This window comes from Bacillus rossius, chromosome 14 (assembly GCF_032445375.1).
Source record: "Bacillus rossius redtenbacheri isolate Brsri chromosome 14, Brsri_v3, whole genome shotgun sequence".
Taxonomy (NCBI): Eukaryota; Metazoa; Arthropoda; class Insecta; order Phasmatodea; family Bacillidae; genus Bacillus; species Bacillus rossius.
In genome coordinates this window covers 5,806,068-5,937,468 of record NC_086341.1, presented here as the reverse complement: position 1 = coordinate 5,937,468, position 131,401 = coordinate 5,806,068, and the positions used below count along the sequence as shown (strand labels likewise).

General features: G+C 38.8%; 5 protein-coding genes and 2 long non-coding RNA genes across 9 annotated transcripts; 3 read left to right on the top strand and 4 right to left on the bottom strand.

The window, feature by feature from the left end:
* Positions 1-12,382: 12,382 nt before the first annotated feature.
* On the bottom strand, positions 12,383-45,460 carry LOC134539078 (run domain Beclin-1-interacting and cysteine-rich domain-containing protein). 2 transcript variants are annotated; one of them, XM_063380806.1, is made up of 14 exons: positions 45,287-45,423; positions 41,081-41,286; positions 40,173-40,303; positions 38,458-38,641; positions 36,427-37,620; positions 36,020-36,191; positions 34,430-34,561; positions 32,692-32,918; positions 32,215-32,373; positions 31,296-31,438; positions 30,523-30,705; positions 28,823-29,005; positions 27,698-27,851; positions 12,383-20,803 (listed from the first exon to the last, which is right to left on the bottom strand). In XM_063380806.1, exons 2-14 carry the CDS (start codon positions 41,261-41,263, stop codon positions 20,597-20,599), a joined length of 3,252 nt encoding a protein of 1,083 aa, XP_063236876.1. In that variant the 5' UTR covers positions 41,264-41,286; positions 45,287-45,423; the 3' UTR covers positions 12,383-20,596. The 2 variants fall into 2 exon arrangements, with proteins under 2 accessions (XP_063236876.1, XP_063236877.1); XM_063380807.1 differs by lacking the exon at positions 32,215-32,373 and having other exon boundaries at positions 45,390-45,460.
* A 472-nt stretch (positions 45,461-45,932) lies between these two features.
* Positions 45,933-53,946, top strand: LOC134539076 (uncharacterized). Its single transcript, XM_063380805.1, has 5 exons — positions 45,933-46,115; positions 46,434-46,546; positions 49,386-49,623; positions 51,720-51,948; positions 53,478-53,946. Exons 3-5 carry the CDS (start codon positions 49,523-49,525, stop codon positions 53,622-53,624), a joined length of 477 nt encoding a protein of 158 aa, XP_063236875.1. The 5' UTR covers positions 45,933-46,115; positions 46,434-46,546; positions 49,386-49,522; the 3' UTR covers positions 53,625-53,946.
* On the bottom strand, positions 53,337-56,613 carry LOC134539077 (uncharacterized). The gene is made up of 2 exons (XR_010076257.1): positions 56,385-56,613; positions 53,337-53,620 (listed from the first exon to the last, which is right to left on the bottom strand). It is a non-coding gene; the product is annotated as an uncharacterized LOC134539077 (long non-coding RNA).
* LOC134539075 (NAD-dependent protein deacylase sirtuin-5A, mitochondrial-like) lies at positions 55,911-69,269 on the top strand. Its single transcript, XM_063380803.1, has 7 exons — positions 55,911-56,680; positions 57,701-57,915; positions 62,424-62,566; positions 64,401-64,551; positions 66,972-67,087; positions 68,038-68,128; positions 68,874-69,269. The coding sequence occupies exons 1-5, from the start codon at positions 56,339-56,341 to the stop codon at positions 67,024-67,026; spliced, it is 906 nt and encodes a 301-aa protein (XP_063236873.1). The 5' UTR covers positions 55,911-56,338; the 3' UTR covers positions 67,027-67,087; positions 68,038-68,128; positions 68,874-69,269.
* Positions 69,270-71,789: 2,520 nt separating this feature from the next.
* LOC134539074 (protein Mo25) lies at positions 71,790-89,809 on the bottom strand. 2 transcript variants are annotated; one of them, XM_063380802.1, is made up of 8 exons: positions 89,564-89,809; positions 89,186-89,356; positions 87,483-87,650; positions 86,514-86,632; positions 83,769-83,937; positions 79,955-80,119; positions 73,029-73,133; positions 71,790-72,524 (listed from the first exon to the last, which is right to left on the bottom strand). In XM_063380802.1, the coding sequence occupies exons 2-8, from the start codon at positions 89,285-89,287 to the stop codon at positions 72,342-72,344; spliced, it is 1,011 nt and encodes a 336-aa protein (XP_063236872.1). In that variant the 5' UTR covers positions 89,288-89,356; positions 89,564-89,809; the 3' UTR covers positions 71,790-72,341. The 2 variants fall into 2 exon arrangements, with proteins under 2 accessions (XP_063236872.1, XP_063236871.1); XM_063380801.1 differs by having other exon boundaries at positions 89,186-89,336; positions 89,564-89,789.
* Positions 89,810-94,484: 4,675 nt separating this feature from the next.
* Positions 94,485-98,695, top strand: LOC134539072 (ER membrane protein complex subunit 4). Its single transcript, XM_063380800.1, has 4 exons — positions 94,485-94,611; positions 96,217-96,367; positions 96,937-97,054; positions 98,364-98,695. The coding sequence occupies exons 1-4, from the start codon at positions 94,556-94,558 to the stop codon at positions 98,558-98,560; spliced, it is 522 nt and encodes a 173-aa protein (XP_063236870.1). The 5' UTR covers positions 94,485-94,555; the 3' UTR covers positions 98,561-98,695.
* A 2,914-nt stretch (positions 98,696-101,609) lies between these two features.
* On the bottom strand, positions 101,610-108,967 carry LOC134539073 (uncharacterized). The gene is made up of 4 exons (XR_010076256.1): positions 108,734-108,967; positions 105,901-105,954; positions 103,604-103,718; positions 101,610-101,858 (listed from the first exon to the last, which is right to left on the bottom strand). It is a non-coding gene; the product is annotated as an uncharacterized LOC134539073 (long non-coding RNA).
* Between the last annotated feature and the right edge of the window lie 22,434 nt (positions 108,968-131,401).

The following is a 131,401-nucleotide window of genomic DNA, read 5'->3' as shown; positions in this document are numbered from 1 at the left end:
TATGGATACAAAAAAGGAGTGAAATGAAATCTACAATTTAATTGATAAATTTACTTTTATTTGCGCTCATTAATTCAAATATGTTTATTACTTTAACGAAGAGATTTTTTTAACTATAACTTTTGTACATGTTTGCTATTTAATGTTTAATTAGTTTGCTATTTAATAATTTAATGTTTGCTATTTAACTTCTTCCAATCTGTTATTCTGATAAGGAAGGACGATGATAGGAAAAGTAGGAAACGAATGGGAGTGTTTCAAGTTTAATGTGCCTCGGAAAAAGTCAAATCGATGGTTGTTCCAATCGAGTGGAAGAGAGATAGATGCGGCGCAAGCGTACAATGAGCGTAACGGGACACAGCGTAACGGGACAATGTGCGTTACAGGACATTTTTTTCGTGCGTGCAGCCGGCGTTCATCGATTTATTAGACGTTGTCATGTCAAAAATATATATCAGTTGCTTATTTTTATAAATTACTGTCAATCGAAAGGTCTGTCGCGTTTGCGAATTTTCATCACGCTGATATCACGATCGTGTCGTGCGTAATTGGTTAGATGATTATGCCTATCTCTGGAAAAAAAAAAAAAAAAAAAAGGTCGAACAGAGACGTGACAACAGTAACTTTCAACATATTTACTTGACTACCGTAGTGTTAGAACAAATATAATTGGAGAGTAGATGAACTGAATTATCTGTATTGAAAGATGCATACATGTATATCGTCAAAACAGTTCAAAACTGGTTTTTTTTCGCGTACTATCCAACTTGCGACATATATTAAGAACGAAATGTCTGCAAATAAATATACTTACTTACCATCTAAGTTGAATCAAAAACATTTGGAATACTGGAATTAATATATGAAGTGTTGTCGGGAAAGATTATAGTTTGGTTGTTACATCTGCAGCTGGGGCGGTTGAAATTATGCAAGTTGATGATGACCTCTTAGTGTTCAAACATGATTATAACATACATAAAATATTATATTTTATATTTTGTTTAGAAAATATTACCTGTTACGTACACGTATTCACGTACAACACACGGCCGTGTCAACGATACAGCCACCCCCCCCCCCTTTTTTTTTTTTTTCATAACGGAACTTCTTTCGCTATAACAACGCAAACGGTGCACGGTGCACTAGTCAGAAATATACGTGGAATATTTACGAATTTATGTTCTCAAATAATGTACATTGTAGTTTCAAACATCTATTATTGAAAGAAAAGTTTAACATATGATTTAAGTATTTAAGTTAACATAAATATTAACAATAAAAAAGTAAATTTCGGGCTCGGGAGGGGCAATCTCTCTCTCTATCTCTATCCCCCCCCCCCTCCCCCCAACACCACCGCCATGGAGCCGAGTTTACGTTTAAGTCACTCTCCCAAATATTAAGGGGCCCGTCTAGTCAGGGGTGTATGTGTGTTAGTGTGGCGGGATGATAAGCGCGACGCTCGATGGTGCTTCTAGTGCGGTGTTTTTCGCCTAAAAATTACTTTGAAAACATGCGTTTTACCCATTTCAACTCTTCTAGAAATACAGTTTAAAAACTTGATCCAAAATTAAAAGTACTTTTCGGGCCTCAGCGAACTCTTAAATGCTTTTCGTAGGCAGATCCCACTCGGATGTCTCGAGTAGTTTTCAAATCGCGTTGTTTTTTCCTGAAGCTCTGAGCACCGTGTGTGTGCCCGCAGAGTCCAGCGCCGCCAACTGGTGTTTTCTATGGTTGCAGTGCAGCGACGGAAGTGACGCCAGCAGCATGTCGTCCCGTGACAGTTCCCGGCTCCCCGCGTGCAGAACGCACAAGTGACGTGACTCACGGTCAGGCAGGCACCGGGGACATGACGCAAAGCCGCCGGCGACAATCTCCGTGCGGTGACCTTGGAGCGAGGAGAGAAGCTTGTTCAGCTTGCAGAAGCCTGCTTCACGCCCAGACCGCGGGACATCGTTGCCAGACCGCGGGACATTGTTGCCAGACCGCGGGACATTGTTGCCAGACCGCGGGACATTGTTGCCAGATCGATACCACCCAGGTTGTTACGATAAACATCCTCCATTTTTATACCATCGTTTATTATACTAAGTTTCAACACATTTTGACGTGACAACTCTAATAAATCAATGAACGCCGGCTGCACGCACAAAAAAGGATGACTCATTGTCCCGTTACGCTCATTGTACGCTTGCGCCGCATCTACCTCTCTTCAACTCGATTGGAACAACCATCGATTTGACTTTTTCGAGGCACATTAAACTGGAAACACTCCCATTCGTTTCCTACTTTTCATATCATCGTCCTATCCTTAACAGAATAACACAGATTGGAAGAAGTTAAATAGCAAACATGTACAAAAGTTATAGTTAAAATAATCTCTTCGTTAAAGTAATAAACATATTTGAATTAATGCGTGCAAATAAAAGTAAATTTATCAATTAAATTGTAGACTTCATTTCACTCCTTCTTTGTATCCATACAAAATAGTGATAATTCAATAAAAATGATTCAATTTTATTCATAAAAGTATGCAATCATTTCATCAATGTTTTGTTATGACGTCAAGTTAAACTATCGTCCGTAAACAGACTTAACAGACAACCAATTTTTTTTTAGATTATGGGTTTAACTGGTTCTTCTGGTGACACAGTCATTGTTCTAGTATATATATATTCAAAGGTAGTAGTGCGTGGCAACGGTGCAGGTGGAAGGCGATCAACTGCTGACGTAACTGACATAACTGCACATGGCACGTCTGACGTGGGCAATGTACATATCAGGGTGACTGTACGCCTCTCCGTCCCCTCCAATCCTCTCAACATCAAGGTCAGCCAGACGTCCACTTCCTCAGATCCCATTGTTGCCATTTTGCGGGCAATTCCCTGTGTTTAGGTATTTCAGACTACTGCAGGGAAAACTGCGAGCGTTCTCTGGTTTCGGGTGAAAATGAAAGTATTTTGTACCACAAGAAATAATACTTTTGAAATGAAATAAATAAACGATAAAATTTTTGCTACAATCATACGAATAAGTGTTCCAGATGTGCATTTCAACTCAGGTAATAATCATTTATATATAAAAAATCTTTTATTGAATTACATAACCTCAAGCTATATAAAGTAACGTTTTGACGTTGGCAGCTTTCAGTTCTTTTAAGAACGAAAAAATTTCGCGTGGTTGGTTAGGCTGCTTAGAGACAGGAAAAATTCGCGGGTTCAATGACCTTCAGGATAGACTCCAATAACCTCTAGACACTCGGGCAAATGCCAACTGTTCATTGGCTGCTGACTTGTGAGTCGTCTCGACTGGGTGGTCCGTGATTCGACACTTCTATGAGTGAGGGTCTCTAATTGGCCCTCAGTCCTCCAGATTAACAGTGAACCAATTGCAGAAGCAGCACTAAGGTATAATTATTTGAATTTAAGCAAAACACGAAATGAACCCGCGAATTTTTCAGGTCTCTGCGTAATGCTACGCGTGGAATTGCTTGTTTTGTTTATCTGATAAGTGTATTTCAGCTGTCCAAGGGCAGATTTATCGGTCCACGGCATAGCGAAATAGAGAGAGACTTATTCCGTCTTTCTGGCCACCCGGCGAACATGGCGAACATAGTGAACATAGCGAAGCTGCTGTCTGTGTTGGCCTCGGCTTCACGCTTCGCGATGCTCCGGCTCTCTTATCAGCGATGCGCCCGTGCATCACGCTATTTCAAGCGCGGGCGTGACACAACATCCGCCCCGCGGTCATCACATGCATCCTTGAGGGGGGGGGGGGGGGGGGGATTTCCAGCAGCGGTGACGTCACAGCGTAGGACGCGTCACGTGATGACCCACGTCTTCGCGACGAACAAAACCAAGTAGAGGTGTACAATTATCTTTGAAAGATTTGTGCAATTGGAGTGCATGACTTGATGTAAGCTTTTGGACATACGACATTGCTTGTTTTTGTTTTGGAAAACTATTGTGTTTGTTTCGTCTTTTCGTTTTTGTTGTGTTTTTTTGTCTCGTTTCAACTGTTGTGCTGGCTTGTTTCTGTTTTGGAAAACTATTGTGTTTGTTTTGTCTTTTCGTTTTTGTTGTGTTTTTGTCTCGTTTCAACTGTTGTGCTGAATTTTTTTGGGGTTCAATTCATCATTTGTGGTTTTTTTTTTTTTTCGTTCTCTTAATACATTTTTTTTTTGTTTTTCTTTGTTTGTTTGACCATATTCCTGTTATGGAATATTATGTGGTGTATATATCCTGTTGACAACAGCAATTTTTTGCTTAATTTTTTGTTTTTTGTCTTTTGGTTTTTTGTAGTTTTTCTTCTACAGACATATATGTGCAATGTGCTTAGCAATGGCGTATGTCCAAAAGCTTACATCAAGTAGAGGTGTAAAAGTAACGAAACAAAGCGTAACCGTACGTATTCGTTACTATGACAATTAGTACTCGTTACTATCGTATCGTTACGTTACTCGTTACTTCTGATACCGCATAACATGCTATGTCATGTTAGAGCAACCAATTCGAGTCGTATTGCGTACGCGTACAGTATGACGTCGCGGCGTCGCAACATTCGTAATTTGTAGAAAACATACTTATACATTACATTACCAAACTGCGTAAGGTGCATTTTTTTTCACTTTTCTGTATTTTGAACCAGACTTGTGTTTAAGTCATTATAAATATAATTTGATTTAATAGGTAAAGTGTAGAACTACATGTGAACTGTTCCATACTACGAAAAATGCGAGAAACGAAATGCATTCGTGTGTAACGTTTTGATCCTCGGTACTAGATGGCGCACCCGTTACTCAGTACCGAATACATACGGTTTTGCTACAGCTCTAAAACCAAGTATGCAAGGTTCCCTCGCCAACCACATTACGGGAAGCGTAAGATGTCCATCAAATTATGTCCCTGCCCGAACACGCCCGAATATTCACCTTCGGCCAACCTCGGGTTCATTTATATAATTATATTTATATTTCTCTGTTTATTTTAATGTAGCTATATCTATTAACCTAACTATCCGTCCATAGTGTTCTAAAGTGTTTTAATGTAGCCATTGAATATTCAATGATGTAGCTAACCTAACTGACCAATTTTAATATTTGAATTCATTTTTCCTGCGCAAAAATAAAACAAATCCTGAGGTTGGCCGAAGGTGAATATTCGGGCGTGTTCGGGCAGGGGCAGAACTTGAATTACATCTTAGGCTTCTCAACGAACATTACGCACCGAACAAAGGACGGCAGCCAGGGGAGTTGAGTCATGGCGCCAATCGTTGAAGTGACTGGCCAGTCCCCGCCCAAGGCACGCACCCTCCCTGCAGGGTCGAAACCCCGCATGTTGAAAAAAAAATTGGTTGTCTGTAAAGTCGGTTTAAGGACGATAGTTTAACGTGACAACGTCATAACAAAACATTGATGAAATGATTGCATACTTTTATGAATAAAATTGAATCATTTTTATTTTAATAATAAAAAAATTAATACTTGAAATTATACTACTAATCTGATTTTTAAAATGCAAGAATAATTAACCTTTATTGCCGAATTTGTTGTTGTAATAAGCAATGAAAACCACATTAACTTTTCACTTCACTTTATAAACAGTCGACGAAAACAGTTCACGTGTAGATGACTTGTAATTAATTTTAAAAACTGGCGTTTAGCTATAAAGTTTAAATATAATTATAAACAAGTTTTCATATAAATAAACTGTAATCAAATATCCATCATAAATTATATGAATCACCATAATTTTTTAGTCAATTGTAACATAACCTATTATTACTGCACTCGCCGACAGCGTAACGGAAAACAGCGTAACGGGACACAGCGTAACGGAACAATGAGCGTAACGGGACACTTTTTCGTGCGTGCAGCCGGCGTTCATCGATTTATTAGACGTTGTTATGTCAAAAAGTAAATAAAGCCTTAAAAAAACAGGAATAATTATGGCACTAGTATAACCATCTTAAAAAAAATGACGCCCTGTCCAGCAACATCGCGTCCGCCAGGCGACGGCAATAATAAATCCTTCCAATCGGAACTCCTGTCGCGCTCCGCGAATTTGCTCGCACTGACGTCACAAACGTATCGAACGTGATTGGCCAGTAGTGAAATTATCGGCCATCTAGCGTCATAACGGAGTTGACACGCGAGACAGATGGTGAGTTAAGTGCCGTGTCCAGCTGCATTTTTTTCCCCCCAGGGCCCAGGTAGCAAGTGCAACGAGGCGAGAATGTAAACACAATCTCGCGGTGCCTGTAAACCGTTTGGGTGGACCCAGGCGCGGCTCCAGAGAGAACAGGTTTGTGGGTGAACATTTAAGCTGGGTGCACAATTGAAAAATTCTCGTTAAAAAAAAGGGGGGGGGGGGAGAGATAGCACACCCTAACTAGAATATATTGGAGGGTATATTTATATTAAGTACTTAAAATCATGTGTTAAAACTAGGGACAGGAAAAATTCGCGGGTTCAATGACCTCCAGGATGAACTCCATAGTTCTGCGTACACTCGGTCAAATATCACCCACTCATTGGCTGCTGTATTGTGAGACGTCCCAACGTAGCAACCTGTGAGCTTTGGTTGGGTGTTTCTCATTGGCTCAGAGTCATCCAGGTGAGTTGTCAGCCAATAGCAGAGGCAGCACTGAGGTATAACTATTTGTATTTTAGCCTATCGCGAAATGAATTCGCGAATTTTTCCGGTCTCTAGTTAAAACTATTCTTTCATCAAAAGTTGTGTTTGAGACCGTAAGTTTGTAAACATTCCAAGGCCAATCTGACTTGGTTAATATCACGCTTGGCAAACACATCCTTTTCTTTGTACGTATTACGATAGCCCCTCACGAAAATTCTTAGCCATCCCTGGTGTGGAAACAGATTCAAAATCACAGATATTTCGAAGAAAGACTACCTATTGCAGTCGTTACCAGCCGGAATGGGGCGTAGGGCGGATCCAGGACTTGACTTCTGTTGGGGGCGGTAGTGTGGACCTAGTATAGTACCTGTTTATTACTTCAGAAGTCTTATTATACAGTGCATGTTTTACCATTATGGGAAGGGGGGAGTATAACCAGGCTACTGTCGGGCTACATTCGGTGAGACTGCAGGGTATGGGGGTTGCCTCTCCTCGCCTTGCGCAAAATTCGTCACACATTCATTGTCCAGATTGGAGGGTAGCGAGACACCCCCATTCACACCAAAAATGGAGAGAATTAGGTGCAACTGGCTGTAATTCCGCATGAAATGGCGCGCGCATTCTCATTGTTGCGGAAGCGCTTGCATTGCTGGCCGAATGTCTGGCGAGCTGTTTAGAAGAGCCTTTGATGTACATTATGTAATGCACAGACCCGAACAAGCCCGAATATCTACCTTCGGCCAACTTCGTCAGTTTTTTTTTGTTTATTACTTTACAAAATTGTGGATGGTTGGTTATGTTAGGTTAGTATAGCCACATTAAAAATACTGTCAAATCATTTTAATGCCGACGTTGGCCGAAGGTAGATATTCAGGCTTGTTCGGGTCTGTGCAATACAGAATGTACATCGTAGGCTTCCCAGCCGTTTACGCGGGTGATGAGAAGCAGGAGGGAGCGCGAAGCCATAGAGCAAGCAAGGGTCGAAGCGGAACAGAAGAGGGAAGTAGAGGAAGGGAATACGTATCGGTAATCCGCGACCAATCTCCTTGGGCGCTCACAATTTTTCTCCGAGTGCTATACACCCGTTACAAATATATTGACCATGTAGTGCTTATCGAGGGACATGCAGAAGCTGAGGCCACATAGAAAGGTAGGTACGCTAGTTCGCTATGTTCGCAGCGCCGGTTGGCCAGACAGGATAGTCTAGTTCGCGATGTCAGAGAGACGCACGCCTTGGGATTCGAGTGATGATTCCGACGATGATGGCTCTCGCGGTTTGTGAACGTAAAAAAAGAAAAAAAGAAATGGGTCCATTAATTTAATACAAAAACAAAATCACTTGAAGAATTTCTGGATAAATTCAACTCGGAGAAGGCATTCCCTTGAAATCATCTCCCAGGCATTGTCCTGCATATCCTGCCTTCTAAATTCTTCCGTCGATTTATTCCATAAACATGGATTTTTTTTCTTCTTCGTAATCTTTCAATTATCTTTTCCGTCGACTTGACTATTTAAAGCACAATACTGAGAGAAATTAAACTTCATGAAAAGAAAAACGCAGAAGTACAGCACAATTCCGCGCGAAAACAAGAAGTTTTTGTTTATCTGCACATGCGCGGAAGTCAGCGACGTTATGTAATAGCCGAGAACCGAACATCTGGCGACGTGCCAACAAAGTGGACACAGTTCTGTGTGGCCAGTGGCAGCTGAGATGCAGCTGGTTATATTTCACTCAGACACTCGTTAACGACAAAAATTACAGCGACCATAATTTTAGAAAAAATTTCCATGCTTCCCCCCCACCTACCACCAACCAAAAATGAGCCGAAGCAAAGGCATCAGGATTACTTCAGTTGAAACTTTAATTTGTTTATTTACATTATTCTGAGATATTTGTATCAATCATCCTTTACTTCTTGTAATTGTTTACCCTTTGAACAAAAAATTTTTATCATAAAATAACCAAATTTTTGTATTAATAATCATGTTTCTTAGCACTATAACTGCTATGTAATTTATTTGTATTAAAGAGATTTGTATAAACAGTGTTTATTTTTATAAATGATGTTATACTGCATCTATTTATTTATCCATTCAGTTGTATTGTCTATCCCAAGTATGGCGTCTTTTAGCAGGGAGATGATTAATTTTATCAACAGTAGGTACATACTATTGTTTTTAAAAAAATGTTTAACTTCCGGTAAATCTTTCTATCTACAAAATTGGGCAAGGTAAATATATTTTTTATCCCTTCGTACACAGTGACTTTATTCAGTGACTATAAGAAGCAAGAAAACATTTTCTCAGAAGGCGTTATCTTGAGTACGAATCATGACGTAACCATAGGATCACATGAGAAGAAAAAAAAACACGTGAGACCATGCTATCGAAATGCTTGTTAAGAATGATAATAGTGATGGGTCGTTCGTTAACGATTCGTTCAAAAAGAACGAATCTTTGAGAGAACGAAATCTTGCGATTCGTTCGCGATGTAAAGAACCGGCTCTTTGAGAGCCGGTACCTTGAAAGATTCGGTAGAACGAAAATGCGGAGAGAACGAGAGAACCAACCGGCTCTTTGAGAGCCGGTACCTTGAAAGATTCGGAAGAACGAAAACGCGGAGAGAACGAGAGAACGAGATGAGAGAACCGGCCACGCGCCCGGTCTGATTCGTTCGTGAAATGATTCATGACGTCAGGAGTCTGAAGAATTAGTAATCACAGCGTGAGCATGTTCATAAGAGCAAACGATAACTGATCAAATAAAATAGGGTAACATGAAAAGTATCTATACCTGAAAATGTCAACTGTTAAGTAGTGGTTTAAAATTGCGTTTTCACATTCACATACACAAATTTGGGGGGGAAAAAAACATGAATTAAAAATAACAGGGAAAGTAACTACAAATGTTCACACTTACCATTTAGGTGTTAATTAATGTACCTACTTCATTTTTCTCTCTTCATACTGAATCGCAGTAGTAGTATTCAATTTTTGTCTTTTTTTCTCTAAATGTGTTGGTCTACATGTAAACACTTTACTCTCTCTAGAGTGTAAATAGCCTGTATATTAATATTTGTAACTTAAAAAGTAATACAATATAAATAATCTTGTTTCATATACACAACTGTGATTCACTGGCTACGAAAAGCAATGTTCAAGTACTAGCTATAATAGTGCGATTACAAATTAAAGTTAAGAAAGATCACTTTCGTACCTAACATTCTTAGATTTAATGCTCCCGTATTATATAGAATCACTGCATGAAGCATTTGCAGCGATCAACAGTCAATAATTTTATAACAGTCAGTATACAACTAGACGTTTGAAATTTCATTTACCCATGCAGAGTAGATAAAGATAACCACCCACGCGATCCAGCCTCCTCTCGTTATCGGGTCACGCGATAACCAGGGGAGGCTGGAAGCAAACACGTAGCCAATACTCTAAAGGATGAACGAGTTACGACACCTGATAAAAGAGCCAGATCCTATTCACAGAAAAGAACGAAATGACCGAGATGAACGAATCGTTCTGAACGAATCTTTGACGGAACTGATCCGAAAGTACCGGTTCGGTCAAAAGAACCGTTCTGCCCATCACTAAATGATAACAGTGCGGAACATGATAAACATGCTAACACTCCAGAGGACGGATAAGGCGGCTGACACTAGATAAGAGGCTATGAAGCTCGTTTTAACTTTAACTAGGTACTCTCTCTGCCAATACCAATCTCAAAATAATGCATTGACCTGTGAGATTTAAGGATATTTTTTGTCTTCAAGCGAAAATACACGTACCGTTATTATTCATTTATAAAAATAAGATACTAGCTAATGCCCGGCATGGGTTGCAATGGTTCATTTTTTTTTTGGTAATTTTTTGAAGTAGGTACACACATTCAAAGCATCTCTCTCTACATCTATATTTCTTTCTAGCTATTTTCCATTCCACGCCGTTAGATGCCACTACTATAATAAGTTTCGTGCAGAGATTAGAGAAAGTTACAGATGGAGTATAAACACAGTTTGTAGGTATCTCTGCTGAAGCCAGGGAACATGAGGAAGCAGGTCGCCGCCATATTGTGACATGACGAAAATCGCACTTTCTCATAAGTGATGTAGGTATGTGTGGTGGTAGAAAAGTGCATGAATATTAAAGAAATAAAGACGGTTGACTCGTGAAAAATGATTGTGTACAAGAGTATGTAGTAAACTACATTTCTATATACTATGTAAACAAATGGCCGCCATCTCTTACGTGATCAAACTGGCCTCAGTGCTCAGAGCTTATGCTCCATCTGTAACTTTCTCTAATCTCTGGTCTCGTGCGCTTTTAAAGAAACGCAGTGACACACCATGCCGCCAGGTTCGCCGACACTACTTACTTGTCTCGCATTTTCTTTACCAGTTTCCTATATTGTCCTGTTACAATATTTGGTTATGTCCCATTGCTGTTCCTCCAGGGCTTCCTCCCCCCCCCCCCCCCCCAAAAAAAAAACCAGTGCAAGTGCATCGAGTAGAACGACCCCTAGGCCGATGTATCGATAACCGCCCGCGCATCTATCGCACTACGTCTTTTGTGTATTTTTCCGCCGCATGCACACTTAATGAAGGAACAAATATATTTCAAGACGTTTTTGTATCACCATGCTGTTTCAGTAATTAATAACTTACGTTCACTGTGCTCTTCAGTCCACGAAAACGGCCTGAACCTTCTAGTTTCCTGCACACGTCGACTTCTTTGATCGTTTTCCATTCACTCCGCAGCCAGGTTGATCCACCACATCTCAGTTTTCACTATCGGGACCGCTCACCAATGTTAGTCGGTGTGCCTCGAAGTCTTCCTATCCAGTGCAGTGGCTCTCTAAACTTTTTCAGCTGGCGACCCACCTTTCCTTATTGGAACACCTCCACGGTCTGTCGATCCATGGTGGAGTAAAGAACCTTATTTGTGTCGTATCCCTCCCTTATGTATATATAATTTACCATCAAATATTGCACATATACACACACACACACACACACAAAAATTTTTTTTTAAGATACTGATTGATTATTTATAAAGAATTTGTGTTCTGATTTGAAAATGGTTGACAAAATATAAGCACTTTGTAGCGAAACAAGTTATTTATTTAACAACAGATATGTATTTGCACTCAATTCGATTTGTTTCGATTTTTATTATCTTTTCTGGTGGTTTACTCGATGGTTTATGATAGTTTTAGGATAGAGTCGCGACCCACAGTTTGGGAACCACTGATCCGGTGCATATTTTACCCTTCTGGAAGGGGAGGGGGCAAAATCCCAGTGCCCCCCTTCCCCTAAATCCACCCCTGTATATAAAATTTAAAAAAAGAAAAGAAGAAGCTTTCGCTAACATGGAAATAATATTTCTGTCTCTGCGAGTCAGATCACTCGACTCCTGGCGAGAAGAAACACCACCAGGATTGCAGCACGAGTTGCGAACATGCCAGACACCGTCATAGGGCCAACAAGTTCCCCCACCAAGTCACAGCGTCAGTTCTCCATTCTCACCTCATCGTGACCGGTGCTACACAACCTTAAAGGCGGTGTGCTCAGGACAAGTGACTACAAGAGCAGAGTAACAGAAAGTCTACACAATCGGCAGCCAATCCATTCCTCAGATCTATCACGGACATTCCTGTCATAAAATTTAAAAAAATAAAATATGTATGATGGTAATGCAGCCTAGTATTTAAAATATGTAATACACAAAAAACTACACACATAAAATGTGAAATATTTATTTTTGTTTGAAAAAAGTACATAAAAATATAAATAAATTGGTTTCAAACAACATATTAATCACACTACAATAATAAATAAAATATATTACTATGTCCCAACACCAGAGAGTTAACCGAACCAATTTTGGTGTGTGTTTTAGTCGAGATTCGTCGTCAACCATATACGGGTTGTGAATGGAATGCTAACCTATACGTCTTATCCAATAACCACAGTCCGTTCATGCCCTACGTACTGGCTTTAGCCAGTCGCCACCACATGTCACACCTCCATATTCAAATTCCCGATCTTCATGAATAAATATTTCAAATATGGGAATACAGAACTAAAGTATTAAGTTACCCAGCTGAGACACTACAAAACAGTAAATTACAGTGAGTGATCACATTGTAATCAGTCAGGCAGAAATTTTAAAATACTAAAACCCTGTTAAAATGTTTCTTAACGTAAGTTTAACACATTTGGAATGCAGGAAGTTTTCTCAAGTGAAAATTTACTAACTGGACTTTACTGCATACAAATAGCTGATATTTAGAGACAAGATTTTATGGTTTTATTTTTAGGTTTTAAAAGTAGGATATCTCAGTGGTGTTTTAATTTTTTTTATGAAGTCTGTTTTTTAACAAAGATAGCATATTACTAAGTAAATATGATACTTAAATGATCCATGACACTAATTTCTCCAAACCAATACCTGATTTTTTTTTAGAAATGACAGGAACTCTCTACGTCCTTTGAAGAATAGAGGTGGCGGTGCTTTAATTGCTGTTAAAAAATAAAAACATAAATTTTTATCTGTTCAACTTATTGACGATTTTGATTTCCCGGGAATTGAAGCTGTTTGGCTTGGATTCAAAATCTCACATTCCAACTTTCTCACTCTACTCCAGAATTACATCATCACTGATAATGCACAAAAAACTTCTGGCACAAAAGTTAACTACAAAAAATTAATCTGAATGGTTGGTGCTTAAATAATTAAACATATATAAAATTTAAAAAAAAATTATAACTCCACATGGAGGGCAGAACTGAGCCATAACCAAGCTGATAGACTGGGAGAATATTAAAATAAACTAGTACCTATTTACCTGAAAATTATAATGTGACTCTGAACATAATGCTAACCCTAAATTTTTGATGACAAGTTTGTGGAAAAGCCTTTATTGTGATTCAAGTACATACACTTGATATTATTTAAATTATTAAGATTCTTTCCATATTTACTAGATTCTTTGTAGTGCCACTTGTATCAATTTACACAGTCTGTTTTGAAACATCTAGTCGCAGTTAGAAATTTTTTAAAATTGTTTTATGACTGCAGTTAAAGAGAGAAAGTTAAGAATGTGGTGAAGTAGGGTGGTCCTGGGAGGTATAAAGAGTGGGAGGGGGGGTATACTTCCTCTGCAGCCACAGGGAAGAGAAGCAGAAGGAACCAAACACCCTCCCCTTCATCATGCATCTCCCATCTGTCAGCCTGTGCACAGGTCCAGCAAGCCCCGGACTAGAGTGGCATAAGTGACACTTTGAAGAGGCAGAGCCCGTAGTTCAACTGAGCTGTTCCCAGTGGCAAGATACAAATTTGCGATTATAATGCGACCCCCACTTTTAGTTTCCACAGTTTAGGTAACCATCATAGCATTATATTCAGGTAAACATGGTAAACACACTTACAATCATCAAAATACTACAGTAGAGACAAAATTTTACGGTCTTAATTTTAGGCTAATTTTATTCCTAAAGAGAAGATTTCAATGATATTGTTAATTTTTTTATTATAGATTCTGCTGATTCATGAATATAGTGAAAAGTAAAAAAAAATGTCACTGAAATTTTTTTTAATATATACATATTTAACCCAAGGAGTGTAGTTTTCAACTGTGATACACAAAACATTTATACAATTAAATAATTATAAAAAAGATTCTGGAACAGAATTACTAAGAGCTAAAAAATACACCAGGAAGCATTTGTGTTTGAAAAATGTATCAACAGTAGTGTCATTAAAATAAATTCTGTAAAATAATTTTTTTCATGTATCTTTGGTCGATGTATCCAGGGCCATCGAGTGGGAGGGACAGAGGGCAAAGTCCTCGGTGCCCAATCACCATTGAAGCTCATTTTAGTCCCAAAGGTTTTTTTTTTGCCCAAGTTCATCTTGACAGGATGATAGTTACACGTCTATTTCTGATGAAATTCATCGGAAACCTTACAAGTTATGCAACAGTTATGGTTATAAATAACTTTTACAGTATCTAGATTTCTTTTAAATTCGGGGTTTAAACTAGTGATGGCCCGATATTCGATATCAGAGATCGGTAATATCGGCACATTTTTCAATATCGGACATCGGTAAATACTTGCGATATTTTTATAACCGATGTTTGCTCTCGCCAATAATACTTCTCACATAACCTTAACCGTAATTCCAAGCTTATTTTCCGCGGGCGTAATTTATCTTTCTTCACGTCACCATATTACCTAGTAATTCCAAGCATATTTTACACTGAAACAATTTCAAGCCTTTTTCTTCTTTCTGATACTGCAATGCATCCCGACGGTACAATTCTTCCATGTGTACACAAATCCCAGTCATTAGTGCATATTTATTTGTTTCAGATATTCGCAAAATGTTTTCGCTTGATGAATTTTCGAAGTTCACTAAGTGTACATAAATTGAAAACATAAACAAAAATAATTACGATATTTAATTTAATAAGTGGTATAGCCGTAAGTAAACATGAAGAAGAATAAAGTTGCTGCTTGATATAACAAGCATTTTCTTTCTGTGTCGTTTCATGGTCGCCAACTGCTGTTCTATAAAGACGTTACGTAAGTTTTACAAAAGCTAAAATATGAAACGTGTTTAAGTAGGGCAAATTGCAGCAAAGGTATTATGTTGGCTATATTGAGTGCATTGCCAACAACATAAATCATAATGTGTGGTTTTATAAACTCTGCAGTACGTTTTAAAGTTGTATTGAAATTACTTTTCATGTATTTTTAATGTGTTTTCGCACCAATAAATGGAGTGATACACTTGAACAATGGAATGACAGCCCACTGACGTACTGGAAGGCAAATTCTACCTTTCCGAGACTGAAATTGTTAGCCAGAATATATCTTGGCTTTCCACCTGCCTCAATTCATTCTGAAAAATTGTTTAGATCTGCATGTGGAATTTGTACCAAAAAACGGAATCGCCTTTCACCTGAACACATTCAAATGCTAACATTTCTCCACAAAAATCTGAAATTTGTTTCCTTGTAGTTACAATATGTTTTTTGCATACTGTAGGTAATACCTACACCAGAATTTTGCTTTACCTGGCCTTGAAAAACAATTTAATTTTTTAAGACCTTGAATTTAGAGAGTTTATTTGTAAGGCATTATGATAATTTCATTATAAGCTTTCATTTAATGTGAATTTACAATATTTTACAATTAATAAAATTAATATACATTCACATAAGTATGTTTTATTAATATTTAACATTTTTCATTATTGTCTATAACAGTACTCCAGAACCACAATTTTATAGAATCAGGGTTAGAAATGAGATAGGCCTATTATCGGAATATCGGGTATCGGGTATCAGATCAGTAAATTTGGAAATATCGGAATCTGTATCGGTATCGGGTTTTTGGATATCGGGCCATCACTAGTTTAAACTTTTTGTATGTCGAGTAATGAGGAGGAGGCCCGACAAAATTATCTTCCTCCGGGTCCTTGGACTCTTTAACAAGCCTTCACATATTTTGGTACAAGCTTCATGACTAGCTTAGAATTTAATATATAATTACAGATTCCATGTTCCAGTTTTGAATTAAGTTTTGCTAAAATGCTGAAGAACTTCACAATTTAACAAGTACTTCCGTGCGATACAGTGAACTTGCATTTTGGTGGTCTATGGTATGCTGGCATTTGTTTTTTGTATTATTTCAATTTTCATTGCATTTCACCATAAAATCTTGTCTCTAATTATAGTAAACTATTTGTAAAACTATTTGAGTGAACTATGCTAACATTACATGGCAACCGCAAGCCTCAAATTCAAACAACGTATTATTAAAGTATGTTACTACCCGTCTTTCCTCATGCAGATGCAGGTATTGCGAAATGTAACAAAAAACTGAATATAAGCAGCAGTGTTTACGAAACTAAATTATACTGCGAGTTCCTCCATCCTCCCAGGGTATTACGACATAGCATTAAAGTAATAAGATGTGAAAAACATTAAATACAATTCATGGTTTTAAATGAAGCGAAATCTCATTACAACGTACCTGAAAAAACCCACCTTTTAAGTACCTATTTAACAATGAAAGTACTTTGTACTGAACTGTTACTAAATGTAAAAATTCTTGTATGGACTTGAAAATATATACTTTATCGTGAGGTACTTCATAATGAGGTTTCACTGTATTAAAAAAAATTGTACAAAATTTCAGTTTGTATATGATAAACTAATACTACAGTATTTATAAAGGGAATTGATAAGCCTGCCAACAGTTACAGCAGTTTACCTTTGCTGCCACCGTGTAGGTGCTGAGTTGTGACACTACAGTCGTTCCTCCAGGTTTACAGTCTGTGCTGCTTACAGCTGAATAATCACAGTTTATGTTTACGCCTCTAGTAGGTAACTATCTGTTACAACAACTATATGTTTAGTGTGCACATACCGTACACCTCTTTGGCTTCCAAAAGCCTAACAATTATACAATTTCATAAGAGCCTGTAACTATCAAAGCACCTGCACAAACAATAACTCTTATAATAAATACACATCTGGACATAAATCATAACTATTTTCACATCACGAGAAAACAACAACTTTCACATAAGCATTAGAAAAAAAAAAGTTAAATATCTTGTAAAAATATTTAACAAAGAGAAAATGATTCCACCTTTATGGCAGCATAAAAATATGTCCCTTGCTATCAAACATCACCTTCAAAAGAACATGAGTTGTAAAGCTAAGCATCGGCCAAGAACATTATGTATATCTTTCCCTTTGTCTCGTCTCCACAAACCCGCTGTGTATGGCTGTAATTCTCACATTCTGTCCTACTTGTGCAAAAAAATGTTTGTGCCTTTTATCATCTGGCTCCAGGTTTTGGGTTCGTATTTCACATTCAACTCTATGCAACCTGTGTCTCACCAGCCGTAACATTCAAAAAAATTGTCTCCCCCTCCCCACAATACATCTTTGGAAAATCTGTGTTCTCCATCTTACATGTTGCAAGCATGAGGATAAGTAAGCCTGATTATTGTAGAAAGTAAAGAAGTTAATGCAATTATGAGGAGGTTTCTGCCCCAGAAACAGGTTTTAAAATGCCAAAGCTGACAAATAAGACAGCGTCGCTGTCACAAACAATTGCCGAGTGGGCGAAAAACACACAATTCGGTTCACACCGTGATTAGAAATAACTTGCACAGCCTGAAAGTAAGAAATTATCCTACTGGCTCTATTGTAGATCATTGTGTCTGGCTACAGAAGCTTAAACGCTAATATACTACAATATACAATGAAATGTAGAAAAAAATATATCCATACACTTACTTACCGCATAAGTTACAAATTTTAATTTTTAAAACATGTCTACAAATAGGAACTTTTTTTTCACATAAAAAAAATCCCAACCTTTTTCACATGGCTAAGCTCAGTAATAGAAAAAATGCCACCAAAATTCTGTCTAGGGATGTAACATTACATGTTCTCAGTGTGCGTAAGTAGGTAATTATATTTGTGTCCGTTCTTCAGTTGTTTCCAGGACAAACATCGTAAACTAGAAGTGGCATTATGTCCATTTAATTATTTTAAATTGGGGAGGAACCAATTTAATCCTCAAATACCATTAAAATACTTAGCATTTGAAGAATTCAATATTTGAGGAAAAAAGATTTAACTTAGAGGAAATACAGCAAATTAAAAAAATTGAACACTGATAACCTCAGTAAAATTTTAATTTTCATACCTATCTTATTACTAAACCCTAAGATATTGTACTTTTAAAATGTAATTATATAAAACAAAATTACAATATGTAGATCTTGGAAACTTAAATTGTGAAACAAACATTTAAAGGGTAGAATGTTTTAACACCATAGTTAATATTTTAAATTTATTGTACATTAATTTATTTTTGACCCTTGACACCTAGATTCGGTACTCTCCGGGATTCGAATTCGAGATTCAGATTAGAGAAAATTGGGATTTGACCCATAACTATTTTAAAAAAAGGAAGATATGTATTATACCTTCATACACAGGAAAATATTTACTACACAGACCAGTTTTGATGTTTTGCAGGACTGTTCAGCTTCACATTATATGAAATAACATTAAATTACTTTTATCGCAAATAAGATTGTGAAGCCTATGTGACTATCAATGTTAGTTTTCCAAAGACAACATTTTTGAAAACATTTTCAGGTAACTCATCTGAAAAATGTTCTGCAATCAAAACTGGACATTTTCCATCAGTTACACTTTCACCAAAACAAACAATAAAGTTCTAATATTTTAACATTTTTATGCAAACAGAACCAAATAAAACATAAATTTGGTCTTTCTTTATGACATAACGTTGAACTTCGGTAATTTAAAGTTGGGTAGGAACCATGCTACCCTCTAAAAATTGTAAAGAAAACAAAAATTAAACAGTACCTACCGTAAAACCGAAATTTGATTATCATACAATGTACATCAAGATCAACCTATTTTAAGTTATGTAAATATGATTTGGTAATCGAAATAAAAAAAATAATTTTCCAAAAAGATGTATGGTTTTATAGTCCAGAAAATTTTACCAACAGAAAATCATCCCACTGACGTTGCTAACTGTGACAACGCTCAGAATGCTACTCAGCACACTAGAGAAGTGATGCAATGTATTTCTACTGTTAATTCCACGGGTAAAAACCACAGCAACAAATTAATTCCTAATCAAGGAAGACTACGTAGTGTAAAACCAGTAAATGCATTCAACCTAAAGAACTCAATGAGGACTTATATCCCCATGTCCTTACAATTTATTCCTAACTGAAATGTTTTTTTAAATAAAATACGAATCCTGAAAGGTGACCATCTTGCTCATTGAATCATGCTTGCTAACTCTGACTGCAACGTGAGTTCTTGGAAGTGACACAGGGCAAGGTTACATAACAGCTCGTAGTACTGAAATAATTGATGGAGTTACATGATTCTTAAAATTTAAGATTTGAATTTGATAGTTTGAACATTAATTTTTTTTCTTGGTAAAAGATTATAACGCTAACAATTCAAAGCTGTTAGAATCATTTCATATTAACATTATGAAGTTTGTTAGGCACTCAAAAAGTTTATATTAATTTGAACATTTTTGTTTCCCTCACGTTCATTATGAGAATCGTTAATCAATATTAAATATTCAAAAGTTTTCAATATCAATATCACTATTAAACGTCACAAACATAATAATTACGTGCATTGTGTTGGTATGTAACAAAATTATTACCAGCCAAAAATAATCTTCAACAATAATAATTTTTAGAGGTTCCCTGGTCATAATAAGCATTTGTGAATAGCAATAAAACTTAAAATTCCTACGTTTACTTATTTTACTTTCAAAGCTACAACCATGACATTACATTCTATTGCACTGCAAACAAAGTGTTATTTCATGTAACAAAGTTCAAACATAATTAGTAACAAATTTTCTGCACTAAGTAAATCACTTTATCATATATTAACTTTATTTTTAACATTCAAACAAAAAAATATATATATATGTGATGACACGTGCTTCGACACACAAATCGACAGGTTTATATAAATTCATTACAGGCAAACTGTAAAACAGAAATGTAAAAAAAAAAAAAAAAAAAAAAAAGAAGATTAACAATAGTATGCATTTTAAATCAACAGTTTCACAGTTTGATTTGTGCCAGCTGATTGCATATCTCTCACGCGACAATTGTAACAGTCTTACGTTCCCTCTCCGAATTCAGCGTAAAAAAAGGGGGAGGGGGATAGGGGGCGGAAGCACGTGAACCTCGAAGCTGGTACTTTTCGACAGGACCCCGAGCCGCGTGGCCCCCCACGTCTGTCCACTAGTACCGGCACGTGAATATAACTAGTGTTCCTGTCCGGCTAACTGCCAGCCCGTTCGCCTCGCCACAGGACCTAGCGCTGGCGTCACGGCTGCGACGCCGCTACGCCAGGCGGACGGCCGGCTCCAGGGGGGGCTTGCCCCTCCGGGCCTCGAGCCGGGCGCAGCGCGGGCACGGAGCCGCGCCGGAGCAGGCGGCGTGGAAGCACGCTCCACACGACACGCACCGGGACACCTTCCCCAGCTGCCACGGGAATATCACCTCCTTCGAGGGGCATAGCTCACACACGAAGCCCCGCGCCTGGCACAGCTGCGGCAGGGGAACAGCACACAATACAGTGAGCGTGACACTACTGCAAACTGTTTAACCGCACTTGAAAGGATTTCTCACTTTAATTATCAGACCATTACAACATGTTTTCCAAGTCGGGTTCTTCAGGTACATTTGTAACAAGATTTAACTGTAAACCCTTATAAGTAGAGACCTGCAAAATTCGCGGGTTCAATGACCTCCAGGATAGACTCTGCTACACTCTACACAATCTGGGAAAATGCCACCTGTTCATTGGCTGCTGACTTGTGAGTCATCTCGAACCGAGTGTCTGCGATTCGACACTTCTTTGAGCGAGGGTCTCTAATCGGCCCTCATTACTCCAGATTAACAGTGAACCAATTGCAGAAGCAGCGCCAAGGTATAATTATTTGAATTGTAGCATATCACGACCTGAATCCGCGAATTTTGCAGGTCTCTACTTATAAGATATAAGTATAACCAAATATCGTAATGGGACAATACGAGAAACTCTGACCAATTAGCATAGGGCGAAGCGTGAGACACTTTTACTGCATTGCTTTCTAGATATTTTCCACTCCATGCCGCTGAATTCCACGACTGTAACCAGTCTCATGCATTTTAAACACGCATTGTACAAAACGTAGGTGCACTCCACACGGCCAGGTTTGCTGACATCCCTTATTTTGCATATTTCTTGCCAGTTTCCCATATAGTAGTTCCTATTACAATATTGGCCATTGGGTATAACTAACAGTAGTAATACAAACTCACGTAGTAAAATATTCGTTTAAATGAATCCAAGCTATAGGGTCTCAACACTTAGATTGCAGTACAAAAAATTGGTGCTCACTGTTGCCAGATTGCGCTGCACAACTTTCGGAAGACATCATGGAGCTTCAGTCTTTGCCTTTTTATCCCCTCTTCCCCCCCCCCCCCCCCCATCACTACCTTTTCCTCTGCCACCACTCCGAGTTACAATATTTCCCCTCTATTCCTTCCCTTTCTGACCTCACCTGAATCTGAGGCATAAGCGCATATCTAATTTTTCGCTAAAAATTATGAGGGGATTACTGCCTTGACCTGCATTTGGACGTCTTCTGAACGATCTAAAGGGGTACCTATGTGTGTTAGTGAGGCGGGATGATAAGCGCAACACTCGCTGGTATTTCTAGTGCGGTATAACCTCTAAGTGCAAGGCTTTGAACAGGCGTGCATTCTCCTTGTCAACACAGGCTAACTGCAGTGAAATTTTAGCGGTGTCCGTAACATTATATGGCAGAGAAATAAAGATAAAGGTGTAATGCAAGGCCCTTAAGTGATTTCAAGAATCTGTACCAGGTGTTTTACATCTAAAAATTACTCTGAAAACACGTGTTTTAGCAATTTTAACTCATAAAAATATACATACAGGAAAGCACCAGTACAACGAACTTCAGTTAAACGAACACTTCACTTAACCGAACTCAGTGTTTGGTCCCGCCAAAAACGTATATAATAACCTTGAATTTTATTTCATCTTAACGAATTTTACGACAGTTCGTTTCTTCCTGAAACAAAAATATTCACTTGAACGAACAACCTTGAGGCATATTTTGAAAAAAATTACCATCCAAAAACTTGTACTTTATTTTTAATTTTCTTATTCAAACGTAACGTGTACGTAAACAAAAACAATAACGGAACTAGTATGTGTGCGCATGTACTGTCGAAATGAGTAGATTAATTATCGTGTTTTGAAATAATAATGGAATGGTATTACAGTAGAATCTCAGTACTAAGTACTTACAGGGACCTCAAGTTTTTGTACTTAGTACTGAAAGTACTTAGTACTGAAACATACATACATATCATCTATACAGAGAGAGAAAAAAAATATTTAAAAAAAACAGCTACAGGAGAGCCGCAAGGCCATATGTCTTTGCAACTATGACTTGCTTTTCCCCCTTGTCTAGTTCTCTGAATATTTCCACTTTTTCCTTAAGCGTGAATTGCTTTCGTTTCTTTTTATCTCCAGGATCGCTCATATTGTAGTACAAATACAATGCGGTGTCTAAATAACGTAACCTGAAAATAAACTCAACAATAACAATCCCGGCACAGACATCAACAGTATTTTTAGCGTAGCGTAACACTTTTGCCTAAATAATTAATACTTCTCTCGAACTTCCGTGTTTCGATGTATCGAATGGTGTTGTGTTGCTCACGTCGCACACTACGTACGGTTTAATCTATGGTAGCGCGCGCAACTGTTTGTTAACTTTGTTTTGAGGGTTTAGAGGTTAGAAAATATGTTGCGGTGGTATTTGTGTATGTTTGTTCTACAACATTAATCATTTAGCTGGAAATTTATTTACCAGTTGAAGTAAATTTTAGTGTAGTAATGCCACGCTTCTAGTAGAATTTATACGTTATAGTGAAAACATGATACTTTAAACTGAAACTGTTTTGTATGGTGAAGATACGATTTTTGGCGGGGACTTAAAAAAAATACGTTAAAGTGAAATATAAGTTATAATGAGGTACGTTGTACCGGTATTCTACTGTACGTCCGTTGTACGATACAACTAGTACATATTCTCGAACTTTTCGTTTTTTGGCTACTTACATCACGATAATTTTTGTACGGTACTTTGGAAGTGGCGGTGAGAGAGGCAGGGAGAGGACAGCAGGGAAGCGAGAGTCCTGTACATGGCAGCGGGCCACGTGCTCCAGGCAAGTGGCGGTGAGGTCCCTGAGAGAGGCAAGGAGAGGACAGCAGGGAAGCGAGAGCGCTGTACCTGGCAGCGGGCCACGTGCTCCAGGCAAGTGGCGGTGAGGTCCCTGAGAGAGGCAGGGAGAGGACAGCAGGGAAGCGAGAGCGCTGTACCTGGCAGCGAGCCACGTGCTCCAGGCAAGTGGCAGTGAGGTCCCTGAGAGAGGCAGGGAGAGGACAGCAGGGAAGCGAGAGCGCTGTACCTGGCAGCGGGCCACGTGCTCCAGGCAAGTGGCGGTGAGAGAGGCAGGGAGAGGACAGCAGGGAAGCGAGAGCGCTGTACCTGGCAGCGGGCCACATGCTCCAGGCAAGTGGCAGTGAGGTCCCTGAGAGAGGCAAGGAGAGGACAGCAGGGAAGCGAGAGCGCTGTACCTGGCAGCGGGCCACGTGCTCCAGGCAAGTGGCGGTGAGAGAGGCAGGGAGAGGACAGCAGGGAAGCGAGAGCGCTGTACCTGGCAGCGGGCCACATGCTCCAGGCAAGTGGCAGTGAGGTCCCTGAGAGAGGCAGGGAGAGGACAGCAGGGAAGCGAGAGCGCTGTACCTGGCAGCGGGCCACGTGCTCCAGGCAAGTGGCGGTGAGAGAGGCAGGGAGAGGACAGCAGAGAAGCGAGAGCGCTGTACCTGGCAGCGGGCCACATGCTCCAGGCAAGTGGCAGTGAGGTCCCTGAGAGAGGCAAGGAGAGGACAGCAGGGAAGCGAGAGTCCTGTACATGGCAGCGGGCCACGTGCTCCAGGCAAGTGGCAGTGAGGTCCCTGAGAGAGGCAAGGAGAGGACAGCAGGGAAGCGAGAGCGCTGTACCTGGCAGCGGGCCACGTGCTCCAGGCAAGTGGCGGTGAGAGAGGCAGGGAGAGGACAGCAGGGAAGCGAGAGCGCTGTACCTGGCAGCGGGCCACGTGCTCCAGGCAAGTGGCGGTGAGGTCCCTGAGAGAGGCAAGGAGAGGACAGCAGGGAAGCGAGAGCGCTGTACCTGGCAGCGGGCCACGTGCTCCAGGCAAGTGGCGGTGAGAGAGGCAGGGAGAGGACAGCAGGGAAGCGAGAGCGCTGTACCTGGCAGCGGGCCACGTGCTCCAGGCAAGTGGCGGTGAGGTCCCTGAGAGAGGCAGGGAGAGGACAGCAGGGAAGCGAGAGCGCTGTACCTGGCAGCGGGCCACGTGCTCCAGGCAAGTGGCGGTGAGGTCCCTGAGAGAGGCAAGGAGAGGACAGCAGGGAAGCGAGAGCGCTGTACCTGGCAGCGGGCCACGTGCTCCAGGCAAGTGGCGGTGAGGTCCCTGAGAGAGGCAAGGGGAGGACAGCAGGGAAGCGAGAGCGCTGTACCTGGCAGCGGGCCACGTGCTCCAGGCAAGTGGCGGTGAGGTCCCTGAGAGAGGCAAGGAGAGGACAGCAGGGAAGCGAGAGTGCTGTACCTGGCAGCGGGCCACGTGCTCCAGGCAAGTGGCGGTGAGGTCCCTGAGAGAGGCAGGGAGAGGACAGCAGGGAAGCGAGAGCGCTGTACCTGGCAGCGAGCCACGTGCTCCAGGCAAGTGGCGGTGAGAGAGGCAGGGAGAGGACAGCAGGGAAGCGAGAGCGCTGTACCTGGCAGCGGGCCACGTGCTCCAGGCAAGTGGCGGTGAGGTCCCTGAGAGAGGCAAGGAGAGGACAGCAGGGAAGCGAGAGCACTGTACCTGGCAGCGAGCCACGTGCTCCAGGCAAGTGGCGGTGAGAGAGGCAGGGAGAGGACAGCAGGGAAGCGAGAGCGCTGTACCTGGCAGCGGGCCACATGCTCCAGGCAAGTGGCGTTGAGAGAGGCAAGGAGAGGACAGCAGGGAAGCGAGAGCGCTGTACCTGGCAGCGAGCCACGTGCTCCAGGCAAGTGGCGGTGAGGTCCCTGAGAGAGGCAGGGAGAGGACAGCAGGGAAGCGAGAGCCCTGTACATGGCAGCGGGCCACGTGCTCCAGGCAAGTGGCGGTGAGGTCCCTGAGAGAGGCAAGGAGAGGACAGCAGGGAAGCGAGAGCGCTGTACCTGGCAGCGGGCCACGTGCTCCAGGCAAGTGGCGGTGAGGTCCCTGAGAGAGGCAAGGAGAGGACAGCAGGGAAGCGAGAGCCCTGTACATGGCAGCGGGCCACGTGCTCCAGGCAAGTGGCGGTGAGGTCCCTGAGAGAGGCAAGGAGAGGACAGCAGGGAAGCGAGAGCGCTGTACCTGGCAGCGGGCCACGTGCTCCAGGCAAGTGGCGGTGAGGTCCCTGAGAGAGGCAGGGAGAGGACAGCAGGGAAGCGAGAGCGCTGTACCTGGCAGCGGGCCACGTGCTCCAGGCAAGTGGCGGTGAGAGAGGCAGGGAGAGGACAGCAGGGAAGCGAGAGCCCTGTACATGGCAGCGGGCCACGTGCTCCAGGCAAGTGGCAGTGAGGTCCCTGAGAGAGGCAGGGAGAGGACAGCAGGGAAGCGAGAGCGCTGTACCTGGCAGCGGGCCACGTGCTCCAGGCAAGTGGCGGTGAGAGAGGCAGGGACAGCAGGGAAGCGAGAGTCCTGTACATGGCAGCGGGCCACGTGCTCCAGGCAAGTGGCGGTGAGGTCCCTGAGAGAGGCAGGGAGAGGACAGCAGGGAAGCGAGAGCGCTGTACCTGGCAGCGAGCCACGTGCTCCAGGCAAGTGGCAGTGAGGTCCCTGAGAGAGGCAGGGAGAGGACAGCAGGGAAGCGAGAGCGCTGTACCTGGCAGCGGGCCACGTGCTCCAGGCAAGTGGCGGTGAGGTCCCTGAGAGAGGCAGGGAGAGGACAGCAGGGAAGCGAGAGCGCTGTACCTGGCAGCGAGCCACGTGCTCCAGGCAAGTGGCAGTGAGGTCCCTGAGAGAGGCAGGGAGAGGACAGCAGGGAAGCGAGAGCGCTGTACCTGGCAGCGGGCCACATGCTCCAGGCAAGTGGCGGTGAGAGAGGCAAGGAGAGGACAGCAGGGAAGCGAGAGCGCTGTACCTGGCAGCGAGCCACGTGCTCCAGGCAAGTGGCAGTGAGGTCCCTGAGAGAGGCAGGGAGAGGACAGCAGGGAAGCGAGAGCGCTGTACCTGGCAGCGGGCCACGTGCTCCAGGCAAGTGGCGGTGAGAGAGGCAGGGAGAGGACAGCAGGGAAGCGAGAGCCCTGTACATGGCAGCGGGCCACGTGCTCCAGGCAAGTGGCGGTGAGGTCCCTGAGAGAGGCAAGGAGAGGACAGCAGGGAAGCGAGAGCGCTGTACCTGGCAGCGGGCCACGTGCTCCAGGCAAGTGGCGGTGAGGTCCCTGAGAGAGGCAGGGAGAGGACAGCAGGGAAGCGAGAGCGCTGTACCTGGCAGCGGGCCACGTGCTCCAGGCAAGTGGCGGTGAGAGAGGCAGGGAGAGGACAGCAGGGAAGCGAGAGCGCTGTACCTGGCAGCGGGCCACGTGCTCCAGGCAAGTGGCGGTGAGAGAGGCAGGGAGAGGACAGCAGGGAAGCGAGAGCCCTGTACATGGCAGCGGGCCACGTGCTCCAGGCAAGTGGCGGTGAGGTCCCTGAGAGAGGCAAGGAGAGGACAGCAGGGAAGCGAGAGCGCTGTACCTGGCAGCGGGCCACGTGCTCCAGGCAAGTGGCGGTGAGAGAGGCAGGGAGAGGACAGCAGGGAAGCGAGAGCGCTGTACCTGGCAGCGGGCCACGTGCTCCAGTCAAGTGGCGGTGAGGTCCCTGAGAGAGGCAAGGAGAGGACAGCAGGGAAGCGAGAGCGCTGTACATGGCAGCGGGCCACGTGCTCCAGGCAAGTGGCGGTGAGGTCCCTGAGAGAGGCAAGGAGAGGACAGCAGGGAAGCGAGAGCGCTGTACCTGGCAGCGGGCCACGTGCTCCAGGCAAGTGGCGGTGAGGTCCCTGAGAGAGGCAAGGAGAGGACAGCAGGGAAGCGAGAGCCCTGTACATGGCAGCGGGCCACGTGCTCCAGGCAAGTGGCGGTGAGGTCCCTGAGAGAGGCAAGGAGAGGACAGCAGGGAAGCGAGAGCGCTGTACCTGGCAGCGGGCCACGTGCTCCAGGCAAGTGGCGGTGAGGTCCCTGAGAGAGGCAGGGAGAGGACAGCAGGGAAGCGAGAGCGCTGTACCTGGCAGCGAGCCACGTGCTCCAGGCAAGTGGCAGTGAGGTCCCTGAGAGAGGCAGGGAGAGGACAGCAGGGAAGCGAGAGCGCTGTACCTGGCAGCGGGCCACGTGCTCCAGGCAAGTGGCGGTGAGGTCCCTGAGCCGAGCCAGAAGCTCCCCGCTCTTCACCAGCAGGAGGTCCTGGAGAGAGTAGACATCCAACTCCGTCAGGAGGTGAGTCGGTTGCTGCTGCAGCGATTCCTGGATCCTGCACATACACACCACGCGACAGCTCAACTCCTGTGCTCTGTATGTCTATTCAAAACATATTTAAAAATTTTTGTACAATCTACTCACAATGTAAAAACCAGATTTGTTTTTTAAATATTACAATTTTTGATACTAAACAGAAATGTTCTGTGGTTATGGAAATGAGCGTGCTCTTTAGGCCATATCAAGACTACACTTTTACATAATTTTATAATTTCCTTATTATTTCTTCACTTAAAATAAAGAAATGTAAACTATTCTAATGGATTACTAAAATTATGTGTAAAAATGGTACTGACATCAAAAAATATACTATACTGAATTCTACGTAGAATTACTTTTTTTTCGGGGCAGGTAATTTTTGGGAAAAACATAATACAAAATCTATTTCATTCAATCAGAAATGTTAATTATTTAATAACAATCACCTATGCAAAATATAGACAAAACTTTCTCATATGGCCACACAGTTTTTTTTAGTTCAGCACTATGCAGACCCATTAACAGCAAGTATTCTCCTGAATCATAACTTTTATTTACGTATGTTTAACTTTCTAGTGCAAAGTCTGTTTTGTTATACATAAATGTGGCAAGCTGCTTGAGGAGACAAATATAAGCACACTACATAGTTGTTTCCCTTCAAGTTTTAAACGTCAAAAATAGCCTTGTGTCAAATAAAATTTATTTACAGCTTAGCTGAGAACAATGTTTGCAATTCGATTTCACTTCCGCAAATCAAACATGCAATTTTATTATTCGCTTCGCATAAAAATAAAAAAACTAGTAATCGCACAGGTCTAAAAGAAAGCCAACAGGTGTGCTTTATGTGGTTCTGTTGGTACATATAAAGATCTTGATAAAATTTATTTGTATATTTCTATAATTATTAATAGTCCAATTTTGCAGAAAGTCTTCCCAAAAATTACTTTTCTGAGAACCTAACACCGATACTTCTCGGACACGACTCACTTGTCGGCGAATCGGCAGGTGAGCACAAAGTCCTTGAGGTAGAACAGGTGCAGGCGACAGTGGTATACCCGCTCCAGCTGCTTGGCCCGCCGGTAGAGGCCCGAGTTGAGGTCCCCCACGCGGAACAGGGGGTCGCACATCATCTGGTCCAGGAGGCGGTAGGAGAACGTCGACACCGGGTACCTGCGGGCACGGCAAATCCCCGTTCGTCTCGTCGCGCCGGGTCCCCGCGTCTTCACAACACTCATGCGCGCTGGCAACGGGAGTTGGGACGAAGCCATGCATCTCATTCTTAATACTTAAGATCCAACATTTTATGTTTTCATTTTTAGTTACATTTCTTTTTTTAAAACAGGAGATTTTGGTGTTATTGTTTTCATTTTTATAATAAAAAAAAGTCTAAAACAGATACATACATTAGAAACAATAAAAATTAATTAGCGAGCAATTGTGGTACGTATAAAAGTGGTTCAGTGAAAGTGGCACGGTAAAAAATTAATTAAATTAATTTTTCTGATCCATGCGCTGGGGTACAATTTCATTTTGTTCGGAAATAATAGCATTCTTTGGATTTGAAACGTTAAAAGATTAGTTTATATAACTTGAATTAAGTTTGGTTTAAATGCTACTTAATTCCAAGATATAACGTGCATTTCGGTGCTATATGGTGTATTAAATTGCATTTCAGTGCTATACAGTGTTTGACATGCTTTTCGACTATTTCACTTTTATCGCATTTCATCATGCACCATGTTTTATCGCATAATCATCGCACATTTTACACTATTATCAAGTTTGAAAATAAAGGTGTGCAACTATTACGTGAAAAAAAGTTTTTTTTTTTTAAGTTATTCATAACAAACAAAACCAGTTCTTGGAAAATAATATGTTTTATTAAATATTTTGGTGTGCTTTTGTATACTCTACTTTTTAAATAGTCAGCAAAAAAAAAAAAAAAGTTCAGCAAATGTACGTAATTTTTATTTTGTATTTGACTTAAAAAAATTTTAATAAATAAATAATTTAAAATTATTAATTAAAAATTTTACTAAGACTGACTTTTTTCTAATAAAAATTATAAAAGCAAGTTTATTGAAAATTGTGCATTAATTACTTAATAAACATCTTCATTCCTATTTACTTGTAGTTTAACATTATCTTAGGTGATTAGTTTTAAGATATGCCTTTAAAAAGGCAGTTAAAAGCTTAAATATATTTTATTTATACATTTATATGCGGCATGCCCATCAACAGTTGCACGACATACAAACAATGTAGTTAAAATCGAACTAACTTAAAACTCAATAAAGATACAAAATATTATTAAATCTATGACAAATAAACATAAAAAGATTTTTGTTAAAAAATCAAAGGTGTGAAAATTTTTTTTCCCCTATACCTCCGAAACCATGGTATCTGTTAGGCTGGTATCCGATACCAGTTTTGGGCTTCATAAAAGCCTTAGTTTACGTGCTTTTAAAACTATTCTTCCATTTTCGCAGTAATCACACAGTGTTATTTTGGTCAGAAAGAGAAGAAAAAAAAAAGGGGGGGGGGGGGGGGAGGTTGGACAGAGTATCTTAGGAATAAATATAAAGATCGCAGGAACTGAAGTCATAGACAGCAAATAACGTGACCCACCGGAACAGCGGGGAGCTTACGGATGCGAAGTCTGGCGAAGGGAAGGGGGGCACAGTCACCTGGAGAAGTCCCACTTGGCGAGGATCTTGCCCGGGACGACGGCCAGCTGCCCCGTGTGGCAGCCCGTGCAGAAGTAGCGCCCCAGGTACTCGCAGTAGCGGAACCGGTGGGCGTACTCCGGGGCGACCTTCATGCCGCAGCCGGCACACCGGTAGTTCTGCTTCGCCATCAGCACCCTACGCCTGCGCAAACATTCACGTTTGTCGACTGGTCCGGATCGCGGCAGTGACACAGCAGAGGTTCCCAAGGCACTTGTGATTCTGCCATTGCCTTCCGTGGTGGGACAACTCAACACACACTCCCAGGACACTTAAAGAAATTTCTCTGTCCCACGAAACATTTTTATCAGAGCCGGGCCGATCAGGGAACTTGTTGATAACACCGATACCGGATCGCTTGCTGCCGATCTGGCGTACAACCGTCACCGATCATCCTTACAAAAAAAATAACAGTAAAAATGCCAATGAAGAATGTTGAGTTCATTGCCTTCGTACTATTTTCTTTTCTTTTGGGAAATAAACTGAGTCATGCAAACCAATAATTAAACGGAAAAATCAGGATCCCGTTCAGCTCTACTCTTAACCACGATGTCGGCAGCTGAATGAGCGATATGCAACAGCTTCACTGCACTTGGAATGCAATACTAATCATTTAAAAGTATTTGAAGTACTATTAAATAAAAATAATAAAAAAATTATTTCGATATTTGAAATTCTGTATACTCAAACAAGCCTACTTATTTCAGAGATGGAACTAGGCAGACGGCACTCACGGGAGGGCGAGGTGAGGGGTGAAGATGACCTGGGGGCGGGGCGGGGCCCACTCCACGGTGCCGCGCAGCTGGGTGGCCCGGCACGTGTCCGTGTCCTCCGCCTCGTCGGGGCTCACGGGCCAGCTGGTCGGCATCGGCAGCAGCTGCGCACACCGCGCGCTCGCCCGCATTACAAATACAATTTTTCAGGTTACGCATTTTAATATTCACGTATTTTATTCTCTACCTACAATAGAAGTTACTGTAATTCATACATTGCAAATTTACAAGTTTTCTTAAGAAATAATAAATATTAGTTAAGGGTTCAAATTAAAATAATAATAATTGCTTTTAAAAGTATCGAGACCACTTGGTTAATGAATGTACCCAGTTTTTTTCTTTGAATTTTACGTTTTAAGTTTTATTCATGTTATGTTTTGTTTAAAGTAATAAAAAAAATCTCACCCGCCACTTCTAGCGACTGGTGTCAGACAAGCAACTGAAACGTGCCTGCTACAAGCACTGCGGGAATAGATAGCAAACTCAAATTACCAGTGCTTCGATATAAAAAATTTAAAAAAAAAAGGGGAGCAAAAGTTGATGATTTAAATACTGACAATTATAATCGGTCAATAAGCCCGGAGACTCGTTTCGAACACCGGCCACTGCCATGAAGATCAGACCATGTCTTAACTGGTGTGATTCCACGATGGATCAGCTTTGCCTTCTTCGGTATTGGACAACCAAATACCCCACTCGTAAACCCAAGAACAAATTTCAACACAGATGAAAACTTCTCTCAACGTACGTGGGAATCGAACCAGAGACATTTGCCAGGAAGCTCTTACCAAGTGGGCCAACACACTTGAATCTTGGCTCGGTTTGTTTAAGTTATATGATTAGGGGCAGGTATTTTTCGCGAATAAATCTGAACGCCTACCAGACTGCAACAAGGTACACCCGCACCAGCTGTTTCTTCCTTGTGATCGGCGGACGTCTGCGAGAGAAGTCGTTGCCTTGTTTGACCCGTAGCCACCTCGGGACGCGCTTGCTTCCGCACTGACTCACTGTGATTGGTGTCGTAACAAACGATATTGACCTGAAAGAAACTCAACCAATCACGGAACACAGACGACGCTACAGTGTTTTAACTTTTTCAGCTAGTCTCGAAATCTTTTCGCGAAATACGCGTGCCCCTAGATGTGATAAATGTGTGAGGCATCTGCCATCACGCCATCTCCCTCTGTCAACGCCCCCGCCGGACCACGGGTTCACCGGGTGTTTTAGAGGGGTCCCGGTGCGACGTGGGCGATCGGGTAAGGCTCCAGCAGTGCCGACAAGGTCCAAGGGCCGACAAGGTCCAAGGGCCAAGGACGCAGCCAGCCGAGCGAGGCAAGGGGGCGGGCAGGTTGCGTACCTGCTGGGGCGCCTCCTGCTCCGAGACCAGCCACTGCAGGTCGGACGCCCGAGGCAGCTGCTTGTCGCTGAACTGGCGGATCAGGCACAGGGCCACGCCCTCCGCCGACACCACGGACTCCGTCAGCGGGCCCTCCGAGTGGCCGCGCGGCGACGGCGACGCGGACGCGACGTGGTGCTTCGACAGGTCTGCCTCCGAATACAATGAGGCCATCGATACAGACAATCCTTTGGACCACCAACAGAGGGTAACTGCAGTGACTCGCCGGGCATTCGTGACTTAACACGCACACTTTCATGTCCACTAACGTGTAGAGACCTGCCAAATTCGCGGATTCATTTCGTGAGATATGCCACAATTCAAATACGTAATTATACCTTAGCGCTGCTTCTACCGCTGTTAATCTGGATTAACGAGGGCCAATTAGAGATCCTCGCTAAAAAGAAGTGTCGAATCACAGACACTCGGTCGAGACGACTCACAAGTCAGCAGCCAATAGACAGGTGGCATTTGCCCGAGTGTGTAGAGTGTAGTAGAGTCTATTCTGGAGGTACTGAAAACGCAAAATTTGCAGGTCTCTACTAATATGGTAACATATTTACTCAATACTAGGTGTTGTTCGTTTTATTTTAAGAAATGCTTTTTTTGCGAAGATAGTACATTTTGATAGTCCTACAAGCCACATTTTACTTGAAACAAAAAAAATTTATTGGCAAAAATGAGTGGATTTCATAGAACTGTAAGGGGTCCATTGTTTCAATTCAACTTAATATTCGATTATAAATTCAATTTGAATGGGAAAGAAAGAAAGAGAGAGAAAAAATCTCAGCATTCCCAGAAGCCTAAAAAAAATGGCTGGTATCTTTTGTTTTTTTAAATGCCTGCATGCTTTTCTGAAAGATCCCAGCATTTCTTTGCCTCAGAACAATGTCAACCCCCCTTTTTTTTTGTCAGCTGGGTGGACTAAATAACTGCCCGAGATGGGGAAGGTTGAACAACGGCGGTCTCGTGCTGTTCATCATCTCCCCGAGAAATGTGCTGACAATTCTAATCCATTTTTAATGGCTTGAGTGGCTGCCTCTCCTTAAAAACCTGCAGTTAGGAAGTCAGCCGACACTGACGATGTTACTTACGGCTTCAAAAATGACGTTAAAAACATATTTTAACATAAGTACTGTGTTCAATGAAAAAATCTCCAGAATCTTCAAAGGATTTTTTTTATTTTCTTTGATTAAACCCCCTAGTGTTTAAAGCACACGTCAGAAACTGTAAGATAAAACATGAGGTAAGAAGGGGTGCATTATTATTAATTGAGAAACCTTATTAATATTTAAAACTTACATGGTATAAATATCCTTTCCTTTGAACTACATGCTAAAATAACATTCACAATAAAATCTTGTCCCAATTCACAACACGCTAAACCAAAACTAGATTATTCTTCAAGTTCAATGACTGGTGTTGCACTTACACTGTGATTAGCATTAAATAATTTTAAATGCCAAAAAAATCAACAAATTTAAAGGCATTTTTGTGATAAAAAAATTATTTATTAAAAATTATAAAATGCAATCAAGTAACAAAGAGCCAATTAGTTGATTTCATCAGTTTATTCTTTAGCTTCATTTGTATGTTTTTTTTAAAAATTAAATTGGTTTACATACAGTACTTATGCTAATGAGATGGATCCAATGAGATTACAGTGCTTCCATCCACCCCTTAGAAAATTAACACTTACCTGCATTTTTGAGTTGTGCGAGGTTTTTAACTTCATCCACTTCCAAGTCTTCGACGTCATCCGTGGAGATGCTGTCCGAGTACGTCCCCGGTGACGTAGACAGGGGGCTGATGCTCTGGTCTGTCGTAGTGGCTGCAAGAAGGAAAATATACTAACAAATTGCGAAAATGATCAAATACGACTCACAATAAGACCTTTCCCTTTTAAAATATAAACTGGACTAAAGCTAAAACCATATCTCATCTTTAATAATCACACACCCTTCAGAAATCTTGAGATGAAAATGACACATTAACACCTATGATCTCTGCACGCCATTCAGACGCCTCGTTTCGTCAAGAAAACGGGACCTCCCAGATCAAAGAGAATTATGAACCAACTCTATGCTATGCTTCAAACAACGGGGTCTCTGTAATAGCTGCGGTCTCCAAACCACTCAGTTAACAGCTGGATACACTTGTATCGATGTGAGTGATGGAGATCCTACCATTAACGTTATACTCTGGCGTTGAACTATAAGCAACTGCGTCACTTTCACCTGTAACCATTGAACAGTCTGAAAATTAACGTGCCTCACGCAACACTGAACCAATTAGAGCATTTAACAGTTGAGGTGCTCCTTCCCTCAGGCCAATTTGAGACAACCAATTTTTTTTTTAAACATTGAATTGGCTACGAGGGCTAGCCCGACCGTTTCATTTTTGTCTAAACATATCTACAACAAAGTTATTAGAGAAGCTAATACAGTGACACAGACCTGGGGTAAAAACTTATTCTAGTGTGTGTCTCATGCTTAGTTTGCAGTACAGAGTTCCGTATTCATCCGAGGAAAAGTCGACCCTGATTGCAAGATGATCCCCAATTATACAAGTCAGAGTTAGGTTCGGAGATAAATTATTAACTTAACTTTTTCCTTTCCTTGCTAAGTAGGAAATTACTGCAGAGGAAAGTTCTAATAAAAAACTTGCTTAACTAATATTTAAAGTCATTAATAATACTTCTAAACAATACAAAAACAAATCAAATTTCTGTATGTTTAAACAATTTATCCAACATTTTTACAATGTGACTACTAATCTTGTTCCCCATTTCTCAATTGCAGTTGGTTATAAGACATCCCTCCGATTTTTTGGGTGGTCTTTCAAACAAAAAAACACTTCTTAATTTCGGGTCAATACAGTAAATGGTGCTTACTGTTGCCAGATTGATACTCTTAGCTTGTTAACATTAAAAATCATACCATCAATAATCATAGAGAGATAAAATTTTCTATATTATTATTTGTTTATTTTTATAAGACCGTGAAATTGCGTCTATTGACAGTATTACAGTTGTAGTCAATCTATATAAAAAAAAATCAATACTAAATACCAATAATTACTATACAGGAGCAACTATTTGCCTGTCAATATTAACAACAAACCATTCTATTAAATTATATGCTATGGTCAAAAAAAAGCAAACAATTTTAATATTAAATTCTATGAAAATTTTGTTGAAAATAAACAGTTAGAAACCAAGATGGCATCTTTCAGTTACATCTCCTTGGAAACCAAAATTGGCGTAAGGAGCGTAGCAGAGCTCACTCACTGTCTGTCTTTGTGTCGCTGAAGAGGGCGACGCCCCACAGGTGACGCTGCTTCTCCTCCTGACGCTGCCGTCGACGGAGGCGGATGCGTTGCTTCAGGTGGTTTATCTCCTCGTCGCTCTCCTCCCCCTCCCCCTCCTCCATCGCCAGCCGCAGCTGCCGGTTGCACTTCACCTGCCGACCCCAACGACACCGGCTATCTGCATGGTTCACAACCTCTTTACGGATACAATCACTGTTCTTTAAACCAGCCCAAAAAAATTGCCAGCGATCCTCTACAAATTTAACAGTTTACTAACTTCAAAATGTTTTTTCGTAAGTATCACAGATTCCGCCCTTTCCCAAAATTTAAGTTGAAAGAATTAAACGAGTTATTGCATGCAGGTATTTATTTCAATTGCTGTGTTACCTGCTCGATTGCCGCAATCATGGCTTCCGAGATGCTGAAGTGGGCGTTCTCCCTGTCTAGTTCCGCGGACGGGCGGGAGAAGTCGCCCGAGGACAGGAAACTCTCCAAGGACTGGCCCTCCGTCGGACGAGGGAAGAACCCGGTGGCCATCGGCAGGACGCTGCTCCCCCCGTCCTCGATGAAGCTCTTCTTCTTCCCGAGGGAGCGGTTGCCGCTCTCGGCGGGCGGCACGAGATGCCCCGGCTCGCGGGCAGGGTCCGTCGCGGGGCTGGCGACGACACCCCTGCACTTGCGCAGGTCGATGCCGCTGTCGCCCGCCGAGTGCGAGCTGTCCCTCTCGTCCCAAGCGGTGGTCGTCAGCTTCAGCTCCGAGGGGCGGGCGTGGGACCCGACCTCCGCCGTGAGGCGGTTCACGTCGTGGCTCTCGTCGCTGACGTTGCACGTGTCGGGGTTCAGGGTGTCCGAGCTGTCGTTGCTGGCGTCCGCACTCGGCCGTCGGAGCAGCGCCGCCTTGCCGTTCTCATCGCACGGGGCTCTCCCCATCTTGCTCGCCGGATCTTTCTCTCTGTGTTTCGCTGGGGGAGACCGCTGCTTCTCGTGGCTTGAGGAGCCGGAGGTGTCGGACATCAGCTCCGAGAGGTAGTCCACGGCGAGGACGCTGGGCGACAGCTCCGGGCTCGTCAGCGGCAAGAGCTTCTCCATGGCCGACATCCTCCTGCAGGGCGTCGTCGGGACGGAGTAGTTCCTGCTCAAGGACACTGCCTTCGAGGCCGGCGTCGCGCCGCTCTCCCCGTCGTCGACCCCGGCCAGGCTCTGCACCAGGCCGGGACAGCTCCCCCACGACTTCAAACGCAAGTCCCACTCTCCACTCACACCTTTCCTGCTGGCGAGGCGCGCCTGGTCTTTATCGACACGTTCCGCCTCGGCAGTCGGTGCTGCTGCGACCTGCACGTCTTCTCGGGCGAGTCTGGCGCGGCTGTCGCCGTCCACGGAGCAAGACACTGTCTCGCCTGACTCCTCGACCTTGACGCATGCCCGCGAGGGCAGCGTGAGGCGACCGTCGTCGGACGGCTGTTTGGCCGAGCTGCCGCACTCCGACCGGCCACTGCGCCACTGAACGTACTGGACCTCGGGGAAGGAGGAACATCGTCGATGAGATTTCTTGAAGACTGTGTGTTTCCAGGTGGTGAGGTACTGAAACAAACGGTAACAAACGGATGTTAACATCCTTACAAATTAACACCGTACCAGCACATAATTGTGAAGAGAAAATATACTGCAATAAAATTCACAAAATTGTAAAGGAAAACAAATTCAACATAATGCTACCATAAATGAGACAGTGTAAAGCCTAAATTTTTTTCACAAAAATAATGAACCAAAGCATGAAAGAATAAAAATCAGTTTAAAAGAAATGTCCATGGGTTATTAAAAAAAAAAAAATTGTTTCAGAGGTAATGCTTATGCTCCTTTTCCTTTCATTTGTTCGAGACTATTTGTTACATTAGGTTTAAAAGATTAACCCACTAATTACTCCCATGTTGACGTATTGTACACTGCTGATAAGGGAATGGCAGGGTCACAATGGAGCGAGATAGATATAACCAGTGGCGTGCCTAGAGGGGGGGGGGGGGGGGGAGGACGAGCGGGACCGGACCCCCCCCCCCCCCAGGGTAAAAATATTTTAATATATAATTCAAAAAATGAAAAAAAAAAAAAAATTATTACTTTTATGAAGTTACGGCCAGTATTTTTTAGATAGCCTAAATCAGCCCCCCCCCCCCCCCCCCCCGTGTCAATTGAACACGTATTTTTCAAAAAATTTCCCCGGACCCCCCCCCCCCTAGCTGGGGGGTATTCCATACCCCCCAGGCCCCCCGGAAAGGCCCTAGCCTTCTGCCTGACCCCCCCTCCCCCCCAGAGCAAAATCCTAGGCACGCCACTGGATATAACTATCAGTATCTGCGACGTGCAGGCAAGAGAGTGTCGCGAATCACGTCGAAGGACAACCACCGGCGTCGGGCCACCCACCAGACCGGGGTCGATCTCGGTGAGCAGGGACGGCCGGCTCTGCTCGACCGCCCGCAGGCACAGCAGCGTCGCCTCGCCGTACGCCCCCTGGCAGAGGAACGCCGACCGCTCGAAGCAGGAGAGCAGGTGCTCCCGGTCGGACAGCAGCCACGCCAGCTTCTGGGACAGCGAGTGGCTCTCCAGGCTGCGCAAACACGCCGCCCGCCCGGTGCCGCTCAGAGCTCCGCACGCCTCCCTTGCACTCGCTGTTCTGCCACCGACACTCACTCGGTGCGACATCACGCAGCGCAAGTCTCCGTAGCTGTCGTCACTCGCATGACATTTACACCCAAGATATTAAACCGAGTGGATATCTGATCCGTCAAAAATATTTGTGGCAGAAAAACAAATGCAAAACAAGGTATAGAGTACATACATAAAAATTTTTACAACTAAGCAAATCACCCTTAAAAAAAGGATGATGAAAAATAATGAAGGAAAAAAAAAAAATCATCATGCATGTGATTCTGAGCCTTATTTTTTAAATTCAAAATTAAGTGATAATTTCATTCTTATTTTGCGTGTCAAATATGTATGAAGTCAGAGGCCAACCTGTGGCGAGAGGTTGGTGACCCATGAGGGGAGTGAAGTGAAGAGGGCGAGTGACCCCTCTGTGAGCGAAAGTGGGCGGTGAGCAACAGGCTCGGGGACCGAAGCATCTGGGACAGCACTTTGCGTGTGCGACAGACGAGTGAGTGGTGTTGGGCAGTGTGTCGGTACAGAGACGAGCAGTAGAGAGAGCCATCGTCAAGACGAGCTCCAGCGGGGAAAGTAAATCGTGGAATTGATGAAAGAGTGATTAATTCACGGACAGAATTTAAATCGCTGTAGTTTTAATTAAACGCAAATATTAGCTACTGTATTCAATTAACTAGGCTATCCATTACGGACCTGTTTTCCCACTTGAAACAATACTGACTTAAATAATGACGTATGTTCTGGAGTAACATTTCAGAAATTTTCATTGGCTAATAAGTTGTATGTTTCCCAAAAACCAGGTACATTTGTTTCTGCTTACATGATTCTGGAATTATTAAACTGAATGCCTGAATCCCATGCAGACAAAGTCATGGGAAAAGCTAGTCTCTGGTAATGAAACTCTGTCCACTTGTATTCACTGGAGCTTCAGGGAGCTGGAGGGAGCTGTAGGGAGCTGGAGGGAGCTGTAGGGAGCTGGAGGTAGATGGAGGGAGATGGAGAGAGATGGAGGGAGTTGGAGGGAGATGGAGAGAGATGGAGGGAGTTGGAGGGTGATGGAGAGAGATGGAGGGGGATGGAGGGAGATGGAGAGAGATGGAGGGAGATGGAGGGAGATGGAGGGGGATGGAGGGGGATTGAGGGAGATGGAGGGGGATGGAGAGAGATGGAGGGAGTTGGAGGGAGATGGAGAGAGATGGAGGGAGTTGGAGGGTGATGGAGAGAGATAGAGGGAGTTGGAGGGAGATGGAGAGATGGAGGGAGATGGAGGGAGATGGAGGGGGATGGAGGGGGATTGAGGGAGATGGAGGGGGATGGAGAGAGATGGAGGGAGATGGAGGTGGAAGGAGGGAGATGGTGAGAGATGGAGAGAGATGGAGGGAGATGGAGAGAGATGGAGGGAGATGGAGGGAGATGGAGGGAGATGGAGGGAGATGGAGGGAGATGGAGGGAGATGGGGGGGAGAGAGGGTGGGTCACCTGTCGTGCAGCCACGCGCAGGCCTTGTCCTCCCTCTGCTGGAGTCCCTCGCCCCCGAACACGGGCGACGCAGCGAGGGGCGGTCTCAGCCAGCTCAGGCCCTGGATGAACACCCAGCAGTCCGGGTCCCCCTGCACACGCCCGCCAACACACACACTCTCACACCGGCCCACGCACGTCGTCAATCTTACGACTCCTGGATTCGTACAAAGTCACCGGGGAACTCACGGTTACCGATGGCTCTTTTACCGTGAACCAGACAAAAAATTTTGTCTATCAATTTTTACTGTGAAATACTAACTACGGATGAGCCAATTAAATCCTCAAATACCTTAAAATCATCAGTATTCGAAGAATTCGATATTCGAGGAAATCTGACCTCTTAATTTATTTAGGTGAATTATTTTCTTTATGCCTATTCTGTTACCATTCCCCAAGACATTGTACTTTTAACGTGTAATCATACAAATAAAATTCAAATAAGCATTGAGTCTGGAAACTTGGTTTGTGAAAAAACCATTTACAGTGTAGAGTGTAGACTGTTTCACCACCCTAGTTAATAGTTTTCATTTATTGTACATTATTTTATTTTCGACACAGGACACCCAGATTCGGAGTTTAGGGATACATTCGAGGTACTCCCTGGGTTCGAATTCGAGATTCATTTTTAGAAACTTGGGATTTGACGCATCACTTGTATTAACTACAATATCTAACTGAATACAGAGAAAAGTCTTTAATAGTTTGATCTGATATTCCTCGACTCGGCACATTCCGTGGTCCAACCCGGCATATTTGCAGTGACAACCTTGTGTCGTGTCCACCATGAAAGTCTAAAGACTGTTGGTGGGCATGTCACAATAAGTAAATAAAACAGCGTAAGCCGTGCACACCGACAGGCGACTCACGTGGTGGTCGAACACCCTGCAGCCGTGCTTGAATATTCGCTCGACAGCCTTCTGCAGCCGGCTGAGGCCCCCGTACACGTTCCACACGTTGGACACCTGGCTGATCAGCAGCCCCTCCACCGTCCCCTTGAGCGCCTGCAGCAGTTGCCGGTACTCCTGCTGGTACACCTCGTCTCGGGCCATCTCCGCCCGCTCAGCTGCCAGCCCTGCAACAAGCACCACCACCACCCGTTAGGGTGCGGCATTTGAAAACGAACATCTCTGACAGTATGGCGGCAGATATCAGTTTAATTCTTTTTTCCAATGCTAGAGAGAGACATCTCAAGTTTTTATTTATTATTATCTTTGAAAGATTTGTGCAATGGGAGTGCATGACTTGATGTAAACTTTCGAACATACGCCATTGCTAAGCACATGTGTGTGTGTAGAAGAAAACTACAAAAAAACACAAATGACAAAAACACAAATTAAACAAAAAATTGCTGTTAGGATATAAACACCACATAATATTCCATAACAGGAATATGGTCAACCAACAAAGAAAAACAAATAAAAATGGACTAACAGAATGAAAAAACCTCCACAAATGATGACAGCACAAAAATATTGAACCCAAAAAAATTCAACACAACAGTTGAAACGAGACAAAAACACAGCAAAATGAACAGATGAAAAAAACACAATAGTTTTCCAAAAAACAAAAGCGAATGAAAAAACCCCTACAAATGATGACAGCACAAAAATAATGAACCCAAAAAAATTCAGCACAACAGTTGAAACGATACAAAAAAAACACGACAAAACGAAAAGATGAAACAAACACAAAAGTTTTGCTGTGTTTATGTCTCGTTTCAACTATTGTGCTGAATTTTTTTGGGTTCAATATTTTTGTGCTGTCATCATTTGTGGGTTTTTTTTTTCATTCTGTTAGTCCATTTTTCTTTGTTTTTCTTTGTTTGTCGACCATATTCCTGTTATAGAATATTATGTGGTTTTATATCCTGACAACAGAAATTTTTTGCTTAATTTGTGTTTTTGTCATTTGTGTTTTTTTGTAGTTTTATTCTACAGACATACATGTGCTTAGCAATGGCGTATGTCCAAAAGTTTATTTATTATGTTTTAAAAAATTGTATCATTAAGGCTGCCTCCTTTTTGGTTAATCCATTGAGATAGTCGAGGTTCGAAGCTTCTCTCAACTCTTTCCAAGCATATTGAAGGGTATGTTGTCATTAGCAGCTTGAATATTGTTCTTCAGTTGAGCCAGATACGGATTTCAGATAGCCCCAAACAAATATTTCACATGGGGCTGAATCGGGCAAGTGTGCCGGCCACTGAAGATTTCCCCGTAAGGAGACAAGGCCTATAGGGAAGTGTTCTCGCAAAAGATTTGACGTATGCGCCGGGTATAAACTGTATTATTTATAAATTCAAAATCAATTTTTTTTTTTTTTTTTTTTTTTAACAGTAGATCTAGGGTGGTGCTGGCATATTGCAGACCAAATACAGTCAGCTAGAGTCTTGCTAATCCGAACCCTGGTCATCCAAAAATCTGGCTAATCCGAACAACTTTTTCGTGCAATTAAACTAAAACACCTGAATTGTTATGTGTTTTAAAAATCATTAACCATTTAAGAGATTTCATGCTTTTAATAGTGTTATAGGCTGTGTAACGTAATAACTTAATGCTTAAAAAAATTTATTTTGATTTTACTACATGCTCTGGAATTACAGAAATTATTCTGTTAATCCAAAAGTATGGTCTTGGCCACAATTAGTTTGGATTAAAGGAACTCTTAGGGCGGTATTCCAAGACGTTTGAGTAAGGTAGCGAATATGCACTGCCTTGTTGGGCAACTGCCGTACCCTAACTCTCGGGTCATATTCCAAAACGTGTCCTAACTGAACCCCTGTAAGGTATCAGATCAGCAGCCGTTTTAATAAATGAGTACTTGTGTGAAGCTATAAACAGTTGTACTTCGTGGAATCCATCGTAATTTTAGCTTATTTTTAAAACTATGGAATTATAATGTGAAATTAAATATTTAATTTTGGTTGTACAAGAATAAACTATGTATTTTTGGCCATATTTATGTTTGCTGTTTTTTTAAGATATTAGGGGGGGAAATTGTAATCGTAAAAGTTCCTTTAAAGTTCATTAAAAAGGAAAAAATTTATATACAGTTATGCATTAAATCGGCAACAGATAGGACACCAAAAATCAGTGCCCTAAAAATAAGGGACTGGCCGTGTCCTATCGGGCACTTGGAATATGGTTAGGGTACAGGTATTGCATATTCAACACCTAAACCCTTATTTTTGTGTCTTGGAATACGGCCCTTAACACTGAAAACAAATATATATCTTTCTCTCTCTCTCTTGGTGTGTGTCGGCTACTTATTTTGCATCTTGTTGTTTTACTTGATTCACTATATGATTCTGCGACATGTTGATGGCCCAATCCTAAGTGACTGCCATCGATACATGGTTGGCAGTGCCCGGTAACAGTAGGTGATGAGCATCTTGTACCTTGTAACTTGAAGTTAACAAGTGTTCCTTGGAAGTCACTGATACAGCCAAGGTTAAACTCAAACACTTAAATTTCCCCTGTATAACTCTATATATTTACTAAGATTACAGAAAATTTCAAGTGTAGTGATGTTTACAAGAGAAAATATATTTTAAAAAATTGGATTCTTTTTTACATGTGAATGTCCTTTATCATTCTGCAAAAATTACATTTTAAAATTTAATTTTAATAAATATTTTCCAACTAAATGATTTGAGCAAACAGTGGTAATTATCAGCAGAGTATTCCATTAAAAACTGAACATGAATTTACTTACTTTCCAACACATATTACAATCATTCTCCATACGTCCATTAGGTTGCCATTTTGACAGTTTGCTAGGTTAGATTGGATACATTAGATAACGTATAAAATAATGAGAATGGTTGTTGGGTCCAGTTAACTACATTAAAGATATTGTATCAAATATGTAACAACTTAGGTCCTACCTTACCATTTTTTTAATGACTTTAGTAAGGATTTATTATGTTTTTATAATCATTTCTGACTAAAAAAACATAATAAAAATTTAGTAAAGTCATTTACAAGTAGGGAGGGCAGTACCCTGAATTATTACAAATATATGTGAACGTAGGTTACGACAGGTAAGCTAAATTAAAAATGCTGTAAGTATGTATATATAGTTGGTTAGGTTAGGTTAGATTAGTTACATTATAATAGGTAGTTCCAAACAAACCATTCACAAGTTTTTTCATGAAGCTAAGCTAACCCCATTTTGACAATTTCATTGTATTTCTAAAATAGCTAAATTAACCTTACCATTTGTTAAAACAATAGGTACACTTCTGGAAAACTATTCAAAGTCACACAACTTCCTGTTACAGAATGATTGGTAAACATGTTCCAGGGAGTAAGAAGAAATGGTAATTCTGAAGGAGAGACCTTTTTTTTGTAAAAATTATAATAAAAAATTAATAATTCTTTTTTTACTTGCTGACATGTTTTCTAACTATTATCTAAGAGGGTGTTGTGACAATGAAGTAGTTTACGAGTAACTGACCATTTTAAAGAGTGATTATGTTAGGTTAGGTATATTAGATATACTTTGAATTTTCGGAATGGTTGGTTAGCCACATTAAAAATACCATACTAGAAATAATGACGGTTAGGTTAAGTTAACTACATATTATATTAGTAATTCCTAACCAATAATTCAGATTATATTACAGTGTTTTTAATGTAGCTAACATTTTCTAACTGTCCACGCTCTTATAAAGAATTTTTAATGTAGCTAACTGAAACTATCAACTCACGATATCACCGTATTTCTAATATGTAACCTAACCTAAACTTTTGTTAAAATTGTAAACCAATGCTACTTGAAGTATCAGAATGCCCTTTAAAGGATGACTGTAAAACATGTCAGGAAATTAACATGGTATATATAGGTATATATATATATATTTTTTAAATCAAATGGCTCCCCTCTAGAAATACTGAAAAAAAAATGTAATTTTTTTTTTTAAAAGAAAAAACATCTTCCTTTAGAATCACCCAAACAGTTTACCATTGCAAGCAAATCAATTAACTTACCATGCTTTATATAACCTCATTATTAATTTATTTATTTATTTATTTATTTCATTAAACAAGTGTGAACTTATACAATTACATACCATTAAACCAGCATTAAATTTATAATAATGTTAATTGATTTAAATAATGTAATTCCAAAACACTATGGAGAAATATTTAACTTCTAATGGAATTACAATTTACATTGGGATTTCATAATACCCACACCCACAACCACAACATGAAATTTTAAAAAAACAAAAAACAATTGAATTATTTTGTGACAATTAAAACACAACGGTGCAAAATAGTCTAATTCAGTGCAACAAATATTCATAAACTAAGAAAATTTATTTTGAACCAAACTAATTTTGTTCTTTCAACTTAAAGGGAAGTAAATAATTAGACATCATCTTGATTTCAACAATTGTCAATTTTCAGACTTTTCTAAATTTTCATATTCTCCTATAAAATAATTGAAGGTTTTGCAAAAAATATATATATTTTTGAAAATGATTACAACTGTACTTATAATGACAATCGAACATATTTTTACAAACAGGAAATTCTCTTAGTTACAATTTTTACCTTAATGAAGTATAATAAGCAATATTAAACGTTGAAAAATTGCTATAACTAAAATACTATTGAAACCCAGTTGGCATCTAATAGTTCCTTAATTTCCCCGCCTTTACCACTTACGTAATAGTAAAATCATTCTATCTCATTATTACTCTAGGCCTGTGGTTTGTTTACTATTCTAATTCTAATATGGTTGTTGTTTATTTATTCATCAAATGGGCTGAAAACCTGGAAAATTGTTTTTGGAATGTAAATCGTATATTATGATTTGCAGTAAACTGTTACCAAGAAATATCACAGATCGGAATTAAGGAGAATTTAAATACGAAAGAGCACTTGCCAGCTTAGGTAAAAGTCAAATTTTGAGGATTTTTAGCTGGGTATAATTTACAACTTATTATTAAAAACCATTAGTTTTTTTTTAAAAGAACACTTGATTTAAACCATGGTTGAAACCAGTGTGGTTTAAACCATTGTGGTTTAAATCAGCCAACCTGGGGGTTTACTGTGTTAACACTTCAAATAAGCAGCACCCAAGAATGTTTTGTTGTGGCCATTCAGAAGTTGTTTCTATAACCTGGGTTCATTTTAAGCGTTGCATGTAGATTGTAAAAATTCTGTTGATCTAAGGATGGTAATGTTCAACGTATTTCCGATTCTTTGCAGAATTTGAAGATTGGAACGATGGTCGCCCTCACTCCAGAGACGTCGCCGGACAAGAGAGAGCTGACTGGACCGAACCACGTCCAGAAATACAAGAGTTCCTGTCGTTACAGCAGGTGTCGTTGACCACCCGTTCAGATATGCAAAACAGTTGCGGTTTGAAATCCACCAAAAAAAAAAAAAGGAGATTTATTTGAGTGAAGAATAAATTTGATGTGTGTAGGGAGTTCGGAAATTGTTTTTTGATGTGTAAAAGTCTTAGCTCTCGGTAGGACCTACATTGTATTTGGTAGAGTAATTTTGTGAGAATGGAACGAAAGCCGATGATCGAAAATGTCGCAACATAAACCACTTTCGTAAACATAAGGGGATATACAAAGTGTAACTTTTTGATAGTGAAATTACACTGGAATACATTTGGTAAACTTAAATAGTCATAGTAAAAAGTAATTTCAAATTTTAAAAATACCTAAGGAAACTGGCATTACAATGATTATAATACATATCTACCTTCTAAATTCCCAACAGTCTCAATAGCACAGTGGTATAGTGCAATTTTGTGTACCTTAAGGGACGTGGTTCAAATCTCATCAGTAGAAAAACCTTTATTTTTTAAATAACAATATAAAGTAAATATGTAGAGTAGCGGTATATGCGGGAAAAAAATGCTAAAAATTCGAAAATACTTTTATAATATGCTCTTTCACTTCCTCTTTTCAAAACAACCGGCGGAGATAAGATTCTAAATACTTTAGGAGATATCGAATTTTTTAATTTTGCAATACAAGACCTGTGCAACCATTCGAGCATCGCCATCATTCGAGCATCGCCATTTTTTTTATTGCCGTGTGTTTGTGAATGCCTAATTAATAAAAATGGTCGATTAGGTCAGGTCAGTTACATTATAAATACTTTGAAACTAAGCGTACATTAAAAGTAATATGAATTAATTTCAGTGGTTGTTTAGTTTTAAAGTATTTATAATGTAACTGACCTGACCTAACAAACCGGGACAAAGGATGAATAGTAACAACTCACGTAAAAATTTTGTTACTTATTACTTGCGCAACAATTACAAATAAGACTTTAAAATTAGATACGTTAAAAATTCGCCTAAGTTGGAGGCGGTAATTAAACACCGTTTTAAACAATAAATGATTTGAATTCTGGCCTATCACGAACAATCACGTGACATCATTATCCAATAAAAGAATATATACTCGTAAACAAGAAACAATGGTGAATTCCACATGAATGCACTGGTATAATTGTGATGAAATTTAAAAATTCGATATCTCCTAAAGTATTTGGAATTTCTTATCTCCGCCGCTTTAAATGAAAAGAGGAAGTTGAAGAGCATCTAATAAAGGAATTTTTGGATTTTTAACATTTTTTTCGCAAATACCGCTCAACTACATATGATGAAATTTAACAATTCAATATCTCCTAAAGTATTTGGAATTTCTTACCTCCGCCGCTTTTAATGAAAAGAGAAGTTAAAGAGCATAGAATAAAAGTATTTTCGGATTTTTAACATTTTTTTTCGCAAATACCGCCCAACTACATATTTACCAAGAGGAAGTGAAAGAGCATATAATAAAAGTATTTTCGGATTTTTAGCATTTTTTTTCCGCATATACCGTTACTCTACATATTAAACCAATATAATTTAATAATATATGATAATAAAATTTATCAGCTAAATAAGGATAATGTGTGTGTGTAGGAAGTAAGTTCAGATTGATTTCAGTCATTTAAGCAAAACAAATATTAAAAAAATACAGAAATGCAATATTTTTAAGTAATAAGTTAATAATGTAATTAAATTTTTATGATATAAAAATCATGTAGTTTCCTTTTTGTAATCAGACTTATGCAGATAATGAACTTGTAAAATTTTACGGTACATACATATTCTTCATCAAATGTGCTACTTGTAAAAAGCTACGTAAACATTTATACAATTAGAATTTCTGTCTAACTATAAGCATTGTGGTCACTAACTGAAGACAATATTCTGTTTCTTAAGCCGGGAATTCTTGCAATCGGGAAGATATGTTTAAATCATTATTTTTGGACATGCACCAAAGCTAGTTTGCACTGTATGTCCTAGGGGAAATTCAAAGAACGGATGAAGAAAGATGAAAAGAAGCCAAAATAGCAGATATTAAATGTTCAGACAGCACAGAGATTTCTGTGGAAGGAACTAGAACAATATCACAGCACAGACAAGCACAGTGGACAACGATAAGACAGTTGCAACAAAAAAAAAACAGTAAGCATACAAACAGCAACCTTGGACAACAAACAGACAATACAGGGATGCACGTGTGAAACACAGCGTTGAAATTAAACTGGTATTCTGACAATGCAACGACGGCAGCATGAACGCACACAGCAGGCTCATTAAGAATTCCGAAGCTCTTCTCTATGACATACTTTGCAAACTAGCAATGGCGTATGTCCAAAAATAACAATTTAAATTCTATATTCCTACTCTTTGAAATGTTCCTTCATAAATTTCTCATGTAGTAAAAAATCAAAATTCCGATATAACGGGCCGAGCCGAGCCTTAAGTCTCAAGTTGCTGCTTTTGGGCGAAAGGAATGACTGCTAAGCGTTTATTTGTGGTGCGGGCCACATTTCGTGCGAGCTGTCAGTGCGGGGGGTGAGTAGTGTTCGAGGTAAGACGGATGGAAGGGGAAGTCGGGTTGGCCAAGGACTTTGAAAAATCTTCTTGGCCGTTAAATTTTCATTTAAATTGCTTTACCCATTCATAATGTGTTGGCCACGAGCGAGCGAGGCACCGGTGATCAGTTTGCGTGTGACCGGGCTGTGTGGTTCCGTAGGGTTCCGCTCACCGTGGAGCTCAGCTTGCGAGATGTCTGGCCTGCACTTCAGCTCGAGGCCGCGAGCACGAGATGGTCCGCGAGTGTGTCTGACGCGGTGTTGCAGCGGCGACGGGAGCGGGGGGGGCGGTGGAGAGCATCCTGGCGGGGATCGGCCTGGACGAGGCGTGCGTGGAGCTGTTCGCGGAGCAGGGCATCGACGGGGACACGTTCCGGATCCTGGAGGAGGACGACCTGGTGGAGATGGGCGTGCGGGACGCCGCCGTGCGGGCCAGGATATTGGAGGCGGTGCGCAACTGCCAGCTGAGGAGGGCGGCCCAGAGCCCGTCCCGCCGGCAGTTCAGGTACCGTCGTGGCTTGTGGGAGTGTGTGCGTGCTGCTGCAGTGTGCGCGTGTGGGTGTAACAATAAGGATGTATACACATGATGCTTGTGAGAATGTATACGCATGAATGCTTGTGAGAATGTATACACATGAATGCTTGTGAGAAAGGATAAATGTTTGTGAGAATGTATAGATGAATGCTTGTGAGAATGTATACACATGAATGCTTGTGAGAATGTATACGCATGAATGCTTGTGAGAATGTATACACATGAATGCTTGTGAGAAAGGATAAATGTTTGTGAGAATGTATAGATGAATGCTTGTGAGAATGTATACACATGAATGCTTGTGAGAATGTATACGCATGAATGCATGTGAGATTGTCTAAACATGAATGCATGTGAGAATGAATAAGCATGAATGCTTGTGAGAATGTATACGCATGAATGCTTGTGAGAATGTATACGCATGAATGCTTGTGAGAATGTATACGCATGAATGCTTGTGAGAATTTATACGCATGAGTGCTTGTGAGAATATATATGCATAAATTCTTTTGAGAATGTACACGCATGAATGCTTTTGAGAATGTATACGCATGAATGCTTGTGAGAATGTATACACATGAATGCTTTTGAGAATGTATGCGCATGAATGCTTGTGAGAATGTATACGCATGAATGCTTGTGAGAATGTATAAATGCTTGTGAGAAAGGATAAATGTTTGTGAAAATGTATAGATGAATGCTTGTGTGAATATATGAATGAACATGTTTGTAAATTAATGAATACTTGTGTGAATGTATGTATGAATGCTTGTGAGAATGTATAAATGTTTGTGAGAATGTATGAATGTAAATAGGTGAATGCTTGTGTTAATGTATGGAAGAGTGCTTGTGTGAGTATGAATGTATCTTTCAATGAGCTGATAAGAATATGTATGATCATATATAATCGTGTATGAATGCACATCCAGGAGCTCATGAAGCAAATAATTCATTTAAGGAAATAATTTTCCCAGTTTTCACCAGAAAATGTAACTTTATCCAGTGTAATTTGCAGATAAAAGAAAGGGGCTTCAGCCTTTCAGTGGGCTGTCTCTCCTCCCATGAAGCCATGTCTGAATGAATGAATGAATGTATGTCTGAATGTCTGACTGATCAACATAATGGTATTACGAATAGACTAGGTATATCTTTACAGTATTTGCGCTGTGTGTATATATGCAAATAAAACTGAAACCGACTCGTGTACACAAGTAATACGGAAATAATTTTGTGGTTTGAATTTAATTTCAGTTTTCATTTATATTTTTAAATACAATTTTTTTTTTTTTTTTTGGTGTTAATGGTTTCATTTTTATAAGGTCACTCACTTGTGTTATTTCAAGGAAGCTGCTAAAAAAAAAAATAGTTTATGAGCGCATATAAATAATTTAAGTACCTAACGCGTGCAGGAGACGGATGATCAAACAGAAAATGAAAATTGATTCTCGCGGTTCCCCGCTCCCAGCCTCTGTCCGTTCAGGTGTTGTCTGAAACGCGGTGGTCGGGCCACTCCCAGTGGCGAGTCGTCGGCAGGGTCGAGCGGGTGGCGTCGGTACCTGCCGGACCCCACCGAGCTCCGCGTCGGGGACCCTTCAACCTCCCGTCGAGGGCGTGCGTGTGCTCGCTGCGAACCGAGGATAAGACAATTAGGAAAGCTACATGGCTAGGGTTTTTTGTACAGGAATGTTGCGGATGAAATAAAACAATGGAAAGAGATTACTGTTGCCCCCCCCAAAAAAAAGTTCAAGATTTATGTTTATTTTCATAAAAAAAAAAATATATTCTTCAGCGACAATGTAGGCTACAAATGTCTCGTACATTACTGGATTTCTGTACTGAGCATTATCGACACAGAACTCACACAGTAATATTTCCTCTTCACGTTACAGGGTTTGTCCGGAAAGTAGAAGGACTGATTTCCTTCTGCCGCGACGAGTCGTCAGCAGGGTCGAGCGGGTGGCCCGGAAACCTGAAGTGGCGTCCGTCAGAGACCCTTGGCCTCGCGTCTAGGGCGTGCGTGGGTGAGAGAGAGTGGGTGGCGAGAGCGAGAGTGGGGCGTGTTGCAGCGTGGTGGACGGCACCAGGATCCTGGTGGGCTGCGCCAACCAGCTGGACACGCTGTGCAACCTGCTCAAGTACGCCCGGCGCCGGCTGGCGCAGCGGCCTGCGGCCGACCAGTACCTGCACGGCCGGTACACGGCCAGCGAGGGCGCGCGCGACGTGGCCCTGGCGCTGCTGGTGCGCGCGCGGCGCCTGCACGGCGACCTGCACCGGCTCCAGGGGCTCACCGCGCAGGTGGTTCTCGTTCCTCCGTGCTATTGTTCTCATTGAAGTTACACTTTGAGAGTGAATTTTCGCGATCCAACAAAATATTCACGTGGTGATAGAAAGGCTACAAGCAAATAAAAATTATATATGTTCTACAGGGGCGCAAGAACTAAATTTCCGAAGGGGGGGCAATATAACTTTTTATAAAGAATCATCGATCCCCCATATTGAAGCGAGGGGGTCCAGGGGGGCCCTCCCCCAGGAAAATTTGTATTTCAAGGTGGAAAATGGTGCTATTTAAGCAGTTTTATTATCTAAAAATTGATTACACAGCACTTTCTTTGCCCCCGTTTGCCCCCACTTCAAGGTTTCAAAAGGGGGGGGGGGGGGGGGGGGCAAAATACCCCCCCCCCCTTGTTGTTGCGCCCCTGATGTTCTACTAAATCTTTTACTGTATTGATTGGTAATTGGTATTGAATACTGGTCCATGTAATCAAGAACATTTATTTAAGTGAGGTTATGTTTCTGAATGTATAATTTATTTGCATTATATATTATTTAATTATTACGAAATACTAAATAATTACAATAAATCTCGATTATTTTACTAAATTAAGTAATTATATATGTGTGTTTATATTAATTTTGAATAATCAGTATTTAATTAAATTTGAAGGAATTTTTTCTTTGCCAACAGTATTTATAATTTTACACCATTCCTTATTTTAATTCTATTGCTTGCATGCAAAATTCAAAATAGTTTTTTTTTATCATGCACATATTTTTTATATCTTGTCTTTATTCATTTTGACCAATCAATTGCCCTTGTTCAGATTTTTTTAAGGAGATTTTTGCAGTTGACCTTGGCCTTAGGTCTTATTATAAGCTTCTGCGAATACTATTTTTTTTTTTTTCATTGGTATCAAATTTTGAATTGAATATCAGAATATTCTCGAATATCAGATATTTTTTCTAATCAAACTGCCTCGCAAGTCAGCAACAGCTAGTTTATCTCGTGCCTACCAGGATCTACTAGTTCAAGTCATGTGGTCACCAATTAATGATACAGGTGAATTTAGTAAACGACAGAACCAAAATTAAGTTTGACAGGTTAAATAATATTTTTGTAAATAGAAAATGTTAAGTTATGCATTTTAAATTAATTAGAATTAAAACATATTTTCCATATTAATGGCATTATTATTTTGCAACTCAGAAATGGTTGCTACGTCCCAAGACCTCTTATCTAAACGATGTGGTCAGTGATTTTTTTTAAACTGTTATTTAATTTAAGTTTTTTAATCTCAAAATGTAACTAAAAAGGTTTATTTGAATGTACTTATAAGTGTGTTAAAACGTATAATTGGTATTGTAAATATATGTTTATGGAAGGAGTGTTAACAAGCACAGTTACATGGTTTTGAAAATTATTTATTTCGATGACTTACACTCTCGTGGGAAAGAAAATGTGTTACGTTTTGTGCATAGTTTCGTGAGATTTTTTTTAAATGTTGTGGTTGAGCTGAACTGTGAGACTCGGCTGTGTGCTGGCGCAGGCAGGGGAGAAGCCCAGGCCTGCCGCGCGTCTCCCGGGGCCGCACGACCGCGGGGCATCCCGGCTGCTGACCGCAGCGCTGGTCGTCTTCCCCGTCATGGTCTCTCTGGCCGTGTGGAAGATGAGGGCCTCTCCATTCAGGACCTGAAACCTCATCTCCGTCGCCGAACTATTCCTTCAAGAAAAAAGACTTTTTTTCCTTGTGTTCGTTCATTTTTATATAATTTTGTACTGTCATTTTTGTGAAAACAAAATGTACAAGAATAATCAGTTAATTTTTAGACTGAATATACGTAACAAATTCTGCAAGTTGAAGAACTGACTGAAATAAAGTGTTATTGAATTAATTAAGAGAAGGAAATAACCTTTAAGAATCCCTTCAGTTTTGTATGTTAATCCTTTATTGTGAAAACGTATGAGTCAAACCAAAATATATGAGATGGCATAAAAGAAGAAGAGCAATTTTTTTTATTTATCCTGAAGCATAAATTCCTTGGGTAGTTGCCATCAGGGATACAGCTAAGGAGAGTTTTTTTATAATACACCTGCCAGAGAACCATAATGGTCATCAGTGAAGCAAGATAAAACTGTACAGATGTGGCTGACGTGTCTCGGTAGCATCATCGTTAGATATTGTTACCTGGCACCAGCTTAAAGTAAGAGCACCTTCTCACAGGCAGGTTGTCCCGTGTGGCTTACTGAGGGACGTTACCCGCACTGGAGAATGGCGCAATGCAGCCTAGCCTGAAACTTTACTGACCCACATGTCCCAGGCCTGCCAGAATGCCCTTAGGTAAGTTAGACATTGTGGACCCTCACTGGAACAGGATAACAATCACTAACAATCGCTCTTGAGTGCAGACCTGGTCATAATGATGAAATGAGATGACAAAAACCTAAAAACTAATACCAGAAGAAAAAAAACAGGCTGAGGACTTGCTGCCTTGCCGGGGCGGTGATTGGTGGCAAGGGAGTCCATATGATAGTTTGTAAGGGTGGGTCTAGACCTGGGGGTATCGAGTATTTTTAATATTTTTGCAAGACGAATGGCTTCTTTAAAGTATATATGTAAATAAACTTATAATAAAAAAAAACACTTATATTGTTGAATGAACTAAAAATTAAAAAATTCAATTTAAATTTAAGTTTTTTTGTCTAACAGCCAAATAATGCCCTCAAACTCTGTATAACTAAAACGTAGGGTGCATTACCTGCTTGAAAAAATTTTAGGATATAAAAGTTTTAGGATATAGTCAATTTGAAAATGAATATATGAATTTAATAACAATAATGAACTTAAAATTAGTAATGGGGTGCTTCAGGGGTGCAAATCTGTAGGATTCGCAGGTGGGGCTCAAGGAAATTTACTGGAGGGGGGAGGAGGATATAATTTTGCATTTAGGGTTAACCGAAATGTAATATTTTGATGCAGTGCCTGTATGCTGTACCTACCTACACAGCCCATATTTTTGCCTACATGCATGCAATATGAAGAAAGCTTTAAAATATACAGAAAGTTTTACATAAGACATAGTTTTGACATAAAACACGTTCCACAGTCACACCATTGCAAGTGCAGGTGGCTGGGCTTCTTAATTCCAGAGAGGCCCGGGCCCCCTGCCCCCACCGGCCCTTAAAAAAGGATCTATGCCCAGCGGGTGCTTGATATCATTTGTCATAAATTTGTTATCATTAATTTTAGGATGTATTCATTACGAAAATTAAAGACCAGAGCACCCTACGCTTATAGTTATACAGAGTGTTGTGGTGCTTTATTTGGCTGTTGGACCAAAAAATTTAATTTAAATGTTATTTTTTATTTTTTATTTTTTAGTCTAAAAATAAAATAAAAATTGAGTATGAGTAATTGAAACAAAATAAAAATACTAAATATGAGTGATTAAAGATTTATTTGCTACAATGAACTTAAAATCAGTCATTAATGTTTACGTACTCTAGTCATTTCAGCTAATGCGTCAATATTACATGGAACTTTTCTTGTTATCTCTTCTACTTGGAGACAATTGTGTGACTTAGGCGACTTTATCGCTACATAAGCCTGTTCGGCAGCAGAGACGCGATCCCAAATAAACAAATGTATGATCTACAGTGCAGGTTGCATTTTATGTAAGGTAGACGTCCAACTCAGTATTAATGGTACCATTCGCCTTTAATTTGATATCCCACAAAATCTTCCTGCAACCCCGCCATTTGTGTTTCACAGGAGAACCTCTACTGAAGCCATGCCATCTTACGTTATCTATTACCCCCCAACCTTTTTAAAAAGAGTCACATTAATTACAACAAAATAAAACGTATAAAATGCCCGAAATTTCATAAATTACAATAAAATAATTAAATGGTTAATCATCTGTGCGTTCGTTTCTTCAAAGGTGGAGTGGAAATATTTTTAAAGCAATTTCTCATAATTACCATAATGGATTTTAAACTTCTTCAATTGTAAGAAATAGTTTTACAGTAATGTTGTGAGGATATTAACTTTTTTATAATGGGGTATATACTGTGGAAATCCGCTAACAAGCTTGGCTTGTATAAAATTAATAAGATTTAAAGCAAAATCTTAGGCTGTGTAATTTCCTTCATCAACTAAAAACAGTATGTTTGGAACAATTTCATTAAAATTCTTTCAAAGTTATATTTGATTCTACGCATGCAGAGCAAGCGACCAGAACATTTATTATTTATAGACAATTATTTATTTCATATTATTTAGTTAATCTTTAATTATATATTGTAATGCGACGTCTATAGATTTTATACTCTTTATTCTATGGCAAATTTATAGACCTTGATTTATGACAATGTAATTGGTACGTGAATATAAATTCATGATTATTCAACATGACTATTGTAAACCTGATAGTGCGTGGGAAAAAACAATACTTACGTCCCGTATCACAGATTTGTAACTACATAAGTGGAGCGATGAGCAGCAGAAGACCAATTTCCGATAAGGCGGCTTTTAAAGACGTTTTGAAAAATGCCAAGAAGGTTGCCGTATTAACCGGCGCCGGCGTCTCCGCAGAGAGTGGAGTTCCGACCTTCAGGGGCGAAGGTGGATATTGGCGAAAGTACGTTGCTCAGCAGCTAGCCACTCCTGAAGCGTTCACGAGGAACCCGTCTTTGGTGTGGGAGTTTTATCACTATAGGAGAGAGCTTGTTCGCACGAAGAAGCCCAATAAGGTAATATAGTTAATTACTTTGGGTGGTTGTTGGGGGTAGTTTAGAGGTGTTTATGATGTACATAAAAATAAAGTCTTTTTATTTTTCAATTGTCTCACAAAAGTATGTTTTTATAATTTGGTTTTACTTCTTTCCTACCATTTTTTTAGATTGGAGATAATGCGCCACCATCTTTCCAGAGCAAGAGCGTAACTGCATGGAGGGCACACCCGTCTGCCTGCTGCATTTTTTTTTTTTAATTAGATAAATTCTAATATGCTGCAGTAGATGGGTGTGGCGCACCCACTCGTTCTGTTTACGCTCCAAGAGGGCAGAGAGGAGTAGATTTGTGGTTTAAAAATTAAAGTGGGGAAGAAATTGGAATTTAAAAAAAAATAAGTTAATAACAAAAACCCAGACAGTCTTCGAATACTGTGTTCGTAACACGTCACGCTCATGTTTCGAAAGTTAATGCTTCATTACCCGTACCCTTTCATGACTCAAACTCATGAGCAATGAATCTATTTTAAATAGCCTAACCTTTAATAATTTTGTAGGTTGTTTTATCATAAGTCTATGCACATCTGTGTAATGTAAAACCCAATAAGCAAGCAATACCCAGAAAATGTTTTTTTTATAAGTCCTGAAACTTGACTTACTACCCCTTACACATTTAACTACTGAGTGAGTAATGATTATAGACCGGAAAAATTCGCGGATTCTTCTCGTGATATGCTGAAATTCAAACGTGTACAATTCTGCAGTTTCTGCTATTGGCTCGCAGTTTAACTGGCGCTCTCTGGGCCAATGAGAGACTATCGACCAAAGAAGCGTCGAATCACAAGCTACCCAGTGGAGATGCCTCACAATTTAGTACCCAATGAACACGCGTGTTTACTTGAGAAGTGCAGAGGATAATGGAGGCTATCCTAGAGTTCACTGAATCAGCGAATTTTTCCGGTCCCTAGTAATGATTGTAATCAATTGTAATCCTCTGAAGTTGAAAAGGAAAGTGAAATATGTGTGGTTATTTGACTCGAGGCCCATGTAGCCTTGGCGGAGTGCGAGAAGCGGTTCCACGTGGAAGGGAAGAGCTTCGTGCTCGTCACACAGAACATCGACGGGCTGCACCAGACGGCCGGCTCCCGGGAGGTGGTTGAGCTGCACGGGTCGCTGTTCAAGACTCGTTGCCTCAAGTGCGGCGACGTGGCGGAGAACAGGAACAGTCCCATCTGCCCGGCGCTGGACGGCATGGGGTGAGTTGTGCGCTAGACGGCATGGGGTGAGTTGTGCGCTAGACGGCATGGGGTGAGTTGTGCGCTAGACGGAATGGGGTGAGTTGTCGCTAGACAGCATGGGGTGAGTCGTGCGCTAGACGGAATGGGGTGAGTCGTGCGCTAGACGGCATGGGGTGAGTCGTGCGCTAGACGGCATGGGGTGAGTCGTGCGCTAGACGGCATGGGGTGAGTCGTGCGCTAGACGGCATGGGGTGAGTCGTGCGCTAGACGGCATGGGGTGAGTCGTGCGCTAGACGGCATGGGGTTATTTGTGCGCTAGACGGCATGGGGTGAGTCATGCGCTAGACGGCATGGGGTGAGTCGTGTGCTAGACGGCATGGGGTGAGTCGTGCGCTAGACGGCATGGGGTGAGTCATGCGCTAGACGGCATGGGGTGAGTCGTGCGCTAGACGGCATGGGGTGAGTTGTGCGCTAGACGGCATGGGGTGAGTTGTGCGCTAGACGGCATGGGGTGAGTTGTGCGCTAGACGGAATGGGGTGAGTTGTCGCTAGACAGCATGGGGTGAGTCGTGCGCTAGACGGAATGGGGTGAGTCGTGCGCTAGACGGCATGGGGTGAGTCGTGCGCTAGACGGCATGGGGTGAGTCATGCGCTAGACGGCATGGGGTTATTTGTGCGCTGGACGGCATGGGGTGAGCCCAGCCCTCCGGTGTCCGTGCTCTGGGAAGTCAGGGTATTTACTTGAAATCCTGGATGAGTTGTGTTAATATCCCAAATATAGTAGTTAGGAGGTAAAAGGTTCTCCCATCACCCAAACTGTGAAAGTATTTCTTTTTTTATGGGAGCAAGTTTGTAATTTTTTCATAATATATAGGTAATTATAGGCCAGATATGGAGATGATAAAGACTATATTGCTTTCAGAAAATTACAAAATAGGAAATTTGGAAATTTTGGGTCGTGGAAAGTCAAGAGAAATTTTGCAAAGATTAGACTCATAAAACATGCAATTTTCTATATGTTACCAGCCTTACAATGTAAAATGTAGAAAAAAAATGTTATATATTAATTTTTTTCAAAATTTTTTTTTTACAGAACTGTTTAAATTCGTAGTACATATTTAAATTTGTTAGTTTTTTAAATTTAAATGTGTCATTTACATTCACTGTGCGATTGTTAAAAAAAAAAAACAATACCTATGTGTGTTTTAAATCTATACTAATATTATAAAGCTGAAGAGCTTGTTTGTTTGTTTGAACGCGCTAATCTCAGGAACCACTGGTCCGATTTGAAAAATTATTTCAGTGTTGGATAGTGCATTTATCGAGGAAGGCTATAGGCTATAGGCTATATTATATTATCAATAACATTAGGGTTCCTTACTAAAAGTCCAATTTAGAATCAAATGCGTTGGAGGGGGTTAGATACAACATGCAGTACACGTATGAAGTGTGTGTTAATGCCGCAGGCGCTATTGCCTATTAACATTGTTGCCACGCACTAGATGCCTTATCATTCTTAATTTTCCCATACAAGTAAAAAACACCCGTGTGATATTAACAACGAAGCAATCAGTACCCACATAAGAGTTCAATTAGTATTAAATACTTTTTATCACTTTAAATCGCAAACCTAAACTATTGTTTTTTTTCTTCTCTCTGTGTTTAATTTGTTTTTTATTGCCCTTTTTTTCAAGTATATATATTTTACAGACTTGAAACTTCACAGTAATGTTCCTAATGTTACGCAGGATGACATTTTCCGAAAATTAGATCCCATGGGTGGTTAAAACCAGGCAACAGTGGGTACTTTGTCTGCATGAGAACAGGATTTTGCATTGTTCATGCCTTCTGCATCTCCAAGGCAACGGGCATCGCGCGGCAGTGGCGTACACACAAGGAGGGGCATGTATAATGAGCGGCGCAAGAGTGATCTGCCTGTAGACTGCCGTAGCGAAGTACGGGCAGAGCTGGGCAAAATACTTTGAAGATGTATTTGAAATACAAATTACAAAATACCTGTGTACATTTATTAAAAATACAGTTACAAAATACTCAAAATAAAATGTAGTTTAGATACAAAATACAAAATAGTATTTTAAAATACAGATGAAATTACAAAATACATGCAACATTTTTGTGAGCAACGAAGGACGAATTACCTTTAAAACAAACCAGTCTCTCAAACATTGCGTCACTCAAGCTGTGGCGTTTATGGTTGTGTATTATACCTGCAAATGAAAATAACCTTTCAACAGGACCACTAGAGGTTAAACTTGTATTATATCGTAAGAAAAGCTTTCGCACCACTGGATAACCATCTAGCATACTCGTGTGGTTAGTCTTATCTTGTAAGTATTGTAATAACTCAAGTTCAATTTTGTTTGTTTGTGCAACACTTGATTCAGTATTTGTATTTACATCGAATGCAAACCAATCATCTTCTGCTGGTGTGTAACTGTTCTTCTTGTCATCTCTCAGTGGGTTTATGTCCTTTGCAGTCACTGTTAGAACCTCTTGGATCCGTTTCCTTGTGCTTTCATTAGTTGCAGTTGCAGGTAACCAACGAAATTTGAAGTATGGATGTGCACATGTTGCAATAATGGCTTCATTTACCTCTGAAGTTAATTCAAAATATTTCTCAAATCTTTTCAAAACTGATGTCTTCACAGCTTGCAAAAGAGGTGCACCAGATCTGAAATTTTGGAGTTCTAGTTCTTCAAACTTTTTAACCAATGTAAAAAGCGTTGGTAGTAATTGCTAATTGGCCATAATAGCAGCCATCTCCCTGTAGGCGGTCAAGAGCAGCAGCAAGAGGGCTAAATATGTCTAGATACTCTCTTAGATGATCCAGCTCAGTTTCTTTAATGGTGCATTTCAATTTTAGTGATTCAAAAACTTCTGGTAATTTTTCTTGAAATTGTATAATCTGACAGATAGAATCGTACATAGAATTCCATCTGGTAACACAAGGATAACTAAGTTTATGTCCTAGTATAGAAAATATTATTTCAGCCGATTTTGGTCGGCCTGGGGCATTCCATAAAGTAGAACACTAGGCCAGTGTTGGGTGACGAATCCTCGAAATTGATGGATTACTTTCAATGGCCTTATTGATATCTGTTGTTGCAACGAGATTTAGTGTATGAGATGCGCATCTCAAATGTTGAGGAAGAATCAGTGGATGTTTAGATGTCGTAAGACTGTCATCGACATAAATGAACATTAACTCAGCTTCATGAACATACGTGATAAGACAGCAATTTGTGTAAAATCTGTGATACCGTTTCTGTTCAACTAATATGTACCTTTACAATGTAATGATATCACTCACTAGTGCCAGATTGCAAATAAATAGCCAATCTTAATTTCCAAAATTAAAATATCCAGCAAATAAATGAGATATTTTATAAATGCAAGTACGCAATGTATTTTGTATTTTATAAAATACAAAATACAGTAAATACACTTCAAAAGTATTTTGGATACAAAATATAAAATACTGAGACATAACTTTCTACTGATACAAAATACCCAAAAGTATCGAAAATACGTATTTCAAATACTTGTATTTTTGATACTGCCCAGCTCTGAGTGCGGGTACATCAGTTGTACGTTGTGTGCACGAGTCAGGAAACCATCGGTGCTATTCATTTTCTCTCTGGTACACTATACAGCATTGTAATAAATTTTCACTGAAATTTTTTTTATTTACCATTACTGGAATGGGAGATGTGGCTTAATTTTTTTCCATTAGTATAGCCGAGCGAAGCCAGGTAGGGCAGCTAGTAGAAGATAAAAGTGTTGTAAAACATCAGTTAAAATATAAAAAATGAGAACGTAATCCAAAAAAAAATCAAAGTTTATTCCCTGTCCTCACTATTTCCCGCAATTGAGTTAAAAAAAATTTGTCATAACAAGATTTAAAACTTTTTCACTGTTCAATATCTGAAGTACTGACCAGTAACGAATCAAATACAGCCAAGATTTTATTGTGTTTGTAAATGATTAATTCTAATCAGCACCTATTTCCTAATTTTTTTTAAAAAAAGTTGTTTGTAAATATTAATAAAAAAATACAAAAAATAATTTTTTTTTACAGTATAACTCTGTGCTGCAGCCAAGATTTTATTTTGTAAAATTCAATTGCTGTTTTTTTTTATATGATGATGTCCAATGCTTTCGCAGCATTTTCGCAACAAATCGTCGCCTGAGAATTGGAGTGTTCTATGTCCATTGAAGTAGGAACTGAGATATAAGCATTTGAAAGTTCAAACAACTATGAATATCATGACATATAGCAAAATAATATTGGTCTTAAATTAAGAACAAACATTTTTATGTGCCGTAGATGTGTGTGGATATACTAGTACAAATGAATACTAATATTAATTTCGTGTCCATAGCATAAAAAAACCTAAAAAAGTGGACACAGAACACTCCAATACTTGGGCGGCGAAATGTAGTTTAGAAACGCAGTTGAAGAGCGCGGCCTAGTCGGTGGGCTCAGGGCCGTGTACTGGTTGCAGTGCTCCCGACACGGACGCGCAGGAGGTGAGCGTCGCCACAGAGGACCTGCCGCGCTGCGAGAGGGGCGGCTGCACGGGGCTCCTGAGGCCCCACGTCGTGTGGTTCGGCGAGGCCCTGGACGTGGGCGTGCTCCAGAGGGCCGGTACGCTGGCCCCTGCTACTAGTGCACTTGCAGGACCTAGGATTGTATCCTGTATGGTTTTATATTTCGACAAATTTTGTCGCGAAATTTTTTTTTCAAGATTTCATCGTTATCATTTCGATTTTCACGAATGTCGTTCACGTCACCGATATCCGTCAGTTTACTTCTAAAACCTCGCGAGTCCAGATTTTCCCAGTTCTATATTCCGGACGTGTTTCGTGTATTTTTTTTTTTTTTCATTTTTTTTTTTCATATTGCACATATGCTGATAAAACCTCGTAAGTCAACTCTACTTAGTCTGTTTTCTAATTCGCAATTTATTAAAAAAAACTCGTATCTTTGTGTCAGTCGAAACCGTGCTCCGAAAGCTCGCAAGTTCGCCCGTAAAAGTTGACTGAAATGGAGTTACGAGGTTTTGGAAGTAAGCCGACGATGTGAATACTATTATAAAACTGTAGTTTTGTTTGTTTCGAGGTTGGAACGCAAAAACTACCGGACCAAATTTGATGAAACCTTTTTTGTGTTTAAAAGCTTGTGATTGGACGTGAAAACTGGCGTGTATTGTGTAGGAGGTATATGGATAAAATCACATTTTTTTCTCCCAACCAAGTGCAACAAATATAAGGTGAGCTTCCATTCCGAGTTTTTTCTCGTGTTAAAGGGGGACAGTCTTGAGTGACCCTCGCCCTAGATGCCACGCGGACGGAGTTGTAACGTACCATAAAAAAAAAAGATGAACAAGATTTGGATGTAATTGAACCAATTCCTTGATGATGATGTTTTCGTCTCCATGGCAACATCGGGCAAGTTTCCCTCTTACGAGAAATTTTGTATACCACTGCCAGGAATCAGTGACCTTTTATGTTGAGCGAGTGACTTCACACTGCGACCACCTGGAAGATTAATTAGAAATAACTTTTAATTTTTTTTAATTTCAGAAATTTGCAATTTTAATTAAAATGTGGTTCATTAATTTATAATTTTTTTTTATGTGCTATATCATCTACAAGATAACTTATAGAAATCAGCAGGAATTAAAAATGGTTCACACCTATCTCGCCCCATTAATTATAGTTTTAAAAATTTAATATTTTGTAATCACATTCTGATAGCCATATGTGTACACTACTGCTCAAAAGAAAACTTGAATGATAGCCGGACTGACACTTGTGCTGAGTGATAAAGGGTTCTGGCAAGTAGTATCTTGTTCTGTCTGTAGCTGTCCCAATCTTAGTTTACAGCCTGCATTTAAACCGGGATTTTTTCTCTTTCCGATGCACAATTTCTGCCGTTAACGCAGTATGCTATGTTGCCAGAGATAGGTTCAAATGTTTTAGACACAACTGTCAAATGTAATGAAATTTTTTTTTTAAATTATCTGAAACATTGTATATTTTTGTTTAAAGCAAAAAATTTGAAATGAGAATTTTGCAAGTACATTTTCTGGTTTTATTTCATCAAACAATCATAGGAAAACATTCAATCTTTTTTCTTCTAAGGAGAGACGTATGTAACTGAAAGACGCCATCTTGGTTATATCATGTAACATCGAAAATGTTGGCTCTTTTTTCAGCACATCACACAATTTAATGAAACGCCTTGATATTAATAGTGATGACCGACTGCTACAAATAGTTTCTACAGTGAAATACTAATTGGTGTTTAGCGTTGAATAATAATTTTTTTTCTTTCTTTCAGAATGAGCACAAATGTGATAATACTGTCAATAGAGATGGTCTTGATAAAATCAAAACGGTTAAAATTGTAAGAAAGCTTGTGAAAGCTTGTTCTAACGGGGAGTGAGACAGCCGGAGCGGGGCCGTGGTCTGTGCAGGCAAGGCCTTGGAGGAGTGCGACCTGTGTCTGGTCATCGGGACGTCCTCCCTCGTGTACCCGGCGGCCATGTTCGCCCCGCAGGTGGCCGCCCGGGGCGTCCCAGTCGCCGAGTTCAACATCGAGGTCACCCCGGCCACGAGCGAGTTCACGTGAGTCCAGGCGCGGCGCGCCCTCCGGCCCGGGGTTCCGGCTCGGCGGTGAGGCGTCGGGACCGGGAATCCTGTGTACAGGATTGCACCCGTCATTTTGTGCAGGACCTCCAGCTTCAAGTCCCTTTAAGAAGAGCTTCCCCCCCGGCCAGATGTCCAACTTGAAGCCCCGGGAAATGTTCAATATAGAACTTCTCCCTACCGCCAACGAATCAAATTATATACCAGCGAGCAGTGCCATAGAGAACTTATCGAATATGAATATGTGAAATTGTTACAGTAACGAGTGGACGAACCTAACCTGATATGAAATGTCATCTTTTATTTGCGGCTCCCTGGACCCTTGCGGCCCGTGAGGGGTGGGATCCGACGGGAAATGGCGCGGTCCCGTACGGAGAGGGAAACACACACACACGGTCTCATCGCAAGCCGGAGGCGGCGGAGAAGAGCTGTGTCGAGAGGGGTTGAGGACACACGTCTCAGCATCGACACCACCCGACCCCTAGCCCACCCGGCCGGCGAACCCCCTTCAGCAGGCAGCAAAGGCACCGGGACACCTCAGAACACCCAGAGAGCCCGATCCAACAATCACAACTTATTATTTCCCACAAATGTACAAAATCTCTTCAGGAGAGTGATGGAGCTGTGACTTTGGTCGGCCGCGGCAGAGTGCCTCCCCGATATCCCTGACTTTAAAATGGATAGGCAAGATTTTTATGGCTTTTTCTTTTTAGGCCGATTTCGTTTTTTTTTTTTTTTTAATTAGGAGATTTCAGCGTTTAAATTTTTATTATTTATGAATTATTTTTGTTCATAAAGAAGGCATATGATTCAGCAGATATGACACTTGAATGTTTCATGAATGATACTTATTTCACAAAAACAGTGTCTTTTTCAATGATACAGTACGTGATGCACTAATGATATAATTATTAATTTATGAGCATAGTAGCTACTTGGAACAAAAACAAAATAATTTGGCAAGTATTTGTGTGTTTGAAAAAAGTAACAAAGTTATAATGTAAAAATGAATTGCTAATAGTAATTAACAGTTACAAGATAAAACAAGTTTTTTTTTTTAATTTGTCTTAAGTACATACAGTTTGGTGCAGACTTCATTCATTGAATTGAATGTGTCAAAAGATTATGATTTTGTGATTCTAGTTAAGTTTTTATCGTGAATCATTATTTTGTGGTTTTAGTTACATTTTGGTGTTTTATGGTACATTAACTTGTATTTCTGTGCTATAAAGTATATTGACATGCTTTTGGGTGTTATTTCGGTTTTATCGCAACACATCATATAATCTTGTCCCTTCTAATAGAATAAGTTGATGAGACTTAGAACCAAAAACATTTCCTTCTCTGAATTAAAGGACTTTCGAAACAGTGGACCAACACTGTTGAACTTTTTTTTTTCATTTTTGGTTTGGTGTTTGTTATGGTACAGTCTTGGCTTTGTAGCTACTCTTAATAGGGGTCTGTGAATGCTAGAGAAAATTTTTTTTTGATTAACGTGAATAATTTTATATTCAATTTGATTAATTTTTTTAAATTATTTGTTACCATGCGGGACTCATTTAACAAAAAAAATTATTGAAAAAATACATGTGTGAGGCTGAGATGATTGAGACATTTAGATTATTTTTCTGTTAAATTGTTACACATTGTTTATAATTTAAAATTCAAAATTATTAATGATAATCTTTTTTATGTAAGCAAACCATTTTTAAAACCTTAAAATTTTACTGGTTCAAGAAAATGCATTGCCAGGTTTATTTTCTCCCCACTTCATTTTACGTGTGTTTGGTATGGTTCAATGTGTTTTTTTTCTTCTGCAATATGGATTAATTTTTCTTGGACTCATGTTAAGTGTGGAAAATAAGTTTCACTGAGTGTTAAAACTCAATTTGAAAACAAACAAAAAAAGTACTTTTTGCTAACTCCTAACCTTTTTTATACATATATATTTATGTTAATTTTTCTGTGTGTTCATGACAACCTGGGTAAATATGTAGTTTAGCGGTATTTGCAAAAAAAAAAAGTTAAAAATCCGAAAATACTTTTATTATATGCTCTTTAACTTCCTCTTTTCATTTAACCCGGCGGAGATAAGAAATTCCAAATACTTTAGGAGATATCGCCGTTCTTATTTTGCTATAAAAGACCTGTGCAATAATTCGACCGTCACAATTTTTTTTATTGCCATGTGTTCGTGAATGCCTAATTAATTAAAATAGTCGATTAGGTCAGGTAAGTTGCATTTTAAATACTTTCAAACTAAGCTGACATTAAAAATAATGTGAATTAATTTTTAATGGTTCTTTAGTTTTAAAGTATTTTTAATTTTAACATTATTTTTCAGAAATACCGCTAAACTACATATTTACCACAACCTGTTGTTGTCGTCTGCCGCGCAGGTTCCACTTCGAAGGGCCGTGCGGATCGTCCGTGCCCGAGGTGCTGGCCCCATGAGCACCGGCCGACATCCGACACGGTCTTCACTGCGACGTGTACAAGGGTTGTGGTGCTACGGGTGAGCGAAGCTGGTGACGTTTACAGCATATTCGTGAATCTCCCACATTTCTATCTAGTTTCATTTGTTAAAATACACTTTGCCCCATCATCCTAAAAATATGTCTTCATTTTGCTTTATTTAAGCAGAGTCTTCTTCTTATAACGAGGGTATTTAATGCTTCTACGTGCTATAATAAGGTTTGTGTTTTGTTTACGTTCGCCTGACAAGTCTTTAGCTAGGCATAGGCAAAGACATATTACTCTTTGTGATAAAATATTATTTAAGAATTTTTCCTCTACAATTCCGACATGACAAACATTGATATTGAAACTGTTCTAGTAACGGTGTAGCTAAACGCTGGGGGGGGGGAAAAAAAAAACTTGGCTATAATTTGATGTGTGACGTAAGCCACTTTTACTGAGGAAATTGTTTTGCAAGTACTTGTAATATTTTCTCACAGTAAATCTCATTACTCACTATATTTTTAACCAGTTTTGAGTAATAACTATTAAATAGTGTAATATATCTAAAATAAAAACCATAAATACACTAGCCGGATTATTGTTAAGTCATGATGAAGGGGTTAGATTTTATTACATGTGTTTATTTTTGTGGCAACATTTTTAATTTTAATGTTTTACATGTTACTGTTGTTAAGGTAGTTACTCAGAACTCATTTGATTTGGTTAGCAAAGCTAGTTCCATTTGAATACAGTATGCCCTATCCTAAAAATATGTCTTCATTTTTATTAATTTAAGCAGAGTTAAGCGCTGGGTAGTGTATTACATATCCAAAAATATTTATTTACGATGAAGGCCCTTTGAATTTGAGTTATGTTAGAGATATACTTTATCTGTGGATCGAAAAACCAATTATCCCAAAATTGGATTGGATAGGATAGGATCAAGTGTTTTTTTTTTATAATGTTGCTAGTGTGTGTAATTGTCATTTGAATAATTTGTTCCAGGGTATATCTGGGAGTTCAAGTGGGAGAGGCTTTCTGCTGTATATATTGGGCAGTTTACTAGCAACTAGACAAGACTGCTCTGTTCCAAACAGTAAGTAACTTGCTGGGATTACAGCTTTGTTGATACTAGGGACCACCAATCTTACAGTAAACTATAAAGCAACACAAAGTTATAGCAGTTGATATCATGAATCTAAAAGCCTTGCATTTCAATTTATGCTGAAAACGTACCAAAAATGAAACTTTAATGTTTCATGGTACTTATTTTATCGAAACAGTCTAATTTTGACTGTTTATAAATGATGCAATTTTACAATAATAATTTGTAATAAGCATGTCTAACTACTTGGAACAATAAAAAAAAAAAAATTTGCTAGTAATTGTGTGTTTGAAAAAATGTATATACCATTGCCATAATGTAGAAAGAGTTACTAATAACAGATGCAGTATCAAAAAAAGTAAAATATTTTCAAATCTACATGGTAACATATTTTGATATTAATTTAATGCTTAGTAAATTATATTCATTAAATTGACTGTATTAAAAGATAACATTTTTGTGATAAGTTTTGATTAAAAATTCTGAATATATAAATGATTTGTTGCATTTCGGTGCTTTGTGAAATAAGTTACATTTCCGTGTAATATGGTGTAGTGACGTGTTTTTCGGTGTCCCTACTTATAAACCATTGGCTCCACTGATTTATAGTTTATCCACAGATATTGCTGATACCAATTTCCACCATTTCTAAATAATAGTACAAATGCAATCACCAGTGATTACTGCTTTATTATGGCTGTAATAATTGAAAATTACATTTTTTTTTGTGTTTCAGAAAGTACCACAGTTTTTTTCCTTCCTCTAGAAGATAACAAGCTTGTTTCAATGCTGCGAGGGGTAAATGACACCTGATCATCATAAAGTGTGTGCGCGTTGCGAACACTAATATAATGCACATGATACTCAAATATGGTGATTGTAATGTAAAAACCTGTTCATGTTTGATGTAATTGACTTTGTGTAAATATGTTTTATGTATTTATGTAGCAAATATTTGGTACTCTGTGTTAACACTTTTTTTCAGCTTAATGAACACTATAATACAACTTTATGGAAGACTGTATTTGTTGATGAATTTGTATAATTTTTTGTTAGGGTATTCCATAGAAGGTATAAAAAAATGTGTACATAACTTTGATTTTATTAAAATACATACTTGCCTTGGTTAAAACGCTTATTTAAGTAAACCTTTCTCTAAACATTCAGCCAATTTATAAATTGACAGTATAAATAATTCTGTTGTTTACAAACGATGTCCCGTCTGGCTGCCGCAAGGACAGTGTTCGAGTGTATTTACGTGACTTCACATCTCCACAAGAGGAAAAAAGGAGAGCTGTTTTGAAGTGAAACTTCTTTGCCGTACAATTTTTGACCGTTACAAAAATTACGATTGCATGAGGGGAATATTTATGTACATTGTGGGGAAATGAGGAGAGGAATAGTTGGGTACATGGTGGGGGAGAAGTATAAATGAAGCAGCTCACTTGCACAATAGCATAATTTAGTGCTTGCACATATATAGATCTGCAACATCAGCCAAATAGAAATGTATGTCTTATACCTAGAGAGGGTTAAAAATCGTAAAAACTATATAACAGCGAATTAATGCGACTTGTTAATTATTTGCGATTAAATGTGAAAATCCCATATTCCTGCGAATTGACATTAAAAACGTCTCAAACACTTGCCGGGCAAAACTAACATTAAAAATACATTTTACAATAATTTTTCATGGAAAATTTGACATTTTAAATGTTAATTTTTCACATACATGTAATCACACCAAGCCACCATGTTGCCAAAGAATTGCTGCCAACACTTTTTTCGGCATTATCAACAACTTTACAAACAATACGAGAAAAATAAAATATGGCCGCGGTATATTCTCTCTATGAAATTATCGAAGTTACTGTGTACGAGTAGTGTCGTTGAATCTCATAAGCAACGGTACTACGTGGTTCGATATATCCATTGACGATTCTCGATGTATTTCCGTAGCGCCATTTGCTACTTTATTTACTCTTATGTGCTACAGTACACATATGGCGCAGTAAACCTTTGCTTTGTTTTTAACGTTGGTTTCTATGCTGTTTGTCAACAAAGTGTAGTTTGCGCGGATTTTTGATAAAGTGCTCACATTTTACCATACAGTAATAGTTTTTACGTGTTTATGATAATATGGGGCGGACCAAGTCCGTTTCCGTACATTCGCGCGCATCGGAATATAAGGGCCATCATTTTTATGTTAGCGATACGAATATTTTGATGTGCAAGCCGTGCAACCTTCGCATCAACTGGGAGAAAAAGGGATACGTCGGAAAAACATATTAAAACGTTGGGTCACATTGACAGACTCAAGCAATTTTCTGAGCAAGATGACAGGAAACGACATGCAACATTACCAACCACACTGCATAACCCAAAAAAAAAAAAAGCAAAAATTGTGAAAAAGGAATTTATTGAAGAGACTGTGAAAATGTTTCTCAAGGCTAATATCCCTCTGTATCCAGCTGTAAGGGAATACATCAACAAGTACATTCCTGGTTCTGGGGACATACTCCAAGCATCTACACTGAGAAAAAATTATGTCCCTGTGGTTGGTGAAGCGCTTATAAAATTCTATAATATTGGTAATAAATGCTATAAATGACCAGAATAAATGTGATTTTTCACCCTCTCTAATTATACCTAACATAATAAGCAAAAAGTTTTACTTCTGTTGCAAGTGGACATATTTTTTTTTATAATGGGTTTAAAAAAAATTTTGGGAAATAATTCACAGTGCTTAATATTCTGTCATCATGTGTACCTGTCTCACCAATCAACCAGCATACCATAAACTTGGTTATCTTGCATGACAATATTTAAAAAAAAAAAGAAGTCAATATTTGAGTATGCTGATATAGCTAGATGACTTGAAAAATTGTTGATGTCTAATTGAACAGCAATGAAATCTACTAAACAAGAAAGAAAAAAAAAATTGTGCAAGGAGAAATGGGTACTCATAAAACTATTTCCTCTGGGTTACAATTCCATGACCTAACGACCTAACAGACTGCCGATCCTACTCTACACGAGTGGGCTAGAAAGCACATTATAAAAAGTTGCTTATACTAGAATGTGGAATAATTGATAGCTAAGTGAAAATTAATTTATATATTTATTTAAATTTTCTATAATAATAATATTCAAAACAGTGAATGCGTTAATGTCCAGCCAGCTTATACGTAACTGCCAACACTCTTCTAATCGGTTGTTTGGAAACAAGTTGCAGATTGCAAGTTAGGTTCAGATGACCCAGTAGCAGTCATGCTCTCCCAATGGCAGCCAGCAAGAATCAAGATGTCGCACGTGAAATTGTCAAACAACTAGAAAACTACTTTCCAAGTCACTTAGAAACAAAACACCCGAGTATCGATAGTAGCATCAGGAATTGGTATTGGAACATCCTTATTTTCAATACTGATAGAACTTAACTATAAACATTGGTGTGTGTAAATATCATTTAATAAAACTATGTACTGACAAAGAGTTCTCAAAAGTTTCGAAATACTGTATGCATTTCTCATTTAAATTAATAAAATACATTAGCTGACGAAGTGGTACGTAGCAGTAATATGCAAACAACTATGAAGTTATATGTTACAAAACAGTACGATAGGGAAATGATCACAATAAAACACTGGCAAGATTTCATATGCAGTCACTCTAAATTAATTTTATCAAACAACATTACAGTTAAAATATAACAATAGCAGTATGTACAGATAAAAAGCCCAACAGATTACAAGGAAACTCAAGAAATAAACATTCATCAAGCACTTCAAATCAGAAAATGCCATTGCCCCATCCTCGCCTTGGTTTGCCGACGATCATGGAATGAAGTGCCCCGGGAACCGTGGAGACGCGTTCCCGCGGCCACCGAAGAGCGTGAGCGCGTGTCGGAACTAGGTGCGTACGAAACGAAGCTGACAACCCATCTGTGAACTCCAGCGACTACGTGACAACGAAAAATTACATCAGACAAGTAGGTATGCAAGTGAGCCGGTACGATCTGCTAGGGTGGCTCGCGCCACGCCGGCTGACGAGAACATTCGGAATGGGCGGACAGCGCCTCGCGATGGCCGGGACTGCCGGCGGGCCCGCCCGTCCCGCGAGGAGGGTCAAGAGCGTCCCCGCGACCATGCGACGCTGTCCCGGGGCGAGAGAGACACACCGGACAAGCGACCGCGGGGGGCCTCCGCTAGTGGCTGGCCGGAGGCTGCAGCTCCCGGATCTGCTTTATCAGGTACGCCTTCTCGTCGTTGAACTGCTCGTCCTCCGAGCGGTCCGTGTGGAATCTCGTCAGGAACTCCACCAGCTTCTCCTGGTTCCGCAGGAGGATGTCCAGGATCGGCTTCGGTTTGTTGGGGTTCGCCACAAACACCTGGGGACCAGCAACGCGGTAAACCAATTCCAGCCGGCCATTGTCCATTTCGGCTCAAATTACATGATTTGGCCTATTTATCATGACAGTTAACATTGTCAAAACCAATAAAAATACAAGTAACATCTACATATTGAATCTATCGAACAGTTGCAAGCCAAACAGTACATTTTCATGATCTTTGGGGTGGTACCAGGATTATATCTAAGGTTCACTGTGCCGATTAATTTTCTGAGAACCGGAGAACCGAGACAGACCCGTCAATAGTATCGAGTACGACGAACTCGACTTTCAACTCAAGTTTTTGAGTTTCGAATCATCGTTAAACATACTGAGAGATTTCTGAAATAGGAATTGTTTCATAAAAAAAATTTCTCAGCCACATCACTTGGAGAGGACATGCAGAAATGTAACAGCTGGCAATATTTTAGTTTCAAGGTTTGTCATTTAGGCCGACAAAATACTAACTAAACACAAATAATGCAGCTAAACGATCATACATACCTTGAAAACATGGAAGGCTTCAAACTGAATATTCCTGGATTTCTCTCTCAGCATATTCATCATCAGTTTAAGATTGTCCGGATTGGAAATGTACCTTGTCATTACCTACACAAAACCAACAAAGAAGAAAATATTAGTACCATCAAATACAATCACTATGCAACACTGAAGACACGAATTTTACCATTTTAAGTGTTAATGTAAAAAAAAAACAATAATGCATTTGCCATACAAACTGGTTTTTGAAAGAAAATAATTTTTACTACTGTTTAATAATTCAAATCATTATATGATGTAAAATAAATAATTTCTTAAAGAAAATTGCAAAACTCATCCATTAAGTTCACAAATATTTAATCATCTACTTTGTTTATTGTAATTTCTACATCAACTAATAATTTTTTCCATTGAATTTATTGTATGAGTTTCCAATTAGCAATTACTACGCAGATAAATCACAGATTACACTAGGTTTGTTACCACAGAGATTACCTTTTGGCTTTTTTGTTTTCAAAGACCAACCAGGGACCAAGCCCACTAGTGTAGGTAATTCATTAGGGAAAAGACAAGACAGGAGTAAAACTAAAAACTACATCTTAAAAGTAGAAACGGACTAGAATTTGTAACAGACTGTACTTTACTAAAACGTAACTAGTTCATACATAGTACATATTTCAAGAATTTATTTTTGAATTTATACTTCTTTAGGCGCGTTATGAAAAAAAAAGATGAAATTTCAAGATGCGCGCGCATCACTGTAACACAAAATTAACAGGTTGAAGCTGCCCGCTAAACCGCTCATTAAGTCTCGAAAAGAAGCTACCAACAAAATAGAAATAGACCCTTTATTAGTCGCACATGTTGGCACGCTCGTTGCCTCTGATCACTGTTTTCATATTTATGATATTTATCCACATGTTTCTAGTTTCTACATTCACAGCACGTGTTTTAGTTTCATACAAGTGCGAATTATACATGTGCTATTAAATTATATTCAGTAGTGATTTAAATTGAATGTTTTGATTAATATTATTTACTATTCGTAAATATCAGTAAAACAAATTGTGCTTATATACTTTTTCAAGTGTTCCAATATAATTAAGGTTAACTATCCATATGTATTATTTATTGATGAAAATTAAAATATTAATATTTAATATAATTAATACTAAATATTATTAATGTTAAATATTTATTATTGGTTATTTAATATTTACAAAATAAAGAAATAAATTTAATAAAAAATGTAATAAAAAATTTGTCACAACAATTAAAATCGAACATCAAATTAAAATATTAATTTTTAATATTCATTATTAAATTGAATAAATAATAAATATTTATAAAAATAAATGAACAAATTTAATGAAAACTTTTTGATGAAAATGAAATGTGAATATTAAATTAAGATAATAATAAATATTTAAAAAATTATAAACTTAAATTTTTGAATTTATTATTAAATTTATTTATTTTCTTAAAAATATTAAATAATCAATAATAAATATTATAATTAAGAATCTTATAACATTTCGTACAAAAAATGTCATATACAGTAGAACCCTGTTATAACGAATCTGAAGGGAGTCATTTATATGTTCACTATTGTGGCCAACCCCCCTTATACCGGGGTAGTTGAACACGTCCGCACCCGCCACGCCAGTCCCGTATACGCGTCTCTACCGACATATTGATAATGAAAGTTTAGTAAAATTAACTTAAATAGACGCGCATGGACTGGCTTAAAATTTGACCAGTGCGCAAAAGCAATCATTAACGTACTAAATTGACCGACAGCCCTGCTAAACTTATTGTGATAGTTAACATATATAAAATGAATTACCAGAAATAAAATGACCAGCTTTAAGTACGGTAAAAAAGGAAAGCAACCTATAAATCCAATTCGTGATACCATTTCAATTGCTATAATTAAATTTAATGTACGTTGGTGACATTCACATACAAACAGTCTTACACTATACTTAAAATAAACCAAAGTCCCATAAAGTCTATTACGGAGGAGGGGAGGGTGGAAAAACGAAATAGTGACGTCTAGATAGTTCTACCAGTAATTTCCATCGCCGCACTCTGTTTTAAACACGTTGCCCGCAAGTCAAACCAGCGGAGCCAAAAGTTACAAATCCAGTTCTCGCACTTACTTGTTCTAGAGGCATACCTCTGTAGTCGGTGTGCGCCGGGGTCGGATGTAAACCCCGCTCACCTTGTAGCGCCTGTAGCATCGCGCTACATTGATGACCAGTGCACTAGGCCCACGATATCGCATTCTCATACACCACGACTGGTGTTACTTCGCCGAGGGTGTCGTGGCATTACCGTCATCTTCAATATTAATCACGTAACGTCACACTCGTAGCTCATCGCTGAAAAGCCAATTCTCGTCTCTGCCGGATAGTTCCGCGGCCCGCGGTCAACCCACACTCTCTGTCAAAAACAGCTGACCGCCGCCTCCCCTTCTCACGTCAGCTGACGTCACCCCCCTCCTGTACTGCCCCCCCTCACTCCGCTCGATCGTTCTGGTTATTTCTAGCGGCTGCCACTACCGAATAAGAATAATAAGCGTACAACAAAACAACAAATAAATAATTTACATACACCATTAACTAGTATAATACTATAAATAATATTATAAAACAATTTACTCATCTTAAAACAACCTTTACGCACCATAAAAGTTATAATAAAAATCAAGACGACTGAGGCCGCCACAAATGGCCTCACTATAAAGGGGAAACTTCATATCTGGGAAAACATTTATATTGTCGCGGTCTGGAAATTTTATTACTTTTTTTTCTTAAATTTTATTTTACTTTTGTATCTCGTTAGGTTAACGTGTTGGTGTACGTGCACGTTTCCAGGCTCGGCCGGTTGATTTCGACACGCGGGTATTGGAATATAGGTTGCTGCGACATTAGTTTACAGGCACCGCGGGCTTTTGCGAGGCTGCGTGGTTAGCTAATTCTCGCGGGTCGCTGGCCAGGGCCCGCTGAGAGGTTGCAACACGCCGTTCCAGAAAAACCCGCTGTGTAACGTCGATTTTGTTTGTTCTGCCACGCGAGGCTTTTGTGTACTCGTTTCGAGGACTCTGTCCCGATTAGTGTTGCCATCTGGCGTCCGACTTTGGAAACGTAGACTGAAAAAAAAACAATCGAGCAGCGCAAGAGGGAGAGGGGGAAACTCGCTCGCGCCTGCGCAGAAGGAACTGCAGACTTCAGTTGTTTTTCATTTTTCCTTGTGGGAAGGGGGGACAGCCAGTTCCCCCAGTGGCTAAGTTTTCCCGGTGTTCGTGTTTTTTTTTTCCGGAGTGGCCCAGTTTTGTAGTTAAAACCTCCTTCCAGGGAGGGGCGGGGGCTTTTTGCCTGGGGACCTCTCTGGAAGCCGGGTCCACGTCGGTTTGAAACAACTTTTCTTCGCCTCAAGTCAGAGGGTAAGTGGTTGGCCATGGCTCGTTCGCCACGACCATTTCTTGGACGATCTTCGTCTTAATCTTTTAAGAAATAATGTAGTATTATTCCATCCCTATTATTTATTATTTGGATTTGGGAAAAATCGACGTCTGGTTATAAGCATGTATGTAGTGGTAACTGGGAAGTGTACTGTTCCTTAGCGGAGCGGCGGCGACGGCCATGTTGTTGTAGCGATAATTGTTTGCCGGCTGACTTCACTATAATGTGTATTTAATGTATTTATTTATTCGTTAATCCCATTGATAAATGATTTATTATTAATTTGTTAATCAAATATTTGTTTAATTTTTTTTTTTTTTATCCTAGTGAATAAACTCTGTGCTTGAATGAACTTATCACGTCTCTTTTCAGTACATAAATTATACCCTACACTTCCTGTATAGGGAGAAGACTTGATCTCGAGTACCATGCTTACCAACGAGCTACAGTACCACCCCCCAATGTTATAGGTTATTTATTGTTATGTGTATAGGTGTACGCGGGACGTCTGACGGAGTCGCGTCACAATATTGGCAATACATACTCAAAAGCAAAATCTTAACTACACATAGGCCTAAGCCAAGAATAAAACGAATGAAAATACTCAAAGCAACAGTTTTAAGAGCAAATGCATATATTATTTTTAGTGAACTACACATGTACAAACTTTCTATTACCTAATGGTTTTTGGACATCGGCGTATTATCCTTTTTTCAGGCATTTAATACTCTGTGACGTTTTCGCAGCTTGAGAAAGAAGATTGTTCAGCTTGTTTAATATTGTACTTAATGTGGATGTTGCAATTCCCAGTTCCTTTGCTATTAAAACGTGCGGGACAGTGGGATTGGAGTCTATCTTTTCAATAATGTCCAGTTGATCTCGCACAGATAATGCCTTACGTTTTTTTCCCGCGTTTTTACATTTTTTTATGTACGCATTTCTTATTGAAGCACATTTGCAGCTTAATAACACGAAATTCTTTTTACTGTCAAAAGTAAATAAACGAAAAATAACGAGTCTGGCACATCAAAGATCACTACGTATCATTTAGTATCGCAGTTGCTGAAAGTGGAACGAAATTTTCTAACTTTCTATGGAAAAATTTAGTCCACAGAGTTCTATCTAGTGGTAGTCGTACGAACCTTACTCGATCAAAATGTCCGAAACGTGAACGATAAAAATGAGACGTAAAAATATTGAATTTGCTGCTATAATGTACATACGTATTTGTGTGGTGATAATTTATGTTTAATTTTGATAATATATCTAATGTACACGCGTTTGCCCATCTTTAACTATGCAGGGAAAACTATTTTTTATTTTCACCTGATCACCATTTATGGCTACACGTAGCCTACCGAGGCCAATCGAATACGACTTGTTTATAATATGAACAGTGGACAATCGAGTAGCGTATTGCGGAGAAAAACTTCAATGTGATCCAGAATAGACGTTTTGTGAAAAAAATTGTAATTATATGAAAATATTTGAGATAAATGTGCATTATGTCAGCAAAATTTGTTCGTGGTACACGGGAAAACATATCAACATTGACAAAAGTTGTGCGCTATATCCAATAAATTAATACATAACCTCACATCATTTTGCCGGGACTGAGACGGAAATTCACAATAAACGGGAATTCATTATAGGCGGGTTCACTATAAACGGGTTCTACTGTATATTTATTATTCTCCAAATTTTATTTATTTAATTTTTCAAATTTAAACTAACTTTATTGACTGTGTTGACTATCTTTTTCCAGTCCTTTTATTATTTTATTGTACCTAATTAATTATTTGCATGCAATCAAAAACTATTTTTTTAATGATGCCAAAGAAGTATAACTTCTCACGCACTACATAAGTACACGCACCCATTTTTTTTTACTATCCAAAGCAAGTTGCTAGTTAAATTGCACGTACCCATGCATTTCAAATTGTAAATAGAATTCATATTTTTTCATTGAAGCTGTGTCTTTAAGGTCATTACAAATAATTTCATTCATACATATTTTTAAAAATTAATAATTAGTGTCATTAATACTTGAACAGTTTTGCTGTATTGTATAACCTAAATACATACAGTAGAATCCCGCTGATGCGACCCCTCACGGTTTCTGGAAAAACTGACTTATAAACGGAATGGTCGCAATAGAGAATTCGGGCTATAAACGAAAGATATAAGAACAAAGCTATCCTGAAATGCTGTGACATGTTTTTAGAGTAGATAATCACAGCGACAGACCGGGATGCGCTTCCACACTTGCCGTCAGCGATGTTTATTTTTACAGCTCAAGCAATTATCTTTTCCACGTCCCTTCACAGCGTAAAAAAAAAAGAAACAAAAACACGTTGGAATGTTGCCGCACGCGGTGTGGGAGGGGAGGAGGATGCTGACAGTTTCTCAAGCAGAAGGTTGAAATAAAGGAGGGAATGTGTTGAAATGTTAGTTGGAAAAGGGGAAGGGGGGGGGGGTTGTTTTTACATTGTTTGTGGCTCTGGGAGGGATGAGCCTTGAGGAATTAGCAGGGGATGGGAGAGGTAAGCATCACGTCACGTAATGACGTCAAGCCGCCGCTACCGCCAGCCTGGCCGGACGAGTTTCTTACGCTCTCGCAGAAGCTACCGCAGCGGCTTTTCGTGCGGGTGGGTAAGATAACATGACAGCTGAGACGGCTTTTCATGCGATAGTGGATGCGCCGAGCTAGGCTAGACACTGCCGTGTGGACAGTCTAGAGGGGTGGTATCTATTTTTAGCCGTCTTTTGTATGCCTGCCTGCTTACAGTACAGCGCTCGCCAAGATAAATGTGAACACACAGCGCCCAACAAAGTGCAACAGACTTGTTTTTCAGCCGATTTTACTCAAATTTTCGACTTTCTCTGCTCAAATTTTTCACGGTTTCTCAAAAAACGGTCGTATAAACGGAATGGACGCATCAGAGGGGGGTCGCATCGGCGGGATTCTACTGTACATCTGAATTCGATAATCCGTAATGACCTTCCCCGCCTACCCATTTCCCCGGTTAATCAAGGTTCTGCTGTACATGACCAACCCTTGAGGTTTGCTACGTAAAATATTGGTATCCAAGTGAATATTGGTTATTACTAGAGACCAGGAAATTTCGCACATTCATTTAGTCGCAAGCTAGAATGCAAACCTCCACACTCTCGCACTGTGTTCACGATTGGCACGCAGTTTTCTGGACATGCCCGTCTACGACCACGAGCCAACGACGTCCAGCTGGGAGAGAAGTAAGCGAATCGGGTAGCGCCAAATAACAAGGATGAAAATGTTCTCGCTAAGAAATCAACCAATGGGGAAGCAGACATGGGTCGAGCACACCTATAACTTTGAATTCTATCCTGAGGCCAGAGGAATCCGCGAAATTTCCGGGAGACTAATTATTTGGAAGCTAAATGGAATGCCAGAGGAACGGAGGAACAGGAACGAGGCCTCACCGTGAAGTTGTGTCGGTCCAGCAGCAGTTCCCCCAGCAGCTTGAGGCTCTGGCGCCGCGTCACGTAGTTCTCAGAGTTGAGCAGCCGCTGGTAGTGGCAGAACACCTTCTCGTAGTTCTGCTCCAGGAACTCCGCGCACAGCATCTTGTGGCGCGTCAGCAGCTCCTGCAAAACCCGGCCGGGCCGCGTCACGGACCACTCGCACAGCCTCGGTACAACCCACAACACAGTTCGAAAAACTGTTCGACACATTCCGGTACCGTCCGTTTATGAGAACCATCTAACTATTCTCCGAGGGCGGACGGGCAGTTCCGTTTCCGCATTTCGTTTTAAAAGACATCGAACACCCAGCACACGTTCTTGAAAGCATTCAAAGCACTCGCACTTTACATTTATCTTCGTTTCTCCACCACATAACGTTACGGTCACAACTCTAACACCACTGTCGTCCCACACACGGCGAGAAGACTACGGGCCTTGTGCTTAAGAGATACCGTGCTAGAAACACCGGCAGTTTTTTTTTTATCTGGCACGTTTCCCATTCGGCGAAAGCCGGTGCCATCTTAACCTGTCTGCAATGTGATTGGACTGCACGTACTGGCATCTTAACTACCTTGATGTCAAGGAGATGTTAGGCTAAAAATAAATATGGATAAATAAACCAGTTTTCGATTAATTCTAGCTTAATATGCCCCTTCCGTATCCCTTCCGGAAACTGCAAAGAAAATTCAGTAGCTTATACAAGTTTATTTTGGAAAAAAAAATTACAATTTTCAGTACAAATGTCTTCTCAATTCAGTTTTTTTTATAAATCCTAGCTTCTTGTCAATTATTGTATGTTTACGATACAACAATTATGTTGTGATAGTAATAACTCAGGACAAGATTATTTGGTGCATTACGACAAAACCGAAATTACACCAAACAGCACCTCAATACACCACCTTATAACACCAAAATTCAAGTTAATACAACAGAAAGCACTGAAATGCAATTAAAATCATGAAACTATTCAGAATTTTCAATTAAAACATAGCTCTAATGACAACTACGCAATCTTTTAAATATTAAATTTAATGGAAGTAATTTATTTAGCATGAAGTTAGAACTAAATTAAAAAGCAAAAAAAAAAAAAAAAACTGGTAAAAGTGTACTACTATTAGTCATGCAACTGTTATTAGTTACTCATTTTTACATTATGATGTTAGTATAATTTTCAAACACAAAAATACTCGATTAATTTTATTTGTTCCGAATAGTTACACATGCTTATTACTAATTTTATATTCTAAAAGCTTATGATGTATCAGTCAAAATTACACAGTTTTGACAAAAATTATTTTAATGGAAAATAGTAGGGATGGGATTTTCGAATCTTGGATTCGTCGAATATACCGAATCCTATGGATTCGAGGATTTGTAGGATCCGAGGTGGGATTCGAGGTGGGATTCATGGTGAGTTTTTAAGAGTTATAGGTAGTAATTGAAAATTGTAGTTCTGGGCGAAGTTAGAAAATTAAGAACCGAACCGAACCCTTACGTTCGGTTCGGTTCGAAACCTCTTAAAATATATGCGAAAAACCGAACGTTCGTTTAAAAAAAATTACGTTTTTCTAATTTTCTAACCCCCATTTGAGACCATTCACAACACAGCACAACAAAATATCATTACTTGTAATATTCCGACTTTTATCGCATAATCGTCGCCTCAACAGTTTCAAGCGCAGACAAAATAATATAAAAATATATTAATCGTCGCATAACTCCCATAGCATTTTTTCATATAGGCGCGCTTTGTTTATGCATTTCTCGTACTACGTAATATAAACTATCGTACAAATGCCAAAGGTATAGTATATTATACCTATAACTATAGTGCGTGTACGAGAAGTATTGTAAAATCACCAAAGATTGCGTACCCAATACGTTAAAATAAAGCGCATGTACGATAACTCTCGTATTTCGGCAAAACTAACGTGATCAAGTTAATACAAGACAACTGCGGTAGGAAATGATTACGTAAATTACGTATTTTAAATTACTGGGATGTATTTATTTTCTTTGGCCTTTTTGGTTATGTCAGGTACTGAAAATATTAATTTAATCTTGTGTATTAAAAGTACTGGTCCAGTAAATATTACAGTACGGTACTAAGTTGACTAGCGTAGTCGCGGCAGCCATCATTATTTCTTGCGTTTTCTTTTTTCCGACGCAAATTTCTATGACCACAATTCTTACGTTACGTTTACAATATTATTGTTCTTGAGGTGATTTGCGATGAGCAGGCTTACGTCTTTTAAGTTTTCCAAATGGAGAAAAAAAAATGACGACCCAGATGACCCAGAACCACCCCAAAAAAATGTCTAAAGTTTCTTCTGACGAGCAGCATTCTTCCAAGAAAACAGCAACTGCAGTCAGCGGGTTTTGTAATGTAGATAGGTAACTTAATTCACATTCGACTTTTTTTTTATGTCCTATTAAAAAGTTTTACTTATTAAAAATGTTAGGTTATGTCTACCACAAAAATATGTTATGTGACCTTATGCTGAATGTTCGTCATCTTTATAATATTATTTTTTTTTAAATGAAGGTTAGTGTACACTGAAAAAGGAAGATAGTCTTTTTGAAATTTAGATGGAACTTCTTCATGAATTAAAAGTATATACCTATATAAATAAATTAAATGCAAAATGATTTTCTCTCAACTGTTTTCTTTCCTTTATTATTGATTGCATAAACTTTACTTATAAAATGTTTTGCAATGTTTTAATAAAGTTAAGCTATATAATGTTTTAATTTTACATATGGCTGGAGAACCTTTCTTTCTCACCATTCAGTTAAAGACCAAAATGATGGTGGTCAGTTCATTTTAATTCAAAACAATTATTTCTGTATGAGGTTCGGTTAGGATGGTTTCAAAATTTTTTTGCTATGGTTCGAAACCAGAGAACTGAGTTTCATCCAGCTCTAGAAAATTGTATTCCTAAACTATATTATAAAGGTAACGGAAATAGCACAAACATAAGATAAACTACACTGCATTTTGTCAATTAGCATAACTACTCGATCATTTCCAACCTTCAATAATATAACATTGCAGAAAAAACGTAACTTTTTTTAAATGGTGTCTGTTATACAAACATATTTTATTGAAAACATAGGAAGGATTAATTTAACAGAGAATTAGACAGATGCAAACTTACGTGTGTGGTTTTTGAGGTTATTTGTCTCTATTTTATATCAGGTGTATACACTATGCACTTATTTTATGATTTTATAAATACACATGTGATTTTTTTAATACATAGGCCTATGTAATTTATTAAAATAAATGTGTGATTTTTTTAATGACATGTGGTGAAGTTTAGTGTGGGACTGGGATTCGAGATTCGATGACAAACACTGAGGATTCGAACAAGGATTCGGATTCGACCAAAATGTGGATTTGTCCCATCCCTAGAAAATAGCTTTTTTTTCCCAGTAGAAAGATATGTTTTTTATTAACCATACTTTATAAAAAATGAAACCATGAAATCTTGTCTCTAGTAAAAACAAATTAATTGGAAATAACCATAAAAGAAAACTATTTATGAATAAATATTTCTTATTGAGGTATAATTTTAATTATGACCCTGCACAAATTATTTTTGGCTTTTCTGAAGGAAAAAAAAAGTTAATGTATGAAATTGTACAAATACATATTTTTCAATCAAATATAATTGAATTTGAACACATTTACACACAAAGGCAAAAAAACACATGAGTTTAATGGATACAGCTGAGTACATTTAGGTGGTTGAAAGATTGTACGCACCTTGAAGGTGGAAAACGCGTCGGACGCAATGTCGAAGGTGGACACCTCCACGTACGTGAAGAAGTTGAAGAAGTCCTCGGAGTAGAGCATGATCTTGGCCAGGGCCTCGTACCGGGCGCACTCCCGCAGCATGGTGCCGCAGTTCAGCGCTATCTCCTGGTGCTCGTAGCTGCAACCAACCCGTCGGTCCGACACAGGGTCCCGCTGCCTTGCGACCGTCAGAGGGTCCCCCGGTGCTTGTGGCCGGTAACCACCGTGTGCACGGGATTGTTTCGCGTAACCAGGGGGGGGGGGGGGGGTTTAGGAGTTCAACCCCCCCCCCCTAACACCAAATCTTTAATTAATTTCTTATTCATCACTCAAACAAATTTCATATTAAAATTAATAAAATTGTCACCATTACAATATTTAAAATTTAAGTACCGAAAACTGTTAAAATAGCACTGTTTCACTCCTTAAAATCTAAATTTTCCCGGGGGAAGACCCCCGGACCCCCCCCTCCCCCGCTTTAATACTGGATGGGGGGGGGCATGCTCCTTAACACCACCCCCCCCATACACAAATCCTGGCTACGCCACTGCATGAAGCAATACTTCTGAGCTATTGCTCTGGTCACGCCGACCCTCGCACCTCACAAAGGTCACTGGTTCCAATCTGTTTGCAACTTTCACACTTGGAAGCAGCTTGGCTTCTGGGTTGTGGCCGCGTCCTTGGCGGAAAATTCACCGACGATTCGGTCGACACTGCAGTCGCCAGTAGGTTAACTGCTCCCTGACGACGGCGACTGCAACGTCGACCGAAACGTCGGCGAATGATTCGCCCGAGGACGCGGCTACAACCCAGAAGCCAAGCTACTTCACACTTGCTTTATCCCAGCTGACAAGGTTTTGATTTTGCTGCAACGCGTCATCCCCGGTTGCTGCCCGGAACGACTTGAGCCGGAAGCTGAAGGTTTTAACATTGTATAAGATTTTCTACCACTCATCACATACTGGCTTGCGTTTCTGAAACATCAATGTGCAATCAGAAGTTTATTATGTATTGATAGATAGTCAAAGAATAAAAGAGGGCATTTTTGGGAGGTCTAAGAATGAACATTAGCACTGTTTCATGGATAAATGTGATTTAATTAACCAACATTTTGCTTACTAAACAATTTTTCAGGAACGTAACTTGTCCAATTATTTAGGACTTATTTAGGAAAACCCACAGTTAACAGGCAAGGGTATACAAACTGTCACCTTGAGCGTCAGCGAGCACGCTTACTTCTGCCTTCGGCTTGCCACTAATATACTGGTAGAGGTACGTTCTTTATAGCACAGTAACTTAAAGGCTCACAGAGAAAGAGAGGAAACGAAAGAGGCCATATAGTGTAGGTTTGAATAATTTAAGTTCACAAGAATTTAATTGTAAATGTGACTGTTAGAGCACAGGTAATAATTAAATGCAATATCTAAAGTTAACAGTGAAAGACAGCTAGCTACAAATAGTTTCCCCTATGTAATAACACTGTCAACAGACATTACTTTATAGTATCAGAAAATATCTTTAATGTGTGCTCACTGCCTTGATGAAGGCACATACACAATAACAAGCAATAAAAAAATTATTACATTATACTTGGGTACAGACTCTGAAATCACTAACATTAATCATGCCACATGAGATTGGCACGTAACTGAACACAAAATCCAATAACCCTGCATTATTTAAAACTATATTATTTATTTAGCAAAACATGCCTAACTTATTTAAATGTTGATGATTTGTTACAAAATATTACCTCATAGGTGTGAAGCCTAATTCACCAAGGATACTAAGCCCATTTTTACATTAAAACAATCAATATGTGTATCAGTGCTTTGAGAACATCATTTAAACAGGATTAACCATAGATGCTTAAATATAACTATTTTATTGTTTAACATATAATTTTGTATCTGCAAAAGTCAAAAACTGAACTTATAATAATAGTTGTACAGTGAAACCTCATTACAAAGCACCTCACTAAAAAAAAATTTCTCACTTTGAAGTATATATTTTAGGTCCCAACAAAATGTTTTACATTTAGTAACAGTTCATTATTAAGTACAGTACACTCCCGATTATCCGCGAAATTAAGTGGCAGGGCCACCGCGGATAGTGAAAATCGCTGATAATCCGCAAAAGAGCAGAAAATGGGAAACAAAAAAGGAAACATTAATTTCAACTTAAAAATCTAAAAATTTATGTACAGTAAAACTTACAATTAACAGTAATGATGCTAAAATTGTAGTATTTTACTGAATAATTAACATTCAATACATTTCAGTAATGTAAACATAAAAGTGCTCGGTTCTTAATTCGTAACAAGGATAAAGTACAGAGTACTGTACGTACTCAGAGGCTTCATTAGACACTGCGTGAGTTCCGAGAAGGCCAGTGATGTTTTACTGTATAGTGCACACAATACACTCGTCAGTAGAGTTAAAATTTGCTCACTTGTAATAAAATACAGATTTACATATGTGTTGTATTTTTTCATAGCATGCGCGGATAATCCGCCCCGCGGATAAGAGGGAGTTTACTGTACCAAAAAGGGTGGGATTTTTCGAGTAATTTGTAATGAGATTTCACTGTAGCTAGCTATCTCCTTTGCAGAATACTTTCTATTCTAGCAAACCAATCAGTTAAATTTCTCAAATAGGTACTCTTGTTGGATTCAAACAATTTTCTGGAAACATGTGCCATGCGGGCGGAACTCACCCGGTCATCAGGGTGAACAGTATCTCGGGCTTGGTGCAGATGTACTCGACCGTCGGCGACCGGGTCCCGATCTGGCGTCGCAGGATGTTGTTGAAGACCTGAGCCACGTCTTTCTTCCCCTAACAAACCATCGACAACATGTTATAATGCAGGTGGGAACTTTACTGTAGAGTCAATACTCCAACTGTGTTAATAGAAATCTTTTTTCTCACTGTCTTGACTTCCAACTCCAGCTCAAAACATCAAATTCAAGTTTACTATATTATTAATGAAATAGGTTTACCAACAAGAACAACACAGTGTAGTTGAATGACTGACTAATTCTCATACAAGGTGTTAATGGTTGAACAAATCAAAGCTACAACATCTCGTTGACATTAAGGTCACTAGGACAGTAGAGGGTGAACAGTTGAGGCGGAATGGCGATGGAATGGACTGTGCTTAGCAAACAATTACACAAAACTGATATTTAAAAAACAAAATCGACTTTTGGGTTCCGACACATTCCAGCGGGCGTTTCGCATCTGCGATACAATATTCACGGCAAAAATCCTAGAGAAACAGAACCGCCTACACACACAAAGCAGACACTGCAGTAGGCTCTTCATTGCTTTGTAGCTCCATGCTGAGGTAACAGGAGTAATGTAGTTGGTTACCTTTGCTTTGCAACAATAAAAAAAAATATTCAAAAAGACGTTTTAAAAATAAAAATAGCATTACATTAAATACTCACTATACGTAGTTGAAAATGAGCAGTTCATGAAGTGTTAATCAGGCAGGTACTGTTAGCTAAGCGTTTATTCTGTGTAAGGAAGGGGACGACAGATGGGAGAGCCTTAGTAGAGCCGGGAGCCGAGGGAGGCGAGCGACGGAGGGAACCAACCTCGAAGTCGCTCCTGTTGACTCAGTGTAAGGGAGGGGACGACAGATGGGAGAACCCCAGTAAAGCCGGGAGCCGAGGGGACCCACCTCGAAGTCGATCCTGTTGAGGTTCTGGATGAGTAGCAGCAGCAGGTTGCTGTTGTACAGTTCCTGGGCCAGCTGGGCCACGATGATGTCCGCCTGCGGCTCCGCGTCGGACGTGCCGTACAGCATGTTCTTGATGAGCACCAGGTTCTTGCTGACGTCCTCCTGGGCCTGCACAGTGTCCCACCTCTCACTGCGTGCGACTGCACGTCACCACCGAGCGCTTCAAAACTACTCCGTAGTCGTGAACCATTCGATAACCCACTCTGCATTTCTTTGCGATTATTCGTAACCAAATGATACGGCATGTGGAACTCATTCACGATAAAGATTTTGATGAATAAAAGTGTAACAATATTGAAGACAAAAAGATCATAGAGAAATTTGGATTTGTTACCAATAATTTGCGATTTAGATTTAAAGATACTCTAGTTTTTAAACTCAGAAACTTTATTTAAGGTCCAAGAAAATGCATTTCCTTTTTTTTACCCCCGTAACGTCACTTCCGGAGACAGGCACAGGTGAAAAGTTTTGCATCGCTTTTCCACGCTGATGCCCTGAACCTGATGGCATGATCCTGGATAAACTGATCCTGTGGTACATGATGCTGTTTTAATTTAGCATGTTGAAAGATCCTGAACATAACGAAAACTTGTGATACAGCAAAGTAAATTATGATTGTATGTTTAATTAAAAATAAAAAAAATATTCAAGATTTGACAATTTTTTTTGTATTGAGATATGTACTTTTGTCAGGCCTGGATATTTCAATGTACTAAATTAAAACAGCAAGCACCATGTACCAGAGGATCAATTATACAGGATCATGCCATCGGGATCAAGGGATCAACTTGGATAAGTGAATCGGAACGACTACCCAAATACATACAAGTATGACTTAAAGAGAATTCAGACATGGCCTGAGTGCTTGGTGTGTTTAATGTATCTTAAAAAATAACTATGGCATCAACTTCAACATTAGACTCTAATCTACAATATAGTAAATGTCTTCAAACTGATTAAAAGCCCTGGTACATAAAGACGATGGTCCACATTTCCAACTGTCTGTCAATGCCGAATTTGCATCCGATTGGCTAAGCTGCCCGTCACGTGACTGCAGATTTTCAGGGCAGAGCTGGGTCTGTTCATTTTAATTTGGTCCCATTCTGGTCAGCTATCATCACTGTGCATGCTACTAGCCATTGCAAATGTTAAAAAACATACAATGGCATGACAGACATGCAGGCACAGAAACGAGACGTCAACATTTACTTGTTAATAAATAAAGTTTTTGATATTACAATATTAAGATAAATAAATTACTTCACACGTTATTTAAATTTTCCACAAAACACATACGGCAACAACTATTAACAGCTCATTACGAAGGACAATCACCGACACGTATTGCATGCCAACATGCTATGCTCATTGGCAGAGCTCCAGCACTTTCACTGTGGCAACCCAGTTGGCAAAGCACATTGGCCCACTGTACCAGTGACTATCATTTCTGTGGTTTATTTCTCCACCAAAATTTACACCTCCAAAAAATTTGTTACCTTACACAGAATAATCTTCCTGTGATAGGGCTAAACTTTTAAATGATCTGACAGAACCTTTAACAATGGAATCCATTATCCCATTAGGAAACACAAACACAATTATGTTAAAATCACACACATACCATATTCATTTCCAATACTAACCTTTTCAGCTTTTTTATCGCCTCTCTCCAAAGCATTGACTGCTTCCTTGAGAGCCTTCACAACCTCAGCCGGACTCTTCTGAGATTTACCAAAGAGAGGCATTCTTGTACAAGGTAATATCCGCACTTCCGATTAACTGTCAGTGAGGCTGCTGCAATAACATGTGAAAACCTATGATAGGACAATACATTACATTAGTATTACATCCAAAGATTTACTTGGGTATTCAAATCTAGTCATGTAAAAAAATATAACCACCAAATGAAGGAAGACTTCAAAATAAATAGATTCCTTCTAAATTATTATTGCAAAATTTCAAGCACAAGAAAATTAATTATATTTGGCGTATTCTTCATTATCGATAACACCAGTGTTTACCTTACGGTATCATATGCAGGTCAAACTTGAACGATAAATCTTCGTTTGGACTGAGAAACAATTATACAAATGAGACTGTTTTTAAAAGGGCAACAAAACTCTTAAAGCAAACAAATACATATTTCTTCATTCAAATGACTGCACTCCCAAATACATAAAAATATATTTTCGACACAACTCTTCTGAAAGTCACTTCAAGTTAGTTATTTTGTCTCCATAGAACAAAATCCACTATAGAAAATTGTACAAACAAAAATAATTTTTTTAAAATTCCATGCTCCCGTCTATAAAATATAAAAATAATAAAAAAGTCCAATAAAAACTATTTTCAACAAGATACTCTTTAAAAAATATATAAGATTAATGTAATTCTACTATACCCAAAATTCAATTAAATAAATTTATGATTTTTCCTGAACAGTACGGGGTAAGGGTAGAATTTGAAAGTACGAAAATAAAAAAATAATCGAGATAAGATATCAAATACGTAAAGAAATAAAATGTTTAATGGGTTAATGTTGTTTAAAGTAATATAAGTAACGTTTTTGGTGGCAAAAAGGAAACCTGCAATTGGAAATATAAGTCTATGTTTTCCTATGGCAAACAATATTGGAACAAGGCATAGAAAATAAAGGTATCAAAATAATATATTTTTGATTATGACAGGAGTTAGAGGAGGTTTGTAGAGTACAAATATATGTAGGTATCTTCCCTACTTTCATTTCACAGAAGGCTGTAGAACCACTCCACTCCATGTAGGAAAGGTTTGAAGGATTGTAAGTATGAAAGATGGAGTGGATAATATTCACAGGGCATACATGATAGTTCAATATCTTGAGAACAAAATGCTACACATGAGGAAACATGTGGAAAGGCTGGTTAGTTGTTATTTATATTTAAATATTTTCATTTGGGATGAATAGGGGGAAGGGTGCAAAATGAGAGGAAATTCGTGGTGCTTTAGAGCGTGACGCCGTCCCCGTTGCCTAATCTGAATTTACGTAAATTTAAGCTGGTAGGTTAATTTTGAATCTCAAGGGGGGGGGGGGGGGGTTCCTGGCCTCGTGGCGGTAGGCAGGGATGCGGCGACAAAGGACTCCCCGGGCTGTTATGGCCTCCCAGGACGCCTTATTAATGAAACACACGAGTTCTTTTGGTTATTTATTACGTCGCACACTCTACAGGTCACACCTTCACGTGACTGGCCGCTTCATCGTCGACCTAAGCTCCGCGCACCTGAACCTGCTAGGGTCTCTGCGAGAGTATACGGACGTGGCGTGAAGCGTGCGGACGATCGGTCCCGCAGATTAATTAAGAAAACATATGACACTGAGTGATTGCGATTAGTCCCGCACAGGAGAATGATTACTTATTAAAACACGTTACACTGAATTACTGCGATTAGTCCCGCACAGGAGGATATTTACTTATTAAAACACGTTACACTGAATTGCTGCGATTAGTCCCGCACAGGAGAATATGCATGAGAGGATAGTCCGCGGGGTGGCGAAGGCCACGTTAAGCTGGGTACGGACACGTGAGAATCTGGAACGATATCGTACACGTGGCCGCGGCAAGTCCCAGTGGATGACTCGTCCGAATGTTTGTGGTCGCGTTTGGCGCAGTGCCGCCCTGCGTGGGCCAAGACCTATGTCCCGAGGTGGGACGTAATAGTGTGAGGTGCAGGTGCCACGACGGGTCACCTAATTGCTTACGTAAAATATAAAAATCCCTGATGGGATACACATGTTATTAAAAGACCGCGCGAGGTTGCTAACGGCCGATTTGGGCCTACCGGGGAGCTGATATAAAACGTTTGGACTATATTTACCTATTGCAGTTACATGGTGTTGGCGCGAAAATTGAAGGCTCCCCGTGCGTGGGCTGCCGGCCCGGGCGAGTGCTGGATGGCGACTGACTAGCCTCCCTGGCCGCCGGGGCCAGGGAGGGGGGAAATTCCGCGGGAAAACTGCGGAGCGCGGGAAGATGACTTCGGCCAGTTTTGTGAATTATACCCTTGTAACATATGATCATTTAATTAACATTAATTATTGAATGGTTTAGATTTCTTAGTTTTTGTTTATATTATAAAATGCCTGAGAAACAATACCCTTGCGCAGTGCCACACCCGGCCGGGCGCTTTGCACACGTAGGAGGCCGTGACTGACGTCACGCCGTTCGGGGCACTGCACTACGTTGCGCGCGCGGGCGCGTTCGGGGCGCGGCACTTATCAGGTGTTGAGGACACATAACGGCCTGTGCTCTCAGAGGGAGCACTGACGGCGGCGTCAAGCGGAAACAGGTTTGTGGTTAATTTATTCGAACTAAAAGTGCAAATGGATTTTAGGAGAAATATGAAAGCGTTAGAGAAGTACATTATGGACATTGATTTGTCACCACTGGTTAAAAATACAGTTATGTTGACGTCGTCTGGCCGACGACCACCCCAGAGCCCGACCTGCACCCGCCAGTATACGCTCCCGCTAACGGAACACACCCCTGGCCATGGCCCACCCGAGTCAGGCGACCCGAACAGCAATCAAAGACAAAGCCGCGGAAACCTGAGTAGACAAGAGAAGAACCGTACCCATTCCTCCTAAAACATTAAATTAGGATTTTAGCGACAATAAAATCTCTTCCAGACACACCCGTTTGGAGTCTAGCGTAATGAGGTCACGCCTGGCGCGAGAGAGGCCGAGCCTCCCTCGGACGCCATGCCAGTTCGGCAGTTCAGCGCAGCTCACGGACCGGGGCGGACCTACGTCCCACGGAGAGGCAACATCCTTTGTCTACATCGAAAGTAACGTCCGGTAAATATAGTCACTAATTAACAGAACCCCTTTTATTACTTAACCTCTCCGTGAGTACCCGGTCCCTTTTTTCGGTCCAGGACCTAATCCGGCCGCATCAATTTAAAGACACCCCGCACCACACTTGGTCAGCGGGGCTGCTCTTCAGTATACGGCACGGGCCGCCTCCCGCAACTTACAGAACTTTATTTAAGGTCACGCGCACGGCGCTGACCACAAACCCGCAAGGGAACTTGGACAAACTTAATTGCGGTGCGTGTTTCACCACAGTGGGCACAACACCCGCGCCGAGACATTTGCATACGGGATTGGCCGTCTCCAATCGTCCACCCCCTTAATTCAGTGTATTTTTGTATCCCGTATTTTGTATTGCTAACTTACGTTACCCGAGTAACGAGTGCCACGTAACTTGTGCGCGCCCCCTTAATTCAGTGTATTTTTGTGTCTCGTACTTTGTATTGCTAACTTACGTTACCCGAGTAACGAGTGCCACGTAATTTGTGCGCGCCCCCTTAATTCAGTGTATTTTTGTGTCCCGTACTTTGTATTGCTAACTTACGTTACCCGAGTAACGAGTGCCACGTAACTTGTGCGCACCCCCTTAATTCAGTGTATTTTGTGTCCCGCCTTTGTGTTACGAAATTACGTTACCCGTGTAACCAGTGAGACGTATGAGACGTAGCAGCGTCCGAGGCCACGTAACGCGGAACACAAACCATACGGCGCCACGGAATAACGAGTAAACCCCCCCCGGGGACCTCTGTAGAGTGTTGTATTGTGTACGACTCGTTCCTATGAATAAAAGGTACGACACCACCACCTTAACTCCACGCCTCTTATTTAAAATCATCTCACGCAACACCGCCGCCGGCCCTAGTGGGCCACGCAGGGGCACATACATCCACGACCCCCAAACTCACGACTAGAACCGAGCTAGTCTGGCGCCCACCCGGACAATACGTAGCAAGAACCGCCTTTTCCCACTAGGAGCCACACCGGGACTCGAGCCCGAGACCCCGGACGACGGCAATGTATTGAATTTAACTGTCTATTACACTTGCAATTGGACTTTCACCTGGTGGCAAGGAGTCTTCTCTTTTTACTTATACCCCCCCCCTTCCCAACTATCATTCTCATCAGATCCTTTGCATCTTTCAACCCTAGCATCTCTTCATCCAACCCATTCCACTCCCTAACAGTCCTGCCAAGAAAAGCTAACCTACCCCTTTCCGTTCACCTTCAGTTCCTCTGGACCTTCCGCCCATTTTCTCTACACTTTTTATACCCACCTCTGTGATCCTAGTCCCCAGCTGCTCCCAGCCCCCGCTCCCTTCATATCCTTATAGAGTCTGACTAACCTTTCCACCCTTCTCCTCCCTTGTAATGCTTCCCAACCTAGCTTCTTAATCATCTCAGTCGCACTATGCATTTCCCCCTCTTGCCCTTCCCTTATATTCCTTATAACCGTCACCCACTTCGCGGCTTTTTGCTGCACCTTCTCCAGCTCCCTTGCAAACGGTCACTAGGTAGGGGTTTCAGATCACAGCCCCATACTCCATCACTGGCCTGACTAATGTGGAGTATGTCTTCTCCCTTACCCCTTGCAGGGTCCTGGCAAGTAGCCACAAAGAGCCTTCCTACCCTTACTCGCTGAACCTGTTTTGCCCAACCCAGGTTATTTTGTAGGGTCACCCCCAGTACTAACACTATTCGGCTTCCTTTATTTCCCGCCCCTTCCCCATATACACTCTTCCTCGTGAACCTAACCACCTTCGTCTTTTCAACATTCAGCGACATCCCATTCTGCTCCGTCTATTGTTACATTCTGTTCAAGTCAACTTGCAGAACTGCTTCTTCCACCGCCTCATACACTATGCAATCATCCACAATTACTGTCATCCTGGTCTCCAATTCGTGATTTGGAGCATATTTTGACATTTCTGTTTTAAATTTAATGTTACTACTATATTCACATATGAAAAGAATAATTTTCTTTCATGAAAGTAACAGTCCTACAAAAATATGAAATATAGTATTTATTATTGTTGCCTCAAGATAGCAGCACAGTTTTCTTCCTTACGAATGAGGTGGTCATATTTTTCTTATCTATGAAAAGAATCTGGTTATTTGTTTTTTAAGGTTACGTGTGTAAGAAAATATTTTGATACTTTGAAAGCAAATTATGTCTACAAAAGTCAGTTATAAACGATACAAATGGGCTCTTGATACAGGAACAAGGTAATGCCAGAATTTTTTTTTATTTATATTTTAGTAATGAGAATGAATTTTATTTGGAAGTAATATATTAGCCAGTAAAGGTAAAGCTCAAGGCCTGGATAGAGGAATACTAATAGTAACAAGCACCTACACAACCTAAAGAACTATCACTGCGGTCTTCCTATGACAAATGTAAACTAACTCCATTCATTTGTTTATTTTTACGGTTTTACCCTTCGAAAATTAATGTTGATGTAGGTTAAAGTGTGTAATATTAAGGATTAATAATTGTGTGATATTATTTTTAATTTCTCAATTTACAGTAGTATGATTGTAACTAACCTAACCAAACCAATTGTTCACACAATTTGAAAATATTTTAAATTAACCTAACAAACTGCTCATACCAATGTGCAGCATTGTGAATGTAGCATAAGTCTAGGGAAATTGTAGCTTGCATGCAAAAATGTTGCAATTTTATTGAATTTTTAAGATGTTATCAGTTGCCTTAGCTCACTGCTGTGCTTTGTACACACCACTTTTGCAATGTACTCATTGCCAGATATATTTTATTTACTTCTGTTTTTACCTCTTGTCTATGAGGTCATAAGAGGACACTCATTTTAACATGCAAGTAAAATGTAGAAGGAATCCAACTTGGCTTGTAGTAAGGAATTGTACTAGCATCTGCATGGATTGATTTTGAAAAACTGAAATAAGAGTGGCCAGACTGGGATTTAAACCCGGTTGCTGTACGTCACATCGTTATGTCGTTGCCTCGACCTTGACGGTATTGTCCTGGGAATCAAAAAGTCTATTAGATTGATACTCAATATTAACTTTACTGCCAGGTTTAGATTACAACCGTCACCCATTAGTAGAGACCTGAAAAATCCGCGGTTTCGATGGCCTTCAGGATAGACCGCATATACCCCTGTACACTCGGGCAAATAACACCAGTTTGTTTGCTGCTGACTTGTAAGTCGTCTCAGCTGGTTTGTCTGTGATTCGATCCTTCTTTGGTTGAGGGTTTATAACTGGTTGAGATTCGTCCAGATGAACAGTAAACCAATAGCCTAGTTATCTAAGAGGTATTTATGTTTGACTTCTAGCCTATCACCGAATGAATCCGCGTATTTTGAAGGTCTCTACCCATTAGTTACTGCCTAGCACATGTACTGAAAGAATGTAAGCACCTCGCTATCAGTCCGTTTAGGTCTCTCACCTTCGCTATACCTCTCTCGCGGTTACGGCTGACCTCTCGACGAGGCAGAATATGGTGGCGAGAGTCACAGCAGCACGCCGGGGCTCCGTCGGTTCGATCTCCCAAAAAGGCCCTTTTTTTTTGGGCGTGGTGGCCATATTTGAAACCTCGTGTCTGTGGCAGTCCTCATTCCTTCCCCCCTTCCGCAATGTTGGCCGACCTTGCGACAAAGCTGACCCACTGTTTTGCGCTGACGCTGCATGCGTTTCACTGCTGGTGTGTTGCCCGATACGCATGCATCAGCTGTCCCTCTCTCTCAAGATGCCTTGTATGCCTGATAAGTTATTTTAAATGGTCGACTTGAAGAGTCGAGGTAGCTGTGAAGAGAGTGCGTGGCAAACGTTGTCGAGTGGTGCCAACAGGGGCAAGGCGGACCGGAGCTACGACCTGGCGTCCCCGCCGGGCTACAACCCGTCTGCGGGCCAGAACTACACCGAGGTCGCCAGGGAGTCAGACCCCAACCAGCTGATCATCAAGAAGTCCTGGGAACTGGCACTGGGCCCGTTGAAGCAGGTCCGTGTTAGATACCGATTCGGTTTGATATGGTCAATCTACGTGAATGTGCTGTCTTACGCTATACACACATGTACCAAAAATAAAAGCACATTTTCACATGTTATCGAAGAAATATTGGGCTTCTGAAATTTGAGAAGTGTGTGTATACATAGGTAAAAAGACTATAATAATTAAATTGCTACCAGATACCAGGTAGATGCTGTGACCAGTTGTTACTTTCTTTTAAATTTCTGAACGAATTTTTTAACTTTAAAAAGTTTTTACATTGTAATTAGTATTGTGTGTACTTAATATAGGCCATAGAAACTAACATTCATTCGCACAAAGGAGCATTACAACCAATTAATTGATTTTTGATCACAATTAGAATTACCTGGTTTATCTTTAAATTATTAATTTTAATTTATCAGCCATAAAATAGCCTAACTTTATTTTAATGTTATGCTAATAAGTAACCTGGTCTAGGCCAAAAATATTTTTACGTAAGTAAATGAACATTGTTCAAATACCAAATTGCTCTTTCTTTATTCATTTATCGTACGTAACACTTGTTTGGTTGGTTATAGGTTCCAATGAACTTATTCTTCATGTATATGGCTGGTAACTCAATTTCTATCTTTCCAATCATGATGGTGGGGATGTTCATAATGCGCCCCGTGAAGGCTCTCTTTACCATCCAGAACAGTAAGTACCAATATTATAAGCAAAGTTTATTATTTTAGTTTTTTTTAAAGAACTATTATTGATTCGATTTAACCCTATATATATTGATAGTTCATTATCATTGATATTAATATTTATTTCATTAATTACAATATTTATATCAGGTATTTGTGCTAATTTTGAATATGATTTAAGGAAAATTATTGCTTTGTCTACATTAAGACAGTTGGGTTTAATAATATCTATTTTATTATTTGGTTATATTTATTTGGCAAAGTAAGTACAGTAAATCTTCAGGTGTTACATGTTAGGACACTTAAAAAAATGTGTGAATAAATCAATATAATTGATATATGATCAAATATAATCCATCCAGACATTTAACGGCATCTTTTAACATTTTCTCACATTTAGAAGTGTAAAATGGTTTAAAAAAATTTGTGACATTGTATGGAAATTCAGTTCTGCCATCTGCTTTCCAAAATATTTCTAAAATATTAAAACAGGTGTATACTGAACATGCATGAAGACAACATATTCAAAGCATTTATGCGTAGTTCATTAAAGTTTAAAAAGGGGGGGGGGAGGGGAGAGGGGTGAGAGAGAGAACTAAAAGACACCATCTTGGTTGCAAAGTATGGACATACCAGCATTAAAAATATTCTTAATATTCACTTACAACTTTATTTTAGTATTACGTCTAATTTTTTTAAATGATTTGCTATCAGGTACAATGCGGTTATGATGTAAATAGCTGTAAATGCTTCTGCATGAAGCATAACAGTAATGTATTAATACCATAGTAAAAATGACTGTGTACGTAAAAAATATATTAATCACAGGAATTTGTAAGTTCCTGTTACTTGAGAATGAAGTTATACTGTACTTGTTAAATAATGCTGCAGCAATGAAAGTTTTTAAATGTTTCTCAAGTCAGTGCGTTACCTCTAATGAACAATTTTTTTTTTAAATTGTGAGAGATTTTTTAAATTTTCATAGCAAAGCCATTCGTGTCATGCAATTGTGTGCAATACACACATACACACATACACACGCAGGTTGTCCAAGTATACAGACGAGTTCATCTACCCTCATAAAAATTCTGTAGATAAATGGGTTTTGTCATCAAATAGGGTAGCTCCAAATACATTTCTGTCATTCTTGATATTTTACAAATGAAATTGTGTGCAATACACACATACACGTGCGTGCGTCATCTAGCCTCATAACAATTCTGTAAATAAATGTTTTTTTTAAATTGAATATGGTAGCTGTGAATGCGTTCTTTATATTTTGGCGAGTGTTGCCGAGCTGTCGAAATGCGTTCCAGCGTTCAAGATGATCGAAGGCAGCCACGCGATGGGCCAGAAGTTCGTGTACCTGCTGGGCAACGTGATCTGCGTGGCCGTGGCGCTGTACAAGTGCCACTCGATGGGGCTGCTGCCGCTGCACACGTCCGACTGGCTGGCCTTCGTCGAGCCCCAGGCCCGGATGGAGTACTCGGGGGGAGGCGTCTCCCTCGCCTGAGTCATTCCCGTTGCGTTGTCCACGTGTATGCAAATTATTATTATTATTTCAAGCCATCTTAATTTGGATTCTTCACAACACCAAAACTATAAATGTAATATATTTATTGTTAATAAAATACAGTTGTCAAACTAACGTACAGTGTGTGCTTGAACGGGTAGCTGCAAGCTGCTTTGCTTGCAGAATCACGATGGCGCGTCAACGACTTCCACCGACACGCAAGGTTTGGATGACAGTAAATCCCGTTTCACACGTTGAATGGTTTCATAGTGTGGCAGATGTTTATGTGGAAGAGTTTCATAGTGTGGCAGATGTTTATTTGGAAGAAGCTATCACACGCAGAATGTGACTGGTGTAGGCCTAGCTCAGGCCTGCCGTTTTCACGGATTTTATCCGTTTTCACGGATATTTGAAGCTTAAAACGGACTAACGGATAAACAGCGACATTCACTGATATTTACGACGCTTCGCCGATTTTTCATATTTGAATTTTGTTCGTGTAAATATTTACTTTCAACTACCTATTTGAAGTTGTCAAACCATACAAGCATCCAACAGTAAAGCAAACATTCACATTAGGTGTAGCGCCATGGAACTTCCAATCATTTAACCACAAACCAAAAACATATACTCCCACATACCGTTTCATGAAGTACAATATCTATGGTTTCGGGGGAAATGTTTTTTGTTTGTTGAGTTAAACGCTAAGAAGTGTCATGGCGTCAGTAAACATTGGTATTTTTGCCATTACAATGTTTTAGGTGCGGCATTCGTTTACTAACTTCATACGTGATTTAAGTAGTAGTTTTGGTCTTAGCTGATTGTGATGGAGAAAAAGTGAAAGGCTTCGCCGGACAGGTCACTTTATAAACAGCGTTATCGTAAAGAATGGGAGCAAGAATTGAAATGGTTTAGGCGTGGCAAAACGGAATTTTCCGCCGTTTGTTCGACTTGCAACTCGGAACTGAACGTGACAAAGGGTGGCTTGAAGACGTACTTTCATGCGAAAAACCAACGAGCTGCTGATCAGAGTTGTTCTTTGACGAGTTTTGTAACCAAACCAAACAAAATAATTGCTGCGGAACTGTTATGGGCGAACTTGGTTTGTGAAAACAATTTATCTGTGAAACTCAGTGATAATTTCACGAAACTTGTCCCGCAAATGTTTCCAGATAGGGAATTCGCATGAAACTTTCATTGTTCTCGCAATAAAACTAGCCAGATAATTATTCAATCTTTGGGTACATCAGCTGCAGATTGTTACTTATGCAATGAAAACACAATTTTTCACACTGATGATTGTTGAATGAACTGACAGTCACTAGGCAGGTTGTAGTGTTAGGAAGGTTCTTTCCATCTGAGATTGTTGAAACTCATCTGTACAAAGTAATGGCTTTGAGTGGTGCTGCAACTGGAGAAAATCTGCTGTGGAAAGGGTTTTCAGCAATCTCAAGATGGTTAAAACTGTTCACAGATTGTCAATGGAATCACCAATGCTAAATGCGCTGTTGCTGTGCACAATGAGAACATCTGCAGGTCTGGCTTTCAAGTCCACTGACGAGATGCGGAAAAGAGCACAGAACATGAAAAAGTAGCTAGTTAATGATGTGAAATACATTTGTTTTTTTTAACTTGTAAATAACTTCAGTTGTATGGATGTATTTATAGTTTGTAAATAAAAGCACCAAAGCCTATACTGAAGAGAAATTTTTAAATTACTTTTCATTTTATTGTGATACCAACTATTAGTTTTGTAATGTAAGTGGCAAATCTTAAACATTTTTTTACATTCATTTGATTTTTTTTAAATTATGTTTTGGAATGTAATGTATATTTAAAATTACGGCTATAAATTTTACAGGATTTTTAAATGCTGTAAAGAGGGTTTAGGAACCTAATTTGGTGGCAGGCCTGGCATTAAGTGTCACAGTATGAAATTAATGGGAGAACATGTTTTCCACTGCTTTGTAAACTCGCAAAGGCAAGCAATACATACTTATCCTTCCACACAGCAATGCAGGGGTGGGAAAGATATTTAGTAAGCTCAACCTTATCAAGACAGGGCACAGGTCATATCTTGAATTGCCAATGCTAAATGCTTTGTTGTATATCTCTTCTAGGAAGAATATGGCAGAATTCACGTACATTATGTTCGAGTAATTTTCATGAAAATTGCATATTTTTTTGTATTTTTTAATGTACAGGATTTTACAGGATATTTTGTATTGAAAACAAGGATATTACAGGATATTTCAAAGTGGTGGCAGCCCTGGCCTAGCTAATTGTGTGCAATGTGAGTCAGTAAACAAATGTTAAAATGTGTAACCTACTATGAGATAGTGTGTCCTTAACTAAACAAGCTTTGATTTAACCACTGAAATAGCATTATCCCAATATACTTCACACTTTAGATATATAGATCTGCCAAAGCATGATTTCAGTTGGTTTTATTATGGTAGTTATATGCAGATTCTGTAGGGATACTTTCCACATTTTTCGGGTAATGCTGCAACTGCTTTGGGAGTCCACGTATTACCCTTTAATTAAACAATTCATAAATATAAACACCATTTGCATGCATCAATAGGATTGACCTACTATTACCACCTTTTTGGCTCACAAACCAAATGTTCTACAGAAAACTGCATTGGGTCATTTAACAAAACCTACCTTCAGAATGGCCAGCGGTCTGCTAAACCTTTCACGGCAGCTTGAACTGCAGTCTGCTAAAATATGGACAACAATCAATTTATCAAATATGCTGCTGCCAGTAGTAGTTGATTGTGAATGCCATTGCTCTCATCAATGTGATTGTTCTAAGATGTATATTACGTAACTCTTGCATTTCTGCTTTTATTTCTGAATGGAGCAAGAGACAACATATCCAGTCCTCAAAAGCAAAAAAAAGCTTCTGTTAAAGCCAGCACTGTCAATCCCTACAATTTTAATATATTATTAATTTTGCAAAATTTACCCTGCATCTCATAATACTTCACAAAATTTTAGTACAAGTATAAAAAATTAAAATCAAATAAAATGTGGACATCAGTTATAGCAATCCTACAATATATTAAAATTAACTATATAAACAAATAATATATACAGTAATCATTCACAAACACACTACAAAATAATCCACACACAAAAACATTGGTAACCTGTACATTTTAACAGTATCAATTAACATAATTACACCAACTATAAGACATGGCATAAATACATGGAAGTAGTGCTATAAAATTTAATATCTGCTGAGATGTTGTATCTTCACAGAGGCAAGACTTCTGGCAAGGTTTACCTGCAAACAATTCATTTTTTTTTGTTAAAGTATACTATAGTATCACTGAACATTAACATATTAACAGAGTGGTTTTGATTTAATACAGATATGTTTCATTTAACTCATCTGTCGCAAGAAAAATGTTAAGTAGAATCTCATACGTAAGCACCCTTAAACTAAAATTTTGATAATTTAGCAGTTTATAGAAGCAAAAGAAAATTAACTGGAGAGCTAAAACAAGTTGAACTCATAATTTTTTTTACAACAGGGAGAGTTCTTACAATAAAACTCATTTCAGACGACACAGCTCAAGATGTTTTCCCACCCAAAAACGTTCAGAGGCTAACATAGCACCAAAAGTTCCCCATGCCTCGTTTAATAGGTTTTGGGGTTATTAGAGTTTTCAGCTTAAAAAGCACTATCATAAATCTTAAACCATTACATGTTTGAAATGCATTCTGAGCATAAGTGACCTCTTGATTTGCACACTAAATTTAGGTTTGGATTGCTGACTTTACGCACGCGCAGATAATAAAACAAGCATCTGTTTTCGCACTGCACTGTCCTTCAAAGTTTGCTTTTTATGAAGTTTAATTTCTCTCAGTTTTGTGCTTTAAAACGTCAAGTCGACAGGAAAGTTAATTAAAAGATTACAAAATTTATCCACGTTTTGTGTTATAAATCGCTGGAAGAACATAGAAGGCAGGATATGCAGGACAATGCCTGAGGTATGATTCCAAGGGAATGCTATCAAACTGAGTTGAGATTATTCTGAAGTAATCCATAAATTTGGTTTCGTCCTCACTATCAACTGTTTTTGATTTTATATTAGATTCATGGACCCATTTCTTTTCACGTTCACATACGGTGAGAGCCAAATTATTATCATCGTAGGAATCATCACTCGAATCCCACAACATTCGTCTCTCCGACATTGCAAACGTAGCTTAGCATTGTGTGTGGCCTCGGCTTTACTATGTTTAAATTTATAATATGCCCTGTTCCTTTCTTTACAATTAATTAATTTGATTTTATAACTTAAAGAAACATACAAACTGCGTTTATCCCAGATAACAGTAAGTACTATTGCATACAAAATTCCCTAAGTGTCTACATTATTCAGCAGTACGTTATCTCAGTTCATTTGTTGAATTTTTTGAGCATCACGGCAAAATCGTTGAGTATATGTAAACCTTATTACCTATTTTAACCGAATTTTTTTTTTTACTATTATTCAATATTGTTTTTACAAAATATATTGGATACAAATTTTAAGTAAAAAAAGCAAAAATGAACTATTTGTACTAAATTTTAAAAAAATTATCATCTTTACATCTAATTATTGCACTGCACTGCTTGTGGTTCTGTTATATTTACTTTTTTTTTTTCAGTATTTTATGATTAGCACAAATAAATTTTTTTATACATATTTTATTAGTTATTATAATAGTGAACAGTGAGTGAAAGTTATTACTAACTCAATGATTTCAGCCAAAGAGTAAAGCTGTCATTATTCTGGACACAGCAAAAAAATTTTTTTATTAAACTATGCTATCTTCTCACAAAGGCCTTTATATACACAAACATTTAAAAGTTTTGGCAGGATTTAATTTGAGTTAAAAAGAAAAAGAAATTCCCTTCAGATATCTTTTATTTCACTTACCCACGAACACAAACTATTTATTACATGTTGAATTCTTTTCATGCACATTCACTTCATGTAACACAATATTCTGCACATGCCACAGATCAGTACAGCTTACCTGGAGTCAATGGTACCTGGTGCTCAGAAAGTTAACATTATTTATCTTTTTTATGCTGGTCCATGAAATCTTTCACTCTGTCCCATATCTTGGATGGCTCATCAACTCTAGGGACCTAACAAAAACAGAGATTCAATTACAATTCCTGTACCAATGAAACTCCTATCTATGATTTAAACACATTTTTTTAAAGACTATTTTCTATGATACACAGATGTTTATCTTTGAAACTAAAGAAGGAACTAATGATACATTGAATGCAGTTTTTCTAAAGTCTAAATTTTGAATTTAATTCTTAAAAGTTAAGACATATGTAGGGAGAGGGGAAAAATTAATGTAGGGTATTTCTGAAGTAACACAGTCTTTCAAATTCTTTGTAGTGCAGTGTCCAACTGGAATTGGAGTAGTAACATTACATTTTAAAAATGCATCATCTGTAGATAAAGAAGACCTTCAAAAACATGGTTGAAATTTAAATCCCAGGTGCCATGACGTCCAACTTTTACCTGAAGGTGACTAACTTCTGCCAAGATACAAATTTGTAATTATATAGTGCTTTTGAAAACATAACCAGTTATGTAGTTGCCAAATCTTGCTGAACAGAAATGACTGGGTCCAAGAAACCATGACAGAATATAGACTAGTGTATGTTTTATCTGTACTGTGCAGCACAACGTGAGTTTGTAGATAAATAAAGTAGTTTGTATGGCTAGGTCGTCAGTATTCCGCCTGACAAACCCACTCACCACAAATACAACACCCTTTTTCTCCCAAACACTTGGCACCATCACGTATTTACAACTAGGCAACACTGCAACGTAAAAACAAGACAAGCATGGCGGGCACAGCATTGTACTGGCATACTGATGCTTGCTTGTTCGCTGCACGAGGTGCGATGTATCATCTCCAATTGTTCCGTATCACGTATCCAAGTTTATCCCTTAATCATGAAGGCATGATCCTGTAGTACAGGATGCTCACCGATTTAATTTTGTACGCCGACAGATCCTGGCCAAACAAAAACCAAAAGATCTCAATTCAAACTACTTATGTCAGGTCTTGTGGAAATTTTTCAATAATATTAAACTTACAATTATTGTTATATAAGAAGTTTTTGTTCATGTCGAGGATCTTTTGACGTACTAAATTTAAAAAGCAAGCACCATGTATAACAGGATCAATGTATACAGGATGCGATCAGGATAGAGATACACTTGGATACGTGATATGGAACTTTTACCTACTTGTATTTAGGAAGCACAAGTCTAGAGCCTCATAGATTTAGTGTCTGGCTCCTAGACTTTAAGGGATCTGCTTTATCAGATGAAGTATGTGCTCTTTTAAAAGGTTCATGGCAAAAAAATGTAAACATCAAACAATTTGCAATACTGTTCATGCACCTTGAACAAGAGCCCATTAAGGCAGGGGTTCCCAAAGTGTGCGCCGCGGCGCCCTGGTGCGCCGTAGAAAATTAAGGGCGCCGTGAAGCGATTCTCTTTACCATTCTCCGAAACCTCACCTTAAGATGAGCTTGTTGTCTCACAAGACCTGTTGACCCTTTTCACAGAACACCTTTCGAAGCTCATTGAATGGTTTTCAAAATACTTTGCTGAAGACGATGTCGATAAATATGCGTGGAACCAAGACCCATAAAATGCACAAGCTCCGCCAGAATATACATCGGAAGAAGAAGAAAGTCTCATTGAACTCTCTTGCGACAGCAGCCTTAGAACTAGATTCTCACATGTTCCGATTTGGTGGAGTTTTGGATATCGGTTCAAAATGAATATCCCACTTTAGCTTCAAAGGCTATAAGAATTTTCATTCCTTTTGCAACATCTTATTTGTGCGAAGCTGGATTTTCAGCTATAGCTGTACTCAAAAGCAATATCACCCAAAGATCAATGTGGGGCAAGAAATGCGAGTAGCAGTGTGAAACCTTATTCCATGTTTTGAAAAAATGTGTGAAGATCACCAATCTCGCCCATTACATTGACTAGCTAGGTAGATATTGTATTTTATTTTTGTTGTTCTTTAAGTCTCTCTTGAATGTTTTTGTGTTAATTTTATATTCTTATAAATATAAATATACAGTTCAGATTCATATCGTGGATATTTTATTTTTTGCGCTTATCTATCTAACTAGTATCATTGTACCTATCTATTTCGACGAGCCAAATAGGTTAGGGCGCCGAGACAAAATAGTAAACATGTATGTGCGCCGCGGACTGAAAAAGATTGGGAAACCCTGCATTAAGGGATAATTTCATATAATAAGCTTTACTACCATGACTTACCTCATAATTTTGACTCACATAAATGCCTGCATAGACACCAACACCAAATGCAAGCTGGAAAATGAAAATATCTTAATCATTACAATCAATTAAAAGACACACAATAAAATAGAAAATGTTAAGTGTATAAAAATCTTACATATAACACATTTTATCAATTTCTGATACATTTAATGCTGGTAAACCGGTAAATATGTAGTTGAGCGGGATTTACGAAAAAAAAAATGTTAAAAACCCGAAAATACCTGTATTATATGCTCTTCAACGTACTCTTTTCATTAAAAGCGGCGGAGGTAAGAAATTCCAAATACTTTAGGAGATATTGAATTTTTAAATTTCATCATATGTAGTTCAGCGATATTAGCAAAAAAAAAAAAAAAAAAAAAAAAAATGTTAAAAATCCGAAAATACCTTTATTATATGCTCTTCAACTTACTCTTTTCATTAAAAGCGGCGGAGATAAGAAATTTCAAATACTTTAGGAGAAATCGAATTTTTAAATTTCATCATAATACCAGTGCATCCATGAAGCGTTCATAATTGTTTCTTGTTTACGAATATCAATTTTTTTATTGGATAATGATGTCACGTGATTGTTCGTGATAGGCCAGAATTCAAATGAACCAATACGTGATTATTTAGTTCATTTATCGTTTAAAACGGTGTGTAATTACCGCCTCCAACTTAGGTGAGTTTTTAACGTTTATAATTTTAAAGTCTTATTTGTTATTTGGTTTATATTGTTGTGCAAGTAATAAGTAACAAAAAAATTTTACGTGAGTTGTTACTGTTCATCCTTTGTCCCGGTTTGTTAGGCGAGGTCAGTTACATTATAAATACTTTAAAACTAAGTATTTATAATGTAACTGACGTGACCTAATCGACCATTTTCATTAATTAGGCATTCACAAACACATGTCAATAAAAAAAAATTGCGTCGGTCGAACGATTACACAGGTCTTGTATAGCAAAATAAGAACAGTGATATCTCCTAAAGTATTTGGAATTTCTTATCTCCGCCGCTTTTAATGAAAAGAGGAAGTTGAAGAGCATATAATAACGGTATTTTCGGATTTTTAACATTTTTTTTTTCGCAAATCCCGCTCAACTACATATTTTCCGGTTACTATAGGCCCAAAATAGAAAAGATTCAAAATAAAATTTGGTAAATATGTAGTGTACAGATTAGCGCCAAAAAAAATCCTACAAATATGAAATAACTTTCATTATATGCTCTTTTACGCCCTCTTATTATAACCGCCTGCGGAGATAAGAAATTCCAATTACATTTGGAGATATTGAGTTTTTTTAATTTTAATTATCGTAACAAAAAATTTATAAAAATCTGAAATAACTTTTATTATATGCTCTTTTACGTCCTCTTTTCATTACAGCCTGCGGAGATAAGAAATTCCAATTACTTTTGAGATATCAAATTTTTAAATTTTAATCACTATACCTGCACATTCACACGGCTTCACCATTGTTTTTTGTTTACGAGTATCAATTTTTTTTTTTTTATTGGATAATGTTGTCACCTGATAGTTCGTGATAGGCCAAATATTCAAATGAACCAATAGGCCGCCTCCAACTTAGGTGAGTTTTTAACGTTTCAAATTTTTATGCTTTAAATAATTACGTTCGTTCCTACTGTTAATCCTTTTTTCCGATTTGTTAGGTTAGGTCAGCTACATTATAAATACTTTAAAACTAAACAACCATTAAAATTAATTTTATTATTTTTAATGTCCGTTCAGTTTCAAAGTATTTATAATGTAACTGACCTGACCTAATCTACCTTTGTCCCATTTTGTTAGTTCAGGTCAGTTACATTATAAATACTTAAAACTATACAACAAGTAAAATAAATTGATGTTATTTTTATTTCCGTTTAATTTGAAGTATTTATAATGTAACTAACCTTACCTAATGGAAAATTTCTGTTATTTAGGCATTGACGTGCACACGGCAAAATATAAAATGGCGATGGTCGAATGATTACATAGGTATTGTATTGCAAAATAAGAACGGCGATATCTCCAAAAGTAATTGGAATTTCTTACCTCCGCAGGCGGTTATGAAAAGAGGACGTAAAAGAGCATATAATGAAAGTTATTTCATATTTGTAGGATTTTTTTTGGAGCTAATCTGTACACTACATATTTACCTAAAATTTTAATTTACAGCCTAATTTAAATTAAAATTACTTCTGTGGTACTATTTTCTAATATTTTTATTTACTCCACAATTGCAGCAAGTATCTTTCTTACATCACCAGATACCAGTCACAAAGTGGCAGATTCTGATTTTTAAGGTCCCTGTCATTATTAAGACAAGCTGATTGCAAGCACAGTTGGGATTTGTGTGTGGTGACAGCTGCGTTACTGCAAACGTGAAAAAACTCGTTATATTACATAAAAAACTATGTTCATTATTAAAATACCACACTTGACACAAGTAGGTATTAGCAAAACAGAAACACATTGTTAATAAGCTCCTAAAGATATATTGATGTGGATACACCAAAACACCTATAAGTAGTATTCAAATAAATGAAATCTAACAAACTAAGTCTCCTGGCTTTACAAAGTCATAGGTTTATAGAATATAAAATATTAATTCCTGGCGTCTTATTAATTCATCAGCCTAAAAAACCGAAATTCACTTGGTATTATTACTCTTCTTTGCGAAAGCTGTATTAAAAAAAAAAAAAAAAAAAAAAAAAAAGGAGTTTTCAGTAAAACCTCCAGTAGAGACGCACAACATACTGCTGCAGTATTTTTTTTTTTTTTTTTTTAATAAATCACAGAAGTAAACGAAATTGAACACTTACCAATGTCCTGATCATTCTTTCTGAAAGTGCGACAACTTTCTTAAAAGTACTGAGTAATTTAATAGTTAAATAGTTTTCGATAACAGTTAGGCATAACTTATCACAAACTTTTAAACTATCGACTGCAGCACTCAACAACAAAATTTAATTTCGAAACCCACCCAAAACAAAAGTTGTCCAAGTGCAATAACAACCGGCAGCTTTATTACTACTATTACTAGGGATGCAAACGATACATCCATGTTTTGAAAACATCGATGTATCGTTCATGAAACATCGATGTTAGCATCGATGTTTTGAAAAGCGATACATCGCCGATGCATCGACGAAAAGTCCAAAAACATCGACATCGTTCATCATTAAAATTGCCCTAGTTTTTTATAATATTTTGGCTATCATTTCATGAATATTTATTGAAAATATAAAAAACATTACGATACGACATTTAGTTTTTAAGATACAAGTTTTTTAACTGTCTATACTTACTATAAAAACCTACATTTTTAAGTAAGTATCACAAATGTTGTAAATACTGAACTATTTGGTTGATTTCAGTATCAATTTTTTTCCCAGTACTTTAAGGCCCGTTCCATAATGACACGGAAATGGAGACGGAACACGGAAACGAAGACGTATTTCACGGAACAGAGCTTCTACAATAGCACGCAAACGGAGACGGACCCGTACCTTCCCGTACGGACCTGCTCAGCAGTGCTGAAGTCTTCCGTTTACGTTACTCCGTTAGACCAATAGGAGCACGTTATTTATTCACTGCAGTTGTCAAGCTACAGTTGCGCGTTCATGTTAATTAAGATATTAGTTTTGACTAATGTTTGTTTCCGTATTTCTCGACTACTTTTTTTTAATGCGTGAAAACAAAACAAGATTTGTTTTTAAATTTGAATTGTGCACATGGGTTTCATCAAGACGAATTTTGATGAACTTTTAATTTTCATGGTTAAATATACTTGCAATATATGACAAGACGGAGAAGGACTACTTTACCACAACACAAAAAAAAAAAAACTCGACTTACTACATAACCAAGTTAACAACCATACATTTCGATTTTCAGTTACGTTACACTCGCTCTTTATTATTGGCCAAAATTTCTTACGGGTCCGTGTATTGTAGAACGAGAAAAATACGGACGGAACGGAACAATACTCCGTTTTCGTCTCCGTTTGCGTCTGTTCCGTTTCCGTGTCATTGTGGAACAGGCCTAAGATGTGTAAAATCATTTGGAAAAAATAAATACCGTTAAAAATTTTTGTTTGAATAAGAATTTTCTTTTAAATTTATAAAAATATAGGGAAAAAGCAGCGAGACTTTATGGACAATTTCATAGCTTGTTGTACATACAAGCTATTGGTATCTACTGATACGGTCTCGCTAGCTCTAATGAGAAAATTAATGTAACATTTTAAACCTGCACATACACTTCATGCTTTTTCCTTATTTTTTTTTCAATTAAAAATAAATTGTGTAAAAAAATAGTTAATTTTAAAATGATTTTAGACTTCTTAAAATACTGAGAAAAAAATGATAAGGATACCAACCAAAAAGTTTAGCATTTACAACATGTATTTATACTTAAAAATGTAAGTTTTATAAGTATCGAAAATTAAAAAAAAAGTTTCTCTAAAACTAGATGATGTATCGCAATGGTTTTTGGATAGATATATCTCTCATGATCTTTACTATTTACAATAAATTCATGAAATGATAACTAAAAACTTAAAAAAAACAAGGCTGTCCGGGCACACACATGGTGCGCAGAGCTTCAGGAAAAACGTGATTTGAAAACTACTCAAGATATCCGAGTGGGGTCTGTTTACGAAAAGCATTTGAGTGTTCGCTGAATGCCGAAAGGTACTTTTGAATTCGGATTAAGTTTTTAAACTGTGTTTTTAGTAGAGTGAAAATGGCTAAAAGGCGTGTTTTCGGAGTAATTTTTAGACATAAAACAACCGATACAGAATCTTGAAACCACTTAAGGGCAGTGCAGTACACCTTTATCTTCATTTCTCCGCTATATAATGTTACGGTCACCGCTCAACTTTCACAGCTATCTTGTGACGACGAGAAGACTGCGCGCCAGTTCAGAGCTTTGCGCTTAGAGGCGACACCGTGCTAGAAGCACCAGCGAGCGTCGCGCTTATCATCCCGCCTCACTAACATACATAAACCCCGAGCAGACGGCCAGTTTTACATACATTTAAATTACGGACATGCCCTTTTAATGTTTACCTTTATTTCTGCTAAAGTTGTGAAGTTGTAGTCATTTAAATTTGTCCACAACTCTTTGAAGTTTACTGAGAGCTGGTCAAGTAGTTCATGCGGATTTTAAAGTTTTTGGTAGCAGACTTTGCTTTTAATACATGTTTTTGTTCTGCATGAGACACGACTGTAAATGGGTTGTGGATATTGTGGTCAGGAACCTGTAGTAGGTATGGTTTTTGGCTACATACTATAGTTTAAATCATTTTGGCATGTTTTCCTGATATTTAAAAACATTGGTTAAAACATCGATGTATCGGTTGTCAGAACGATGATTTTTTGACATCGATGCTTTTTCGTTTGAACATCGATGTTCGTGATATCGATGTTTTTAAGAGCGATGTTGCATCCCTATTTATTACGCCATTTTGAAATTCAAAGACGAATTTCCCTAATACAATGTCACCAACGTTGCTAATAAATAGTAAAAATTCTATTTTAGAAAGATAATCAGCTATCGCAATTTAATGCTCATCACAGCATTTGACATAATATTTAAAAGCGTAATTTAAAATGTTTAAGCATTGAAAATATAGCTTATCTGAACATCAGAAATCTTTAAAGTAACGCTGCCCGACCGAAGGCCACCCTTAAGCCAGCCCTGCAACCGCCAGTATCCGACACCGCAAACGGAAAGCACCCCTAGCCTTGGCCCACCCGAGTCGGGAAGCCTAAAGCTCAGTTTACGATTGATTTCCTTAAGAATTATAACTTAACATCGAGCACACGATTAAGTCAAAACTACATTTTCCAGTTTATGATTGACATAGAAGTCGTTAATTCTAACCAATCACAGCACAAAACACATGGTCGGCCATTGTTCGAAACGGAGAAGCAGGTTTGAAATAGGTTATTGACAAATGGGATATCTATTTTTCGAAATGGATGATGATTACAAATGACAAATATACGAATTCTAACCCAAAATACTGCCTCGCTCGGTCCAATAATAATACATAAACTTCCGGTTGCAAGGTTCTAGTTTGTTGTGATTAATCGCTTCCCTTAAGTCTTAACGAAAAATATAAAATATAACCATTTCTGTTAAGTCTTAAGTCATCATATGGTTCGCACACGACCCGTCAAAATTCACTTACGACAATCATAAACCATTCCACTAGTTTACATAGAGTCATATGGTAAGTACACGACTAAGTCTTTAGTCTTAATTCTTAATTTTCAATCGTAAACCCACCTTAAGTTTCACAAAGGGTTGAAGACCAACCCGAACATGCCCGAAGACTTAACCGTCGGTCAACTTCGGGACTTTGTTTTTCTTTTAACAAGACGCGCGGGAATTTTGATTAGTGAAGGCCCACCGCCCATACTTAAGGACAGAGGCTATTCCTATCTTGCAGAATCTCGTCACTGTTCAACTATGTAACAGAACTTAACTGAATTCAACATGTTTCAGGATAATTATATTTAGTGTTGTATCTATAGCATGTTTCAATTTTTTTTCATGGAAAATTCAAAATCATCTTTATATATTTACAGCTTAAAATTTTATTTTCTTTCCGGGAGGGTGCCAGGCTAACTTATGCAGCTGTTGGGTGGGTCGTCAGCCCCAGCTTTGTTCACTAGGATCGTGGCGGTGGTTGGATTACTAACTAGAGAAGTCGTATCACACTCCTCAGGCAGCATGGTTGGCTGATGCCTAACTTAGGTAAGGGGGCACTGAAAATCACTGTCAATTTGTTCTCGTATTTATTGGCATGCTATGCATTGCGGTGTTACACTATGCGTTATACCTTATACTTTACCCTGACAAAAGTTTCTGATTGCTTCGTTATGTGCTTACGTTACATCTAACAGCAGTCTTATTGGGGATTTGCATGGAGTCTGCCATACCCGTAAGTTTTTGAATTACGACTCGAACAGGCTCTACGAGCCGTGAATCTACAAGTGCTTTAATGTCTTTGTTTGGGCCAGCAGACATATGCACGGCTACATTAAATTAAAACGCTTACCTCTGGAGTCAGCGAGTTCCATAATTGTCGACCCTGCGGCGTGGTCATGTGGCAGGGTTAAATCTAAGGCGGTTGGGATAAGCCCGGCTCCGCAAAGATGACCCAGGGATGTGTGGGTAACGAGAGAAAAAAGATTTAGAGGTGAGAAAGTCTATAAAACATTTACCACAATATTTCAAGACATGTGTGTGAAAATGCTGAGAGTTAATATTGTGGTCATTCACTAACAACTGGTTTCATTATATTTGTGAGGTTCATACTGTGCAGCTATACTGCATGACTATTAAGTAAATTATATAAACAATTATTTTAAGCACAAATTACTACATTATGTTTCTCACCATAAAAGTAATTGCCCATAAAGGTACATACTGAGGTTGTTTAAAACAATAGCATGATATGAGACTTTGTAGTGTCACCTGATGGTATAATGTAAAGAGGAAATATTACTGTGTAAGCTCTGTGTTGGTAATGCTCAGTATAGAAATTCAGTAATGTATGAGACATTTGCAGCCTAGATTGTCACTAAAGAATATTTTTTTTATGAAAAAAAAAAAAAAACATAAATATTAAATTTTTTTTGTGTCCACAGTAATCTCTTTCCATTGTATTATTTTATCCGTAACATTCCTGTATAAAAAATCCTATCATTGTAGCTTTCCTAATTGTTCGTTGGTTTACTTGATATGTACCAACACTTATTCGTTGGTTTACTTGATATGTACCAACACAGTGGGTGAATGTATCTTGAAAGTGATTCCACATAAAAGGTAACATGTTACATTTAAATTTATATGTTCACTTTATAAAAAAAATTCATTTATGTGCTGTGGAATGAAACAAACGAAGACACATTGAATATTTAAACACTAATATTTTAAAGGCCAAAATCTTGCACTTTCTTTCTTGTACATACTAATAACCACAATGTGTTTTAAAGATAACTGACATGTCAAAAGGTAAAATTATTTATTATGAACATTCAGCAAAAATCTTTACACTTTTCTTTCCTTTAAATGACAGCATTATTTTTTCCATATGAATCACCCAAGTTTGGTAAGTTTTGAAGATAGACAATCATGAAATATAAGGTTGTAAAAAATACTCTTTATTTCTCCAAAAAAAAAATTTATTTCATTTTCTTAGTTACTATCAATTAACTGGCAATGAAATAAAATTCTAAGTGAAATAAAAAAAGCACTATTATAACAAAAATTCACAAAATAATTCATTTTCATTGAATGTCCAAAGAATTTAATCTACAAGAAAATGTTCTAATGTCTTCACATGCCAGCATTAAACAGAAAATAATTCTTCCTTTCTATGGAGTGTCCAAGGAGTTTAATGTTTCAGCTCATTTTCTAATTTCCTTACATACCTGCAACAAACAGAAACAATTACAAGTACTGAGAATGTAGAGAATAAGTCATATAAATGGCAATCTGGAGACAAAGTCCATAACAGAAACTGTAGAGCAATAAAGTAATACATAGTATTTAACAGAAACTATATAGCAGAAAAATAATATTCATGGCAACATGATACACACCAGATGGTCAACACAATTCATTTGGTAAGTATATGTAAAATTTGATAAGCTCAATAGTTTTGGTAGGCCTATCTTATTTAAATGTATACTGTACTGTTCTTCATGTATTCACAGCTTTCAATATTTTGTTTTTGTTTTTAATATTTGTCAAACATTCAGTTACATAAAAAATTGGAAATATTGTATACCTACATCACAAAGTGTGTTTGGTGATTTAATGCAATGGCAAAATTAGCACCTACACACATTAATAAAAAAAAAACAAAAAAAAAACTCATACTGCTTATAAATACAAGTGGTAACAATAGTTAACAGCACTTAGCTCTTAATGTTTCTCAGGTAGATGTATAGAATATAAACGTGTGGTGATTGTAGTAGTGACTGCATTTTGCGATACTGTATGCTGCAACACTAAGTGAGATTAATGGCAGGACAGTAATTATTTTTTGTGTAAACTTAAGACAAGCAGCCAGAAAAGTAGGTGGTTTATTTTTATGATTTTATAAAATGTTATAGTAATTAAGTAGTAGTGTTTTGTGTTCATTGTAATTTTACAGTTTATCAGATTTTTTGCAAACAAGAAAATAAAAATTACAAAATACCTTTTGCTTCCTGAAATGCTTTGGAATCATTTTGTAAGACAGCGCTGTGTTACATCAAGCAGTCTACCAATAGTTTTATAGTTTTAACATTCATGATTGCGATATCGCAAGTGCCGCCATGTGCGAGTCCCTGCTGTGCTTGCAAAAAGCTTGCTTCAATAAAAACAAGGGCCTCATAATCAGATTTTGTCACATATGGAGTTATGTGTTTCTTGCTGCAAGTATTGCTCTCTTGGGTAATGACTGAAAAACATATCAGGAAGTAAAAAAAAAAAGTTATAATTTTTACTCTTCTTACTTTTGTTGATTAAAACAAACTTAATAAAATCTTGTGCAGTTTTAAAAACGATAAACAACTTAAAGTACCTCAACATTCTCTTGGGAAATATTTTGATACATGTCAGGATGTGAAAAAAAGTTTTTCAGAATTTTTTTTCTATATTCATTTAAAAGCCGCAAAACAATACAATTACTCTGTGCATTTTATTGGCTGTTAGGAGAGAGGTGGGTAATAATCTTACGTTGTGGCTTTTCCACAAACTAAAAAAAAATTAGACAAAAACGTTTTTTGACACTAGTCATAGCCCTGAATTTATCCTGAAAACAGACTTTAAATTCCTACAGGTTAGCAAGTAATCAAAGTTTAAAGCTTACATTATAATACCTGTGAATTCACACATACCTGTACGTTCTTAAAGTACAAACACTGGAAAAAAAACTTTTGGACGGAGGACATTCATATGCTTCTGTTACATCAGATATATATCTTGAGAAATAATAATGAAATGTAATATATCTTCAGTATGGTGTTCTATTATACTAGTACAGGTAGGGCTTGTTCTTAAGTATAGAATATGATACCACAGGTAAAATATATACTGTAGTAGGTATGTTCTAAATCTAGAATAAGCATGGCCATAGCATAAAATACGTTACCAGAAAGCTAGTTTAATACAAACATATTTTGTGCAAAACAAGCATTAGAATACTCACCAACTAAAACCCCCATATAATCATGCTAGTCACATAATAATGCAGATATGGTAATGACATAAATGTGCCATGTTAATGTCGTCATTAATGTGATAATGATATTGTGATACATACTTGTCCCGAAAGTGAAATTGGTAAAAGTTCCGTATAACATATTCAAATTCATCCCTTGATCCAGAAGGCATGATCTTGTATACATTGTTCCTGTGGTACATTTTGCTTGATGTTTTGATTTGGTACATTGAAAGAACATGGGCATACTAACTTGTGTTATTACAATTTATATATGAATGTAAAACAGTTACAAAATAAATTATTTCACAACACCTGAGATAATTTGTTTGTCTTGTGATGTTCTAGTATTTGTTATGTCCATACTCTTTCGACGTAACAAATTAAAACAGCAAGCATCTTGTACCACAAAACCAAGGGATCAATTTGGACACGTGATACGAAAAAATTACGTGAACCTAGGCTAAACTTTAAAACCTGTAGAGAGAAAATATGAACTAAATGATGATACATATCTCTTAATTTACACGCAAATCTGAAAGTTAGTTAAAGTCCAGTATCGCATATCCAAGTTTTTCACTTGATCCCGAGGTACATGATGCTTGCTGTTTTAATTAAGTGCGTTGAAAGATCCTGAACATAACGAATAGCTTGGAATAAATTCTCAAATATTTTCTTTTTACTTTTTAATAATGTATTCCCTAAACAATTGGTAAGAGAGAACAAAACAAAAACAAATAAATGGATGACTAAAGGATTGCAAATCTCATACTGACGTCGTACCGACCATGGCCTTTAAGCCCGTGCTCTGCACCGCCAGTACCGTATCCCGTTTTCGGAGCGCGCCCCTTGCCCAGCCGGATTGAGTCAGGCGAGCGCCTCGTTCGTGACCCCAATAGACAACAAACCAAATTAACAGTCGCCGCGGCCACTGGCCTTAATTAAAATGCCCGTGAATGTCGGAATAGGAGAAGTCCCTCTAAAACAATTCACAGTGGGACAACATGGTAGTAAATTTACAGTCGCCAACTTGATGTCACATTTTAAATAATTAAGTACATTAAAACTATTGTTAAGCCTTAAGCACCCAATTACCAGGTGCTACATTTTAATTGGGCACCTGGAACATGTTTTAACTGGTAATATAGTAAATTAAATTAATATAAGTTTTTTGACGCCGACTCACAAAGAAGAGAAAGTTTCTCTTCCTTGCGAGGCGGCCATGTCCGGCAGTCTCGAACCACTCCGCGCCGGGAACAGACGTGTGTCCGTGGGCAGCATCCAAGTTTCTTTCATTTTATTACTTTTTATTCTGTACTAAATCTTTAAATTTAAAAACCTTTTGTTAATTCACCGCTGCTCACGTCGACTCGGCGCGTATTTTGCGGAGCCGGGCCTATCCCGACCGTCTTCAGTGTGATACCGCGATACGTATCGTAGCACAAAACGTACGGTACTGGCCGACTCCAGCGAAAGTGTTTTTACTTAAGGACGCCGTGCATATGCCTGCCGGCTGCACACACGTAAGTGTTTCGCCGAATTTAGGAGCCCGCTCATAGAGCACCCCCTGCACCCATTAATGTTCGGCGCTGGCCGTCTCCAGCGAGCATCGACCCGCGTCCCGCGAGACTGCCGCGGTAACCATTAATGTCGCGTAGCGTTATGTTTTTTCTGTATTAATCGTGTAACGGCTAGACGTCGCCAAGTGTTGGTGAGAGTGTTTTGTAGCGGGACTAGATTAAAGGTAATTCTCACCAACTCGTGTATGCTAATTTTCCGGAGTCTCCCGTCCTTCACACGGCCGAGCGGCCTTCACAGTCAAGGGAGAGCCATTCAGGGTAGATTCAAGCCGTGTACCTGGCGGGGCACGCGGGGGCAGAGTACCCACGACCCAACATCAACGGCCTAGCAGTCCGCTAGCCTGGCGCCCCTCCGGACAACAAGAGCAGTGCGACGCCCGTAGCGCCCGTCAGGTACCCCCCAGGCCTTTCACATAGGTCGGGTGACGGAAATACAATAAACTAAAGACTCTTTATATAGAAAAAAGCTCTACAAACAGTGACTTATTAAAGTTATATACAAAGACATATGAGAAAATTTACCATAAACTTATATTGGAAGCTAAAAAACAGTACAATAGTAAAAAGCTACTGTATTCCTCTAATAAAAATAAAGAAATGTGGAAATTAATCAATAAGGAAACTAAACAAATATTAATACATAAAAATATAACTATAAATGTGGATGGCATGGATATTCGGAATGGTAACCAAATAGTTAATGAATTTAATAATTTTCTTATTACCATACCAAATAAATTAATAAAAGGAGTGAAGACCCCTGATAATCAGCAAAAATTATGTGAAGAATTAAATTTAGAAATGAGGAATACAAATTCCTTATATTTCACCCCAATAACAGAAAAAGATATTTTAGAGACTATTGCAAAATTAAAAAACAAAAACTCTTATGGTCTTGACGAAATACCAAGCTCACTACTAAAAAAGTGTTCTCATTTTATAAAACTTCCTTTGACATATATATTCAATCTGTGCTTAACTGAAGGTGTTTTCCCAGACAGACTTAAATGGACAAAAATAATTCCTGTATATAAAAAAGGTGCAATAACTGATATGAACAATTACAGACCAATAGCACTTCTATCATCTTTTTCGAAAATATTTGAAAAAATAATCTCAAAACAACTTATATTATATCTAGATAAAAATAACATTATATCTCAGAGTCAATTTGGGTTACAAAAAGGGAAATCTACAGAACAAGCAGTGTACAAATTCATTGGAAATATTTTAAAAGCTATTGATAAGAAAAACCATATTATGGGCATATTTGCAGATCTTTCCAAAGCATTTGACTGTGTGGACCACTATTTACTATTAAAAAAACTTGAGAGTTATGGCATAAAAGATAAACATTTAAAATTATTTAAATCATATCTACAAGATCGGAAACAAGTAACACTAATACGTCAATGTGATGATAAAGGTACATATACAAATGCTATATCAAAACCTATGACTTTCAATAGGAGTACCGCAAGGCTCGATCTTAGGTCCCATATTATTTATAATTTTTATAAATGATCTTCCTAAATCAGTAATAAATGGAGACGCTATCATGTTTGCAGATGACACAAATATATTAGCAATAGCAGAAAATAAAAAAGAACTAATAACTAAAGTAAATTCTATACTAGAGGAAGCATATAATTGGTTTATAAAAAATAAACTAGTACTAAATTTATCAAAATCCACTATATTACAATTTACACGAGTAAATAGTCTAACCAGTTAACATGATTTTGCTACTGTAAATGGTAAACAAATTAACATGAATGACCATATTAAATTTTTAGGGCTACAGATAGATAAAAATTTAAATTGGCATATACATATAAATGCCATATACAAAAAATTGTGTTCAATGTGCTATGTTATACATACTATCAAAAAAATCTGCTCTTTAGAAGTTGTAATGGCATTATACTTTGCAAATGTACAGTCTATATTAACATATGGAATTATTTTTTGGGGAAACGCATCACTGTTCAAAAAAGTGTTTAAAATTCAAAAAAAGATAGTTAGAATAATAAATGGTAAGACACAAAGGACTCACTGCAAACCATTGTTTAAACAATTAAATATTATGACTTTTCCTTGCCTGTACATTTTTCATACTATACTATACACAATGCGTAACTCCACAGCAATATCAAATAGTAATATACACAGTTATCAAACTAGAAATAGATGTGATTTACATTTAATCACACATAGAACAAAACTATTTTCACAAGGACCCTACTACAGTAGTATCAAACTAATTAATAAATTACCAACTGAAATTAAGGAAATTGTCCATTTAAATAGGTTTAAACAAGAACTAAAGAAATATTTGGTAAAAAAATCCTTTTATTCAGTTGAAGAATACCTTAGGGTATAAGCATTTTAATATGTTGGTTTTTGTATTTCAGCAAGTATGGTGGTTAGGATGTATCAGCAACCTAAATAATATTGCCAAGACAAAGATTGTAGTATCCAGGAGTGTGGTTATGTTTTGTATTTAAGATTTGTGTTTGTCTATATGTTTTAATTTTTTGTTTGTATTTTGTATATTGACAACTCCCTTCTAGTATGTACTGGAGAAAACAGGAGGCAACCAAATAAATAAATAAATAAATAAATAAATAAATAAATACTTGTAATATGACAGTGAATAATAATCTTAAGATTATTACTAAATATGCACTTTCTTTCTATGAATTAAACACTTAACCTCACAATTATTATTAATAAGTGTTTTTGATATCCACCAACATGGCCATGCTGTTATGAAAATAAAAACAAAGTCCCGAAGTTGGCCGAAGGTGAAGTCTTCGGGCATGTTCGGGTTGGTCCTCAACCCTTTGTGAAACGTAGGCTTCCCAGTTAGGGACTGGCTTGCCGTAGAGCGAGGGTTCGTACAGATATAAGTACTAATAGTTTTCAGGTTGGTACTTCGAACTTGTTGTCACGTGACATACATAAGCCAATCAAATATTTTTACTAAACAGTATGTTTATTAATTTCGCGGTAATTGGATGTTACACTGTTAGTATATTTTCACGGAAAGTAGTAGCTATATGGTCGTTGCAAAGTAGTGTGAAAATGTTTGAAACAAAGAGAATGAAAACGCAAAACTTTTCTTCTGATGAGAAAATGAAGGTGTTGAGCCTAGTTGAGAGGCATAGAAATCTAATAGAAAATAAGAGGACGGATGCTGTTTCGAGCAAAGAAAAGGACGCAGCATGGGATAATTTATTCGCTATTGTAATTTTGTCTAAGTTTAAACTAAGTTTTAATAGATGAAAATAAAAAAAAATATCAGTTTATTTCCTTTAGGACATACAAAATTCCCTGTAATAAATGTTCTTTTAAGACTTTTCAAAAGAAAAACCTTTACTTCCTTATTAAATGAGTTCTTAAATAAAAGTGGAGTATGCGAACATTCTCGAATGTATTTATAATAAAGGATTTCACATTAAGTTCACCTTAAAAATGTTCCACAACTTCAGCAATAACATTTATATCAAAAATAAAATGTACATCTTCGGCTAGTTCTTCGTATTCCTCCATGGCATCCATTTTATTTTTCTTGTTTTGTGACAGTAAGCTTAAGTGCCGCTTAAATAGTTAGGGGCCCGATTTCCACCACTTAAACTAAGGGATGCTTAAGATAACTTAAGAGTTCCTTAAGTGTTGGTGAAACGATTCAGTGTGCTAGGCAGCCCTTACACATGCCTTAAGCAGCCCTTAAAAGTTAGGGGACATTGGTGAAACCGGCCATAAGTGTTTAATTAATAGAAAGAAAGTGTATATTCAGTAATCATCTTATTATTATTCATTGTTATATCAAGTATTTGTTATGTTCAGGATTAAAACAGCAAGTATCATGTACCTCAGGATCAAGTGAAAAACTTGGATACGCGATACTGAACTTCAACTAGCTTTCAGATTTTCTTTTAAATTAAGTGATATTTATCTTCATTTAGTTAATTTTTTTCTCTCTTCAGGTTTTAAAGTTTAGCCTAGGTTCACGTAATTTTTTCGTATCGCGTGTCCAAATTTATCCCTTGGTTTTGTGGTACATGATGCTGTTTTAATTTGTTACGTCGAAAGAGCATTGACATAACAAGTACTAGAACATCACAAGACAAACAAATTATCTCAGGTGTTGTGAAATAATTTATTTTGTAACTGTTTTACATTCATATATATAATTGTAATATCACAAGTTACTTAGTTATGCCCATGTTCTTTTATTGTTCCAAATAAAAACATCAAGCAACATGTACCACAGAAACAATGTATACAAGATCATGCCATCTGGATCAAGGGATGAATTTGAATACGTTATACAGAACTTTTACCAATTTCACTTTCGGGACCAGTACGTATCACAATATCATTATCACATTAATGACATCATTAACATGGCACGTTTATGTCATTGCCATATCTGCATGATTATATGGGGGTTTTAGTTGGGGAGTATTCTAATGCTTGTTTTGCACAAAATATGTTTGTGTATTAAACTAGCTTTCTGGTAACATATTGTACCTGTGGTATCATATTCTATACTTAAGTACAAGCCCTACCTGTACTAGTATAGAACACCATACTGAAGATATATTACATTTCATTATTATTTCTCAAGATAAATATCTGGTACACTCCTTGGACACCCCATAGAAATGAAGAATTATGTTCTGTTTAATGCTGGCATGTGAAGACATTAGAACATTTTCTTATAGATTAAATTCTTTGGACATTCAATGAAAATGAATTATTTTGTGAATTTTTGTTATAATTGTGCTTTTTTTTATTTCACTTAGAATTTTATTTCATTGCCGAAATAATTTTTTTTATGGAGAAATAAAGAGTACATATTTTTTACAACCTTATATTTCATGACTGTCTATATCTTCAAACCTTACCAAACTTGGGTGATTCATATGGAAATAATAATGCTGTCATTTGAATGGAAAGAAAAGTGTAAAGATTTTTTTGCTGAACGTTCATAATAAATAATTTTACTTTTTAACATGTCAGTTATCTTTAAAACACATTGTACCTAGTTATTAATACAAGAAAGAAAGTGCAAGATTTTATGCCTTTAAAATATTAGTGTTTAAATATTCAATGTGTCTTCATTTTTTTCATTCCACAGCACATAAATGAATTTCTTTATAAAGTATACACATAAATTTAAATGTAACATGTAACCTTTTATGTGGTACTTATCACTTTCAAGATACATTCACCCAGTGTGTAGGTACATATCAAGTAAACCAACGAACAATTAGGAAAGCTACATGGATAGGGATTTTTGTACAGGAATGTTACAGGTAAAATAATACAATGGAAAGAGATTACTATTGTCCCAAAAATAAGTTTAATATTTATGTTTATTTTCATAAAAAAATATTCTTTAGTGACAATGTAGGCTGCAAATGTCTTTTACATTACTGAATTTATATACTGAGCATTACCAACACAGAGCTTACACAGTAATATTTCCTCTTTACATTATAATATCAGGTGACACTCCAAAGTCTAAAAACATGATATTGTATTAAACAACCTCAGTATGTACATTTATGGACAGTTACTTTTATGGTGAGAAATGGAATGTAGTAAGTTGTGCATAAAAGTAATTGTTTATTATTTTGGCCAACAGAATTTGTGTAAGCCTGGTTAAATAAATTCAGTATGCCAGTATATTACAGGCTGTGGTTAGTTGAAGTGTAGTACATTCTGATAAATACTAATGAAAGTTTTAGATTCAATATTCTTTGTATCCAGTAAGAGTTTTTTGTGACAGTATATGAGACACACACTCCAACATAATACATACAATTCACTTAATAGTCATGCAGTAGGTATATCTGCACAGTATGAATCTCACAAATAAAATGAAACCAGTTTTTAGTGAATGACCACAATATTAACACTCAGCATTTTCACACACATGTCTTGAAATATTGTGATAAATGTTTTATAGACATTATCATCTCAAAATCTTTTTTCTCTCGTTACCCACACATCCCTGGGTCATCTTTGCGGAGCCGGGCTTATCCCAACCGCCTTAGATTTAACCCTGCCACGTGACCACGCTGCAGGGTCGACAATTACGGAACTGGCTGACTCCAGAGGTAAGCATTTTAATTTTATGTAGCCATGCATGTCTGCTGGCCACAACAAAGACATTAAAGCACTTGTAGATTCACGGTTCGCAGAGCCTGTTCGAGTCGTAATTCAAAAACTTACACGTACGGCCGACTCTATGCAAATCCCCAATAAAACTGCTGTTAGATGTAACGTAAGTACGTAATGCAGCAATCAGAAACTTTTGTCAGGGTAAAGTATAAGGTATAACGCATAGTGTAACAACGCAATGCATAGCATGCCAATAAATGCGAGAACAAATTGACAGTGATTTCCAGTGCTCCCTTACCTAAGTTAGGCATCAGCCAACCATGCTGCCTGAGGAGTGTGATACTACTTCTCTAGTTAGTAATCCAACCACCACCACGATCCTAGTGAACAAATCTCGGGCAGACGACCCACCCAACAGCTGCCTAAGTTAGCCTGGCACCCTCCAGGAAAGAAAAGAAAAATTTTAAACTGTAAATATATAAAGCTGATTTTGAATTTTCCATGAAAAACAATTGAAACATGCTATAGATATAAAAATAAATAAACATGTTGAATTCAGTTAAATTCTGTTACATAGTTGAACAGTGACGAGATTCTGCAAGATAGGAATAGTCTCTGTCCTTAAGCATGGGCGGTGGAATTTCACTAATCAAAATTCCCGCGCGTCTTGTTTAAGAAAAACAAAGTCCCGAAGTTCGCCGAAGGTGAAGACTTCGGGCGTGTTCGGGTAGGTCCTAAACTCTTTGTGAAACTTCGACTTCATCCATGGAGATCCGTGCCTTGGTAAAGCGCGTGTACCAATTTTCATCATCATTGCTAGTTTGCGCCACTAGTCTCGCTTAGTGCTGGCCATAGATGCTACTAGCGAAGTGCACAGTCTTCCTGATACTATCCATATTAGAGGTGGGTTGTTACAGCAATTTTCGGTATCTGTTTCAACCTGATACTGATACAGTAATGTACCTAGTTACAAGTATCTAATAATTTTGTATCGGAGCAGTAGCGTTCCCCGGAAGCGAAAAGGTATCAGCATTCTCGTTACAGGGTACACATCCTACGTGCCGTCATCACCAGCGTAAAAAGGTATCGGTGTGTCTGATACATTATTTATCGCGCCCGGTAATTCTCCACCTTTGTTACTCTCATGCCTGCCTGATACAGCCAGTATCAATCAGTTCAACATTCACTGCAGTTCGTCCTGGCCGTGTATTAATTACCACCATGTACATTGTTGTGGGCTGTCATGCTTTGTAGTTAGTATCTTTATAGTGAAATAGGTAATGCATAAGTGCAGGAAAAAGACTTCATTTGTGTGGAATTTTTTTACAGAAAATAATGAGTTTGCTAATTGTAATTTGTGTAAACAAAAACTGAGTTATAAATCATCATCGACTAATCTGAAGAAACATTTGAAACGTAAACATTGATATGGCATGCTCACTAATGTACGTATCTGTTTTTTTTTTTTTTAATTTTTGATAAAATCATAATCTTTTAATGTATGAAAACACTAGTTACTAATTGTTTTCGAAAAAAAAAGTCCATATGCTGATTACATCTGTTATTAGTGTCAACTGAGAATTTATTTGCATTTTCATAGCTGTTAGGTGCACAAATATAAATATTATATCTTGTATTAATGTACTTTTTAATATTAAAATTTCCTTAGTTTTATTATTGAACGAGACTGTGCACGCACTGCGCACTGAGCGTACTTTGATGTGGGAAAATAACCAAACGAATCGTAACAATTTCGCTTTGCGCCTCTCCTTCAACGCCTTCCCCTGCGCTTCTTCCCCTACATTATTTCCCTTCTGTATCCCTTATTTGTCGTTCCTGCTCCCTCCCCTTTCCCAAGCTCCGCCCAAGTGACCGTCATCTGCGATCGGGTTCTGCGCACATTGGCCGTGGTGTTGTTCCAGGCGAATTCTGGACTGATACTAAAGTACTTGATACTTTTCAAGTGTACTCGTTTGCAATTCCTGATACAGGCACGTATCAGTTCAAAGTAACAGGTTGATACTTTTCGACCCACCTCTAATCCATATCTATGGTGCGATAAAGTTATTTTCTTACGTTTGCAAAGGTAAACAATGATCGTTTTTCAAAATAAAAGCATTAAAACGGAGTTTATAAGGAGGAATATAAAAAAACTTTGTGAATTTTAGGACTTTTCCGCTTCATAAAAACGTATGAAACGGGAATTTAATGATTTTATAAGTGTATGTTCCGGGAAAGTAAACCATTGTAAATATTGTACTTTCGGCGGGACCAAAATTAATCGGCGTATGACACGGGAACGTATCATCAAGGTTTTACTGTAGTAGCCTAATTTTATTTTTTCCTGCTAGTATTTTTGAGCCGTATTAAATTCATTTATAACTTTTGTGAATATTCGTAATACTGTTCGAATCCATGTACTTTCGATTCCGGGTTCGGGTAATTGTGGATTCGAACCGTACCCGAAAATATCGGGTACTCGCACATCCCTAGACTGATGTGTAACTTCGTGCCCTCATATGCTTTAAGACCACTATGGCAATTCGTTACCCTACAATAAGTGGTTATGTAGTGACATCACCCAAGGGCTCTCTCAGCCCGCGCAAACCGTTATGCAGACTCGGCACCTCCGTGGGGTACATGTGCGACAACAGTGTACATGCGCCGAACACGTCCGAGCATAGTGAGTGCAGGGCAGGCTGGTGCGATGGTGCGAACGCCCGCCACCACTTAATCAATTGTAGCATCTTTACTCAGCCTTGCTCATGCCAAATTTGTATCAGAAAAATGGTTACCTAACTAGAATGACGTTAATGCTTAGTATTATATTACACATTTTGCCTGTAAATAAATGATACATGGTCAACATTTGGCTAAAAGCTCAAATATTCTGTTTTTAATAATAAAAAATTAGATGTAAAAAGATACAACAGCTATGTTGACCCATTAAAAATAGTTACTGCTGGGGTTGAGACAAGGCTTCCCGTCCTGACAGAAGGTATGTCATTTCATAGCGCCATGCCCGACTTTTTTTTTTTCCTGCAGAGATTCTGTTTTAACTGAAATGTACAGACGTGCTATTCAAGAATGGAGCAGAAAAATTAACATCGCACCAAATGAATCCGCGCAATCTGAAGACATGCTAAGTGAGAGATAGGTGTGTTGTGACAGTGATAAAACAAATTCATTTTATTAAAATGTAAAAAAGGTAAGCACACACAGCATGTTGGTTCATTATCACCAAATGCGGTACTCTGGTGGAGCACTGAGATTACAGTAAGTCTGCGCGAGTGTTCACAATCAGCCAGCTGGCCCGGGGACACCATGTGAAGGGTCTCTTGCTTCACACCCTCCTGTCTATGCCATGAGAAGTGGCTCACATCACAGCAACTGCATGCGCTGTGCTCTTCATACGCACACTGATGTGTACTGTCGGGCATCAGCAGGTGTTTACAGTCTCTCCTGGAATCAATGACTGGGACTTAGCCTCAGGGGCTTCTTGGATCCAGGAGGCCTGTCCAAGTTTGTGCTGCCTCACTGCTGGTTCTCGGTAGATGTACTCCTACTGCCTCATAGCTGAAAAAAGCTCCAGGCGAGACGGAACCCGGGGTTACCCCGAGTCTAATGCTCGGCTAGGCTCAAACTCAAACCCCTTCGCTGCTTAATGGCAGTGAATTTCCAGGGCCTTTATATTTTGGAGAAGGGCCTAGAGCAGGGGTCAGCAACCTGCGGCTTGCGAGCCACATGCGGCTCTTTGGATGTGAAGCTGCGGTTCTTTAGTTCCATACCAGAAATACTGCATCACCAGGTCATTTATACAGAAAATACTTTTTTATTACAAACCAGTAGTAAGCCTGGTTTTTTTCCACGCTTGTAATATTTTACTAAACAATATGTCATCAAGCAGTTAAATTATCAATTTAAAGCTATCCATCCTCCCGAGATTTTCGTTTTACTAGTACTTACGGGCTGTGCTGTGTTTAATTATTTTAATTTTTTACTAATATAATAAGTGATTATCTAATAAGACCATAATTATATATTATCTATTTTGTTGTGAAAAAACACTACTTATATATGAATAAAAAAATAGATTAGTTTTTTATCAAAAATCTTTATTTATGCAAGTACTATTTATTGTTGGCAAGAAAATTTTTTGTAGCTCTTTAAACACTTTGAAATTTTGTAAACTGTAATTTTTGGCTCTTCCGACTCAAAAGGTTGCAGACCCCTGGCCTAGAGGTATGAAGTAGCTCCCAGAGAAATGAGAGATTTGAGGATAGTTTCTCTAATTTATCTTAAGAAATATTGAAATGTTCCTTACAAATTATACTCAGGTTAGTTTCGAAAATGCTAGCATTCAAATTCAAATGACTGAGTCACATGAGGCATTGAACATTTGTAGGTTTTCTGAACATGAAATCCAAAGATATTGACTAGCACTTTAAAATAAACGCTAATAAAAATGAAAAGGGCTGATGCGGGGCCCCAGATGGCTGCCTGGCTCACCTCCGGCTACATATAACCTTGCACCACATCTTAGTAACTGCTTCGAACATTATAGAATAGGGCAAGGAACTACATAACCCATGGGAAGGGCCCAAAAGACAGCGCCCAAGGGATTTTCCCACCGTGGTAGGACGGGGGATGACAGAAGGCTGCCTTGAGCAAACTTGAAAGCAAGGGTTTCCCACCTGATGCCCAAAGTGAAGCAAGTCTGGCAGGTGGAATTGACCTTGATAACTACACAAAGATATCATATTTTGCTACATTGGGTACCACTATCTACATTTTCTCATCAGTAAAAAAACCAAAAAAAATTTGGTATTACTTTCTCTGCTGTGTAACAAGTTGATTTACCATGCTTTGATAATTTGTACATTTACACAAAAAAATATTAAACAGCTGATTATGAAAAATTTTGATATTTGCAGTTTGCTCTTGTTTGTTTCTGTAAAAAAAAATTCAATTACTGAAACATTTAGGTGAAACTATTAAGAACACGAATGCTCTATGTGACAACAGTTATGTAATACTACTTTAATAGTTCACAGCTCATTCCAAGCTGACTGAGCAGAAATTTAAAGTCAATTATACTCGCCAAGTTTCAGCACAGAGCAATTACAATACAATATTCTTCTTTGAAGCATCGTCTTCTATTCCCGCCATTTTATACCGTCTTCTACCACTGCGACTTGCCCTTTCTTTTTGGACTCCATTATCCAACCCAGATGGCAAAAATGATTTCTAAAGGTGCCAATCACTAGCATTAGAACACTGTGTGGCAATGCTCATCTGTTATCTCCACTACTGACAGTATCAATATTCCACAAGTTTGAACGTGTAGATCCATAAAACCAACAGCTGCCAATATTAAGCATTGAATTTTAGCAATGATTCATTCAAAAACTAAATTTATTTTACTAGTGTACAAACTCTGAATGAACATTTAGACCTAATGTTTATACACATTATAATAAAATTTTTATCTCAGATAGTTACAGAAAATTCTTCAACACCGCAAACAACATCCCCTATGACTTATGTCTATGTGGCTTGCAAAGCATAGCTAAACACTTATGCTAACAATGCAGTGCTGCAATATGTCAATCATATTGTCGCGGGTTGAAATTTTGCAGGGTTGTTGAAATCAAATTTAGGGACTTTACTGACGGGACTCTGGGCTGGCTGCTCTGTTCACTCGTCAGCGCAAGTGGCGTGACCATGTAATTGGGGCACGGGGCCGGCGCGGCGCGCTGCGGGCTTGCAGAATTTTGTTTGTTTGTTTGGCCGCGCGCTGGCGCAGCCACGGGCCGCAGTTACTGGGGCGCGCTGTCGTAACAAGCCGCGCGGTGTGGCCTGCACATTGGGGTAGAGGGGGGGTAGTCTTCCCAGATGTTCTAGTTAGTTGTTTAGTAAATTTGACTTCAATAACGAGCTTTTGTTATGGTAGGCGCGGCAGGGCGCGCGAATTTAAGCGCAAGTGAGTGATGACTCGGGGCTCACTCAGGCGGAGGCTATGCGTCTCACCTGTGGTCACGAGTTGTTAGTTCGTTCGTGATGTAGGAATTCAAGCTTTCGGGCGGAGGCTATGGCCCTCGTCAGGGGTCACGCGTCATAGTTTTTAAAATGTAATGTTCGTTCGGGATTTCAAGGGCAGGAGAGGCCCCTACGTTATTTTTTTAAAGTAATCGATCAAGAAAGGCTTTTCGGAAAATGTGAGTATGGACTTATCTTTGTTTTAATTTTAAGTATTAATTATGATTTGAGGTATTCGGAAGGACTAGGGAAGTGTTTAGTGAAGTTCTCTCATTCTCTCTCTTGTAAGGTCGTTCAATCGTTAAGGAAGTAAAGAGATTATTGTTTTAAATTGTAATCCCGCTATTTAAATGTTCTTTAAAATGATGTTGAGTATTTGACTTTAAGAATAAAATAATTTTAATTAAGTATTATGTTATTTTGCAAAATCTCCTTAGTTCAGCTCTCACCAGACATCCTGTACGGGATGACGAACCTATGGTCCTAGGTACAGTAAAGTATTTTATGAAGTTAAGACTAGTTGATGCCAAGCGAGTTGTTTCTATGTAAAGAGCTACGATTCTCGCCCCCCCCTCTGAAGGTGGATCGTGACAGAAATGGCGGTGGCACCGGCTAGGTGCACGTGACAGAAATGGTAGAGTTCGCCGGATAGGTTCTATTTCTGGAGAGAGAGAGAGGTAGATTTTTATGTTTATTATTAAGTTAGTTTCAGCTTCTGATAGCAGGTTATTAAGAGTTTACTTGAGGAGAGGATTACGGAATTTTAGTCTATAGTGGAGGAAGTCTTTGAGATTTTTTTTTTGACGTAACAGATGTTTATTTGAGGATACTTGTAAGGATAAAGTTTATAGTGATAAGTTGTTTTAAGTCGTTGAATTTATTGTAGATTTATATCGGGGATTATTACGTGAGGAGAATACGTTATAAGTTAAATGCTTATTAGAGATAATGCAAGTGGTTTAATTTAATTGAAGTTCATTTTAAGATTGTAGGTTAAGAGAGTTAAAATTTAAAATAAAGTTTTTTTCGTAAATAGGAATTATTTTCAAGTCAAGTTTGTTTTGCTGTCGTGCGCGTAGGAGACGAGACGTACGAATTAAATCAGTCGAGGGAAGGATAAACGTTAGAAAGGAATTAAAGAGAAAACGAGAGTTTATGTAAAAGAGAGTTATAGAATTTATAGTGATGTTTTGTTTTAATTAGAAAAATGTTGAGAGTTGTTTCAGAACGACACGTCAGTGGACGTGGCAGAGTGAACACGTGACGGGGAGGTGCTGAGACCTAGCGGAGAACGGAGGAACCGCAAGCGAGGGTTGGCGCACCTGATGGAATTCGGTGACGTCACGAGCACGTACAGAGACGTGGACGGCCGTGACCTTGTTTTGATCAGCTGTACGGTAACTTAGCGATAAGAAAATAGACTATTGGTTAAATAAATTTAAATTTAAGTGTGTTTTAGGAGAAGAGGAACTTTCAGTATGTAAGTAATTTAATTTAAGAAGTGT

Bases quoted from the DNA above. Each gene is read 5' to 3' on its own strand.
- LOC134539076 (XM_063380805.1), top strand. From the start codon at position 49,523: ATGGGCGTGCGGGACGCCGCCGTGCGGGCCAGGATATTGGAGGCGGTG. The intron at 49,624-51,719 runs GTACCGTCGTGG...GGCGTGTTGCAG, and splicing joins CCGTCCCGCCGGCAGTTCAG to CGTGGTGGACGGCACCAGGA. The intron at 51,949-53,477 runs GTGGTTCTCGTT...GTGCTGGCGCAG, and splicing joins TCCAGGGGCTCACCGCGCAG to GCAGGGGAGAAGCCCAGGCC.
- LOC134539074 (XM_063380802.1), bottom strand. From the start codon at position 89,287: ATGCCTCTCTTTGGTAAATCTCAGAAGAGTCCGGCTGAGGTTGTGAAG. The intron at 86,633-87,482 runs GTGGGTCCCCTC...ATGGTTTGTTAG, and splicing joins TCAACAGGATCGACTTCGAG to GGGAAGAAAGACGTGGCTCA. The intron at 73,134-79,954 runs GTGAGGCCTCGT...GGTTTTGTGTAG, and splicing joins TGGACCGACACAACTTCACG to GTAATGACAAGGTACATTTC.
- LOC134539078 (XM_063380806.1), bottom strand. From the start codon at position 41,263: ATGGCCCGAGACGAGGTGTACCAGCAGGAGTACCGGCAACTGCTGCAG. The intron at 32,374-32,691 runs GTACGCAACCTG...AGTTTCTTTCAG, and splicing joins AGCAGGAGGCGCCCCAGCAG to GTCAATATCGTTTGTTACGA. The intron at 29,006-30,522 runs GTGACTGTGCCC...CCGTGCCCGCAG, and splicing joins GCCAAGTGGGACTTCTCCAG to GTACCCGGTGTCGACGTTCT.
- LOC134539075 (XM_063380803.1), top strand. From the start codon at position 56,339: ATGACTATTGTAAACCTGATAGTGCGTGGGAAAAAACAATACTTACGT. The intron at 57,916-62,423 runs GTGAGTTGTGCG...TACTGGTTGCAG, and splicing joins CCGGCGCTGGACGGCATGGG to TGCTCCCGACACGGACGCGC. The intron at 64,552-66,971 runs GTGAGTCCAGGC...TCTGCCGCGCAG, and splicing joins CCGGCCACGAGCGAGTTCAC to GTTCCACTTCGAAGGGCCGT.
- LOC134539072 (XM_063380800.1), top strand. From the start codon at position 94,556: ATGTCTACAAAAGTCAGTTATAAACGATACAAATGGGCTCTTGATACA. The intron at 96,368-96,936 runs GTCCGTGTTAGA...GGTTGGTTATAG, and splicing joins CACTGGGCCCGTTGAAGCAG to GTTCCAATGAACTTATTCTT. The intron at 97,055-98,363 runs GTAAGTACCAAT...AATGCGTTCCAG, and splicing joins TCTCTTTACCATCCAGAACA to CGTTCAAGATGATCGAAGGC.